The 133,104-nt window shown below is 44.7% G+C and overlaps 1 protein-coding gene across 1 annotated transcript; it reads right to left on the bottom strand.

Moving 5' to 3' along the window:
• Nucleotides 1-18,436: 18,436 nt before the first annotated feature.
• CREB3L2 (cAMP responsive element binding protein 3 like 2) lies at nt 18,437-111,144 on the bottom strand. The gene is made up of 12 exons (XM_063135065.1): nt 110,951-111,144; nt 65,452-65,668; nt 48,419-48,591; nt 47,031-47,118; nt 44,836-45,017; nt 42,363-42,509; nt 40,686-40,744; nt 38,434-38,502; nt 25,083-25,182; nt 23,190-23,316; nt 21,562-21,784; nt 18,437-19,190 (listed from the first exon to the last, which is right to left on the bottom strand). Exons 1-12 carry the CDS (start codon nt 111,050-111,052, stop codon nt 19,115-19,117), a joined length of 1,563 nt encoding a protein of 520 aa, XP_062991135.1. The 5' UTR covers nt 111,053-111,144; the 3' UTR covers nt 18,437-19,114.
• Between the last annotated feature and the right edge of the window lie 21,960 nt (nt 111,145-133,104).

The raw sequence follows: 133,104 nt of genomic DNA on the forward strand, positions 1-133,104 counted from the left end.
TGTTAGAGCAGTGCGACAATGGAATCAGCTACCTAGGGAGGTTGTGGGCTCTCCCACACTAGAGGCCTTCAAGAGGCAGCTGGACAACCATCTGTCAGGGATGCTTTAGGGTGGATTCCTGCATTGAGCAGGGGGTTGGACTCGATGGCCTTGTAGGCCCCTTCCAACTCTGCTATTCTATGATTCTATGATTCTATGATTTTTGGTGCGGAGCGCACAGCTCTAGTAGCCATGATAATTTATCACAAATGTATGGCCCAATCCTCATAGCTCAATCAAAAAGAAAGCACGCAGCTCTCCCGCAGCTCCATTGCCAGTTATCTTTACATCTCACAATATAAACTAACAGCTTATTAAAATGAAAGATAGACAACAAGCTCCCATGTGGGTCCCCTCACAGGGTGAGATCTTCCAGGGAAGGCTCTGCTTCAAGCTCCATCTGCATACATTCAGTGGCTGTCTGTAGAAGTGCATTCACAGTGATTGTGCTGAGCCAATGGAATTCCCTCTCCATGGAACTCTGGTCCAAAACAGCCATTAAATCTGTGTCTATCAGCTGCACTTCCTCCCCTCCCCAGGGTAATGCAGGGGCCCAATATGGATTGGGACCCTAGTGTGAAGGCAGGGGGGCTTTCAAGATATGGACATCCCATCCCCTCTGTGCTTACTCTAGATTAAAAACAAAGATGCTGATTTAAAGTAATGACTATTTGGTCCTCTGACTGTGTCTAGTTCTTGAGTTTCCAAGCAAAGTAAAATATGTTTGTATTTTGTCATGTGGCATTACTTAGAGGAATGAATCTGACATGATATTCTGACCCTCTGCTGCTAATAGTCTTTTAAAAAAGAAAAGAATGACCATTTCTTCTTTTTTAATGTAATGCCATGCTTGTATTTTAATTTGCTGGTTTTAATATTCTTTATATACCATTTTGAATAAAACAGGAAGGAAGGAAGGAAGGTTATAAATGCTCATATACTCCTAAGAAACATGATCTATCTTTGCAATTAATTTCATTTTTATAAAACCGGGGTATTAATCTAGCACACAACCTATGCTATTTGCCAGATTCACCTTGTATCCTTTTAGCCCTGGTCATAAAATACATTTACGAGAGGTAGGTCAGTGCATCTATGATGCCCTAAATCCTCTCATGCCGCATTTATTTATGCATTAATCTCTTCTAATTTCCATCCCCACCCACCCTCAATCCCAGCCTGTTTTTAGTGCAAAATCAAATACTCAGCTCTTAAAAGGCATCATTTAATGCAAACATCTCAGAGAGGGATGGTTTAGCCATTCATTAGATCTGGCCAAAGCCCAATGGGTATCTATCTGCAGTGGGGGCTGGACCCCTGGTGCAAACGAGCCTGTACGATGATTCTCTTTCTGGGGGAAGCATCCCTGCAGTTCTTAGGACTGTGGAATTCCGTGTTTTTCAGGCTCATAACAAGCAGGAATTCCCAAAGGCATCTTAAACATGTTGTTTTCAAGTGGGAGGACAAGGGGGGAATCGATATTCCAGCAGCCACATTTTTTGCAAGTAAACATAATTGTTTGTTGACTAGGGTCAGCAGGAAATGGGCCAAATAAGAGAAGCGTTGGCAGCTGAGACAAAGGCTCCAAATGGTGGTCAAATCAGTGGAGTCTGGTGGCTCCGATTTTGGTGGGGCTGTGAATCCATCTGGGCTTTCAGTCAGACCCAGCTAGACTGCTAAAAAGAGCTCTCCAAGGTGCTGATTCCTATTCCCAAACTAGGATCAGCACCTTGGATAGCTCCTTTAGAGTTCTGGCTGAAATTCAGAATGGATCACAGCTCCACTGGAAACAGCCTCCAGCCTCTGCTGCATCTAAAAATGGAACGTCATACAATTATTGAAAGATTGCCATTTTATGGTATCCAGTTGAGGCAGACTACCTCACCCTGCCTCATGGTGAGATTGGCCCTGCTGGTCTTCAAGGACTTCCTTGTAGTGTGGGGTGGAGGCAGGCCAGTGGCAGAGGTTGTCTCCTTCTCCTACTTGAGTGACCTAAGACATTGTTGCTGGCGGGGGGGGGGGGCACCAGCCAGCCTCCATTTGGTGTTCCCTCACAATCGCCTTGGTTCAGGAGCCTCCATTTTGTCTGGGAAGGTTGGCTTGCAAGATCTAACAAACTAGGCCAAAGTTCTGCTAAAACCCTCCATTACGCCCTTCCCCCCCCACTGTACCCTCCAGATGTTTTGGGGGAAACCCCAAAAATCCTAACCATCAGCCATGCTGGCTGTGGCTGATCAGAGCTGCTGTCTGAAACATCTGGATGGCACCAGGTTGGGGAAGGCTGCTGCATTGAAACGGACAGGGCAGTGTCTCTCCCCTCTATACACTAGTTTGGGATTTCTTGGATTAACACTTAATCATCATGCATTTCCAGATTCAAGGGTGCAGTAATTAAAGGGTAGGGGCGAAGGTTGATCTTCCTGGTCTCCCAACCAGCCCTCTGGGGCAGCCTTCCTCAACCTGGGGCGCTCCAGATGTGTTGGACTACAACTCCCAGAATGTCCTGGCTGGGGCATTCTGGGAGATGCAGTCCAACATATCTGGAGCGCCCCAGGTTGAGGAAGGCTGCTCTAGGGTTACCAGGACACCCATGCTTCCTTTCCCTGCCACTGCCCCCTTTCTCCAGACCACCAATAGCAGGTTGTTCCTTGGCTTTTTGTGTCCCTTTTGCATGTCCTTCCACATCACCACCACCACCCAATTCTAAAAGGCTGAAATGCCTTTCTTAAGGATCAGTTACTGGCAGCGAGAGCTTAAGCTAAACGTAAAAATGCTGCTTGGTGTTTTGACTGTGCCCCTTTTGGCTTTGCTTTCTCCTACCATTAGAATGTGGCCCCAGAGAGCGTCTTTGAAATGGAATCTGGCCCTCCAGCTGAAAGAGGTTCAACACCCCTCACTGAGGTAATGCAGTAGGAATGAGCTGTTAGCTATTAAGAGCCCTGACGATCTGGGGTCAGTTTTTCAACTGAGCCCAGAATAGTTGTTTTAAATGGATATTGTCTGCTTTTACACTGTTTAAATTTTGTATATATTTTTAATGTTCACTGTTTTAATTTTTGTAAACCGCCCAGCGAGCTTTTGCTATGGGGAGGAATAATAATTAGAGGTGTGCTCCGCTCCGATTAGAATCGGAGAATCAGAAGCGAATTGGCCTGCTCCGCCTTGCCCAGAGGCGGAGTAGAAGCGGACCGCGGACCCTTAGAAGCACGGCGAAGAGAAGCGGCCATAGGCGGAGCACTTCTCTTTTCGCGGAGCGCTCCGATCGCCATTTTGGAAAATTTCACCCATAGGATTGCATTGCGGAAAAGAATAGGGGATAACTGTGTTGTTTTTTAAGCTATCTTTCTGAAACTTCTTGTGCTTAGAGAGTCGTGGCTGGGGGTCATTTTGAGCCTACTCTCAGCTCTCTGCGTGGTGCAGTTTGCTTGCTATAATTTTTGGAAAAATCGGGTAAAAAAACTGGGAGATGTACCTTTTTGAAGTGCTGAGAGGCAGAGTCATGATCACATGATCCCAAAGTTGGAGGAGGGGATAGGCAAAACGGGATACTAGTAACTTGGGATACTGGGAAACTTCTCTTTCTTAGTCTGAACGGACTTTTCCCAGTGTTTTTTAAAACAGTAGCCCCACCAAATGCACAAACACAACCTGAAATCATATACTAAGCAAATAAATAACAGATAGGAAACACAGCACTGCTACCCACCCTAACCTTGGTTAACAACTGAATAGATGTTGTGCAAGGGGATGAGGTGCCCTAGGGCATGTGGACGTGCCCAGTGCACACACACTGTGTCCTGCCCTGGAGGGTCATCAGAGCCCTCCAAAGGTTAACCAGTGGAGAAGCAAGCTATGCCTATCATGAGTTGAAGTGTTAGTTTGCTTCTTAAAGAATGGTCTCTAGACAGGGCCAGTCAAATTGGCACAGTTCCCCCTCCCCCTGGGCATGTCCACTTCCCTCTTACTGGTAAAAGACAGATATAGCCTTTTTTTAAAAATTCTTCCTGTTGTTTATTCAGCAACACTGCTACCACTCCTTTGTTTATTTATTTATTTATTTATTTATTCCATTTTATATTTACACCCCATAGCCCAAGCTCTCCTGGCTTTTCCTCTTCAGTGAAGTCAGGCAGGCTTTCATTGTGGTTCAACTCCTTGTTGTTGTTGTTGTTGCTATTAATATTAATTAGTACTGCTATTAATATTATTATTTTGTTGTTTAGTAATGGCTGTGATCACAGTGCAGTCAATCAACTCTGAAGCAAGGATCACAAAGCTTTACTCTTATCCTCCTAGCCTCCTAGTTATGTGATGCAAAAGAAAAGGCATCTCTCTGTGCTGCTCCCACATCACAGGGATGGTTTGCATTACTGGCTTTGAAACTATCCTTGGCTCACTTCCTTATGCCCCCAGAAATGTCTGCTGCCTGCCTGCCTTCTCTCCCTCCTCCCTTGCCCACCTCGCAGGGATGGTTTGTGTGTGTCTTGCTTTGACTCAGGGGATAAGTCCTTTCTTCGCTCACGTAGATTTTTGAAGTTCCAAATCAATTTTTCAAGTGTGGAAGAAGATTCATATAGGTTTATCTCTACTCCCCAATTCATAAATTCCCAAAAAATCAGGGGACACTTGGATTGGCTTGAGGCTTGGCATGCGTGTGTATACGTGCATGAGGTGTCATGGTGCTAAACTTGAGGTTTCTAACTTTAACAGAAAAAAAGTTGTAGACTTTTTTGGATTTCAATGCAAGCCTATGGGGGGGAAAGCGGAGCTCCGATCCGGATCCGGAGCTCCGCAGCGGAGCGGAGTGGACTATAGGCAGAGCGGGGTGGAGTGAAGCGGCCCGATCCGCAAATTGCGGATCTGGAAGAGAAGCGGATTGGGGGGTCCGTGCACACTAATAATAATAATAATAATCTGAGCCTGCTTCATAGAATCATAGAATCATAGAATTATAGAATAGCAGAGTTGGAAGGGGCCTACAAGGCCATCGAGTCCAACCCCCTGCTCAATGCAGGAATCCACCCTAAAGCATCCCTGACAGATGGTTGTCCAGCTGCCTCTTGAATGCCTCTAGTGTGGGAGAGCCCACAACCTCCCTAGGTAGCTGATTCCACTGTCGCACTGCTCTAACAGTCAGGAAGTTTTTCCTGATGTCCAGCCGGAATCTGGCTTCCTTTAACTTGAGCCCGTTATTCCGTGTCCTGCACTCTGGGAGAATCGAGAGGAGATCCTGGCCCTCCTCTGTGTGACAACCTTTTAAGTATTTGAAGAGTGCTATCATGTCTCCCCTCAATCTTCTCTTCTCCAGGCTAAACATGCCCAGTTCTTTCAGTCTCTCTTCATAGGGCTTTGTTTCTAGACCTCTGATCATCCTCGTTGCCCTCTTCTGACCACGCTCCAGCTTGTCTGCATCCTTCTTGAATTGTGGAGCCCAGAACTGGACGCAATACTCTAGATGAGGCCTAACCAGGGCCGAATAGAGAGGAACCAGTACCTCACGTGATTTGGAAGCTATACTTCTATTAATGCAGCCCAAAATAGCATTTGCCTTTCTTGCAGCCATATCGCACTGTTGGCTCATATTCAGCTTGTGATCTACAACAATTCCAAGATCTTTCTCGTTTGTAGTATTGCTGAGCCAAGTGTCCCCCATCTTGTAACTGTGTATTTGGTTTCTATTCCCTAAATGTAGAACTTGGCATTTATCCCTATTAAATTTCATTCTGTTGTTTTCAGCCCAGCACTCCAGCCTATCAAGATCACTTTGAAGTTTGTTTCTGTCTTCCAGGGTATTAGCTATCCCACCCAATTTGGTGTCATCTGCAAATTTGATCAGCGTTCCCTGCACCTCCTCGTCCAAATCATTAATAAAAATGTTGAAGAGAACTGGGCCCAGGACTGAGCCCTGCGGCACCCCACTCGTTGCCTCTCCCCAGTTTGAGAAGGTTCCATTGATAAGTACTCTTTGAGTCCGATTCTGTAGCCAACTGTGGATCCACCTAATAGTTGTTCCATCTAGCCCACTTTTAGCTAGTTTGTTAATCAGAATGTCATGTGGTACTTTGTCAAAAGCTTTGCTGAAGTCAAGATATATGACATCCACAGCATTCCCACAGTCCACAAGGGAGGTTATCCTATCAAAAAATGAGATCAAATTAGTCTGACAGGATTTGTTCCTGACAAATCCATGTTGGCTTCTAGTAATCACTGCATTGATTTCAAGGTGTTTACAGATTGACTTCTTTATAATCTGCTCCAGAATTTTCCCAGGGATGGATGTCAGGCTGACTGGTCTGTAGTTCCCAGGTTCCTCCTTTTTGCCCTTTTTGAAGATAGGGACAACGTTAGCCCTCCTCCAGTCGTCCGGCACCTCACCCGTCTTCCCTGATTTTGCAAAGATAATAGACAAAAGTTCTGAGAGTTCTTCCGCTAGCTCCTTCATTACTCTTGGATGCAGTTCATCGGGCCCTGGGGATTTGAACTCATTCAAGGAAATTAGGTGTTCTTTGACCATTTGTTTATCAATCTCAAACTGCAATCCTGCCCCCTCAACTTCTGCTTCACTTTTTCCAGGGGGGTCATAGATCCGCTTTTGGGAGAAGACCGAGGCAAAGTAGGAATTGAGCACTTCAGCCTTTTGTTTGTCGTCTGTTATCAATTTGCCATCCTCATTAAGCAGTTGAACCACCATTTCTTTCCTCTGTCTTTTACTACTCACGTATCTGAAGAAAGCCTTTTTATTGCTTTTAGCATCCCTCGCTAATCTCAGCTCATTCACAGCTTTAGCCTTCCTGACGCCATTTCGGCACTTCTGCGCCACTTGTCTGTACTCTTCTTTTGTAGCCTGGCCTTCCTTCCACTTCCTATATGTATCCCTTTTTGTTTTCAGTTCATCAATAAGCTTTTTGTGGAGCCACATTGGTTTCCTCTGTTGTCTTCTATCTTTTCTCCTTGTTGGAATTGTTTGTAACTGTGCCTTTAAAATTTCATTTTTTAGATACTCCCACCCATCCTGCACTCCTTTTCTTTTTAGGCTCCCTTGCCACGGGACCTTACTTATTATAGTTCTGAATTTATTAAAATCAGCTTTCCTAAAATCCAGAGTACGTGTATGGCTACGCTCGACTTTTGTCTCCTTCATAATCAAGAATTCAAGTATGACGTGGTCACTTTCCCCCAGAGTTCCCGTAACTGCCACTTTATCCACTAAGTCATCCCTATTGGTCAATAACAAGTCAAGGATTGCTGACCCTCTAGTTCCTTCCACCACTTTCTGTAGGAGAAAGTTATCACCCATACATGTCAGGAATTTCTTGGAAGGGCCGCTTTTGGCAGTAATGGTCTCCCAACAGATATCAGGGTAATTGAAGTCCCCCATCACTACTACATCACACTTCCTTGAAACACTGGCAATTTGTTTCTCAAAAGTTTCGTCCTCGTCTTCTCCTTGATTGGGTGGTCGGTAGTAGACTCCGATTATCATATTCTTTTTATTCCTAGCCCCATTTATTTTAATCCAGACGCTCTCGACGGGGCTCCCAATCTCATCCGCCTGTATTTCTGTGCAGGGATAGGTATTTTTAACATATAGTGCAACTCCACCTCCCTTTCTATTTCTTCTGTTCTTTTTGAACAAGTTATATCCTTCAATTGCTGTATTCCAGTCATGGGAGTCATCCCACCAAGTTTCAGTTATACCTATCAAGTCGTATTTGCCTTCATGTAATAAGAGTTCAAGTTCATTCTGTTTGTTTCCCATGCGCTGGGCATTAGTATATAGACATCGAAGACCATGTGTTTTATAGTCTGGCTTTGTTCCTACCTTGTTGCAGACACTATTTTGGGACTCTGTTGGAGCTGTTCTCTGTACTGTGGTGCATTGGCCTTCATCCATTGTTGCCTCAAAATTTACGTCTCCCACCCCCGCAAGATTCAGTTTAAAGCCCTCCTGATGAAGTTCTTCATGCTGTGGCCGAACTCATTCTTTCCAGCCCTTGTGAGGTGCAACCCATCCCTTGCCAGCAGTCCATGTTCCAAGTGCCGAGTTGGACCCCCCCCCCACAGGGCTAACTGCCATCTTCACCCTGTGGGGAAGAAGATGCGAGGGAGACTGGAGCAGGCAGGCACCATCGGAGCCTGCTTCAGTTGGACCCCCCGCCCCCACAGGGCTAACTGCCATCTTCACCCTGTGGGGAAGAAGATGCGAGGGAGACTGGAGCAGGCAGGCACCATCGGAGCCTGCTTCAGTTGAACCCCCCCACACACAGGGCTAACATCTTCACCTTGTGGGGAAGAAGGAGCTGTTGGTTTGCCCCTCCATTGGGTGATGAGAGGATGGAGCAGGGCCTTCCCACCAGCCTAAACAGTCTTCTTAATTTCTTTTTATTTTCTCCCTCTTCCCTCCCCATCCACTTTTCCTTGTGTGTCGTGTCTTTTTTTAGAATGTAAGCCTGAGGGTAGGGACTGTCTTCTTTATTGATACATTGTAAGCCGCTCCGAGAGCCTTTTGGCTGAGGTGCGGGATAAAAATACTCTAATTAAATAATAAATAAATAAATAAATAAATAAATAATAATAGAGGACAGCCTCTTCCTCTTTTTTTTATTTTCCCTCATACTAAGGAGTCCCCCTCCCTATCCTTTCATTTCATACAGAGCATAAGGAAAGAAAGCTGCAATTATTTTCATTCCTCTCTTCTTGCTGATTTTCAACTTTCACCACTTCAACCCTCCCACCTCGCTCACCCCCACCCTGCTGCCAATGCATCACTTTGCAGCCTGCTTTGGCTCATCGGTCCCACTTCTCACCTCCCTCAGCCCTTCCCTTTTCTGGAATGCCCTCCCAATGCATAAAGTGCCTTTTGTTTTACTTTTCCAACAAAACCTCGATTTCTGGAAAAGCCCTGATCTCATCTGTGTTGCTCTCTCTGCCATTCACCCCAAGGACCTTACAAGGGCCTTCCGCTACCTAGACTATGTGCCAAAGTTATGCATGCTGTGCTCTTGTGTGTTTTAGTAAATGTGCGGGTTTCTGCGACAGCCCTACCAGACTTCTATTAATGTATACACCAGCAGAATGCAGACTGGGGCACAGTGTGGAGATGCATCCTAGCATGAGCCTAATTTCCCCCTAGTCATTTGTATCCCAGAGGGGCTCATTCCCTGGACATGGGGAAATCGTTCTCAAATGCAAATAGAAATGGCCCCAACCAGGCATAGTAACAACATCAAAGCTCATTGCTGACTTCAAGGTGCTTAGTAATACAATGCCACACCTCTTAATGCAGGCAGCTTAAGATAGGATGTGAAAAAGGTGTTCAGGACAGTTAGCTGGACTGCAGCATGGCATCCAAAAATTATTTCAACCACCTTATCACTGCTAGCTCTGTTGGCAGTAAATATACACAGCATTATGCAGCTTCTCTTGGTATGTCTCAGTAGACACAGGGTTTAACAGGCTGCAAAACCACAAAGACAATCTTTGGGGATTTTTTTTTAATAAGAGCTAAAATCAAGCTACTGTGATGGAAGTGTACCACTAGGGTATCAAAGGTGGGCCCCATCTGTTGTTCTTCTACCACCTGAGTCAGGCAAAAAGAAGAAGAAAATGCAGGAGGATCCATGGAAACAGAAGGAAGAGGAAATGCTCAGGTGCACCAAGGCTTAAGAGTCTCATCTGGATATTCTGGAACATGCTTATGTTGCAAAAGCTTCAGCAGTGAACTGACCTAGATGCAAAAGGCAAACGGGGGCCTCTTACATGGACATACAATTCCTTATGGACACAACAGGATTGGAAACAAAGCCATCCAGGTGGTTTTTGATGGCAACATCTCATGATGAACCTAAGGTTCTCGGTGGAAGGCCACCTCAGACTCAACACAGGTCCTCACTAACTGAAAGTGATTTGAATACTTTTTTCTGATATATATTAAACTGTAGGGGATACACAGCCATGTAGCTTGTTACAGAGGGAGAAAAGGGAAGCAGAGGGCTGCACCTAGGAATGCTGAGGAGACGCCTCCACCAGGCTCCTCCTCCTACCAAGTGTTACCTCAAATTTTCCATCAGAATTAAAGCAGAGAGTGAGTAAAGGGACAGTGTGTGTGTGTACACAGTGAAAATGAGCTTTGTAAGGTAGACTGCTTTATGGACCTCAACTGAGAAGGACCTGTCTTGTGTGCCCCCAGCTGCACTTCCTCTAGTGGTGAGTTATCTACTGAGGACTTTGAGCAGACTGATATGGGAGGATGCAGCGTTGGGCAACTTGTGGCTCTTCACGTGTTTTGGCCTACAACACCCATCAGCCCTAGCCAGCATAGCCAATGGTGAGAGATTGTGGGAGTTGTAGATCAAAATATTTGGAGGGCCATAGGTTGCCCACCCTTGGTTAAGTCTTCAAAAGCCTATGATGCCTTTGTATGCTAGTACTTGGAGAATATGAGCAGGAGGGTGCTATTGCACTCACATCCTGCTCGGGGACTTTCCAAAGGCAGGTAGTTGGTCAGTGAATGAACAAAACGCTGAACAAGATAGACCTTTGGTCTGATCCAGCACAGCTCTTCTTGTGAAGCCAATGCAGAATACAATATCAGGATCACAACTGCACAATCAGTCCAATTGCAGCCCTTGCTGACCATTACAACAAAACAGGCTACCTCCCATAACCCCAACTAATATATATATTTTAAAAAAACATACCCCAATTCCTTCGATCCAGTGTTTTCTCAAAAGCAAATTTGTTACTATGAGACTTATCACTGCTTTTGATCTCTCTTGATGCTGTCAGTATAAATAAAAATGCAAAACAAAATGGATTTAAGAAAATTAGTGCAATACAAGGTTCAATTAGAGTTAATTGTTGTTGTAGTATAAATAAAAAGTCAGAAATACTCTAAGCTTTGAAGCGTGGTGATTTTCATTTTAGTTTTAAAAAGCAGATGACTGTTTGCTCTAAAGAAATGTCAAAAGAAAGAAAGAAAAACCAGTAACTGAATGACAAGGGTTTGTTTTTTTTTCTTTAGGAAAATATTTATTTGCAAGAAAACAGATAAAGCATTACATATTTTTACTTTACTTAGCTACATAAAAAAAGCACTTAGTTTGCTATTTGGTTTTAGACTTCTCTGCTTAATAAAAGGATTTTACACAGAAATTCTCCCCTCCCTCAAGTTTGCAATATGAACGAACAGGTGAGGACACACTTAGAAGAGCAATGCATATATAGAAAAAGTACAAATACAAAAATAGTATGATATTTAATAAAGTTAAATCAATTCAGCAAAGAACGCAAAGAATTTTAATTGAAAAGGTAAATGATGATAGGAGGAGGCAGGAACTCTCGTCATTTACCAGATAATTTCTCTGATTTCTTCTCATGCACTTTGCTAAGTAACTGCCATGCTTCATCAGGACAATTCCATTTAAATAAAACCAGCCAAAAATACATTTGTGTATTCACAAAGCAAAAAGAGTAACTGAAATGTGTGGACAGAAGAACGTCCATTTAGAAGGCCCAGTGTATAGATTTGGGCACCAATATGGTAGGGTGACCGTGTGAAAAGGAGGACAGGGCTCCTGTAACTTTAACAGTTGTATAGGAATGGGAATTTCAGCAGGTGTCATTTCTATGCATGCAGCACCTGGTGAAATTCCCTTTTCTATACAACTGTTAAAGATACAGGAACCCTGCCCTCGTTTTCATATGGTCACCCTACAATATGGGTAACATTGGTGGCTGAAATCCTGCACCAATTAATATAACCTTACAGGGATTAAGTGCATATAACAAAATCACAGCCTTTATTAGGGGGTCGTTAAGGCTACAAGCTGGATGCTATTATCTTTCGGAATGCAAGCAATTTGAGCTATATTTTCCCCAAATGCATGGGATACACACAGCCAATTCTGGCATTTAAGCCAATGGGAATTTCTTGCTTGGTTATGAACTCTGCATGTACACCAAAATTACCATGTGCAAAAGATCAGGCTTATGAAGCAAAGTGAGATACGTGGGTGGGGTTGGGGGGGGAAGGCCCATTCAAGATCATCTGCCATGGTCATATACATTACATTTATAAACTATCTCCATGGTTTCAATCTAGAGACCTATGGAGCCAGCCTCTTTTGAATTCAGTGGAAAAATCCATCTTGCGAACTTTGGGGTTGGCTCAAACGCTGTACAGCTCCCTCAGAGCCTACCTTCATTGGACATTGACAGACTTCAATGGAGTTGTGAGCGGTTTCATGACACTGGTGTGATGCACTGGGAATCCAAATTTTGAACATCAATCCCCCTTCTGTGGACATCCACGTCCCTCCTAGTTCTTCAGTTAGTGGCACAAGGTCACCTGCTGAGAACAGGGCCTATTTTTCAGCACATCACAAATGCGATGCTAAGCGAATCCGAAAGTCTCGGGATCTGTGTGCACCAGCTAAATTATAACCCTAAAAAGGGCATTTGGTTCTGGATACAGGGTAACATTAATAGCATCTAATGACATCTGAAGGTAAAGACAGGTTAAAAAAAAAACCCTTCCTTGAGCAGGCCAAGCCTGATTCAGTGAAGAGGCTGCTGAAGACAGCTTCCCAAAATTGTTGAGGTTTAGACTCATACAGCACTCAAGTAGCACATATTTCTACATACAGACAAGGACTTCCCCATCACAGCTACCATTACAAATGAAGGTACATCGTAACTGATTGAACCACGGCAGATTAAGAATACATTCAAGTGATGCATGACTACTATGGAACTAGAAATAATAGCTGTTTGGATAGTGGAGGCTGTTTTGCAGCTCATGTTACAATCATACAGCCCTGCAAATATGCCTAAACTACATCACAGATGAGTGCCCTCAAAGGCCATCTCTATACCAAAATCCTGTATCCTAAAGCCCAGGTGTGAATAAAAAGCATGTTAAAGAGAGATGCTTATGACCCATTCACTGCTAAACCCTATTTTGGCTCCTTATTCCCTTCTATTGATACATACAGAATCATGAAAACATGAGGTGGGGGAAAGCCATTAATAATTCTGCACCTCTGAATATTTTCAGAGGAAAGGAAAGAGCAGAAAGAAAAGGACCGAACCTCATCAGTTCTTTTATATCACACCTGGCACAGTGTTTTTAAACTATGTTCTGCCCAGGGAAGAGAGGTCCCTAAGAAGCTATTACTGATTCCTCAAAGAGAAGATTGTTTAGAGTGGCCGAGGTTCCTTGAAAGGCAAATTGGGGATAGACCATGCTCTGTATACAGAAGGTCCCAGGTTCAATCCCTAGCATCTACAGTTAAAGAACAAAGGAACAGGTAGCAGGCAATGGGAAAGACCTCTACCTGTAACACTAAAGAGCTGCTGACAGATGGACAAATAGTTTAACCAGGTATAAGCTACTGTGTAGCCCAATATTGTCTATGGCTCTCCAGAGTCTCAGGTAGAGGCTTTTCTTCTTCCTGATCCTTTATAATAGATAGATATGTCCTTTGCACTATGCTCACTACTTCTGATTTCCCACCCACCCCTGCATTCTGTATTCACAAGATGGTGTTGGGTTTGTTCACACCAAATTTGTACCGAGCTATGTTGAGGCCCATCAGGTTTGGTCAGCACCCCATATGAATTGAGCGTGCACAATAAAAACATGTCCCAGAACTTTCTGCAATGGACATAGCTGAAAGTATGAGGGAACAGCTTATTGGTGAGGAGATCCCATTTGACTTGAGACGGTGGCTGAACATGGACAGGAAGATGATGTGAAGCTTTCCCATGGATCTCTCCTGACCACATGCATGGTTGAGTCATTGAAAGGCAGCCCTCAGTTATATGGGATCTCCAAGTCTTTATGGATAAGTAGTTCTCCGGAGGTTGTGGGTAGATCTAAAAGACACAACTGGGGTCCTGTGCCAGATGTGAAGGTGGTCCTCTAATCTGAAGAGTAAGTTTGAATAAGCGAAATATTTCTGAAAACCACTTTATTAGCACAGCATTCCCCAACCTGGTGCAATCCAGATGTGTTGGGCTATCAACTTCTATCAACTTCTTCTTGTCCAACACACTTGGACAGAACCAGGTGGAGAAACCCACCTTAGACCATCAAAAGGAATGTTATCTATTTGTAGTCATTTTTTTCTAGTTTCCAATCTAACCATTTTGTGTGCAGAGTAGACCATCAACTCACCCCTATCTCCCAGACTGAAGCATTCTCAAAAGACAGGACTGGCTACGTGTCTGGCAAACCAGAATTGGGATATCTGCACTTGTGAATTCTAGGGCATTTAGCTTGAATCTTTTTAGGCAGTCACCTGCGAACGCTGGATTCCCCCATTTCTACAAAACAACGAACTATAATGTGCAAGTGGAACCCTCATATATATATTTTTGCACAGAAAATTAACAAAGAGAACAAATTGTGCCTAATGCTCCTGAATATAGGAAGTGTGTTATTACTTTTGGAAAAGGACTGGAGTGTTGGTGCTCAGTGTAATGGAATTCTTAGCAATGCTAAGATAATTGTATGATTACCAATTACTGCTGCAGTGAATGCTTACTCTGCTGATTTTGTAGACGTTTAAGCTGTAATTGAATTATCACAGACTTTTTGCATTTCGTTCCCATTTGACCCCACTATTGCCCCTCATAAGAAAGATGCCACAAGACTAAAGTTGTTTTCAGAATTATTAGGAAAGTATTAGGAAAGAGAAACTGGTTTGAAATGATACACAGTCACTCTGATACTTGCCCGGGTAACAGTTGTGGCGATGGGGCAACCCTTTCAGGTCTGCACATTGCTCAACTTGCCATCATGAGTTCAAACATGCAAATGTTCTAACATGCAAATGTTCAAATACGAAGGGCAGAAGGGGAGGGATTAGTCCACTGGCTACTGATGTCACAGCTGTTGCTTAGGCATGAGGAGAGGGTTTCTCCCAGAGAAAAGGTCACAGATTCCACAACGTGAGGCCCCATGGAGTGCTGGATTTGAATCTTGAGGCCCTCATTTCCAACAACTGCAGAAGAACCACGCTAGTAAATCAATACGAACCTTTTAAATGCCCTGCTTTTTTCTTAGTCACTAAAGCGGTGGCCTACTGTTTCACCTTCAAAGCTACACGGGGGAAAAAATGGCCTCTTTCCAATTAGCAATTAAAGGAGAATTATTTTTGTCACAGAGTGGGGGGGAAGGATGCTAAATATACAGCACCTTATGCGGCGTGTGTCTGGGGGTGGTGGGGGTGGAGGAGTTTGCACAATGGACTTCTGACATTAGAAACTTCACGTTTTCCATGGAAATCCTTCTTGATGCAGCAATTAACGTTACTCATTCATTTGACTGACAGCCAAACTGTGTCTAGACATCATCCAGTCCTCAAAATTGAAGGTTTGAACCAAGAGAGAGAGGGAAAGAGAGAGAAAACCCATAAACAGAATCATTCTTTTAAAAAGGGGGAACTGGGCGTTTTAAATCTGACATTAAACACAGATTTATAATCAAGAATTGGACAACGTTTCTAAGTATAGCTGGGGGAAAGGGGACAGATCTTCAGCTTGGTGTAAAATGGGAAACCGCCAATTTACATCAGCAAAATCTGATTCAGAAGTCTCAGCTTGTTAAAATACTTTAATTTGCACAGTAAAAATAGTGAATACAAGAAATAGAAATGAAGTATATACATAGCAAAAGAAACCTGCCATGCTAGTCATAACTAAGAGGTTCATCAGATGAGTGTTTTTATCACACACTCACTACTGCCCACTTACGGATGTGTGCACGTCCTTTAGATGACGACGTCCATCTCCTGCGCTCCACCCGCTTGATTTTCTGTCACAAAATAAACCCTTTTTCATCTGACTTTTTTTTTAATGGAATGTGCTGTGATCGCCTGCTGTGAGAAAGAAAAGCGGTGCGATAAAAACAGCCCCTGAATGGGCCACATGGTCTTTGTTTACTTCCTCTTTCCCCTCCATGAAGAAAGAGGAAGTTGTGAGGGACAAAAGCGGGGACAGAGAAGCAACAGTAAGGAAACGTGATTTCCCCCCGTGTGGTGACGCTCTAAGTGACATGTTTAAGAAGTGTCACTGACATGTTTGATTTCCATAAATAGAGAGTTTCAAATGATGCCCTCTGTGTTTCTATCCCACTCACCAACTTTCTAGAAGTCTAAGAACTAACAGACATGTGGAATCAATGATAGACAGTATTATGAAGTTTAACACAGGGCTTGAGATATGCATTGTTTGTCCAAGTTTGACATTTGCATGCATAGCCATTCCCCAAACACCCCACTGGAAGGCAACTGAGGACATCATTTTGAAACATCTAAGATGACAGCTAAAATTTTAATCAGAGGCCCCTGGCTGTGTTATTTGGTGGGGGTGGGGAGGGGCCTTTCTAGTATTAATCTATCCATATTAGCAATTCTTTCAGTACCCACTGGAATGATGTGAGAAGGACAGTGCCTGATTCGGAAATACTGAGGCAATTGTAGCAACAATCCCTTATTTAGGAAGAGAATCAGACGTCTCGTGAATTTTGTGATCGCAAAATTGGCCTCTGGCTGGCACCCAAAGTGGAAGTTGTGATCATTGAAGCTTACTGTGGCTAAGAACATGCCAAAATAAACAGAAGATTTAAACCTCCATTTGTTTTTAACCACAACACCTGCACAATATGGATGGAGAGAAGCTTGAATACATGATTGCACTGATATATATATATATATATATATATATATATATATATATATATATTTTTAAAAAAGCTTAATGCCAGGAGCCTAAAACAAGTTTTGGAAGTTTCTCAAAGTTCACCAAAACCACTGGACGGGTTTCATGGCCTTGGCTTGTCATTCCTGCTGCTAGCTGAAGTCGTGAAGAAACTAATAAATACTATTTACAACAGAAGGCATTAGGATGGCAGGAAAATCTGAGCAACTAGAGACCTCGTCTGTATGAGAACACTGTACAAACTGAACACTGATTTTCAAGCAATTTGGTTCAGCTGGCAGCATTTTCTCATGCAAACAAGTCAAGAGAGAAGGATGACCTGACGGTTGCCTTCTTTCTTTCATGAAGATAGCTACACTAGGGGACACTGGCAATTGCTTTGTACACGATCGTACAAAGGAAGAGAAATTGCAAAGGGCGAAAAGAAAGGCAAGCAGAGACATTTTCACCAATAGCAGTCTCACATCCCTGTATTCTTGCCTCCTTTATAATCAAGTGCTTTCTGCTTCTTTCATGCCTTCCCACCTTCCAGTATTCCACTATTTTGAAATTATGGGTGAGGACTCAACTGAGCACATGTCACACTGTCTTAAGAGGGGCAGCTCCGGGCAACACAGGACAGAACTTTGGTTTATTTCATTCACAGCCCACCTTTTCTCCAAGAAGCTCAAGGCAGGAATACATGATTCTCTCCCCACCTATTTTATCCTCACAACAACCTTGCGAGGTAGCTTAGGCTGAGAGATGGCAACTGGCCAGTGGGCCCAAGGTCACCCAGTGAGCTTCAGGGCTGAGCGGAGAACTGAACTTGGATCTCTCCTATTCTAGTGCGATATTCTTGAACTAATGCACTGCCTGGCTTGAATGTAAAAGAATCGTCATTATAGTCAAAGGGTGGTTCTAAAGATGTGGGGCGGGGGGTTCCCTCATCACAGTCGATTCACAAAATTAGCTTTCATGGTTGAAGAATTTGGGGGTCTGATTGCAAAAGTCCAGTCTTCATGTTGTTAATGTCTATTCTGCCCTATGCTACAGGAAAGGTAAGGATAAGTATTGTGGGGCCATCTATAGCAATATAAAAAAAAACATTGTTTGAAGGTTGCACACCACTGGCACCCTCATGCTTCCCAGGGCATCATCCAAATAATTTAAGTTTCTCCCATCCCACCCCACCCCTGGCTCCCCACCACTGTAAAAGCTGATGGGTAAAAGTTTATTGCAACACAAGTCCAAGCTTTTCCATTTTTAAAGGGAGATGTCACGGTGAGTGGAAGATGATCCTGTAACTGCTCATGCTTTCTGCCCGTAACAAGATCAGTGATGGAAGCAGCATGCTTTGCTGCTGCTATCCTAATGTGACGCTATGCATCTCAGCGATCAATGCAGGTGGAACCTTTCTCTGGAATGCTATAAAGTTTTGCCAGGACTTAACTGTCCATTCTGGCCAAGATTTCCCACCAAGATGTGACATGATTACGGTTTTATTCTTCTACTGGAGGAGGAGGAGGAGGAGGAGGAGGAGGAGGAGGAGGAGGAGGAGGAGAGGGAGAGGGAGAGGGAGAGGGAGAGGGAGAGGGAGAGGGAGAGGGAGAGGGAGAGGGAGGAGAAGAAGAAGAAGAAGAAGAAGAAGAAGAAGAAGAAGAAGAAGAAGAAGAAGAAGAAGAAGAAGAAGAAGAAGAAGAAGAAGAAGAAGAAGAAGAAGAAGAAGAAGAAGAAGAAGAAGAAGGGCCCTTTCCTGTACCTGTGTTTCTATTTCACCTATCCTGAAGTTGTGCGTCTGTTTCAGTATGAGGGGACACAATAGTTAAGAACAAATGATGGTTGAAGCACGATAGATATTCCCCACCTCATAGTGACATTTCCCTTTCAAAAATAACAACAACCAACTTTCTGAAATCACTCTTTGTCGAATCCAGGGAAGCAGATCCTGGCTGAATCCAGAAGCCGCGCATCCCTTTTTACACATTTTATAACACTGTAAGAGAACACAGACAAAACATCTACGATTTTTACAGCCATGAGTGGCCTACTGGGTTATCCACATCCTGCAGCTCAACTAGAAGACACGGCTGCTCCCATTCTACCCCAACAGCAACATCTGCTTGGCACTAGCTGCCTTTCGGTCCTTCCCCCTTGGGTGTAAGAGGGGGAAAGACCTGCAGGACGAAAGGGGAGAAAAACAGAACAACAAAACAGGAACTGCAGCACAAAGCCACTTTCTCACAAGCCAATGCAGAAATCAGAGAAGTGCTTCCCTCTTGCCCTTTGCATTTACTGACAGCGACCTTTGGTTGGGAAGAAGATCAAGGGGTAAGAAGAAAAAAGTCCCCCCTTTTTGTGTGTGTTCCTATTAAGAAGTAGCATTAACTCTTCTGTCAATTTCGATGATCTTTAGTGTTTCATTTGCATCCAGCTCTGAGTTGACTCTATAAGCAAAGGAGTCAGGTTACAAAAGATAGCAGTATAGGCAAAACACAAACAAGTCACAAAGACGATTTTTAATTGTTATTACTAACCACCCCAATTGACACAGCTCCAGCATACAGTACCAAGGGCCCAGGCAGCATTCTTTCCAGCTTTGCTACCTGATTCTCTTTCAACTGGAGAGGGCAGCATTCGAACCCAGGACCTTCTAAATGCAAAGCATGCACTCCACATGGGGTCGCAAAGTTCTGTCAATAAGGCATCAATTCTGTATCCAGTTATCTTAAAGTAAGTCCCATTGAACCCAGAAACAGTGCAATCCTATGGCTATTAAGTCCCACTGAACACAATAGGATTTACTTCTGAGTAGATAGACGTAAGATTGCACAGCTACTGGGTTAGATCCACCTTCTAAAACCTGGTGTCCTTCAAGTTGTGTTGCACTTCATTCTGGCTGAGAATGATGGGAGCTGTAGTCCAACCCACTGGGAGAGCACCAGGTTGGGAACAGCTGGGTTACATGCACTGATCTAAAACAATTTTTTTTAATTAGCTAAAATAGTGCCTTCGATGACTCAGGCAGCACATTATTTTTTAATGCATTATTATTTTTAATACGTTCTTATAAAAACTGCAGATTTAACCTTCCCAGCTATATGCAAGAGAAGGGAGTGCCTCTTCTAACAAGATGGCTGCTTTAACATTGTGGAAATACCATCTAAAACAAAGAAATATGTTCCCCAGACACGATTGTGTTTCCTCATGTGCATATGTATGCAGCTTTAGCTGACTGATTAAAATTCACATGATTTAATTGACCAACGAGGATGAAATCAAAGGGCATAGGAATCCCAGGAGCCCATTCCGCTTTCCCTTCCCCCTGCAAAGCACCCTCGCTAGACAGGGCTTAAAAGCCCATCTAGCAAAAATGCAGGAGATCAGAGGACAGGGAGGTGAAGATCACCTCCACTACCACCCTGCTGACTAACGAGGGTGCAATCATATTGATTGTACCCAGCAGGACATAGGAATTTCAGAAGCCTCTGAGTTTGGAGGCTTCTGGGATTCCTATGCCCTGCCAGGCTTCAGCCGGCAGGGCAGGAGGAGCGGTGGAGGTGATCTTTGCCTCCCTGCCCTCCATCCGAAGAGTTTGGCTAGACAGGCTTTTCAGCCCCATCTAGCGAGGGCGCTTTGGAGGGGGAGGAAAAGCATCTGGAGGAGGCTCAAGGTATCTCGTATCCTGGCCTCTCCGGTCCCCTCCCACTCCCTGCCCACTGGAACGCCCCCTTCCCTCCTCTTCTAAGGTCACTTTTCTGACCTCAGAGGGCAGCCACTGTGGTTCTTTCTACACTGGCTGTGAGGGTCAGGAAATGGGGGGGGATCGGACCTCCGACTCCCCTCTCTGAAGTCGGAGTCCTGTCTCTGACATCGGAAGGGATTTTCTGAGCAATCCTGAGAGCATCCCAGGGACCATAGGATTGTTCTCCGAGCTTCAAATAACTACAGCTCCTCTAGAAGACAAAAAGCCAGTTCCTTCCCCCAGCGGTGGCTGGGAGGAGGTAGCTTCCAAGCACACTGGCCTTGGAGTCATTCTTGGGGAGGATAATACCCCAGCCGCTGCTCACCCATCCTACCATACCGGCTTCATGCTATTCACATTCACTATAGCACTGGCTGTTTTCCCTGGAGCAAATGAGCCAAATCCCATTCATAGAATCATAGAATAGTAGAGTCGGAAGGGGCCTAAAAGGCCATCAAGTCCAACCCCCTGCTCAATGCAGGAATCCACTCTAAAGCATCCCTGGCAGAAGGCTGTCCAGCTGCCTCTTCAATGCCTCTAGTGTGGAAGAGCCCACAACCTCCCTAGGTAACTGGTTCCATTGTCATACTGCTCTAACAGTCAGGAAGTTTTTCCTGATGTCCAGCCGGAATCTGGCTCCTGTAACTTTAGCCCATTATTCTGTGTCCTGCACTCTGAGATGATCGAGACGAGATCCTGGCTCTCCTCTGTGTGTCAACCTTTCAAGTATTTGAGTGCTATCATGTCTCCCCTCAAGTCTTCTCTTCTCCAGGCTAAACATGCCCAGTTCTTTCAGTCTCTCTTCATAGGGCTTTGTTTCCAGACCCCTGATTATCCTGGTCGCCCTCCTCTGAACACGCTCCAGCTTGTCTGCGTCCTTCTTGAAGTGCCCAGAACTAGACGCAATACTCAAGATGAGGCCTAACCAGGGCCAAATAGAGAGGAACCAGTACCTCACGCGATTTGGAAGCTATACTTCTATTAATGCCACCCACACCTCTCATCCAGTCTAGGAACTGATAGCAGACCAACGAACCACATGCTTGCTTTCCCCTCCTGCATCACTCGCTCACCTATGCTGCTGCAGCCCCACCAGCACCGACTTCTCTAGCCTCGTTTCGTTGCCTATCGTGATCTCCATGACTTGGTCGTGCTGTGACCTGGACACAGATTCCAAAGACAGGGCTGAGAGTTTGGAGGCCTCCAGGTGCCTGTCTCGGCCGTTGCTGCGATCCAAGAAGGGCTGTTCCTCCAGCGGATGCGGCCCCTCGTAAGTCAGCAGGCTCCTTGACCGCACTGCGCAGAAAGAAAGAAGGAGGAAGGTGGGAAAAAATACAAGCCGAGGTGTAAGGGATGGCGCATCAGGGGCATTCACTGTTTCCCGTTGTTGATCATCATACAACGCTTTTAGTGTAGTTACTGGGGAACATGGGCGGGAGGGTGGTGCTGCACTCATGTCCTGCTTATGGGTTCCTGGTCGACAACCGGTAGGCCGCTGTGTGAAGAGAATGCTGGACTAGATGGATCCTTGGTGTGATCCAACATGGCTCTTCTTATGATCTTAGTGCAGCAGAAGAGATCCTGCTGGAGCTTGCGGATTCCAACGTACGAACTTACAAATCTGCCTTAAACTGAATTAGACCAATGGTCCATCTAGACCAGCCTTCCCCAACCTGATGCCTTCCAGATGTGTCAGAAAACACAGGAATTGTTGTCCAACTCATCTGGAGGGTGCCAGGTTGGGCGTGGCGGGGCCAGCCCCATACTATCTATACCTAACTGACTGCGAGTGTCCAAGTTGTTGGGCAGAGGTGTTTCGCAGCCCTCCTACCCAAGTTGCTTTTGAACTGGAGACCCCACGCACCAAATCTGGGACATTCTGCAATCAGAGCATTTGCTCTGCCACTCGCCACCGTATGGCCCTGAACGTTACATTAGTAGGGCGTCCGTTACATGGCCTGTTTATATTATCCAGGGGTGGGGGGCTTTCTGCCTTTCCCAGTCCTGAGAACCATTTAACTGGATATCCCAAGGGCTGAACCTGGGACGCTGCGGGTGCAAAACGTTTGCTCTATTGCTCAGCCACAGATCTTTCTAGAGGTTGTTCAGAATGGAGCTCTTCAAGCCTCAGAAGGGAACTCGTCAACCTGATCCTAAAAGTGGCTCAGAGCTTTCCTCCCACCCCACCCTCCACGCACACGCATAGCTGCCTCTGCCACAGGTGTCCAATTCCAAAGCTCCTGACCCCAAAGCCACCACAAATAGGTCAATAGTGGGGTTCAACAAATGGCAGTAGCTGGCACCCTGGTCTAGGCAAACACCACCCCTAGAGGGCCTGACTGAGCTAATTTCTGATTATGCAACACTTCTTTCTTGCACCAACCCCGTGGAAGCAGGGAGCAGAACTCACTCGCATTTACTGGCCGCCCCACAACCAGATCATGTCCCATGATCCTCTTAAGCCAGTTCCAAAGGACACCTAGCTTCCGAGACAAACGGTTTCCTCTTTTCCTGTAAGATGCCAGCTTTTCCCAACCACAGATGTTGTTGGGCTGGACCACAACTCCCACCATCCTTAAACCTTGTCTGCGCCAGCTGGGGATGATTGGAGTTGTAGTGCCACAACATCTAGGGACCCAAGGTCAGAAGAGGCTGCTGTAGGAACTGAATAACCGCAGAAGCTTGGGTGCTTCTCACTCACCTATAGAGGCTGTGTATGACTCTGGCGTGGAATGCTGGGCCGGCAGCGCTGCCTTTGTGATGGAGGAGTTAGGCCCGTAACTCTGCGGGAAGCTGCCAAAAATAATTGCGAAGCACAATACTACCACCTGGCGGGGGGGGGGGGGGGAGAGGGAGAGAAAAGAAAACCATACACACAATTATGCCAGATAAAGTAAAACAAAGTCTCATTGTTTGAACTTAAAATACAGGGGAGCTGAGGTCAAAATCCAGAAAATCATCCTTGGTTCAGAGGGGCTTCCTTCCACCTGCCCCGAATTGCATCCATCGTTTGAAGGGATGTTTGTAACCAGAAACACAGCTGCAACAAAGCCCCTGCTGAACAAGGAACACACCGGCATTAGTATGGCAACCCTGGAGGCTCTGCAGGCCCTTCTGCTCAGACGAGCCGCTCACTCGCAAAACTCGGAAGGTAAGAAATCCATCTCGGCTAGACTAGCCTGTGACGTGAATTTCAATGCCGTTTCATAACATCACAGTGGGCGCTTCCCGTGCGGCTTGAGCTGATGGACAACCAGGTGCTTAAAAAGCAACCGAACGGGGCATATTGGAAGCACGAAAGCTCCTGCAGGGAGGGGAGAAGGGTGCTCCGATGGGCAGATACAGGGACAACCATTTTAAAAGCATTTTCTTCTGTTGGATGAATGCAGCAAGAAGGAAACTGAAGCCCATTCAGATTTCGTCGAATATAGAAAGCCAACTCACAAGCAGATGGTACCGATCCTCCAGGGACAAAAGCACTACAGAATGCAACTGATGCGGTTTTGTGTTTGAATGCTCCCCGCCCAAGAAAAGCTAGCATATCAAGAAGAAGGCTTTTCTGGCTAGCAAGTTTTTTAAAAAAAAAAAAAAAAAAAAAGCTTTTTCTGCAGAGAAGAACTGAGTATTGTAGAGAAGAAGTGAAATTCAATTGACCATTCATTAATTTAAAACACACACGCGTGCGCACGCACGCATACACACACGCATGTAATTCTGGGATGAGAAAATGCATACAGGAAATTCTAGATGATTATTGCAGGACAGCAAGGGGCAAAAGAAAGAGGAGGAGCAGGGAGAGAGAAATGAAATGAATGTAATAATTTTCTTCACCAAGGCTGGTCCCTGCATCTTTTCTACCCCAGGGAAGCAAATTCTACCAGGCCATCATGACAAAAATTGCATTCGATGTCAGAGGAGCAGTGGGGTTCAGTCAGAACCAGTCAGAATTCTGAATGAGCTGTCCAAGTGGCTTTAGAGCCTTGGATAGCTCCTTTAGAGTTCTGACTGAAACCCAGAGTGGATTCATTGCCCCACTGACATCGGCGTCACCAGCCTCTTCTAGGCACCCAGGCAGGATATATTGTGGTCTCCTGGCATCCATATCACTATCGTCATTACTTGTCCCATGTCCTCCACATAGAATGAACTGAATGGTAGCTCAAACAGTCATTTTCTCCACCAAATTCTAGCCCGGCACTCATCCTTAGCATGCATTTGACCACAGGACCAAACTCAATGTGCCACCATTATGCAGTTAGCAATTCTGGGAATAAAATGGGTTTTTTAAAGTAAAAAGCACAATTGGAGACTCATGATCCTAGTGGTGGCAGCTGTGACCTCACCAAGGTTCCAATCCAGATTTCCACCCCACCTACTATTTACTTTTTTTAAAAAAAACAAAAATACACCCAGCCACACACTGGTGTGGATGATGTCCTTTCCCATCTGGCCCACAATCAAACAGAGAAACCGCAAGATGATGCATTCTAGGGTCATTGTAGCTGCCACATCATGACAGCTATAGCCACGTGGCTAAACCCCAAACTGGGCTGTGTGGGTCCCAAAGAGAAAGCCATCGATTGAAGAGACTCACCATGAGACAGGTCCCTGTTTGCGTGCTGGCTGCTTTACATGAGCGTGACACTTTGCCTGCCACTATGGCTTGAAGCCTCTGAAGTTGCTGCAGGAGCGTTCTGGAAGGTAAAGAGCAGCAGGAATCAGTATGTATCGGAGAATTTAAGAACTGTCCAGCGTTCTGTTCCCATGGTGGCCAACCAGATGCCTGTCATGAAGACGTCTGCTGTGTTACCTTCAAAGCTTCATTCAAGAAATAAGCATCTCTTCACACCTGAAGGGGAGTGTGAATGCTAGGAGCTATCTTCTAAGGTTAATTTGGCTAACAAAGCTAGGCGGTGGCATTCAACTAAAGGATTTTAGCTCAGGGAAGGTCTTTCGGGAGGAGCTTCTCGTGAGCAACGAACCTAAAAGACCACCTCCCACCTCCTCTCAACTCCGCCCGATTGACCTTGAGGCGGACTCTGGGATCTGTCAACTTTGATGCCCCCCCCCCCTCAGACAGAGACTGAGTCTCTGAGTTGTCTGCATTCTCAGTGATACATTCGTGGGAAGATTAATCTTTGACTCCTGAAGAGTCAAAGATTAATTTTCCCTGCTACTTGTGTTGGCTGGTTCTTGTGTTGGCTGCTAAATTCCTGGTTTTTCTTCTTCTGATTCTGAGTCTGATTAATACACACATACACACACACACCCGAAACCCCTTCCCACACACAAGGTAGAACAAGCTTGATCCTGACAATGCCTTTGGGAAGCCCATAAGCAGTACATGAGCACAAGTTTCTCCCAACTAATGGCATACAGAGACACAAAACCTCTGATACTAGAGGTAATGAATAGCCATCATGACTACTAGCCATGGGTTACCTTATCCTCCTTGAATTTGTCCAATCCCTTTTTTTAATGATTTTAGACAACAACAACAAAAAACATAATACATAACTTGATTATCCTTATAACATTTCTAATTGATATTTTTACATCATCACATAACATAAAGTGCACCCCCCACCCCACCCCAGGATCTATTCCTGTTTCCAAAATCTCATTGTCCAATCCCTTTTTAAAGCCATCCAGGTTGGTGGTTATCACTATATCTTATGAGAGCAAAGTTTAATGATTCACCACGTAAAGAAGTTCCCTATCACTCCTCAATTCCTATTCTCCGTCCTTATGCTCTGTCGGGCTTATAGGATATTTTAAGACGTTAATTCATTGGGCCTGTCAGCAACACACACACACACACAATTATTTCATTTCCTTCTCAGATGCCGGAAGGGCTGGAATTGTATAGAACAGAGACAGTCAATTGTTGACTCATGAGCTGGATACAGTCTCAGTACAGTTTATTCGGCATCTAGAGGGCCTACCGTTTCGTTCACAAGGAAAAGAAACACATTTTCAAGTTGCAAGAAATACAAATAGTCCACACCTTAAAGTTTTGCTTTACATGCAGGATGCTACATTTTAATTCAAACCTCATACATAGAACCGTTACGCTTTCCTGACAAATGATTAAGATAAAACTAAAAAAAGGGAACTACTAATACCTTTTTTTTTTAATGAGAAAATATTTAAATCCAGTTGTAGGACATTCACCCTCAGAAGTGTCTTTATAACTGAATGTATATCGGCTTGTCTTTTGATGGTTTTTTTTTTTTAAAGTTGCTCTAATTACGGCCTAAATGATTTCAAGGACTCTAGAAGTTCAGGCTTAAATTAGTAGCAAAAATGTTCCCAGCAGAGTTCTAGGTAGATCAGCAGCACCTTCTTTTAAAATTATTAAGTAACATTGCACTCAAGAGACTATAGATAAAAGCCAATTGGGGTATGTGTGTTTAAGTGTTGTTTTTTTTAATGTAGGCACTCTGTTTTTACTTCTTAACCTTTACAAGACCAGGCAATTCATTCTTACTAAACAAGCCTTGAAAAAGTGCAGAAAGGGACAATTAAACGGATCAAGGCACTGGAGCATCTCCCCAATGAGGGAAGGTTACAACAGCTGGGACTGTTTAGCTTGGAAAAAAGGAGGGTAAGGGGAGACATGATGGAGTTATACAAAATTATGTGTGGTGTGGAGAATGTAGATAGAAAGACACTTTTCTCCCTCTTTCATAATACTAGAACCCAGGGTCATCCCATGAACCTGATTGGTGAGAGATTCAGGACAGATAAAAGGAAGGACTTCTTCACACAGTGCATAGTTAAACTGTGGAATTCGCTACCACAAGATGAAGTGATGGCCTCCAATTTGGACAGCTTTAAAAGGGGGTTGGATAAATTCCTGGAGAAGACTATCAAAGGCTACTAGTCCTGATGGCTATGTGCTACCTCCAGTAGGAGAGGCAGTAAGCCTGTGTACACCAATTACTATGGAACATGCGTCAGAAGGTGCTGTTGCACTCGTCTTGTTTGTGGTTCCTTGGTCGACAGCTGGTTGGCCACTTTGTGAACTAGATGGACCCTTGATCTTATGCAGCATGGCTGTTCTTAAAGTGACTTGAGATATTTCGTAGTCAGAGACTAAGAATACTTCACAAGCAAATGCATGTAATAGGGCTCAGACTCCAGGTCTTGCCCAGAACCCTGTGAGACTCATGATTTGATCAGAACAAGGAAAACAAAGTATTCTGGTTTGATGCATAACAGGTGAACCAGGAGCGACAACCCAAAGGCCTAAGGCTTACTGCCTTTGAGGACACCTCCATAAATGGCTTATTAAGAACCTACTCCACAACTAACACTTTTTAACTCCAGCTAATGGTTTAGCACCAGCAACCATTCCACTGTAGGGGGCCATAGCTCAGTGGTTATGGCATCTGTTTTGCATGCAGAAGGTCTCAGGTTCGATCCCTGGCATTTCCAGGTAGGGATAGGAAAGAATCCTGTCTGAAACCCTGGAGAGCTGCTGCCAGTCAGAGTCAACAATAGTGGGCTAGATGTATCCATAGTCTGACTCAGTATAAGGCAGCTTCCTATGTTATTTCCACTGAGTTACATGATTAGAAATACAGGACCATCGGTTCAGTGGTCAAGCACATGGGCACAAGCAGAAAGTCCTGGCATCTCTAGGTTAAAAAAATGATCAGGTAGCTACTACTGATTGGAATAGACATTGTTGAGCCAAACAGATAAGGAACCTGACCTGCTGTAAGGCAGCTTCCTGTGTTCCTAAAATACTCATGGACTACCGTCAAATCAGTAATAAACAACTGAAATGACAACTCATGTGGCTGATTGAGGCTACCCTTCATTTCAGGGGGGGAAAGTTCCTTGAAACTTTTAATGTTTCATTTGGGCATAAAAGATGTGGGAGGAGATAACTCAAGGTCAAAAGCCTTGCTCTTCCAAGAGAGAAGACTCCCTCTGGTTTATTAATAACATCTCATTTTGGCAAGTGTCTACTGAAAATGAAAAGGGTAGGTTGAGTGAGAAACCATTAGAGAGACAGAGAGAGAGGAGTGGATGACATACTAAGAGGCCCTGGCTATACATCTTACTGAAGGTCACAAAGGCTTTGGTGAAGCAAATATGTTTATAGCTTAAGGGGGAAGGGAAAAGTAAAGAGTATAAGACAGAAATCCCGATGCAATGTGGCTAAATAAATCACATCTTTACAATCTTGGTCCGACACACTTGGTGGGTGCAATTCAATTAAGGAATCACCTCCTCCAAGGTGTCGTGTGTGTGTGCACGTGTGCGTGTGCATGAACACGTGCCTTTGTGCATCCCTTGCCAGTGGAGGCGCAGTCATTTCACAGTTTTGCAGTGTGAAGGAAAGCCTCCTGCGTTCTGTTTAACTTTTTTCCCCTTAGCTCCACGGGTGTGCTTGGTGAAGTGCAAAGCATGGAATTTAGACAGTCCTGCTCAAGAGACTTACAAGTGATGTTCAACAAACAAGACAAATGTGAGCTGCTGGACAGAATGCCTGACTTCAACTGGGAGACCTGGGCTCGGATTTCTTTCCTGGCCTGAAACTCACTGGGTGGCCTTGGTACTCTTAGTCTATCCTACCTAACAGTGGGTTTTTTTTTTTGCGTGGTTTAAATGGGATAGTTCCATCCACGAATACGTCCATTCCTTCAAGGAGCAAGAGACCATAGAACCATAGATTCCTTGACTTGGAAGGGACCTCAATGGTCATCTAGTCCAGACCTTCAACAGTGAGATTGATCCAGGTGGGTTATGGCAAAGCTGTTGCTGCCATGTCGGGCAATTGTGAAATTGTAAAAGTGGGTCCCATGTTGCAGGTTGGGAGTCTGAGGTGGGTCTCAGGTTGAAAACTGCTGATCTAGTCCAACTGCTGCTGATGCGGGAAATCCACTAAGGTAACCCCAACAGGTGACCACCTAGATACTGCTGGAAAACCTCTAAAGAGAAACCCACCACTTTCTGAGCCAGTCTGTTCCACAGTTGAACAGTTCATACCATCAGGACGATTAAGGGAGAAATTCCTGACAGTAAGAACTATTTGTCAGTGAAACAGACTGCTTCAGAAAGTGGTGGTTTCCCTTTCACTGGGCCTTTTACAAGCAAAGACTGGATGACCATCCATCAGGGTTGCTGTAGCTATGATTTTCCTGTATCAGCATGGAGCTGGGCTATATGACCTTTGGTGTACCTTACAACTCTAGGATTCTATGGTATTGCAAAAGAACGGAAAGAAATCATGTATGTATTATGTATTATTGCATTTACATCCCGCCTTTTTTCCTCCAAGGAACCCAAGGCGGTGTACATAATCCTCCTCCTCTCCATTTTATCCACACAACAACAACCCTGTGAGTTGGGTTGGGCTGAGTGTCTGGGACTAGCTCAAAGTCACCCAGTGGGTTTCCATGGCCGAGTGGGGACTAGAACCAGGATGATCAGGGGTCTGGAAACAAAGCCCTATGAAGAGAGACTGAAACAACAGGGCATGTTTAGCCTGGAGAAGAGAAAATTGAGGCGAGACATGATAGCACTCTTCAAATACTTAAAAAGTTGTCATGCAGAGGAGGGCCAGGATCTCTTCTTGATCATCCCAGAGTGCAGGACACAGAATAACGGGCTGAAGTTACGGGAAGTCAGATTCTGGCTGGACATCAGGAAAAACTTGCTGACTGTTATAGCAGTACGACAATGGAACCAGTTACCCTAGGGAGGTCATGGGCTCTCCCACACTAGAGGCATTCAAGAGGCAGCTGGACAGCCATCTGTCAGGTATGTTTTACAGTGGATTCCTGCATTGATCAGGGGGTTGGACTCGATGGCCTTATAGGCCCCTTCCAACTCTACTATTCTATGATTCTATGATCTCCTGACTCCCAGTCCCACACTTTAGCCACTACACCACACTGGCTCATCAACATCATCATCATCATCATCATCATCATCATCATCATCAACAACAACAAAGGACTGACAAATGAGTACTAGGAATGGGGCGGCAAGTGTCAGGTAAGAAGGCCAGCCCTACCATTAGGCAGAGTAATGGTAGGTTGCCTAGGCAACAGATGCTGGGAGAGGGCAGCAAGATGTTGGATGACAGGGCTGTGTGCCATGTATCCCGCTCCGTATCCCCTAGCAATTCTGCTGCCTCCAGGTGCAGTGAAGGATGCTTTCCCATCACCTGGGTTGAAGATGGATTCAACTGCCACTTCATCCTGTCCTTTCCCTCCAGCAGTAAAATGTCTTGGGCCAGCCCTGGCATTTAGGGTTCAAAGGAAAGCCTTTGCAGGAGGCCAGGACAGCTGGCTGACATTACTTTCATTTTCTGCAAGTTCTAAGGAAAGACAGGTTAAGCCTGAGGTGTCGCCTGCATTCACAGCGTTTAAGCTCTCCTAAAAGAAGGTGTCGGTTTAGAGAAATAATTGATGTATACCCATCGCTTCCAATCCAGCATTCATGTTTGCCTTTAAATCAAAAATACACTTGATCATTCCCAGGACTAGCAGTCTTATGTCTCATTTAAAACATCTCATTAAAACTCACGACCATATCCATCCCAACTTAACTTGGAAGTAGAAAAGCCACATTTCCGGTGGGATTTTGTAATGGTTTTGCAAATGGGAAAATAAAACAGTGCACAAGTCCGTTCTTGCATTCCTTCACCTCTCTTTCAACCATTCCTTCCTTCCGCCTTCCCTTGCACAGACACACACTTACACTTCAGTGGCAGATTTCCTATTAAATTTACTAAGAACTCAGAAGATGACGTGGGCACAAAAACTGTCCAGCTATGGAGATGTCCAATTAAGTTGCAAAACCATCATCTTAAGAGGCAGTATCTTTAATTGGCCTGCTGGAAAACTGCAGATCAATTTAATTTTGCTGGCTGCCCCCACCTTAACAACTAATCCTGGTTGATTCCCCTCAATCATATTGCAGGTACTGTGCCTGAAGAATCTAAACATGCAGCAGCCCAGAAACAGTCCCTTCAAAAAGATGAGAGCTGACACACGTGGTAAGTCTTGTTCTCTTGACAAGGCTGTTCGCCTCCTATGTGAACCTTCCTGGAGCCTTTGCTCATCTGCTGAGACCCTGTTACATGTCCCACCACCTTGAGAGTTGTGGTTGGCAGGGACTCAAGACAGGGCCTTTTACGTAGCAGCACCCCAACTATGGAGCTCCTGCCCCAGGGAAGTTAGCTTGGCTTAGTGGCCCTTAGACAGCAGGTCAAAAACAATATTGTTTTGCAAGGCTTTCAGAGATGACTGCGGCTCCTTGGTTTTAGAGGCTCTTCTTGTTTTATTGCAATGTCTGCATTTTACCTGCTTCACTTCAGCTTTTGTGATTTTTGCATCTTATCCTTTTCATTGTAAATCCCCTCAAGCACTTATAAGTGGGGCAATTCAAATACATTCAATTAGACAAATAAAAGAACGTTGCTAGGCTACTTGCAAGCCAGAGACAAGTGTGTCAGCTCTGAGGGTATCAAATGCAGCCTCTGGGTTTAAGAGTCTCGTTCAGTAAGAAAATCCCTAAGCCAATTTCATCTTGAGCCAGAGAACTGGCTCTCCCCAGTTTGCCTCCAATTTATTTATTTAAAACATTTCTTGGCCGCCTTTCAGATGTTTCGCTTGTAGGCCAGGCCAAGCGCAAGCTTTTCTCCCACCTGAGGCAGGAGAGCACACACACAACTCTGCCATGCTTCCTTCTACTTACATGGTGTGTCTCTTCCCCCTCACACACACCTCCCACCTATAAAGCATTTTTGGCATTCCCCCCCCCTCCAAAAAACGTTTCCCATCTCCCACTGAACTCCCCATTGCTGCCACTGCTGATGTTGCTCCTGCTGCTCTCTAAAGAGCCATGTCAACCATCAAAAGCAGCCAGCACAGCTCTGCAAAGAGACAGCCAGCCAGCCAGCCAGCCCGCCCAAATGCCAGGCTCTGAGGAGTCCTCCCTCAACGCCAGGCATTACAGGAGGGGTGTCCCAGGAGATTCCCCACGGTGCAGGCAATCTCCAGGGACACCCCCTCCCACAAAGCCCATGTCTAAGGAAGGACCCCTCAAATCCAGGCATTTGGGCCTGGCTGAGCGGTGCCAGCGGCTTTCCTCGGCCGATGCAGCTCTTCATAGAGAGACTGCCTACCCCTGCCTTGCCCCATCACCCTCCCAATTGTCCTGAGAGGATCCTTAGGGTGGGCCAGAGGGCAGGCGGCTGCTTCAGAGGGTCCCGCTGGTTGCTCTCCTCTTGCGGCATTCAACCCACTTCATGGGAGGTGTCGGCACTGTACGTATTGTAAGGCGCCAGGAGACTCAAACTGAGAACTCTGGCAGCTGGGACTCAGCACCTTGTTCCGTTCACCGCATGAGCAGCTCCCAATCCTTGGCCGGTTTGCTGTGCTGCAGCGCCACCCGTGTAATGGCCAGAGAAGGAACTGCAACTCTTTAACCCAAACAAAGCATACGGCCTGAGAAACCCGTAAGGGCCTAACTGGCTCTGTATGACTGACATTCTAGGCTGGGATTCATAGAATCATACAATAGCAGAGTTGGATGGAGGCCTATAAAGCCATCGAGTCCAACCCTCTGCTCAATGCAGGATTCTACCTTAAAGCATCCTTGACAGACGGCTGTCCAGCTGCCTCTTGAACGCCTCTAGTGTGGGAGAGCCCATTACCTCCCTAGGTGAGGAACTCACTCTTGTGAGAAACTGCTGAACAGAGTCCTATTGCCTTGACTTCCCTCCTTGTCCACCTGCTTCCAAATGAGTCCAGCAGCCTCTGAACTCCTTGGGCCATGATAGTCGGCTGCATGCAGGGTACAGTCAGGTCCGGAAAATCAGGGCAAATTTTGTGTGTTGGGGGGAGGGAGTGGAGATTAAGATTTGTTTCCAGCAAACCATAGAGACCCCATGCACGAGTTCCCACAATCACCTGTGTGTGTGAGTGTGTGTGTGTGTGTGTGTGTGTGTGTGTGTGTGAGAGAGAGAGAGAGAGAGAGAGAAGCCCCAGGTGAACAGGTGGTGTCATAAACTTTATGACCTATGAGTCAAAAGACAAGTGTAACACCTCTTATGACCAACAAAGCAAATCTACTGCATAACTTGAAATACCTTGTATCATTTTGTGATATTGTGGGATATATGTTTGTATAAAAGTGTTAACATGTGTTTCATTTTTCAATTCTCCCAATGAAGTCTTCAGAATAAAGTTGGCCAGGATTTTTTTAACATCTTAAGTCTCATCTTTACCCACTAGGCCATGCTGTTTCCCAACGAATCCCAGAAGCTGCTACTTGCCACCCTAAAAACAACAACAACCACGCAGTTAGTTTTTTAACTAACTTGAGCTTTAGGGGAGATTTTCACTGGGAAAACAGCATGGCAAAAGAGAGTTTTAAAAAAGCAACCCTTCCCTATACCACTGATCTATATCACGCTCCATGCCCCTGGGTCACAGCTGTTATTTGGCAGGGGGAGACTGGGAACGATGCAGAAAAGGGCAACCAAGATGGTCAAAAGGCTGGAGAAACTCCCTTATGAGGAAAATTTACAACATGGGGTGGGGGTTAGTTTAAGAGAAAGGTGAGTAAAAGGGGGGGATGATAGAAGTATACAAAATTATGCATGGTGTAGAGAAAATGGGAAAATATTTTTCCCCTTCTCTCATAAAACTAGGTCCTGGGGGTCATCTGATGAAGCTACTGTAAATGTTGGGAGATCAGGACAGATAAAAGGAATTACCTCTTCTCACAGTAAAACTATGGAATTCACTGTGACAAGATGTAGTGATGGTTGCCACTTTAGACAGCTTTAAAATGGAACTAGACAATTCCATGGGGGAGAAGGCTATCAACGGCTACTGGTCCTGATGGCTAGATGCTACCTTCAAGATCAAAGGCAGCATGGCTCTGAATACGAGCTGCAGAGGGAACGATAGCAGGAAAGGGCTTCTGCTCTCATGTCCTGTGTGTGGGCAACCCAGGGGCCCTGCTGGCCACTGTAGTAAACAGGACACTGGGCTAGAAAGGACTTTGGTGTGATCCAGCAGGACTCTACATTCATCCTAAGCTATTCATGCATATCCATCACATCTAATTTGTCCTTGAGTAACCTTCATGTACTTACATTATCTAAGAATCAAAGCCAGGTGACACAAGCTTGAGAACATTATACAAGTCATCAGAAAGTCCCACGGGGTGTGTGGTTAAGCAACACTTCAGTTTTTGTTATACACAGTGACCTGATGCCCTACAGATATGTCACAGTGGAGGCAAGAGACAGACAGGAAATTGTGTCTTCTCTACTTAGATTTCCCTGGATGACTCGGAATTATCGGTTGCTCTAAAAATAAATAAATAAAGCACCCCCAATGCTGCGTGGCAATCCTTCTTTCATTTAGTTCACAAATGGCACTGTACCTGGCTGCTTCCTTTACGAACCATGTGCTGATCTCTCCTTTAAGAGTCAGAGAAAACCCCAGAGTCCAGTGGTGCTTCAGCAATTAGGAATGACAACCCAACTCTTCATGGGGTAAAGGATTAAAATGTATGCGGCAGGGCGCTATGACCTTAGGGAAAACTCTTATTACTTCTATCCTGAGTTACATTGCAGTTTAAATGTATGCCGTTCAGTTCCTTCCCAATAGTCCCTTTATGTACACCCATAGAACAGCCTTCCCCAAGCTGGTGCCCTCCAAATGCATCAGACTACAAACCCCATCATCCCCAGCCAGCATGGCCATTGTAGTCCAACGTATTTGGAGGGCACCAGCTTGGGAAAAAGTGATACAGAATGCCTGCCACACACTAGATTGGTGCGCACGTAACACTCCTGATTGTGCAACACGGATTTGTGGCTCTGCAATGTGTGAAAGAACCCAGACTGCTTTTAATAGCCTGCACAGCCCTCATTTACTTACACCATTCTTTGAGCAACTGGGGGGGGGGGAAGGTTTACATGTGTTTCCCTGCACATATGCTGTTAACTGGATGAGGGGGTTTGCTCTTTTCTGTGTCGTAAACAAATGAAAAAATGTAAGTCACATTTACATTGCCGTTGCTGGAAGGACACCAATATTTTTTCTTCGGCATGTTTAATGTAATGGATTATCAGAGTTTGATAAGATTTTCAACTCATAGCTTGATTGGTGGAAAAAACTGATAGGATGCGGAGGGGTGGGTGGGAGTAGTGTGATACAATCTGAAAATTGTATCGTAAGAACATAAGAAGAGCCATGAGGGAAGGTTACAACAGCTGGGATGGTTTAGCTTGGAAAAAAGGAGGCTAAGGGGAGACATGACAGAGGTGTACAAAATCTTGCATGGTGTGGAGAAAGTGGCTAGGGAAACACTTTTCTCCCTCTCCCATAATACTAGAACCTGGGGTCATCCCATGAAGCTGATTGGTGGGAGATTCAGGACACATAATAGGAAGGACTTCTTCACACAGCACATAGTTAAACTATGGAATTCGCTACCACAAGACATACTGATGGCTACCAATTTGGATGGCTTTAAAAGGGGGTTGGATAAATTCCTGGAGGAGAAGGCTATCAACGGCTACTAGTCCTGATGACTATGTGCTACCTCCAGTATCCGAGGCTGTAAGCCTATATGCACCAGTCGCTGAGGAACATGGGCGGGAGGGTGCTGTTGCACCATGTCCTGCTTTGTGGGTCCCTGATCAACAGCTGGTTGGCCACTGTGTGAACAGAGTGCTGGACCACATGGATCCTCGGTCTGATCCAGCAGGGCTCTTCTTATGTCCTTATAATCTTATGCTGGATCAGACCAAGGGTCCACCTAGTCCAGCACTCCGTTCACACAGTGGCCAACCAGCTGTCGACCAAGGACCTGAATCCCAGTAAAAACCTCAAAAGCAATATCCATACTCTTTTAATGGGGATGGGAAAGATGGGAGGACATTTTCCCATGCAAAAAAGAGCATCTGAATATGTTGCTAGCAAATACCAATCCAAATATTTTAAAAAGTAGGATGGACAGTCAGCTAAATAAAAATCCACTGGGTTTTCATAGATTGTTCTGTTAAATGGAAGCAAATTTACATATCACAGAATTTCAGTAAAGCCCCGTTTGCAAAACCTAGTGGAAGGGAACAGTTTCTCTCAAGTTAGTCGCCCAAAGATTCTTCTCACTGTCCGAAAGAGAAAAAGAAGCTACCCTTAACATAAATCGGCAGGCAGGCAGGCAGCGCCTTACCCTACACCCCAGCCCCAGAAGAGTCCTCCACCAGGGCCACGAGGGGCATTTTTAATTCCTGGAGTTTCCTCCCTTCAACCAAAACAAGAAGATCAGCAGATGGGGAGGGGGGGGGAACAGCCTGCAGGAGAGTGATTTGCAAGATTTCTTTATGGTTGTCATTGAAGTTTTAGCAGTTTTAGGGGTTGGTATTTTAACAGATCGTTGGTTCTGGCTGTTTTAAATTGTGTTTTAATTGTGCAAGTTTTCATTTTGTTGTAAACTGTCTAGAGATCTATTTAAGAAAGGTGTTTACGAAATCTAAATATTTGATTTATAGTAGAAGTAGTAAATAATAGTAATAACAGTCAATTACAGAATCAATGGATTTGGGAAGGGTTAAGCATGATACTCTTTAGCCTGTCTATATTCTCCTACAAATGTCGCCTCTGCTCCCACATGACCTCAGCAAACATAGGTACAGGAACCTGCGCTCACTATGGTAACACTGAGTTCTGTCTTCAGCGCACAAATCATGTGTGGGAGATGTTCCACTCCGGGGCTGCCTCTGCGATGCGAGATCCAGAGAGATTAGGAACACCTCTTGCCATCCAATTAGCAATACATGCTGACTGCCAGTCAGACGCTGCAACCACTTCAAGGTCTTTATCATCATCGGAAAGATAAAGCCCCTTTCCCCTACTTCAGTGCCATTACTTTCATCCAACAAATGCATGACTGCAGTGCCTTATCTAGGTGGAAGGTTTTATAGATGCATGCCAGGTTCGCTATGCTACTCTGCCACAGGGCAGAAAGCTGACAGGGCCCAGGTTCATGTTCAGAAAGAAAAGATTCATCTCTGATGGGATTTGCTCAACTATGACAACTCCTCACGTCAAAATGACAAGTCCCTTTTCTTGCTGCTGGTGCTCTACTATGCAACACTGGCATTGGCCCCCTACGCCATGAGAAGCCACGGAGAAAGACTGCACTGCCCAAGTTTAACTTAATTTGTTGCAGTACTTATTGATTGAAATATTTCTATGCCACATTGTCTGCCATTCATACAGCATCCAAAGCAGCTTACAAAAACCTTTGTCTGTTTGTTTTGAAGAGCCAATGTGTTTAACACAGGTCATTTTCAAACTACAGGGCAGCTCTGTAGTATTAACTTATGGGGTGTTTTCATTCCCCCCACCCACCCCCTGCCCTTAGCATTCGTTGTTAGCTATTTTGGCCTTCCCTCTTAAACAAAAAAAATCAACTGTAACCCATCTTTACATTGCCATTGCTAGAACAGCACAAATATTTTTGCAGCATTTTATATGTAACAAATTCTCAAAGGTTGGTGAGTTTTTCAGTTCATAGCCTGATTTGCAGGAATATCCAATAGAATGCGGGAGAGAAGATAGCCTGAAAATTATATCCCAATAGAGCAAGACCCAGTAAAAAAAAATCAAAAGCAATTTTTATATTATTTTGATGGGAAGAGGGCAAAAGGAAGGTTCAGGGAAGGTTAGAAGAACCACAGAGCCATTTAAGAACAGCCTGTAGGGAATGCTTTCTGGAAGATCTAGGTTTTTCAATAGCAAGAGGGGCTGATGCTCTCTCATTTTGGGAAGACATTTCACTAGCAGCTCATGCGTGCAAGAGTAAGTCAACCAGCTGGTCACTCTTACCGGCCATTCAAGTTTTGCTCAGTTCAAAATACAGAGGTGGAGTTTCAAAGTTTCATACCCTACCTGTTTGTGTTCTCCAGAACTTCCACTTTCTTCCGAAGCTCACTGTTATCGTTTGAGCAGGATTCAACCCTTGGAGACAGACAAGGAATGAAAGGTTTGAAAGAATTCACTTTGGATGGACCCTGGGAAGTGAGAACAACTTCCTTGAGCTGAACTTAGCAACAGACCAAGAGCAAGTTTGTGTTAGCGGGGCACTCAATTTTGCTGATCTTCCCTAGGCCTGGCTAACCTCTATGACCGCCCCCTAAAGATGCTCTTGAGGTTTGAGGTACCCTCTGGAATAGTGTGGTATGTTGCATGGAGGGCTGCAGTAAGCAAGGGGGATCAGTGACATTCAGGTGCATGGCCTCATGCAACCAGGAGTGCTTTCTGCTAGCGCAAAGCAACCACTGGATATAACCCAAATATATATTATATTACATTTATATCCTGCCATTTCTCCTGTTGCAAGGAATTAGGGCTGTGCAAGCCTCGGCTTCGGGAGGTGGTCATTTTATGCCCAAACCACCATTTAGTGAACAGCCGTAGGACACATGGCAGCAGGGAAAGAGCCTACAAGTCCCAGCATGAATTGCCTGGGAGGGATGGGATTGGAGGTCCTGGATCATGTGGACAATCACACCGGTGGGTGGGTGGTAGCAGCAAGGCCATGAATGTCTGCCATTCCTGGGCCCCGGTAAGTCCATCTTTCCCAGGCAGTGCATGGTGGGAGTTGTAGGCTCTTTCCCCGCTGCTGAGTCCTAAGGCTGTGCACTAAATGTCGGTTTTGGCATAAAATGGCCGCCTCTGCCTCAGAAATCCGAAGCAGAGGCTTGACAACCCTACAAAGAACCCAAGGTTTACATGGCCCTCCTCCTCTCCATTTTATCCTCATAACAACCCTGTGAGGTAGATTAGGCTGAGCGTCAGTGAGCTTCATGGCCAACTGGAGACTAGAACCCAGATGTCTCGTCCCAGTCCAACACTCTAAACACTACAGCACTCTGCATCTTTGTTAGCCACAAACTCTTCATTCAGAAAACTGAACCGCATGCTATTTGGGGTGGGGGAGGCTGTGGGAGAGAGAAGCCCTTGATTTTATATGCAAGAGTAAGTTGCACTGTAGAAAACCCCTATGTGCTGGAGGAGGAGGAGGAGGAGCTGAGAGCCGGGGCATTGCACGCCATAGTGGGCTGCAGCATGTACCAGCCACCCTGTTGAATGTTCATGACACAGCAAACCTGGCAAGGGTGACTTTTTGTGGTGTTGTTTATTCGTTCAGTCGTTTCCGACTCTTCGTGACTTCATGGACCAGCCCACGCCAGAGCTTTCTGTCGGCTGTCGCCACCCCCAGCTTCCCCAAGGTCAAGTCTGTCACCTCCAGAATATCATCCATCCATCTTGTCCTTGGTCGGCCCCTCTTCCTTTTGCCTTCCACTTTCCCTAGCATCAGCCTCTTCTCCAGGGTATCCTGTCTTCTCATTATGTGGCCAAAGTACTTCAGTTTTGCCTTTAATACCCTTCCCTCACGTGAGCAGTCTGGCTTTATTTCCTGGAGTATGGACTGGTTTGATCTTCTTGCAGTCCAAGGCACTCTCAGAACTTTCCTTCAATACCCCAGTTCAAAAGCATCTATCTTCCTTCGCTCAGCCTTCCTTATGGTCCAGCTCTCGCAGCCATAGGTTACTACGGGGAATACCATTGCTTTAACTATGCAGACCTTTGTCAGTGTGGTGTCTCTGCTCTTAACTATTTTATCAAGATTTGTCATTGCTCTCCTCCCAAGAAGGAGAGTTAAACAATCTTTGCAGAACCCTCAAACAGCCACAGTGAGCTGCCACCAGCCTAATCTGCACAAAGCCTCCATCTTCTTACATCAATGACATAGGTTTTTTTCCCCCATGAGCAGCCACTAGGGGGCACATGAAACACACGCTGTTCCAAGTCTTGGGGGCCATCTTGGATCCTTGCAGGCATCCAAAGCCAATGGCTGGGGATCTTTGCGAGGTTGTAAAGCTGCCTGCAACAGAGACAGACCCCCTGGCCTACTGAGCCTCCTCTGAAGGGCACCAGCTCTCCAGAGCCTCAGTGCTGCGCATCTTTCTCAGCTTGCTATCCAAGAGAGACCCTTCAGCCAGAGATGCCGGAGACCACACTAGGGGCTCCCTGCATTAAAAAAAAACCCTCTGCTCTACCGCTGAGCCTTCCATTTTGTCTGCTCCTTCCACAGCCCCATTGCAATCTGATTATATGGATTATTCTGGCAGGCTTACTTTTTCTCCAGGCTGTCCATGTATTCTTTCTTTTTTCTCCTGCTCTCCTGGGCAGAGATCTACAAGGGAAAGAAAAGGGAAAAAAAGCACAATTTACAGCAAATAGAGGCCACAGTAAAACGAGTGCTTCAAAAATAGAAAATGAAAACAACTTCAAATTGTGCTGCCCTTACTGGAGTGCAGTTGTTGTTGTCTTTAGGGCTGTCACCTAATTAAAGAATTCTGAATCAAGCATACAAGTTTTATTCTATGGAGAGAGGAATCCTATGGCCCCTAGACAGTGTCTGGGGGGGGCACAGGATAGTTTGGATTCCTGGACCCGAAGTCACATAAATCAGCCTTCCGCAACCTGGTGCCATCCAGATGGGTTGGACTGCAACTCACATCAGTGCTCAGCCAGCATGGCCATCGCAATACATACATATATAAATACACCAGTTTGGTAGTGGTACGAGTGTTGGACTGGGACTTCAGAAATTTGGTTTCTAATCCCCACTCAGTCAGGAAGCTGGCCAGTCACTGGGCCCATTCAGAAAACACCTTAAACCATGGCTTTAACCATGGTGGTTAAGCCAGAAAGCCAGGCTGTGTTCAGAAGACACCTTAAACCATGGCTTTAATCATGGTGAATAAGGCCTTTTGCTTTATTCATCATGGTTAAAGCCGTGTTTTAAGGTGCCTTCTGAACACAGCCTGGCTTTCTGGCTTAACCACCATGGTTAAAGCCATGGTTTAAGGTGTCTTCTGAACAGAGCCACCAATTCTCAGCCTAACAGGGTTGTTGTGAGGATAAAATGGAGAGGAGGAGGATCATGGGAACTGACTTGGATTCCTTGCAAGGGGGGGAGGTAAGTGTGATATAAATGTAATAATCAACTAAAAATATATATTTGGGTTGTATCCAATGGTTGCTTTGTACTAGCGGAAAACACTTCTGCTTGCATGAAGCCAGGCACCTGACTGTCACCAATCCTGACCGCTCACCTGCTCCTGCTATGATAAACAACCCAGAGATGCCATGTCCCTGGGTTGTTCAGTGCGATCTATGAACCCAAAATTGTGGGTTGTTGGGTTTAACCGTGGGTTGTTCTTCCTTCTGGAACCCACAATTCTGGGTTTGCATGTTGCTGCACTGAACAACCCAAGGACAGAGCATCCCTGGATAGTTTTTTGCAGTGGGAGTGGGTGAGCAGTCAGGAGCGAGCACACAGGCTCCCAAACAACCCGGGCTGGTCACCTAACCTCTGAGTGAATGAGCAACAGCAAGAGCAAACAGAAGGCTATCAATGGCTACTAGCCCTGATGGTTGTGTGCTGCCTCCAGTATTTGAGGCAGACGCCTGTGTGCACCAGTTGCTGGGGTACATGGGCGGGAGGGTGCTGTTGCACCATGTCCTGCTTTGTTGGTCCCTGGTCAACAGCTGGTTGGCCACTGTGTGAACAGAGTGCTGGACTCGATGGACCCTCGGTCTGATCCAGCATGGCTCTTCTTATGTTCTTATCCTCTGTTTGCCCCACCCTTCGGGCAGTCACACAGATTTCACCCAGAGAAAGAGAGAAAGAGTATGGTGGTGGTGGTGACATTGGCAGACCCTCTCAGGTCAGGGAAGATGGCCCACTGGGGGCATCTTCTCCAAAACCTGGAAAATAAAAGATCAAGTTGGCCAAAAAACCCAACCTTGTTCTTGATTTTCCTACGGATCTTCTTCAGCGCTTTCTCCTCTGCTTTCGTGAGTGGCAGTTTTGTAGGGATGGGGTAGCCTTCTGCTATCAGTGTCCTCTTCTCTTCTTCTGTCAATATCAAGGGACCCGTGCCCTGTAGTTTCTACAGAGGAAAGCAAGAGATGTGGGAGTTGGGGTGGGTGGGAAGAAGAGAACACCAAAAACAGAATATCATTGAGTGGGCACAAAAACTGCATTCTTATGATGAAAGACTCGTGTCATAACTGTGACACTGACACCCAACACAAGTGCTATCATTAAATACACATGCAAAGAGCTCCAGAGAACAGTAGCAGTCTATCCTCCAAAAAGAGTATTAGCAATGGGTGAAATGATCATTAATGAATTAGGACCATCATCCCATTAAAAATATATATCTTGGAATCAGTTATTTGATTAAATCTGCAATTAAAAACAACTGTTTTAAAAGGGGGGAGCACACTTATTTTGTTTTTGGATGATGCACACATGCCTCACAGCAGGACCCCATCGTCTCAGAAGAGGCATTCTCCTTTCGCCTCACACACAGGTGGGAATGCCTTTTCTAAGATGGCACTTGCCAGCTACAGCTTTTTATACAAGCTGTTTATTAAATATTTTTTTTGAAAAATTAAAAATTGCCACGCAATTAAATTGGGCAATTATTTGGCTGCAGCCCCTAAAATCACCCATTTCAATGTTTAACATAAATAGCCATAATACTGATGCAGGTGTTTTGAAAACTGGGAACCTTGCTTTCCTCTAACAGCCTGTCTTACGGAAACAGAGGGATTTAGATTCTGCCTGTACACTACGCTAAAGTCCTCCTCCAGGTGCCTCTTCCAAGAGAGGCTCAGGAGATGGCAATGAATGAGAGGGCCTTCTCGGTGGTGACCCCCCAATTATGAAATGATCTCCCCGACGAGGCCTGTCTGGCACCAACACTGTTATCGTTTCAGCACCAGCTAAAGACCGTTCTCTTTTCTCAGGCATTTGGCACCATATGATGAATTTAATCAGTTCCGGATTTGTCTTATGGTCATGGTCGATTGCTTAACGTTATTTTAGATATATGTGGTCTCTGTATGTATTGTCTACTTGTCCGTTTTACGTAAATGCTTTTTAAACTTTGTATACTGTAGTTTTAATGGTTTTTAATCTTTGTAAACCACTTTGGCTATGGGGTGGTATAGAAGTGTAATAAATAACGCTAATAATCATCATCATGATCACAACAGGGCTAAAGTCCCTCCCTGTGCCGACATATCCAGGATTGATTACATAGGCTAGCCTTTCCCAACCTGATGCCCTTCAGTTGATTTGGACCAACTCCCATCAGTCCCAGCCAGCATGGCCAATGATTAGGAATGCTGGGAATTGTAGTCCAAAACCATCTGGAGGGCACAAGGCGGTGTAGGTGGACTGTGTAACCAAAGTAGCAGTCGTCAATCATCCGCTCTGCCGACAGGCAGGGGCTGCCATGAGATGATTTTTTTCCTTGGCATGAACTGCAAAAAGTGGGTGCACTGAACACAGCCCCATGCAAGTACTTCCATCAACAGAGCAGAAGTATCGAAATGCAAAGTCTCCCTCAACTAGAGACATTCACCTGTTGAGCTATAGCAACGCCAAAGGTGCTAATATTTATGGGCAAATGTGAGGAGACAGATTGGAAGAGAAATCTATTTCCCACCCTCAGGTGTCAGTTGCTGGGCCCAATTTTTTTCACTGCTGGTAGCTATTGGCTGCCTGGAGTTTTGCACCACTGCTGATACATGGCTTCCATTAAAGCTCCAGACTTCATCAGCTGAAAAACCTTGCTCTCAAAACAGGAGGTTTTTTAGTTTTAACTAGATCTCCATTATGACATATTTTATTGTAGCGCTGGGCTGAAAATTTTGACCATTTCATTTTCGGCGTTTCGTGGGGGGTGGGGGGGAAATGAAAACTCAGGCTGGAGAGGTGAGAATTTCGGAGAATTTTCTCCTTGGGGAGGGGGACAGGGTTTCCACATACCTTTTTCAATGTAGCCAGTTGTTGAGGGGGTCTGCTTTCTTTCTTTTTCTTTTTTCAAAACACCCCCGGCACCTGCAGGAGCCCGTGAGTTTTTCCTGGGTGCTTATTGGAGAGGGTAAGGTCACATGGCCTCCAAAAGTACTAACTCCAAAAGCAAGGGGTGTTTTTGTTTGTTTTGTTTTTTGAAAAACTAAAAAAATAAGAAGCCCCCTCAGCAACCGGCTACACTTAAAAAAAAGATACGTGGAAACCTTGGCCCTCTCCCCAAGCAGAAAATTCTCCAAATTTCGCCCCCTCCCCTCCGCTCCTGAAAAGTTCCCGAAAACAGGGGGCAGGATTTGGCCCAGTGCTATTTTATTGTACCCTGCAAAATGCCTAACAAATCAAACCCGTTGCATTAGTTCAAAAGAGAGAGAGAAACCACTGTTCCCTACATGTGGCGCTGTTAATAGAGGGGAATTGGTGAGCGCTGAAGCCGTGCGCGATGTCACTTTAACAGTGGCTTGCAACTGCGTGGGACTTGATGGTGGGAGGGACCTGGTCGGGCTCTGCCCACCCTCTGAATCACTGCCGTGGCTGCTGGGAGGGGTGGGAGGCATGTGCAGGGCATCGACTGCTGCAAGAGACAGAGGGGTGGGGGGGAGAGAGAAACAGAAAGTTTGTCTTAAAGCATCAGACGAAACAGTAACACAGCTCTCATATGTAGTAATCTCTGCCTGATAAGCCATGTGCATTAGACTGAGAATGAGCCTCCTGCTCACAACTTCTCTCGCCACATGCCTAGCTTTGAAAAAGATATTGTGGGTTTCTTAAACCACAGTTTCCCCTGATATCTGAACCAAGGAACTATGGCTTAAGCGCTGCTTACACACCAGGATTAGAGCCTTGCTAGATATCCTGGTTTGTAAGCTGCGCTTCAAACATGGTTTCCCAGTTTGGATGTCGCGGGAAACTGGTCTAAAAGCCTACAATATCTTTCTCATAGTGAGGCATGGGAAAGAAGGGAAGGAGAGGAGCGAGGAAATGTATGAAATACGCCAGTATGTGCAAAGTTTAAACAAAAAGACCAAACACAAAATATAGAAGATGGTTTAGAACAAAAAAAGCCGGGCCACTAAAGGCATATCTACAATACTACAATTAAGGGTGCAATCCTATGCATGTCTAGACAGAAAAAAAAGTCCTACAAGAAGTCCATGCTAGCTGAGGGATGCTGGGAGCAGTAGGCCTTTTTTCTGTCTAAACATTCATAGGATTGTGCCCTAAACCAGTTTAACTATTGTAGCTTCTCCTCATCCTTGCCCAAGAACCCTGGGAACTGCAGTTTAATTTATTCATTCATTCATTCCTCTTTTTACTTAGTTTTAGCTGAAGTGTTGTATAAATCAAATTTTATGAACATGCCAATGAATTTCCTGTCTATTTAAAATTACTGTAACTAGGGAAAGTAATGTTTAATAATGCAATTGAGGCCACATTCACATTCCTGCTAGCACCCAGTTTCAAGAAAAAGCAAGGTCAGCAGCCACAGACCTAAGATGTTGTACATCAGAGGTTCTTATTGTATCTTCGAGGACAAGCAGAGCAGCATAGACTGATTATCGTGTCCTGATCCTTGCTTATTAACCAGGTTTGTTAATAAGCCAGGATTGGACATAATTTTGGAATCTGGATTTAATGCAGCACAGGATCTCCAAGCTGAAGCCAGAGCATGGGGAAGGAAGGGGAGAAGTGAGAGAAGAAGCACCTGTCCATGGCCCTCATCAATGGATGCATGAACACATTTGCCATTATCTCTTCATGAGAACATGGGCGGGGGGGGGGGGATTCCTGCTGTAATCACCAATCTCAGTTCAGAGATAACAGCTGAGGCAGGTATCAGTAGTTAGTATGCAGGTACCTGATAAGTAGTAACAGTAGTTAGTATGCAGGTACCTGATAAGACACATATCCCAGAGAGGGATGCACTGCTGGCTCCCAGAGCCTTCTGGCTCTGCTGCTCCTTCTTGCTGCCACCCCATCTTCACCTGCCCTCTCTGTACATGCGAGCAGTGTGAAGAGCCAGGGGAAAGAGGAGCAGCAGCATCTTGTGCTCTTCCTTTGGGCATCTGGGCAGTCCGGGCCCAAAGGGAGAAGGACAAGTGAATGGGGCCAGCATTGTACCTCCTCACTGCCATCTCTTCACAGCTAAATAGGGTGGCCCTATGGAAAGGAGGACAGGGCTCCTGGATCTTTAACAGTTGTACAGAAATGGGAATTTCAGCAGGTGTCAATTGTATGCATGCAGCACTTGGTGAAATTCCCTCTTCATCACAACAGTTAAAGCTGCCCGGTTTTGTATCTGGTCAAGATGGCAGGACTCCTGCAGCTTTAAGCTCTTGTGATGAAGAGGGAATTTCACCTGGTGCTGCATGCATACAAATGACCCCTGTGGAAGGTCCTCCTTTCCATAGGGTCACCCTAGCTAAACCCTTCGCCTCTACATTACAGCAAGCTTCTTTTCGGGAGCAGCTTCCCAGTTACATGCATCTGGGTGGTAATGACAAATCAAAAACATTCCCTTTAGGCAAGGCTCTTCCCTCTTGCTTCCCATATCAGGCACAGGTTATTCGATAGTAAATGAACTAACCTTCCTTCGAAGAAAGGTTCAGGAACTGATCCACTTCATGCGGCTCTAGTTTGATCTCCGGAAGAGCTGTGTGACTCAGTGGTTTAGCCTGAAGGAGAAAGAGTTGGAAGAGAAATTAAAATTTTAGGCAAACCTTTAGGGCAGGGTCTGCTTTCTTTCTAGTTTTTGCTATTTGTTAATCCAGATAAGCAAGATGACCTGGAAACACCTGAAAAGTCTCGATAGAAATCATGGGACAGGATCAGCCCTGTGATTCCTCCCTCCTGCAAAAGTGAAGAACTGGACAGTGGGGGTAGCAGATTGGGTCTACACAGCGCAGAAGAAGAGGCAAAAATGAGTCAATACAGAATGGTCCTGAACCATTTCAGAAGATGGCTTCCTACTTTTGAATACTCACCACCATCATCACAAACCTGCCTGCAAGTAGAAAAGTAGAAGACCAGGAAGAATTTTTCTAGCCCTTCCCCTTCTCTGATGTGCCTCTTTTCTACTTGCAGGGAGGTTTAAAATAGATAATATTCAAAAATGGGAATCCTCTCCTGTAGTCTAAAGTGGTACCATCCATTTCACCACATCCTGCTGCACGCATAGACCAAACGTTAGTGTCCTGTCCTATAGGATAAGCTGCTTCTTAAGTCTGGGATTCAAGAGATGAGCCAGGCCTCCTTGAACCGTTAGGTGTGGTGGCAAGGGGCAACGTGAACTCTTCCCTGACTCCCTAGCAACTACAAGAGCGGCTCTGAGTTACGAAGTTTTACCGGGGCGGGGGCGAGATTTGTTTTCCAGGTTTGTGTATAGTAAAGCCAGATCCACGAGGGCAGAATGTCCCAGGTTTGATCCTCAGCATCTCCAGGTAGGGCTGGGAAGGAATCCTTGCCTGAAACCCTGGAGAGCCGCTGCCAGTCAGTGCCGACAATACTGGGCTTGATGGACCAATGGTCTAACTCAGTAAAGGGTGGCTTCCTATGTTCCTAAAACCTGTCTGTATAAGACGCACATTTGCTGTGGTCACTGCCTAAAGCAGAACAGCCTTTTTAAAAAAAAAATGGAAAAGGGAATAACTAATTGCAGTTGTATAGGTTGACATATTCTGGAATCCTCACCAACTGAAAGGGGAGGGGCTGCAGGTCAGTGGTTAGAGCACATGCTTTGCATGCAAAAGGCCCCACGTTCAATCTGTGGCATTTCAGAATAAAAGGCTCAGGTTGTACCAGGAGATGGGAACCTCTCCCAGAGACCCTGGAGACGCGCTGCCCATCAGAGTGGCCTGTACTGGCCTAGATGAACAGGTAGCCTGGCCTGGAATCAAGCAGCTTCTTACGTTCCCCATTATCCAACGGCATCCACACTTTTGCCCAGTTAAGGCCCCAACTGCCCGAAACAACTACCATGTCATCATCCTGCAGCTGGGGCTCTTGCTTCTCCGGCGTTGCAGGGCTGGGTGTGGCGCTGAGGCTGACGGAGGGAGCAAGGCCTGGTGCTTCCCCCAGAGCCGGTTCTGTCTTGATGGTGGCTGAAGCCAGCTCTGAACCCAGACACCAGTCTTCGTTTTCCAGGTCAGCTGGAAGAAGAGAGAAAGGGGTGGGAAATGCATTAGGAACCAGAAAGACAGACTAGGCAGATTTTCAGAGAAATAGGAAGGATTTGGGGGAGAAACTAACAGAAGCAAATCCTAGCCAAGGCCAGGGAACCTGGGGAGAAAGCATTTAACTCATTAAGCAACGCTTTCTACCTCCCCTCCCCGGCTATTACTTCTTAGAGAAACCTGGGGCTTTAAACTGCAGCCTAAACATAGCCCTGGGGTGAAGGTGGATTGGCTGAGGACAGAAAACAAGGTAATTACTGCAAGCTGCTCGCAAAAGCTGCAAACAAGACTAAACAAGCCATTAGACAAAGCAGCCGGGGGTCCACGCAACAGCCTGTGCCAACAGAACGCCTGCTTTTATCGGCATTTCTGTCATTGGCTTTCTGCCTTCCCAAGATCTGAATGAAAAACGCTCAGAAAAAGCAAGATCATTCTGCTCTCTTAAAATTCAGTTCTCTCCCTCTCCGTCTGAGTTTAACTCATTCAAAAGACTCAACGTGAGAAGTGAGAATGCAACCTAAACCCCCCACAAAAACAAACTAACAAGAAAACCCAAACAGAATTTTAGAAACAGCAGCAGAATACTCAATAAAAAGGTCCAGTCGATGAAAGACTACTTCACAGCCTGCATAAAAAAACAGGCAGTGAGATGGGCAGGCGCCACAAACTCAAGACCTTCTCGGTGATGGCCCCCCAATTGCCGAACAATGTCCTGGATGAGGCCTGCCTGGCACCAACATTGTTATCTTTTTGTCACCTGGTTAAGACCTTCTTCTCTCAAGCATTTGACAGCATGGAAGCATAGAATACTTGAGTTAGAAGGGGCCTATAAGGCCATCAAGTCCAACCCCCGGCTCAAAGCAAGAATCTACATTAAAGCCTACCTGACATGTGATGAGGTTTTAAACAAGTCCTGGATGTTTCTTATTGTTGACTGTTTGAAAATGTTTTTAAAATATGTGTGTTGTTTGCACGTAAATGGTTATAATGTATTTTTAATTGTTTTTAATCTTTGTAAACCACCCAGAAAGTTCCCGCTATAGAGTGGTATAGAAATATAATAAATGAATGAATGAAATGAATATTATTACACAGTGGAAAGTTGATCATGATAAAATCAGCAGGTTTCCCTTCCCCCACCACACTGAATTTGATGGTTGGGGGCCGTGGCAGGGGGCCACATGCATGCTCCGGGCCACGTATTGCCCACCCCTGATTTAGGGCTTTAAAACATCAAAGGACAGTGAATTGAGCTTTAAAGCAAGTTATGTGTTCTGAGCAAAACGCTCCCCCTCACCATCCCTGCAGCTGAAGTCTGGACCAGCCGGAGTTTGGGGACTGTCTTCAAGGATGCCCCATCCATTACAAAGCACATTACAGTAATCTAACCTGGATTTGATGAGAGTATGAATGACTGAGGCCATATTTGGTCTTGGCACAAAAAGACGCATTTGTTTAGACGAGAATGAGCAAAAGCATTCCTGCCCAGTGTTATCATATTGGTGTCCCGGCGTAGATTTGAGTCCAGAATTCCCAAACTGCAAAGCTGTTTAATTCAGGGAGGCCCTGGGCTGAATGCCTGACCCAGAATCAGCAAAACACCCAGCCAACAGTACTTCCATCTTGTCTGGATAAAGTTTCACATCGTTCTCCCACATCCAATCCAAAATAGTCAGCAGACAATGAGTTGGGAGGGGGTGGATTCAAAGGAGGACACGGCTGCTCTAACTTTCACAGTTGCACGAAAGGAAATTCCTGCATGCCCATCTTTTTGCATCCCAGAATGACAGTTCCGCTCTGTCATCCTGTCCCTATTTGGTTTGATGCTGTCCCATTTTAATTCCATCATGGAGTAGCTAGACTTCGCAGCATAAAAACTGGTTTTGTAATCTATACAGCACACTTTACATTGCTACATGCAAAAATGGCATATTTTTTAAAACAGGGCAGTTCTGTGTAGAAGACTGGGTGCAAGCTCCACATTCCTACGGACATGAGGCTGCTCCTAAAAACACCAACCCATCCTCCTTTGTCTGCTGCTAAGGGTGGTTAGGAAGGCAGGAAAGAGCTTTTTTGGTACTGGCCCCAAATGTCTAGATTCAACTTCCATTGAGGGTTTGTCAGGCTCCATCTTTTCAGGCCTTCAGGAAAGTTCTGGAGACCCACTTATTCTCGCCAGCTTTTTCTTGAGTAGCATTTTTGGTCCGCTGATTTTTCTTGTAATTGCTGGTTTTATTTTATCGCCTTGTTTCTTTTATTATGTGCACTACTTTGAGAGAGTTAAAGGTGGCCTTAAAATAATCTTAAATAAATAACTTTCCCCCATACAGTGCGGGATCATGATCATCACCTAACTTTCCTTGCAGTGTGTATGTTCTCCCTCCCGCCCCACCGAACCCATCAGAGTGAGGAAATGCCTAACACGATGACAGCACAATACAGGGTAAATGCAGAACATCTAACAAAGGAAAGTTTGCGAGAGATTAACATTGAGAAAGTCAGAGAATGAGCAAAATAATCAAGCAGCTGGGTGGTTTGGTTTTGGTTTTTTCCTTTTCTTTGCTAGAGTTCCTGCTTCATGCTAGCAATTTAATCTTCTTTGCAAGCTTGTCGGCTTTTCTAATTAAAGGCCAAATGTTGCATTTCAGCTGGCAGAAGAAGACCTTTTGTTTAAGGTCAATGTATTTTACAATATGAAACGATGCCTTCAGAAATAGGCACCCCTTAATTCAATAGAGCATACTCCCAAATAACTATGCTGAAGTTCATGGGGCTGAAGTTGTGATTCCATAAACTTAACTGTGAGATTTTTATTAGCCGCTTGTTTGTTTTAGACGTCTGTATTTTATGATGGAGTTTTTAACTTTTTAGTATAAATGACAGAAAAGAAGGATATAGACATATATTCCCTGGGGGCAAGGCTACGGACTATCCTTTCAGGCCTACCTGTGGGGGGCTGTCATGGTGAACACCTGCACTTCATCACTGACAGCTGATCACTGACTCTGAGTGATGCATATGCAGTGCAGTGTAGTGGCTAGAGTATTGGACTGGGAGTCAGGAAATCCAGGTTCTAGTCCCCACTTGGCCATGGAAACCCACTGGGTGACTTTAGGCCAAACTTTCAGCCCAGCCTACCCCACAAGGTTGTTGTTAGGATAAAATGGAGAAGAGGAGGATTATGTACGCCACCTTGGGTTCCTTGGAGGAAAAAAGGCAGGATATAAATGCAATAAATAAATAAATAAATAAACAAATAAATAAATAAATAAAATATGCATGAGAAGAGCAGGGTAAAAAAATATATGCATCCATAAATATCAAAAAACATGAAAAGTGTCTGGTTGGAGCAGCATCTGTTGCAGCAGCCTTTCCTTTCCTGCTTCCCTCCAGATGTTTTAGACTGCAACTCCAATCCTCCCCAGCCAGCATTACCCATGCTGACTGGGGATTATGGGAGTTGTAGTCCAAACCAGGAAAGATGTATCACAGCATCGTGCTCTCAATGTTAGTCAGCTACCTGCTTCCAGGAAGCATGAAGGCAACTCTCCTCTTGCCCACTGCATGTTCCACAGGGGTACACTGCTTCTGAATGTGGAGGTTTGTTTGTGCCATCCAGGCTAGCAACCAGGGCAAACCTGCATGACTTAGTCAAAAAATATATCACTTGAAAGCCATCAGGACGGTATGTTTGCCACTATTTTCGCCAACAACTTTCCTTCACCAGGAACACACAGCACAGAAAAGTGATGAATAGCTTCACCCATCCCGGTGAGAGGAGATATTTATTGCAACAGAATGCAATTACGAGGAGCTTTGGCCACAAAGGCACAGAGAAGGCTAAAATCAAGTACAACCCTGCCCCCCCCCCCCGCAGCCTCCTGCTCCCACAGCCTTCAACTGAGCAATGGGGAAAGAAGCGGGGGTGGGGGTGGGGGGGAATTGGGATACATCTGATGCTAGTAATTACTTTATGGTGTAATCTTAACCTCCCCTGCTGGCAAAGGAAGATGTAATTTGAATAACGATAGGCCAGGCCAAAAAGATTATGAACAAAAATAAATATGTATACATCCTGTAATCAGACACTTCAAAACAGTAATCCACGCTCTGCCAAGAAGGAGAGCCCTATAACAAATGATAACTATAATTTCTTTTAATATAGCATCTATGCTCAAAGAGATTCTTGACCCTTTTGAAAATATATAAACAGAGACATTCCTCGGAAAAGCCAATCAGAGAATGCTAGAAACTCTTATCCTTCCCTATAAAAACACTCCCTCTCACCACACACACACACACACACACACACAAATACACACCCCACAAATGGACTTTGTTCACAAGTTACATGTTGAAGTTGAAGTTGTTCAGGTACGTGAGCATGAGGCTTTACTTAGGACGTTAGGAATTGTCTTACATAGAGTCCAATTTCCAGTCAGGTCATGCCCCTTCCAGAAATTAGCATTTCCACTCATTTCAGGGTCCTCAGAAGCGCTACATCGCGGCCACCACTGGTAGCGTGCACCGAGGTCCGCCTCACACACACCGGGATCGGTGGGGTCTGCCCTGGGCAGAAGGTCCCCCTTGGAACCTGCCCATGGGTCACTGTCCACCAGGATGTTCTCCTGTGCAAGCTCTCCTGAAACGAAAGAGCATCGCTTGGGCAGCAGAACTCTCTGTATTACTCTGTGAGTAGAGATGCCGTTCGCATTCTCTGCCTTCAGCACTAATATATCTTGGGTTAATATATCATACCAGTCCTCGCAGCTGAGGTGCTTTTCACCAGGAATGCTGGGGCATCCAAAACACGTGCAGAAAACTCAACATGACAACCCCCAACTGTGGGCTGGAATTCATCATTCCCCCCCCCCCAACATACTTGCGGAGAAAGAGCATGTTCCCCTCCTCTGAAATCACAGGAGCAGAACTTCAGGCCTGCAGCCCAGATATGGCCCATCTCGGAACCAAATACAAATACGGTCCATCTGGGGACCAAATACGAATCCGGACCTCCTAGTCCCACCCCCCCTTCATCCCTGGCTATGGATCATTGGGTGGTTTCACAGCTTTTGTGTGCGTTTCCCATTCTAAAAGGCTGGAATGTCTCTACGGCTTAGTTACTGGCAGTAAAGGGCTTTTAAAGTAAAATATGCTGGTATTGTTGGCATTTCGGCCCTGTTCCCATTGCCTTTGGCACAAGTGTGATTAGAGGAATGGGACAGTGAGAAGCTCTGTAACAGGCTCATCCGTGGTACAGCTGTGGCACAGTCCCACCACCACCACCACCATCTTTGCTGTTCACCTGTTTCTGAGCCCTCGTTGAACTATTGGGAACACAGAAAGCTGCTTTATATGGGTCAATCACTGGCTGGCTGAGTACTGTCTATGTACAATACACTGACTGGCAGCAGGTCTCCAACATTTCAGGGACGTCTCCCGGGCCTACCTGGAGACGCTGGAGATTGTCTAGAGTGTAAAACAGGTGCTCTGAGCTTTCCTTAATATAATCACAGCACTGAAAAGATGGATTTTCTAGCTTCTCTTGTGCCTGCTGTTTAGGAATGCAAAAAAGGGGAAAGTATTACGAAGCACACTCCTAATGCTTCAATGATCTCATGGCTGTGTCTGTGCATACATGTATGTATACAAGCTGATAGCGAGGGAACAAATGCCTGCCTTTCTCTCTCTTGTTCATCATCTAAGGCCGCCTTCCCTGATCTAGTTATTCATACTAGGCCCTTTAGTTTAGCCTTCCCCAATCTTCTGCCCTCCAAAAGGTTTGGACTACGACCCCCATCAGCCCTAGAAGCATGCTCAACGGTCAGAGATGATGTGAATGGTAGTCCAAAACATCTGGAGGGCCCCCGGTTGGGGAAAGTTGAATTAAGGGGGTCTGCTGTGAATAACATATTTTGTTTTTAGCTGCAGCTTTTCTCTTGAACTATAGCTTTTGCGCTCTCTCTCTCTCTCTCTCTCTCTCTCTCAGTATGTCCTGCCCAACAACTTCCACACACAACATGCCTAGACATAATCCTCCTTTTACTGCTTCACCTCTCTCTATCCCACCAGGTGAGAGGCTGCATTCATTTAAGGAACTATTTCACCGTTGTCCAGGAACAGGGGTTTCTCTCCCACCCGTTCGCTCCCTTTTTTTCTGCTCTGGCTGCTACCGCAGATAATGAAAGACAAGCTGTTGACTTGGTCCCGACAAAGAAGGTACTGTGCAGCAACCAAACACTGGGACCTTTTTCAGACTGGCAGTGTGGAACGATTAAAGGGGGAGAGGGGTTGCGGGGAAGGGAGGTAGAGCATGAGGGTATGTGTGAAACAAGCATTTTTTTAAAAGCTCCCTTTGTTTTGAAGGATCGCTACCAATTCAAAAGCCGACGCCAGGAATATGCTTTCCCCACTGGGGGCTTATTCCTCAAATGCATGAAGAGCTTCTGAGCATGTGTAGAGGGCCGTTCCCACCCTCGAGACTGAACCGTTACCAAAGTTTCTAGGAACAGTAGGGCATAAGTGCCATAAAATGAAGGCCTAACTTCTAGGGTAAAGGAAATCTAAGCCGCAGTACCTACCATTTTTTTTAAAGAAATCTAAGCATTGGATATGTATGTCTGATTCTAAAGCTAAAGAATCTCGCTCAAGTACACAGCATTATTAGAGGAAATATTCCCAGCTGCAGCGATTGCATGAGTTGGGAGTTCTGTGCCTTTTAGAGCCATGCCCGGCTTCACTGCCTTAAGATCTCATTTCACTTTCCACGTCCAAAGAATGCATGGGACACCGCCGTCTCCATTTTGGGGGACAGCAATAAAAAGCCATTCAGCAGGCATCACCATGTTCCTCGCACTCTCTGCCTCTCTCACACACACACACACACACCAGACTAGTAATAATAGGATGACTACTGACTCAGCTAGAACTGCTCCTTGGCTTAAGGATCTGAACAAAAATAAAGACTGCATTTTGTGGCTTTACATCTTTTTGAGGGTTAGGGAAGGAATGAGCAATGTCTGCACTCTCAGAGGACACTACTCCCTGGGGAGTTGTCTAGGGGCTGGCCCCATCTCACCCACCCACAGGCTGCCTTGGGAGTGGCTAGGCTCCAGGACTTAGGCCTCTCTCTTCCTTAAACTCCAAAGCCGTCAATTCTAACATTGATAGGATGAGCTTTAAACAATGGATCTTCAAAAGGGAAGGCGCAAAGCTTGACGCCAGAGCATGTGTTTTGCAGGTAGAAGGCTCCCTGGCTTGGACAACTCCAAGGCTCTCTCTACCTGAGACCACAGAGAGCAGCTGCCCGTACTGAGCTCCATATCAAGCAACATCGTTAAGGTTTAGGGCATGTAAAGTTAAAGCAGCAGCTGCACCCAGGACATTTACTGGGCCTCGCATTGCGGAGCACGATGGTAAACCTCATAACTGTGCTGAAGTACATCCAAAACCCAAAAAGAAATGAAATTCAGTTTCAAGTCAAACCTCTCTTCTGCAATCTCTCTCTGTCTTTTGACGATTTTCTTTTTCTTCTGAATTAACATAAAGCCAAACATTGTACAACATCTTGATTAATGCTTTTTAGGACTTTGAGACAGCAGTTCTAGCCCAGAAACCACCAGTTAGCCCTCTATGGTTAAGGGCAAGGATGGGGAAACTCCAGCTTTCAGGCTGGGTACAGCCCGTATGGGGCCCATTGAGCCCACCAGCTTCTTCCCCAGGCCTTACTCCTTCTCCTAGCAGGGAAAAGCTCTTATCTCTGATCAGCAGCTCATCAGAGATAAAAGCTCTGCCTTGCTGCACAGTCAGAAGGGGAGCCTTTGTCACCTTGCAGCAGGGAAATGCTCTTATCTCTGATCAGAGGGTTGGTATTTGGATGCCATATGGAAGTGCTGCTGAGTGATTCAGTCCTGCTTACTTCAGAGTAGACATGCAGAAGCTTTGTCCTGCGTACTTCTGAGGAGGTTTAAAATTGGTAATAATCACAATTGGCCCTACCCACTTTGCTTTCGGCCTCACCCACAGATGGAATGCAGCTCCTGGAGACTTTTCCGTATTGGAATTTGTCCCATGGGATGAAAAACATTCCCCACCCTTGGAACAACCCTTCTAAAGGGACAACACTCATTTTAAGAGAGCTTATTAAACAATGAAACCACTTTAGTTAGAGGCTGATCTAAGCTTGGGACAACTAAATATCTCACATCCACAAACAGACATGGTAGATTTAACATTTTAACGGCCAGCATCAAGCAGAGATTTCTTATAAGACAAGCTGGGTCAGGCCTGGAACTATGCACAAGGCTGCTTCCAGGTTAAAATACACAGAAGAGAAGGCAGCAGGTGTGGAACAAGGATGATCACAAATGCATTGCCCTCAAGGTCTCAAGGAGTGGGGGATAAAAGAGGGAGGGTGTACAGCCACCTGGCCAAACATACCACAAATTACAATTAAATGGGCACCTTCCAAAGCATTTTCCTTTACATCCATCAGGCTTTGAAAACAAACTTTTCCACTAAGAGCACGATTTTCTCCCACTACAATCCCCCCGAAAGCAAAATAAGCCATTCTGCGGGCCCACACAGGCCCACCACTCTCACTTCTTATACTGCAACTGAACAAATTACTGTGAAGCTTGATGTGGCTTTGCCACTTGCTCAGATTCAGCAGTCAAAAGTAGTGGTACCGAGACCTCTCACAATAATCCATAGTTCTGTTCCTTGTACTTCTGGGACCTGCCTGGACTCTTGCCCTGAATGTGAGAGAGCAAGATAGAGAAACACAAACAGCAATTCAAGACTCACTATTTACTTGGCAACAGTTCTTAATTACTATCATTTGCATTATTATCAGGAGAGAGGGGATTAAGTCACCGTATGATTGACAATGTACAGATGATATATCATAGAGCTGAAAGGGGTCATTTAGACCATCGAAACCAACCCCCTGCTCAGTGCAGGAATCCAGTTTAAAGCATCCCTGACAAGACTCTGCTTGAATGCCTCCAGCAATGGAGAATCAACCACCTCCCTAGGCAGTTGGTTCTGCTGTCGGACTGCTGTGGGAGGGGGCATAGTTCAGTGTCATAGAGCACATTTTTTGCATGCAGAAGGTCCCAGGTTCAATCCCCGGCTTCTCCAGGTAGGGCGAGGAAAGAATCCTGCCTGTAACCCTGGAGAGCCGCTGCCAGTGTTGACAATACTGGGTTAGATGGACCAATGGTCTGACTCAGTAAAAGGCAACTTCCTGTGTTCCTGTGCTCTGACTGTTAAAAACTTGAGCTACAGACCTTCTCCTAATTACTCATCATGGATTATTTCACCCAAGATGAGATGTGATGTGTGACAGGCGTGTGTGCCCACCATTTTGAATACACAACTCCCAGTCGCCCAGTGTTGTGCGCACCTAGTCATTGTGAGTTATTTGAGGGTTAAACAACCCTCTCATAACCCTACTACTAATTGAAGGTTACGCGAGGGTTGTTTTAACTTTCAAAGAACCCACGATGGCTGTGTTCGCACGGCATGGCGCAACCCCCAGTCGTCCCAATTGGGTGCTGCATATTAAATATGGCAGCTGCAATACCCAGCACATGCTGTGGCTCATTATGGGTTACTGAACCCACAATAACCCATTGTGTTGTGCGAATTGGATCATTGGATCAGCACTACTGGAATGACAGCTACACTGGCTTGCTCATCTACAAAACACACTCACCATATAGGACAAAGATGGGGAAGGTTTGCACCTCCAGATGTTGCTGTAGTGCAACTCCCACATCCCTCGCCATTGGTTCTGTCGGCTAGGCCTGATGGGGTCCAGTTACAACATGTGGAGGGCCACCTGTTCCTCTTTCCTGACTATTATGTTATGGTTTTATTATTGATTTTCCGATCTGTACCTGACTGTTTGACCCACAGGTTCCCAAAAGAAGGTAACAAGAAAACTCTTTTTTTTCCTTTTAAAAAGACATTTTAAAAAGTAAAAAACCCATCAAGTAAAAAAAAAAAAATTAAGAACGAGAGGTAAAAATTTATAACTCAACTGTAAGGCCTGACCCTCCCCACAAAAATACCCAATTTTTTATTGCCTTTTAGAAAAAAAGCCAATGAAATTACAAACACAAGATAAAATATGGTAATCAAAATAAAATGTAATAGATTACAACATGATTAAAATAACAATCTGTTAAAAAGCCTAAAAAAAGAAAAAGTTCTTTGCTTCGTGCCAACATTATTATCCTTCTGATGCCAGACAAAAGGCATTTTTATTTTCCCAGGCTTTAATATAATGTTATTTTAACTGTGTAGTAGTAAGATATTATATTTTGTTCGATTTTCTATTTCTGCTTGTTTTTATAAGCTGCTCTGAAAGAATTGCTCAGGGGCACTATATAAATCCTTTTGAAATAGATAAATAAATTGGACTTATGGGTCCCATTCGGGAGAGAATTTCACAAATGAGGGGTCACCACCCCAAAAAAACCCTGGTCCTAGCGGATGATGTCACGCTCATTTCTGATGTGGCGAAATCCGCAACAAGGACTCTTTTCCTATTCGCAACTCATGTGTGTGTGGGGGGGGGAACCATTCATATGGGTGCATGGGTAGCAATCCTTCGAACATCCTGCATTCAGGTTGTTATACAGCTTTTAAAGTTTGAAAGAAGCACCTTGAATTTAACCTGGAAATTGGTAAGATTATTATCAGTTGACTATGGTAATACTGGTATAATACGCTCCTTGCAAATTATACCAGGCCCTGACCAAAAAAGAAAAAAAGAAGATGTACTATTGCATTAATGAGGGCTCATTTGCGGGACTCACTGCTGCAGAATGATGTAATGTTGACGGACTTACTCAATTTTAAAAGGCAGCCAGACAAATTAGTAGAGGTTATGTCTATCAATGACTACTAGCCATGGTAAATAAATGGAACCTCCATGTTCAGCAGCACAATCTGAGGGCACATGACAAATAGCCCCCTTCCTGAAAATAAGAGCCAAAACAGACATTAGAATAATAGAATAGTAGAGTTGGAAGGGGCCTATAAGGCCATCATGTCCAACCCCCTACTCAGTGCAGGAATCCACCTTAAAGCATCTCTGACATATGGCTGCTCAGCTGCCTCTTGAATGCCCCTAGTGTGGGAGAGCCCACAACCTCCCTAGCTGATTGGTTCTATTGTCGTACTGCTCTAACAGTCAGGAAGTTTTTCCTGATGTCCAGCCAGAATCTGTGCCTATATTTTTTTCATATTTACTCTAGAGTAGGTGCAGGACCCCCAATCTGAGTCGAGTCCCTAACACAGGGGAGGAGAGGGAGGGGACTTTTAAGATCCAGATTGGGGGCCCTGCACCTACTCTAGAGTAAAAATGAAAAGATAACCCAAGCTGTTCAACACACAACTCTGGTTAGTGCTTGGATGGTAGATCACATGGGAACTCCATGCATACTGCTTTGTGCTCCCATAAGGGAAGAACAAGGGATAGAAAATATCATCATCATCATCATCATCATCCTCATCATCATACATTTATTTCTTGCCCGCCTCTCCATTTTGATTGAGGCGCGGAACAACAAGCAACAAAACACAAAAAACTGAATCAAAACATAATATACATTGTTAAAAACATCCTAAAAACCATCCTAAAACATTCTAAAAACATCTTAAAATTCCACTGGATAGGCCTGCCGGAAGAGATTAGTCTTTATAGTTTTCTTGAATGCTAGTAGACTGTTAAGTTGACGAGTCTCCTCCGGCAGGCCATTCCACAATCTGGGAGCAGCAGAAGAGAAGGTCCCCTGGGTAACAGTTGTTCATCTAGTTTTTGCTAGCTGAAGTAGATTTTTCCCAGAAGACCTGAGTGTGCGGGGTGGATTGTATGGGAGAAGGCGATCCCACAGGTAGCCTGGACCCAAACCATGTAGGGCTTTAAGGGTGATAACCAACACTTTATACTTCACCCAGAAACTAATTGGCAGCCAGTGAAAAGGTTTTAAACCTGGTGTAATGTGGTCACCCCTAGGTGTACTGGTGACCAGCCTGGCTGCCATATTTTGAACTAGTTAATAAATACCATTTACTGTGGGGCAAACAGCAAGGGCTGATTTCTGCCTTCATGTTTTCTTGGGGACCTTCCCAGAAGCATCTGCCCGGCTACTATGGGAAACTGAATGCCAGTCTCGATGCACCTTTGGTCTCGACAGGGCTCTTCCAACATCCTTATCAGGAGAGCAGAATGACACAGAGGAAGAGCACAGCTAGCCCCAGCCAGCAGAAGTCAAGGGCACTTCAAAATGTCCCTACTTGCACTCAGGGATTGGTTTCCAAGAGGGGCGTAGCATTATTTATGAATCATTTTGCCAGCAAATGGCAAATGAGCGAGGTGGGTTGGGGGATCAAATCTCCCTTCTGCAAGTTTATTTAGATACTTCTGTTCTTGAAGATAACACAATGCCCTATGCCAGCGTTCTGACTCAGGGCCGTGCTGGCTGAGTTGAAGCCCAAAACATCAGGAGGGCACCAGGTTGGGGAAGACTGTCCTACAGATTCCTACCCATTAAAAAGCATCAGAAGCAAGACATATGCCCTGCGGGGTGGGTGGGATGGGGTAACACAAAACTCTCCCTGCTGCAGAATAGCCTTGTGTGCCTGAAACCCAGGCCGGTTTAAAATTTGCCCGTCAACATTAATATACGGCAAGCTAATTTCTGCATGAAAAATCAATTAGACTCTCTGTTGCTATAGGAACAAGATTCGTTTTCCAATTTATTTAATTTTTAATTTTTAAAGGGAAACTTTGTCCTTTAGTGGAAATTGAATCTATATGGGGAAGGAAAGGGGGGATACTAAAGTCATATGTCAGTATTTAAACCCTCATCCACCTCTCTGCCTGCCCCCCAACACATACACACACACACACACACACACACACACACACTGCCCCCCAGCCCTTGCAGCTCAGTAGGCCTGACACGCAGGCATCTTCCCCTGGAAAGGCAAAGGGGGGTTTAATGATTCACCCGAAGTATGACTCACCACAAGACCTGGGATGGGGTGGGGGGTGTTCTACGCAGATGCTGAGAGCTCCTGCCTACTGAGAGCAGTGTGAAAACGGTAATGGAATGTGTAATAGCAAAACCAGCTAAGGGTGGTGTTATTAAAAACACATGAAGTTAAAAGAAAACTAAAGGCTATCAGTGGCTACTTGCTGTGATGGCTGCATATTACCTCCGGTATCAGAGGCAGCACGCCTGTCAATACCAGCTGCTGAGAAATACGAGGGTGCTGTTGCGCACATGTCCTGATTCTGGTAGGTGGAGTCAAAGACCCAGGGGGCAGGGCAAAAAATCAAATACAAGTCATGACTTACTACCTAGGGACATGGGAAGCTTCCCTATACTGAGCCAGACCATTGGTCCATCTACCCCAGCTTGTCAAGACTGGCTAGCAGCAACTGTGTGGGGTAGTGGCTAAGGTGTTGGACTGGGAGTCGGAAGATCCGGGTTCTAGTCCCCACTCAGCCATGGAAGCTCACTGGGTGACTTTGGGCTAGTCTCAGACTCTCAGCTCAACTTACCTCACAGGGTTGTTATTGTGAGGATAAAATGGAGAGGAGGAGTACACCTCCTTGGGTTCCTTGGAAGGAAAAAGGTGGGGTATAAATGCAATAAATAAATATAACGGTCCAGGGTTTCAGGCAGGATTTTCCCCCAGTCCTACCTGGACAGGCCAAGGATTGAACCTGAGACCTTCTGCATGCAAAGCAGGTGCTCTCTACCACTAAGCTACAGCCCCTGGCAAGGAGAATAACTGATAGTTACCGTTGGGAAAGTGCATATGATGATTTATTTTTAAAGCAAACCCATTATATAAGGCTACACTGGTTTTTGGCAGCACATATGGCTAGTTTCACACTCAACATGCAAATTCACGGGTGCCCCTGAGGGCCACGGAACTAGCAGACCGCCTGCAAATTTCTGTGCAGCCTTCTCCCTTGTTACATGTTGTTCTCCTTCCTTATGTGGCTATCAACTTCTTCCTGCCCACGGGCTTTTAAAACCTGCGCTGCACAAGGCATTTTTCAGTATTCACGCTGCCCGTGGGTGCCAAAAAATAACCTCAGGCTTCAATTTGACTGAATTTGAATTTGCACACTACAGCCTGCCCCCGCCCCTCCTGAAATCACTTCACAGTGGAGATCAATGATAGCTGTACAGGTCATGAGCCAACACACACAGAGCCAACCTGGTGTTCTTAAGCTCCCCAAAACTAGTTAGTTCAGCAATTCAATCTGCATTCAAGAACCCTGCATCCCAAGGATCACACGCGAACCTCTGCCGAGTTTCAAACTCTGCCCAATTTTGGCTCTGCCCCCGCCGACATTTGGAATGTAGACCTTAACACGTTTCAACTCAGGGAATGTGGAGCTCAACAGGAAAATGGTTCCCCACCCTCCATTAAACCATGCTCAACATCAGTACACACACACGGAATCTCCAACACGAAAAACAATTTGGAAGATATGTAAAACAGCCAGATGCACAAATGGCCTTGCCAGAACAGATGGAAGAGGCATGTGGCTCAGTTTCCAAGATGTACTCACCCTCCGTTTTACATTCATCCCCATGTCTCTAAGTGGGAAGATGTTCCAGGGGCACAGCGTTTGCAAGGGTCTCATTTCCTCTGGATGGAGGCTTATATTTGCAATATTTGAGTCTATTTCCAAGCATACAGGAAGAACACAGGTGGACAGCCAAATCCAGTGCTCTACATCGGATCTTCAGAAAGGGAGCCAGCATTCCTCTCTGAAGAAGTTCTGATGTTATCTTGCAGAACACAAACTCAGCCGTGGCCTAGGCCATGGCTAGGCGAAGGGGTTGTACGGTGACAATCTTGCGATTTTATGATCGCGAGATCGTCGCCCTGGTCTACATGCGGCATGCAACATCATGGCCGCCATTTTGAATTCATTTTTCTTAAAAGGGAAAGGAGTGCACAAGCGCTCCAACGAAATTTTACGCATGGTTTTTTTTAAAAAACAACAACAACAACCCATGCTTCCCCCACCCCACCTCCAATGGGCACATAGTCCTGAGGAGCTCTATGCCCAGGTCCCGACTCTGTGTGGTTACTCGTGAGGAGGCAGGACAACCCGCGACACCCGCCCACATGTTCCACGATCCCGAGACCGCAGAAAAAGCAGGAAAAAAGGGCCTGCCAATATCCTGGGGCAATGGAGGGATCATCTCTCCCTGCTCTCAGGATGCCCTGTGCATCATGTGGGCACACAGGGATGATACCGGGTTGATACCCGGGATATCGGCTGGTCTAGCTATGCCCTCAGTCTATCTCAAAAACCACTTTTTCAGACTCAAATGGCAGTTTCTTGTGTTTTTCTACCCCAGAGACTGCCCTGCTGTAGGCAGAGTGAGGTGATCGCCTTAGGTGACACACGCTGGGAGGTAACAGCAAGGTTTTGCAGGAGAAAGTTGTGAGTCGTGTGGCCTGCCCTACACTTCCTAAGCACATTCCTGCTGCATTCAGGTATATTGGAGGGCATTGTCCCATTACCAGTTTGCTTTTGTACTTAGCCTCAGGCAGCAAAAAGTCTTGGGCCAGCCCTGACCTAAACAGATGTATATTACATCATAACTAGCTAGGAACGGGGAGGGAAAGAAAGACATACCCCGCTTCCAGATATTTCCAAGCCCTTCAGAAGAGTTGAGGAAGATCTGTTAACTGTGTGTAATGGAAACACTGCCACTGAATTTCCCAGGCTATTGACATTCCTTTGTTAAGTTGTTGTTTATTATATTTATTTACATCCCACCTTTTTCCCAATACTGGGACTCAAGAAGGCTTTACAAATTAAAACATGTAGAGTTAAAATAGAAAGAGATATACAAAAATTAAAAAAAAATACTTAAACACGCTACAATATGAAAACGTTTTAAAACATTTTAAATTACATATATGTGTGTGTGTGTGTGTGTGTAATACAATATATAAACAATGCATAAACAGAGGTCCAGATAAGTTCAAGCCTCCAGATAAGGTATTGCATCAAGGCACAAGTCTCCAATCTTTTTGGGGTTGCTGGGTGAAATTAGAATTTTGAGAGCGCGATGTGGGTGCTCACACAACATGGCAGGCATGGCGGGTCATAAAACACTCATTTCCCAGAGCAGGTGAGGCTAAAAGAAATGTAATTTACCCAAGAACATAAGAAGAGCCATGCTGAATTGGACCGAGGCTCCATCTAGACCAGCACACTGTTCACACAGTGGCCAACCAGCTGTTGATCAGGAGCCCACACGCAGGACTCGGGTGCAAGAGCACCCTACCGCCCATGTTCCCCGTCACAGTCTCTGATGCTGGAAGAAGTGCATAGCCTTCTCCACCAGGAATTTAACCAAGCTAAGTGCAAGGCAAAAAACAACAACACTCTTTTGAACTCAAATAAAAATGACACTGGTGTGCAGAACCTCACTTTGCAGCAAGAAAAAGTTTTAATTTCAAAATCTTGAGAAATAAAAAGATCAGGAGTAGCAGGAAGCCCAGAGGACACCAAGAGAGATATCTGCAGGCACTTTGGAGCTACAGGCATCACATTGGAGAGCAAAGACTGGACAGAGAGAACAATGACTAGGATACTATATATAAATGCAAAAGAATAGTGAAACTCTCTTCTGCTCAACATACTGCCCTAAATAAAGTAGAACTTTCCCCGATATCCTGGTAACCACATCAAAGACCCCAGCCTCAAGGCAGGCCACAGCAATTGTTCTCCTCGCAGAAACCCAACAGCAAAACCCAGTATGATCATTTTACCTTCGTTGAAATTGTCATCTGCCGAAATGTGAGTCAACGGGGACTGGGGCCGAGAGTCTCCGCAAAGCGAGTAGCTGTGCTCTGCCTGGATGAGGGGAGCTGGAGAAGACGGTGACAGTTCCACTTCCATCATCTCATTTTTCTCAGACAGGAAGGGGTCGTTCAAGAGCTGCCCCAAAATATCCTGGGAAAAATCATCGAGGAGTTCTGTGAAGGGCTGCAAGAAAGAGGGAGGGAGGCGAGATTAAGCAGCTAGCATTTCAAGTTTTCTGAGCATTTTTTTTTTTGATCTGATAGTCCTTTAATGCCAAATCTTGGGCAATCTTGTAATTTACAGTTCTCTGGAAACTGGCGCCCCATTCATATAACCAAACTGGTACATTGAGAATAAGGTTGTGCGGATCCGGGCAGAGCGAAGAAGTTCTCATTGCTTCACCATTTGCTTTCCTTCACAGTTTGACACATTTAAAAACATACGGATTGCCTTGGAGGATCAGGCGCCTGCTCTCCCAGCCAGAAAACACACAAGCAGGGCATAAACAGTCTTCTGCTGTTTGTCCCTAGCATTTGGTAACCAGCCATGAAGATTACTGGGTGACCTTGAGCCAGTTGATCTAATCAAGGAGGGCAACGTGGATGATCAGGGGTCTGGAAACAAAGACCTATCAGGAGAGATTGAAAGAACTGGGCATGTTTAGCCTGGAGAAGAGACGATTGAGGGGAGAGATGATAGCACTCTTCAAATACTTAAAAGGTTGTCACACAGAGGAGGGCCAGGATCTCTTCTTGATCCTCCCAGAGTGCAGGACATGGAATAATGGGCTGAAGTTACAGGAAGCCAGATTCCTGCTGGACATCAGGAAAAACTTCCTAACTGTTAGAGCAGTGCGACGGTGGAACCAGTTACCTAGGGAGGTTGTGGGCTCTCCCACACTAGAGGCATTCAAGAAGCAGCTGGGCAACCATCTGTCAGGGATGCTTTAAGGTGGATTCCTGCATTGAGCAGGAGGTTGGACTCGATGGCCTTATAGGCCCCTTCCAAATCTACTATTTTATGATTCTATGATCTACCTCACAGGATTGGTGAGAGGATAAAATGGGGTGGGGGTGGGGTGGGGAACATCTATGCAATCTTGAGCAATTTGGAGGCAGTATAAAAATATAAGCAGTACCTAAGTAAATAGACTTATACTCCTTCAACTTCAAATCTCCATTCTTAGTAACTTAAATTGATAACTACCAGTTGGTTACTCATGGAGAAAAATCAAATCTAATGAAAGGTTTAACTAAACTTTGAGTGGGTTACTTTTAACTGTAGGTGTTTCTTAATCCCTTCATGATTTGTTTAAGGCCAGATGTTTTTGGCATAACATTGTACTTTGGCCTGCACCTGTGTTTATAATGGTGTACAGAGACATTTTTGTGTTCATATTTCATTTTGCTCCAATTTTCAGTAAGTATGTCTGTTTAATTATACTTGACTTTTTGCTATTAAAAATAAGACTTTATAATACATTGTAATACACTTTTTTTAAAAAAACACCACACAAAAAACAACAATGACGACACCTTTGTGGACACAAAAAAACTCTCAAGTTTGAATTATAGTAATAAAAAAAAACTTTTAAAAAATGTTATTTGTGGAATCTGCATGTCAACAGTTTGCCAATGAAGTATGTTTCATGACAATCGGTGGATGGGAAGGCAGTCAAAAAGTAATGACCAATTAACTCGCAACTCTGAAATATACAAGACTGATAGACATATACTACAGACCTCTTCACACATCTCTGTCATTAGGTGGAGTGAAGCGGCTAACTCGGGTGGCAGGTTCTGGGTAAGCAGGGAGGAATGGCAAGGTGTATCAGGTCAGACATGCATGTGAACCATACAGATCTGCCCTGCCTCTCCCAGGGACACTTAGGGCAGCCATTTTAAGCTTTCCCTCATGCAGAAAATGCCTTGGGCCAGAACTGTCCAAATAAAATCACATTGGGTGAATACATGCAGGGGAAAGTGCACATATGAACTATATGCAGGAGCCTCTTTGGCAGAGTTCTGGCTGCACTTACAGTTCATACGCATGCAATTCGCACTCCACTGAATGAAAATATGTCAGGGAACATAGCCACTGATATCATGCTCCTTCCATGTGCACACTCAGCCGATGCGCTTTGAGCATGTGAATGGGGCTTCATTAATTCATCTTGCTTCAAAGTCACTTTATGTCAGTGGTCAATTGCCACATCTTAGAGCAATTAGATCCATACATTAATTGGATGTGAAGTGGAGTATTTCCTTTTGTCAGTTCTGATCCTATGGCCTGTTTAACTGGATTAGCCACAGTTCTGGTATTTGGGGGTGGGGGAAGAGAATGCACCAGTCTCCACTCGCTCTTTTCACTTCAGACTTTTACTTCGCTACATTGGATAGGTCCAAACTGATGCAGTAAACATAAGTTAACTTGCAAACAGAAGCAATTGCTCCATCATTTTACTACCTGCTGAACCCTTTGATTATGTCAACTTGTATATTCTGGGCTGGTTCATACATGCACGCACTTTTGTTCTCTAAACTTGGTTATTGTTCCCTTCATGTTCACATAAGCATGTTTACCACTCTAGGACTGCAACATCATGTGTGAATGGGCCACAAAAAGTCCCACGGGTGGAATTTCAGAGACAAACTGCATGTTGTATAAAGTTGCTTGCAACTTTGCCCCAGCTACCAGAAAACAACGAATTCTAGTATTTAGTTAAGTCTATTTACCAAAAACCATTGAGCGTGCACTGCCTTGGCTTTCCACAAAACAAATAGAAGATAGGACAGACTTATTTTCTGTTGTTCCAGAGGGCAGGACTAGAACTAACGGGTAGAAATTGCCAGGAAGCAGATTTCAGCAAAACATTAGGAAGAGCTTCCCAAGGGTAAGAGCTGCTCAACAGTGGAACAAATTGTCTCAGCATTCACCTTCTCCAGAGCCTTTTAAGCAGAGGTTGGATGGACAGCATTTAGGAATGTGGCAGTTCGAACGTTCCTGCATTGGAACGTTGAACAGGATGGGGGTTGGACTAAATGACCTCCAAGGTCCTCTCCAAGTTACTATTAAATTCCATGATTTTATTATTAGCTGGCCCTTAAAAAAAAACCATGAAACAGTGCTTGAAATGCATAGATTGCCAAAGAACAAACAGAAATGCCCACAGTCAAACTCACACCAACCCCTTCCCTCCCCACCAAAAGAGCGAAGTCCACAGCAATATTATGAAGCACATTCTGAAGTTGCCAAAAGGCTCCGAGGAGAGTCAAAATGAATGAACGAGCATATTTCACCCAACCAAGCGATTCAAAATCCTACAGGATATGCTGTCAAAACACCACATCCTCCCACATATGCACTCTGTATCATAGGGCTGACGCTCTCTGAGCAGCAGCAGAGTGGATGTTCAGATCTTCAGCGGTAGAGGAAAGCTTGTTTTTGCCAGTTTTTTCTTAGCCGAACTCCCAGTAAAAGGGAACATGTCTGCCATAGTAGCCTAGAACAGCTTACTCTAATGTGATGCTCTCCAAATGTGTGGGATTGCAACTCCCACGGCCCATGGCCATGCTGACTGGGAATGATGGGAGTTGCAGTCCAAAACATCTGGCAGGGACCAGGTTAGGGAAGGCTGGTTTATACTGAAAACAAATCAGAAAGGGGCAATTCCACCCGCACAACACGCTCATAAGCAACCATTCAAATACTCCGGAAAAATAAAATGCCACATGTTAGGCATCAACAAAGTCTTTGCTCCAACCAAGCCTAAGGATGAATAACTGCATCCGTGTAGTGACTATTCCAGTTACTCTTTGCGCGTCTTTCCTTCTCTCCCCTCCACTTAGCCCATGTTGTTTCCCCCTTTATTGAAAATTAGGTTTTTATCAGCTCCTTGAGGCCAGAAACCATATGGGTTTGGGTATGTTTTGTTTTGTTTTTGCTTAGTTTAGTCTGAAGCGCCATTATTTGGATGCAGACAGAGCTCTTGCCTACATGTTCATTTTATTAATTGGTGCTTATAGAACTGTAAGTAGTCTACACTTGTAGGGAAGGGTGGCACCGTCAGGCTACACCCAGGCAGGAGGCACAAGTATTATATTGTATTTAATGTTCCCTGCCTCGATCCAGAGGGAGAGGCAGGTAAGAAATAAATGAAAAAATAAAAAAATAAATATTATTATTATTAAAGTAGGGAGAGACGTGGAAGGATTGTGCACAGATGAGATATGCAGCAATAACATTGAGCTGAAAGACAGATGTGCAAAGCTCCAGAGAAAGCTGCCAATAAAAGGACAGACAGAAGTTTGGGGGTGGGTGGGACAGAATGAAACAGAGGAGCAGACAACAGCAGCAGAACTTGAAGGACAGGCTTGGGTCCTATCCATGATCCACGCACACACACACACTTCAACCCCCTGGAAGAAAGCAGCATCAGTATTATTGCCTCTCCGTGGCTCAGTGGGGGGAAAACATTTGATGGCATCATCACCAGTGACATGAATAGCTGTTCTCAATATGCAGACACCACTTCCCCAGCAGTAGATATAAGTTCCTAGGGATTTCTGCTGTAGCACATGCTGAGTCCCTCACATCTTGCTGGCCTACATGTTCACGCTTCAGCCTCCTTTGTTTACAGTCTGGCCTAATTCATAGGATAATTCAGCAGCAGCAGCATACCTGCTCCAAATCAAAATGCATGACTTCCATTCCATCACGGATGGGGAAATCAAAATGCATGACTACAACACCCATCATCTCTGACCATGGGCCATGCTGGCTGAAGCTTATGGGAGTTAGAGTCCAACAACATCTGGACAGCAACAAGCTCACCACGCCTGTGTTCCACACATAGGGTGACCATATTGAAAGGAGGACAGGGCTCCTGTATCTTTAACCATTGTATTGAAAAGGAATTTTCAGCAGGTGCCATTTGTATATATGGAGAACCTGGTGAAATTCTCTCTTCATCACAGTTAAAGCTGCAGGTACCCTGCCCTCTTTTAAATCTGGTCACTCTAGTATAGCTCCTGAAGCTTTAACTGCTGTGATGAAAAGGGAATTTCAGCAGGTTGTCCATATATACAAATGACACCTGCTGAAATTCCCTTTTCTATGCAACTGTTAAAGATACAAGAGCCCTGTCCTCCTTTTCATATGGTCACCCTATCCACACAGGAAGCTGTTTGTGTGTGTAATGACTTCCACAGTATTTCAGTATGAGGCTATGGTAACTCCGAGATTTGCTGGGATGGTTGAAACTGGTGTAAACGCATTTCATGCCAACAAACTTCCCATGTGGCATCTACACAGTTAGGAGCTTCGATGACATCTGTGCTGCTAAATCAATGGCAGGAGAATCAGGGGACCTTCGTTTATTTATTTTTACAAACTCCTGTGCCATTTTTCTAACAGTCTGTTTCAAGCAGCTGATATGCAAGATCACATGCAAGTAGAAGAACACATAAGATCAAATGTAACACAATTTAAAACATGGGGTATTGTTAGGAGACATCGGTGGATATCCAATAGGGAGAGGATCAATACAAGAACAGCCCTAATAAATCCAGACTTTAAAAAAACACCAGTTATCAGATTAGAACAAACCCTTAAACATCAACTGAACAACGCCTTACAGTGGCATCTGAATGCTTTGCAGGGAAAGGAACAGAGTCAGACCTTCTTCGATGGATTGTTAAGAATTTAGACGGCCACTCCTGAAAACTCCCTTGCTGCATGCCCCACCTTTGCCTGGACTTCTCTGATCAGGAGAAGCCTAATGTTACCTATTTCATTGATACAGCACCTGTTCTCTTAGTATATGATCAGGATCTACTGTTAGTTCTCTGGATGATTTGCAGTAGATTGACAAGGGTTTCTGACTCCAGATGAAAAAGGCTCCTCCTCCCCCAATTAGCCCACTGAAATTAAGAATGCTTAGGAGGAACGAAGGACCAGGTTTGTAAAAGAAGTTTGTGAGTTCATTTCTGGTACTGAACATAAATTCCAGTGCAGAGCATGTGCTGAGAAGCACCCTGTTCATTAATTACAACTATGGGGCTGTTCACACAACACGCTAACCCACTCTCAGTGGTTGAATGTGGGCTGTTTTGAACAATGGATTAGCGTGATGTCTGAACGCAGCCAGGGCGGCTTGTTAACCATGCAGTGTGGCTCATTTTCTTGAACATACCAACTTGAGAACCCATGGTTTGTTGTTGGATTGTTCAGGATGGTTAACAAGCCAAAGTGCGTGATTAAGAAGTCACATTGGTAATCCACAACATGTTGATCCACCCTTCGGAAAACATGCTGCATTCAGACAACATGCTAACCCATGGTTCAACAAACAGCCCATAGTTCAAAACAACTGAAACTCAACTCCTGAGTGCGGCTTAGCATGTTGTGTGAACAGCCCCTGAGCCAATATTTTTACTGGGATCTTGGGAGTTCTGGCAAAAGAAAAAGTAGATCCTGTGAATACCTCTAATGTGTTCTAGGGAGGAAGGACACGCATATAAACACACATACACACATCAACTAAAATGAAGCAACAAGCTAGCTAGGTGCAAGTTCTTCTAAAAACAAGTTAAGAGCGTGGTAGATGCATCCATGTCCAGCTTTAAATAAAAGGTGACAGGGCTAAGCAAACTCCAGTGTCACTTTAATACCCCAGGATAAAGGTCTCGATCACCTCAAGTCACTATTTACACAAAAGCAAAGTTAAAGTCCAGGTCAATTCTAGACAGGGACTGCCAACTCCAAAAAATCTTGACTTAGAAAAACACCCAGGCTATACTGAAAGTACTACTGTATAAGGAATTTGGTGGCAATGCCTCTGACAGCAATTGGGTGAGTAATCTTAATAACACGTCTCCCTATCCACATTCTCTACATCATCCATAATTTTGTACACCTTTGTCATGTCTCCCCTGACCTGCCTTTTCTCCAAGCTAAACCATCTCAGCTGTTGTAACCTTCCCTCATTGGCAGGATGCTGCAGCCCCTTGATCATCCACCTTCTGACGACCACTGTTGTCTGGGCCAGAGCGAGAGGCAGGTGAACAAACAGGTTGCAATGGTGAAAAGGATGAACAACTCCAGGGGGTTCTTGTCAGTGGGCCCCTACGGGGGTGTGTGGGCCCTCAGCAGATGCCCAGACAGGCCTATCTTTGACACTGGCCCTGCATTAGAGCAGCCTTCCCCAACCTTGTGCCCTCTAGATGTTTTGGACCTCAACTCCCATCAGCCCAAGCCACGATAGCCAATGGCCAAGAATCCTGGAAGTTGTAGTCTAAAACTTCTGGAGGGCTTCCTATGGAGAAGGCTGTGTTAGACAATACACTCTGTTAGAAAGTACCAGTTCAGTATGCATAGGAGAAATAGATGTATTCATTTAAAAACATTTAAAATATTTTGTGGCTGTCTTTCAGGGCAGAAGCCCTCCCAATAGATTATATTCTTGTTAATTAGCTATGATTGGAGAGTTTTGCCTCCCAAAAACCTATTGACCATGCAGAAAAAGTAATTCCAATCCTTGGAATAGCTAGAAATGAAAAGTGGGGGTGGGAGTGTCCTTAGAAAGTACACTTTGGCTGAGTACCAGCTGGAGACCTACAGCAGCAGCCCTGTCTATCCAGCCACATACCATGGCTTTCAGACAAAACATTCCTTTCTTTGAGCCTGCCTTTGGCATAAATAGCCTTTTATGTCTGATTGCAAGACTCCCTCTGGAGTACGCCAGGGCCCACACTTCAGTTAACCCACAACTCTTGACTTCAGCACACAAAATCCCAAGTGCATTTCAGAGCAGAGCATAAGCCGTTTTATAAGAAAAGAAAAGCTGGTATGATACCAGCCTGCCTGGGATTGTGAAGAAGCCAAGGGGGCATCGGGGAGGGGATGAACCTCATCTACGTTATCCTTCCTAAAGGATAGTGATAATTAAAAAAAATCCCCAAACATCATTACCAGCAGTGGAAGCTGGTGACTCTGATGTCAATGTCAGCAGACAGCTCCACTAGAATTCTGACTGAAACCCGGAGCAGATTCACTAGCCCACTGACATTGGAGCCCCCAGCCTCCACTGATTTCCAGCCATTTATAGAGTTGTGTAGAATAGTGAGCATGACCAATAACTACCTTGGTTGTTTGCAATAAAAAAAAGTTTTCCTGCACAGCCGGATCTACACTACTGCTTTAAAGCGCTTTATAACAGTTTTGAACACGGTATAGTCCTGTGCCCCAACAGTTGTCAAAACTGTTATAATGCACTTTAAAGCAGTAGTGTAGGTATTTCAGACAAACTTTCAACCAGTGAGGCCTTCTTTTTTGGTTGTTTGTTGAATTGTGGGTTAGCGTGTTGTCTGAACCAAGGACCATTTCCCACAGGGTATTTATTTATTTATTTATTTAATTACATTTATATACCGCCCCACAGCCGAAGCTCTCTGGGCGGTTAATTTGTTAACAATGCAGTATGGCTTATATTTCTTGAATAAGCCATCTTGAGAACCCATGGCGTGTTGCTGAGTTATTCAGGGAGGATAACAAGGCACATTGCATTGTTATCAAGCCACCCTGTGGAAAATGTACTGGGTTCAGACAAGATGCTAACCCACAATTCAACTAAGAACTGACAGTTCAACAACTACCCACACTCAACCACTGAGTAGGGTATTGTGTCAACAGCCTCATGGCCACGTGGCCTGTGACACAGGTTGACACCAATACTCTAGGAACCCTCACAAGGACCCAAGTGTGTACCAGCCCCTCCCTTTCTGAGTCTGCACTCTCACACCACTCTTATAAATAGCATTTGGCTACACCACCATCATTTCCATGACTGAGCTTCAGCACACCATCTGCCTGAATGCTGGATGCAATCCCTACTTGCTAGACTGGTCTGCTGGAGTCCACAATTTTGGGGTGGACTGGGTAGCCAAGCCAAAACTTGTGGCTGCAGGACCCTTGCCTCTTTCCACACTGGGGCGGGGGGGGGGGGGCAACCATCTCTGCTTCCCTCTCCAGTTCTAAATTTCTGATTCTGGCTTGCTGGCTGATTGCAAACTATGTTTTTCATTACAATCCAGGTATCATCAAATGGATATCAGTCAATTATTTTTTATCTATTTCTACGTATACAAACATACAAACACATATACACAGAGAAAGAGAGAGAGTCCTAGCTGGCTTTTATCCACTGCATAGCTAATCAGTTAGCTAATGTCATCTACTGTTTCGTCTTGATGGGATTCCAGGCACCACCCACCTTCTTCCCACAAGAGCCAATGGGGTGGGGGAATGTATGAATCATGAAGAACTAAACTTCCCAGTAACTAAAGGGTTGAACTGAATCCCTTCAGGAATAATCCCTTGCGGATTTTTCTCCCTCATCCACAGATCTAATTCATGCAGTATACTCCCACACATGTTTATTTATAAGTAAGACACATTTAGTTCAATGGGGCTTACTCCAAGGTAAATGTGTACAGGCAGCCTCAATGTTGCAAGGGTGGGAAGGTCATGAATTCCCAACCATTTAAATTTGAACTGTTTCCACTCGGCTATCTGAAAACACACTAAATATAATAAAACGCTATTTATATTGGAATCCACACCAGCATTCATGACCAACTACATCATCGTGATCCTATTTTTCTGCTAAATCGCTACACTCTCAAATCATTTACTCTCAATTAACCCAGGCAACTTTGAGAAGTTTATCAAGTTGATCTGGATTGACATTTAATATAAGAGGGCTGTGTGACCTTCCTGATTCCACCCCCTCTTTAGTTTTGCTTGCCAAACGGCTTTACACAGTATTGCTGCAAGATGGAGTTTGCCTCAGTATACATCCAAGGTGAATTGTTTGTTTAACCAATGTTTGCTTTGCGTGGGAAACACTACTTGCTGAGAAAAAATATGCTGTTATTTCCAGGAATAGGATGGCCCAGGCTGCAGGTGGGAAGGCTGCGGGTTGAGAAACTGGATTTCTTCTTGGAAAAACTCTGCTCTTAGAAGTGGGGGGAAGATGCTTCTCAACTTTGGAATTGTATTTTAATTTAGCAAGAATCAGTCAAGCTTGATTTCACTCAGATTCACATTTTTCAACAGCTAAATTCAATCTGTCGCATTTCCACATTAGATTGTAAATTGTTATTAGTTCACATAGAATCATAGAATAGTAGAGTTGGAAGGGGCCTGTAAGGCCATCGAGTCCAACCCCCTGCTCAATGCAGGAATCCACCCTAAAGCATCCCTGACAGATGGTTGTCCAGCTCCCTTTTGCATGCCTCTAGTGTGGGAGAGCCCACAACCTCCCTAGGTAACTGGTTCCATTGTCATACTGCTCTAACAGTCAGGAAGTTTTTCCTGATGTCCAGCCGGAATCTGGCTTCCTGTAACTTCAGCCCATTATTCCATGTCCTGTAATCTGGGAGGATCGAGAAACACAAAATCCATTTGTATTTTCATGCACATTTTCAAACTATACACATTTTTATCTGCATTTTACAGAAGTACACATTTTTTTCAAGTGATTTTTCCACGGAATTAATGTCTCTGTGTTTTTCTAAACATACAGATTTTTTTACCATTTCAAATGTATGCATTTGAATGGTTTTTTTCAGACCCATATTGCAAACTTCAGAATCGTATGGATTTTGGTGTCTATCTTCCTTTAAATTTGCATTTGGATGTGAACCCCATAAATTTCTCACCCAATTCTTTCTGAAGGCACACACCTAGCAATTACTATCTTTAAATTAAAACTCAAGCTTTGCAATTACACTCACAAGTAATTCTTGAACTGCATCATTCTGCAAAGGAAAGGTCAATCAGGGCCAAAGTAAATATATGGTTATTCATCACTTTAGCTCTTCCATGGCTGCGAATCTCTTTAAAATAAATAGCAGACATGGACTGGGGAGGGTGCAATTTGGTGCTTTTCTCCCATTGAAAATAAAAGTAATAAACCCCCCCCCATTCTGATCAGGACCATGGTGGGTGTATGTATATAATATGTAATAACTCATAATCATATTGAATATGAATATTGAATAACTCATAACCTAGATACGTGGAAACTCAGACTTATGGTTTTTATATACAGAGAAGGATGCCCCAGACCTTTTCTGGGGCTTTTTTTACACATCTCAACAACCACATTAGTGTGTTTGCCAAGCACTCCAGCACAAGACAATAAAATCAATTGCAATTTACAATTCAATTCAATTACAATTCAAAGAATAAGATCCTCCAGTGTTTCTTTGCCCATACTGCTGTAGCAATTATGACTTTGGTAACAGAATATTAAATCTAAGGCTAATTGTGGGGATAACAACTCAGAAGGTAAGTTTTCCCTCCACACACAATACATTAAGGTTTGCAGCCAGAACGCCAGAACAATTAGGGCCATGAATTAAGAAACTATTCACCAACAACAACAAAAGCAGTGGTGCTACGAGGCCCTAGACCAAGCGCCCCCCTTTCCAGCTGTTCAGTTTTTAAACGTCTTCTGTTATTACATTTGGACTCCATTTCATAACCTTGATTGTTACTAATCACAGGACCCTGGACTGTTTCCATATCAGTGATACCAAAATTACTCACATGTTCACCATTTGTTGAATGGGCACTGAGGTTGTACATTTTCCCACAAATAAATGAAATTTAAAAAACAAACATTCACTATGTTGGGCACACAGCTGTATGTAGATAGCTGAATAGGGTAAATAGCTGAGTAAATAACCACTGACAGGCACCCCCAAACTCAATGCTCCTAGAGATCACCTGGATTGCTTGTCCTTAAAACTAGCCCTAAATTCTAAATCCACTTTTTTCCTTCTCTCTATTTATGGCACATTATAGTCTGGATTATGATGGTTTCGCTTTAGCGTGGGTGGGTGGGTGGGTGTGGGGGTGTATCTATATGTACATGTGATTGAATTTCTGGTCCCTTTAGACCTGTTTCCAGTGCACCCATGAAAACATAACAAAATTCATTTAAAATATTTGCTAAAATATATTCAATTTGGATTGGGTGTGTACTTGCTTCTTTACCAAGTGTGTACTTGGTTATTTACTCAGCATAGGATTACTTCACCCAGTATTTGGAAGTGACGCTGTTTACCCCAGACATGTTGAATCAACATTCAAGTCACTCACAACCTAGACCCATCCAGTGCTGATTGCCGCTAGCCCAAATGGATGCACAGAAGTACTACTGTGGTACAAAACTGGTAACCATAGCAGCGAACCCCTGTGCTACCCAAATGCCACAGGCAGAGCTGAGATGAAATACCCCCTCCCCCATTTGACCATCCATTCACAGGTAATTGAATAGGTGCGGAGGGAATGTCATCAATTTTGTAGAAGACTCTCAGAAGATAACCAGAGTGGAATGTCATTTATAATGGAAGCGCAGAATAATAATGAGCAGAACTGGGGGAATCAACTCCTTCCGTAGAATAACACCGACCTAACTGACAGGGTTGTTGTACAACTTCCCTGATTATGCAGAACACAATGAATATTCTCATGTACTATATGCAAACTTTTATTACCTCTTTTTTGAGGCATTTGCTATTATGGGCCTGTTCAGACAACACGCTAAGCCATGGTTAGGCTGCTAATCATAGAATCATAAAATAGTAGAGTTGGAATCCAACCCCCTACTCAATATAGGAATCTACCTTAAAGCATCCCTGACAGATGGTTGTCCAGCTGCCTCTTGAATGCCTCTAGTGTGGAAGATCCCACAACCTCCCTAGGTAACTGGTTCCATTGTTGTACTGCTCTAATAGTCAGAAAGTTTTTCCTGATGTCCAGCCAGAATCTGGCTTCCTGTAACTTGAGCCCATTATTCCGTGTCCTGCACTCCGGGATAATCGAGAAGATATCCTGGCCCTCCTCTGTGTGACAACATTTCAAGTATTTGAAGAGTGCTATCATGTCTCCGCTCAATCTTCTCTTTTCCAGACTAAACATGCCCAGTTCTTTCAGTCTCTCCTTCATAAGGCTTTGTTTCCAGACCCCTGATAATCCTCGTTGCCCTCCTCTGAACACGCTCAGCTTGTCTGCATCCTTCTTGAAGTGTGGTGCCCAGAACTGGATGCAATACTCAAGATGAGGCCTAACCAGTTCCGAATAGAGGGGAAACAGTACCTCGCGCAATTTGGAAGCTATACTTCTATTAATGCAGCCCAAAATAGCATTTGCTTATTTTTGCAGCCATATCACACTGTTGGCTCATATTCAGCTTGCGATCTACAACAATTCCAAGATCCTTCTCGTTTGTAGTATTGCTGAGCCAAATATCCCCCATCTTGTAACTGTGAATTTGGTTTCTATTTCCTAGATGTAGAACTTGGTATTTATCCCTATTAAATTTCATTCTGTTGTTTTCAGCCCAGCACTCCAGCCTATCAAGATCACTTTGAAGTTTGTTTCTGTCTTCCAGGGTATTAGCTATCCCACCCAATTTTGTGTCATCTGCAAATTTAGTAAGCGTTCCCTGCACCTCCTTGTCCAAATCTTTAATAAAAATGTTGAAGAGCACTGGGCCCAGGACTGAGCCCTGCAGTACCCCACTCATTACCTCCCCCAGTTTGAGAAGGCACCGTTGATAAGCACTCTTTGAGTCTGTTTCTGCAGCCAACTGTGGATCCACCTAATAGTTGTTCCATCTAGCCCACTTTTAGCTAGTTCCCTAATCAGAATATCATGGGGCACTTTGTCAAAAGCTTTGCTAAAGTCAAGATATATTATGTCCACAGCATTCCCACAGTCCACAAGGGATCAAAATGAGATCAGATTAGTCTGACAGGATTTGTTCTTGACAAATCCATGTTGGCATCTAGTAATCACTGTATTGTTTTCAAGGTGCTTACAGATTGACTTATTTATAATCTGCTCCAAAAATTTCCCAGGGATGGATGACTGACTGGTCTGTAGTTCCCAGATTCCTCCTTTTTGCCCTTTTTGAAGATACGGATAACGTTAGCCCTTCTTCAGTCATCCAGCTCCTCACCCGTCTTCCATAATTGTGCAAAAATAATAGGCAGTGGTTCTGAGAGTTCTTCTGCTAGCTCCTTTTGCACCAAATGGTTAGTAAGCATGTTTAAACTGAGATTATGTAGCCACCATGGTTACGATGGTTCACATGACACGCTAAACCATGTTTACTCAAAATGCTTAATCACTTGTGTTGTCTGAACAGGGTCATTGACTGCTGCTTTGACACTACAGTCAGCAGGGAGCCTCCAGCGTGGAATTGCACTAACAGCTTGTAAATGAAAGCAAATTACTTCCACACTCACAAAAAAGGTCTGTTTTTATATAGGTGAACCTATTTAGCAGTAACACCTCCAACCTTCCCCTCTTCGCACTGCCAATCACTAAGCATCATTGGCTTTCTCTAACACAACACATCAGTCCCAGCTCCCTATCAACCAACACTGTCTTTAGCCCTGGTTTCTTTTACACAAGGGAGGGGACACCTTCCTACTCAAAACTGTTCTTGTAGCAAGTACAGACACAGAAGATTCTTTGAGATGATAACATTTACTTAAACTTGCAGTGAAGTGGGGACAGAAAAAGCACACACATGCTTGCAGGGTTTTAATTAGAGCTGAGCTGAAATTTCTCGGAAAACATTTCTTTAGGGGTGAAAGTGAGATTCTTATTTTTGTCATCCCCTGTAGAAAAAGGAAACTCACTTTGTAGAATTTTCTCTGAATATGCTCTAACGTTCTTTTTAGAGGCTTCCATTTCTCCCTCTCAATGGCCAGGAACTATGCCTGGTCTGGGGCACTGTGGAAGATGGTGGCCAGACAGGCTACACAGTTGTTACTAGTGCTTTTGTAGCAGCAGCAGAAAACAAACAAACCCCAGGGGGAAAGGAAGAAGCTGTGTTACTGCAGCAGCTAATGGAGAAGCCCGATTCCAAACAAACAGTAGGAGAATTTCTCCCACCGGAAAAAAATGGCGAACTGATTCCCTGGAGAATTTTAGGAAGAGTGTTGCTCCCTTCTTCTTTTTTCTTCTTTTTTAAAGAAGGCTTTTGACATGTACCAGGCCAAGGTGGACCTTCTCAATCCAGGTAAGCACACAGCCGTTGCCAAGCAACCAGTGTTTTGTCTCTTCCTCCATCCAACTTTCAGAACAGGCTTCAGGTAAGGGCCAAAGCAGCAGAAGCAGGAGAGAAGCAAGATCAGGAGACAGCTGGTTGTTTGTGCCTAATTCCCATGGCAAGGCCTTTTGCTATGCCCTCTTCTTTCGATTTAAAACTAGGATAGCTTTTGCCTCCTTTTGCGTGTATTTATGAATACAGTTACAGCAAGCATCTGTTACAAACCATCTGGACTGGCAAAAGACAGAACATTCAACTGAGGAGTTTTGCAGAGATGTTTGGAACTCAGAGCAGCCTTTAACCTCAAATCTGCTGACTGCAAAGCAGAGATATGCATGTATAATTCTTAAAGAATACCAGTCCATCACACAAACTGTAAACACACTGCACAGCCCAGCAGGACAGGATCCAAGAAGGAGAGGCAGAATTGAAAATAAAGACGCAATTATTGCCAGAATCATAAAAAAGGGTACAGTCACAAATAGTTTTATTTTATGGTTAAATGATACTAGGTTACAATGATATCAGGCCCAGGCGTAAAATTATATCTTGTGGGTCCATTTTATCTCTGACTTCTGCAGCACATTCCGATCTCTGACTCTCCTTACTTCACCCTGTGCTGATTATCAAACTCCTGAAATCTACCTTGGTACAAAAATAGGGTGACAAAAATATGGAAAGGAGGACAGGAGGCTCCTGTATCTTTAAGAGTTTTATAGAAAAGGGCATTTCAGCAGGTTTCATTTGTATGCATGCAGCACCTGCTGAAATACCTTCTTCATCGCAACAGTTAAAGCTGCAGGAGCCCTGCCTAATGTGACCAGATACAAAAGAGGGCAGGGCTCCTGCAGCTTTAACTGTTGTGATGAAGAGGGCATTTCACCAGGTGCTGCATGGATACAAATGACACCTGCTGAAATTCCCTCTTCTATGCAACTTTTAAAGATACAGGTGCCCTGTGTTCCTTTTCATATGGTCACCCTAACAAAAAGCATGGTCTTTTCCTAAACTTAGAGATATTACTGGAATTTAAAGAGTTACATACAGCTAAGAAAATGGCCATTGCTCCTAAAGTCGCAGGACACATTAGCTGAAAATGACTTAGCCAGGCTAAGTAAATGGTTGGCATTATGAAGACTTCCCCAACCTGTTTAGCTGAAACTCCATTCTGCAGAGTATTTTGCATAAAATACTAGGCTCATCCCAAGGAGCAAGCTCTCCATTGGGTCCTATTTTGTTGTGCTACCATCATGTGGTAGGGTGATTTGTATTTAAATACTATGGATTAAAGCCATGCCATCAGGATCCACAAATACAGAGTGGCAGGAAGAAGACATATGTTATTACACCTCTTAAATAAAAAAAGAACATGGTGTGGAATGACCAAGTGTTGACAACTCCTGACTGCATGCACGGTGTCAAAATCACTTCAAGTCTGCAGAGGCGCTTACACAACTCCACAGCTCATCCGCGTGCATCTAGTGCAGCGAATGGACAACCTGGTGCATTCCAGATGTTTTGGACTAGAATTCCCAGGGTTCCTACCATTGGCCATGCTGGCCGGAGCTCACAGAAGTTGTAATCTAACACATCTGGAGGGCACGAGGTTACCTACCTCTTATCTGGTGTACCAAGCTGTGGCACAGTATAGATCGATTGGGTTCACCCCCAATAATTGTCATTTGTTCCTGACCAGCTATATTCACACTTCACTAGGACAGAAGGGAACAGCAAGACTCAATCACAATTTTGCTGTTTGTAATTCTACTGGATTATAATTCTACTGGTTTATAAATATAAGACGATTTTATTGTTCACTGATTATTTGAGCGGATTTGGAAAAGCAATTTCAAAACATAGTAACAAAATAAACAAGGGCAAATAAGTCCTTTTTGGTGGTAGCTCCACCGGCAAGGACAGTTCAAAAGCCAGTGAGGGAAAACACTGAAATGATGTAAAAGAGCATTTGATCTGTTTTGAAACAAATGGATCATTTCTGGCAATGCAAACTGCCGGTGTGAGAGCCCTAATTCAGACGGGGACCGCATTGGGGACAAAGGGTTAAAAGCCTCCTTACACCTCCTCCACTAGTGGCCCAAACCAAATCAGGTCCCCTGCACTTTTGAGTAAAAAGAAGAAAAAGAAAAAGCAGTCTACTAGCTGTCTTTTAATGAACATGTAGTTTGACCTAATTCCAGCTTCCTATCCACTGTACAAATATTGTATTTCTCCCCGACTCCATGAGATAACCATACCATCAACACAAAAGTCAAGACTTTTCTCTTTTTTTCCCTAGGCATTTAGCAGCATGTGATGGGTTTTAATCTACCCCAGATTTGTTTTTATGGTTTGGTTGATTACTCAAAGATGTTTTTAGATGTATGATGTCTCTGTGTACTGTCCACTGTGGGTTTTTAAATTTTTGCATATTGTTTTTACCATCCTAATCTTTGTAAACCACCCAGAGAGCTTCAGCTATGGGGCAGTATAGAAATGTAATGAATAATAATAGCAATTGCTTCAAAATTGGGTAAACTGAGATTTGCCCATTTCAGGAAGTGAGGGAAGGAACCCTAACACACAAGGAGGGAATGTGTGGAACGGGAGGACTGTCTTAATGGCCACACCATGATTCATCCATTATACACGAACCGAGGTAAGACTCGGTTCGTGTATAATGGTAAGAGCCAGACTGTGAAGAAAGTGGTTAACTGCTGGAGTAAACAAGACATTTTGCAGCCTGAAGTGAAGGATAAAAAGGCTGACCAATATAAAAGCTGAACGGAGTGGCAGCTGAAATTTATTTCAAAACTATTGATGGGACACAACCCTTCACTTGAAGACAGTTGAGGGGGTCACAAGGCATGCAATGCAGCACACACACCTCCAACACCTCGCCACTGTCCACCGCCTCCCTGGAATCTGTCGCCCGAGGCGGCTTCCTCAGCCTGCCAAAAGGTAGGGCCAAACAAGCCCAACACCACAGCTCATGTTCTCTTCTCTCTTTTTTCCCCTTAAGGCAGCTCAGTAAACAAGTCTTTACCTTTCTCCATGACATGGCTAGAAAAAAACTTCAGATTTCATACACAGCTGGCTAGAAGAAAAACCACTGGAGTGTGCATGCGTTAGAATCACTGTGATATCATGATTAGTCACGCTTGCTGGAGAGAGAACGGCCTCCTCCAACTCATAAACTTTGCCCCTCTGTTTACCTGCTCAAGTCACTGCAGGTTTCCCAATCCCCGCCAAGGAGGGAAACCATCATGGTCCAACTGCTAATTTGAGACTAGTATCAGACTGGATTACCACAGAAGCACACCCAACCATTTTTGAATGCTTGGGTTGATTCTAGGCCTTTCAGTGAAGTTGATCTTCCCTCCCCCATACCAAAAATGCAAGTACTGCAACATTGGTTTTAAAATACCCCTCATGCTGAAGCACAAAGGAGGAACTTTGTCTCCAGTACAGAAAACACACACCACTGCGATCTGAAATTTAAAGGCTTCTTGATTTTCTACTTCCAGTGTGACTAAATCAAGAGTATTAAAAAAAAAGGAGTTTGCATTTCACCCAAGATAATCCTGGGAGCGATGGTATATTATCAAGGTTGCACGGGACAAAGTTTAACTGTGGGAACATGCTTATAACTTACATTATCGGCAGTGATTATACCAGACAGTCCGAACACATAAAATTCAAGTTTCTGATAAATATATAAAAAATAAAGAACCTGAGCCATAAGTAGGAATCATCGTAAACAGAGAACGGTAGCTCAATATTAAGAATATGCTCCCAATTGTTTAGCAGTAGCACAACAAAATGCCTCCCACATACACACTATTTATACTGCTGAAATGAAGCACATTTAAGTCAGAGGCCCCCAACATGGTGCCCATGGGGACCTCCAGCGGCGACCGTGAAACTCTCTGCTCCTTGCCCTTCAAAAATATGTTTTAAAATAAAAAGCTTGGAAAATATTAGGGCAACTTTCTTTCTCCACCTTTCTAGCCTTGTTCTTTCTCACCTGTCTAACCCCATTTCCTCCTCCCTCTCAGCTTCACTATTTTGCCCCCTCCTAGCATCTTGCTCTACCCCCTTGCCTTATTGTTTCCCCCTCCTATCAGGTTCTAGCCTTGCTATTTTTTCCTCTCCCCCCACTGCCACCTCTTTAGCTCACTTTTGACAAGCCAGACCATCATAGCAGCCATTAAGTGACTAACCACATCTTCCAAGGGAGCCATTTTGTGGTGGTGTCCACAGCAGTTTTTCAAATTCCCAAAAAAGGTATTGCTGTGGGCTCTATTCAGTTCTGAGACTCAAAATAAAGCCCTGGGCTCAGAATTCTTTAATGTCTTTTGTCCTAGACTGTGTTTGATGGATCCCAGTGTTCTAGTAATAACAAAAACACACCAAGTAGTTCCTGTAAGCCTGAAGTCTGTCCACCCTTGGGCTACAGAACTGGCCATACTATTAGGCATAATGAGGATTAGGCACCAGATGCTAAGAGGTGGCAGCAAGATGTTGGAAGGGAGAGTTGTGTGCTAGCCTACTGCCTTTAGGTGCGATGGAAGAACCTGACACATCACCAGTGCTTAAAAAATATTCAATTGCCAGTCAAGTCCAGTTTTGCTCATGGAATGGAAGGGGGCGCCATTTTGTTCTTCACCTCTGGCACCACAATCATAGAATGCTTGAGCTGGAAGGGACTTATACAGCCATAGAGTCCAACCCCCTGCTGAATGCAGGAATCCACATTAAAGCATGCCTGACTGGTAGCTGTCCAGCTGCCTCTTGAATGCCTCTAGTGTGGGAGAGTCCACAACCTTGCTAGGTCATTGGTTCCATTGTTTGTACTGCTCTAACAGTCAGGAAGTTTTTTCTGATGTCCAGCCGGAATCTGGCTTCCTGTAACTTGAGCCCATTATTCTGTGTCCTACATACTGGGATGATCGAGAAGAGATCCTGGCCCTCCTCTGTGTGACAACCTTTTAAGTATTTGAAGAGTGCCATCATGTCTTCTCTTCTCAAGGGTAAACAATGGAATTAGTTACCTAGGGAGGTTGTGGGCTCTCCCACACTAGAGGCCTTCAAGAAGCAGCTGGACAACCATCTGTCAGGGATGCTTTAGGGTGGATTCCTGCATTGAGCAGGGGTTTGGACTTGATGGCCTTGTAGGCCCCTTCCAACTCTGTTATTCTATGATTCTATGCCCAGTTCTTTCAGTCTCTACTCATAAGGCTTTGTTTCCAGACCCCTGATCATCCTCATTGCCCTCCTCCAAACCCCTCCAGCTTGTCTGCATCCTTCTTGAAGTGTGGTGTCTTGGGCCAGCCCTGCTGACCTAGATGACTTGATGCAGTTTACCTCAGTTGTTCATGGCAAGCCCACAATGAACTCCACTTGAGAGGCAGGGAGTCATTTTTACCTGCCTGAAAATCACTAACAAGGGGAAAGGAGAGATGGCAAAAAAAGAATTAGGGTTCTAAAAAAAAAAATCGCACTCCCCTTGCCCGGAAAGAAAAATAAATTGGACCCTAAGTCATAGAATGCCTTCCTGACTCCACCTCCTGTTATTGGTCTGTTAGACTAGACAGGACACATTCCATGGAGAGGGAGGCTTGGCGGGTCTCCAGAAGGAACATAAAACAATGCTTGTATCCTCCAGCAAAAAGGAATGTCTCATAACATACCTCCTTATAACTGTACATTCTCCCTTCCAGTATTTCAGGCTGCGTGTGATTTTTTAAATTAGAGGAAGAAGAAAAAAACACCGCTGATGGGGAAAGTTTTATAAAACTACCGAGTGAGACTAGACCTTTCCCAGACAGCTAGGAGATTCTTATGACTCTTCTGACTGATTTTTTTTTAAAAAAATAACCAACTTGGATGACCCAGAAACTTTGCTTATTCAGCCATCTGTATAGCACAGTTTTGTGGGGTTTATTTTTTTTTAAGACTCTAATGATACCGTTCTGCAAGTGCAATCAGATTATTTTTAAACTAGACTTCCATTTTTGTTTAGGATCTTATGTGTAACATATGGGCAAAATGGAAGGAACAGCAACAGTAGGTAATGAAACATTTTAAAGTTTATACTCTAAAACTGTAAAGCAGCAGCATTTTTAAAGCAGCCTTGTAAATAAGCCTGCAAATAAGAAAATTACTAGCTTACTAAGAACCTAGTAATCTGCATTTCCATGCTAGCTACAGGAGAATCCACCTCCTCTATGGCGAGCATAGAAATGCAGGCTACTAGCCTCTTCGCAGGTTAGTAAAAAAAAGAAGAAGAAGCCTTCTACTGAAAAGGCAGATGGAGGAGGGACAGAGGAATCTGTCCCTTCGCAACCAGGGTGCAATTCCAGCCAAGTATAGTTGCCTATATTTTTTTCTGATTAATACACACATGCACACAAAATGTCATACACTCGCTCACACTCCTTTTATATATGGTGTATCTTCCATTCTTACTTTCATTAGGCATGGAGCTCCTACTTCAGCTGCCTTGGTGATCACATTTTCTACAGGTATTACACTGCTGTTTGATTGTTTTTTGTTATTGTTTTGGTTTCTTTTCATAGAATCATAGAGTTGGAAGGGGCCTATAAAGCCATCGAGTCCAACCCCCTGCTCAATGCAGGATTCCACCTTCAAGCCTACCCGACAGATGGCTGTCCAGCTGCCTCTTGAAGGCCTCTCGTGTGGGAGAGCCCACAACCTCCCTAGGTCATTGGTTCCAGTGCTGTTTTTCCTGATGTCCAGCCGGAATCTGCCTTCCTGTAACTTGAGCCCATTATTCTGTGTCCTACATACTGGGATGATCGAGAAGAGATCCTGGCCCTCCTCTGTGTGACAACCTTTCAAGTATTTGAAGAGTGCTCTCATGTCTCCCCTCCATCTTCTCTTCTCCAGGCTAAACATGCCCAGTTCTTTCAGTCTCTCTTCATAGGGCTTTGTTTCCAGATCCCTGGAAACAAGCCCTATGTTTTTTCCTTTCTTTGTATGGACGAACACAGCAACCTATGATTTTTGCATGCAGTTACAGCAACGTCTGCCTTCCATAGCTATTTAACCAAACAGTTATAGCAAGCATTGCATTGGTCTGGGAAATGTTGGGAGGCAGTTGCAAGTGTAAACATCTTTGCAGCTTTCCTGTTTGCCCTGCTTCCATGCTAGTAGGCTTCCTTCTCACCAGGAAGAACGGGAAGCCGTTCTATATATAAGCACACAATGTTGTGTACTGACCAGTGATGGTATTCAGGACAGGAGAATCCAAGTGACCTCCTAAGGCTCAGGGGCAGCATGGCCTCTTGACACCAGCTGCTAGGGAACACTAATGGCAGGGTGCGATTGTGCTCCTGTTCAGCTCATGGCCTTCCCCAAGGCATCTAGTTGGCTACTGGGGGGATAGAGTGCTGAATTAGACAGGCCTTTGGTCTGAACCAGCGTGGGTCTTCTTATGCTCACCCACATACCCCAGAAGTCAGGTCCTCCATGAAGCCAGCAATGGGACTGGGACAGAGCTTGAGAGGAAAGGAGGAGATAATATTATCAAAGTTGCTTTCTTAAATCACAGGTGCAAAAGAGCTAAGGGGAAGAAGGTATGGTGGAAACCTTAAGCCTCAACTCAGTTTTACAGCACTTGCTCTGCAGGCTGAAGTTTCCAAATTCAATCCCTGGCATCCCCAGTTAAAAGGACCAGGTGTAAGTTAAGGGAAAGACCTCTGCCCGTGGCCCTGTGGAAAGACCTCTGCCCATGAACCTGAACAGCCACTGACAAACTACAGAATTCTCTGTTGCCTGTAAAAACAGTCCAATTTTAAACATCACATTCCCTACGTTCAAGGCTGCTAACTGCTGTAGGGTTGGAACACCTTTCTTCAGGCCTCTCTGAGTTTTGCATATCTAGTCCATGAAGGATGCAGATCTTTCCTGAACCCCATGTGCAAACATACCAATTGCCTGGATGGATGTCATTTGTTCAATTGCCAGACAAGGGTGGAGATAGGGCTCATGCCTCCCCTTATATCCATTAAGCCTCCTGAATCCTCCTTGCTTAGGGCAGATTCTTAGCCAGAAGAACAAGCTTTAACTAAAAGTTTCACCTAATCTCTTGCAGAGATGGAAGGGAAGGAAATGGGATTCTCAGGCTTCTCTGTACCTGTTAAACTTGTAACGCATGCTTTGCTTCCTGAAATAACACCTTTCAAACTGCCTGCATTGGAGGCTGAAAGAGAGTGAGATTTGAGATTGGTATAGGGGAGAGGATGTAAATTCAGAATAAAGTCCCAACTCATTCTCTAAAGATACACAACTGCAAGCTTTATTATTCTGGATGGGCACATGGCCCTTTTTTATTTTCTCTGGCATGTAAGATTCCATTTACTCACTCCATTTCTCAATACTGTTCCATTAAAGGTGACAGGAATAGTCACTGTGTAAACGGCAGGCTCAAGTATTTGCCAGAAAAAGGAACAGAAGCATAAGGACATAAGAAGAGCCCTGCTGGATCAGACCAAAGGTCCATCTAGTTCAGCATTCTGTTCACACAGCCGCCTGTGCAAAAACCACAAGTAGGACATGATGCAACATGACGCAACCCTCCCACTCATGTTCTCCAGCAACTGGCATACATGGAAAAACTATGTCTGATACTGGAGGTAATATATAGCCATCAGGACTAGTAGCCATTGATAGCCTTATGCTCCCTGAATTTGTCTGATCCCCTTATTAACCCAACAAAACTGTTGACCATCACTACATCTTGGTTGTAGCAAATTACACAGTTTCACTGTGTGCTGTGTGAAGAAGTCCTTCCTTTTCTCTAGCCTGAACCACCAATCAGGTTCATGGGATGACTCCCAAGTTCTAGTATTATAAGACAAAGAAATGTCTCCCTACCTATTTGCCACATCATGCATAATTGTGTACACCTCTATCATGTGTTCCCTCATTCTCCTTTTCTCTAAGCTTAAGAATCCCAGATTTTGTCATCCTTCCTCATAGGGCAGCTGATCCAGCCCCTTAATTGCTTTAGTTGCCCTTTTCTGCACTTTTTCTAACACTATATCCTTATTTTAGGTCCAGTGACCAGAACTGTACACAGTAATCCGTGTGGTCTCAGCATAGATTTGTATAAGACAAATATTTTTATTCCTTTCCTAATCATGCCTAATATAGAATTTGCCTTTTTTCCCCTCCCCTCCTCCTCCTCTTCTTCTTCTTCTACAGCAGCTACACACTGGGTCACATTTTTATCGAGCAGTCCACCACAACCCCAACATCTCTTTCTTGGTCAATCACCACTCATTTAGATTTCACCAGCTTATATGTGAAGTTGTGGGGTTTTACCCCAACATGCATCACTTGACACTTGCTTACTATGAACCGCATTTGCAATTTTGATGCCTGATTATATCTTCCACAATATGTCTTCCATTTTCTTGCATTGTGAACAGGTTGCTGGTATGCTGCATAAGGTCATGCCCAATGCTGAAGTTCACTTGTAATACCCAAAACAACTTATAGGTAAAAAGGAATAGATACTGCAATAGTAAACATTGGAACACAGTGTCCTGGTTCACACTTAATGACAACCCACGGGTTGTTTAAACCATGGTTTATCTGGGCCACATGGGAGCTCATTGCCTCCCTCCCGCTGCTTCCGCTTTGCATCCAGTTTCGCAAACAACCCGGGAAAGTCCCATTCCTATGTTGTCTGATGTTACATCCAAAATCAGAAGCCTGGGTCATTGAGGGACAAACCCAGGGTTTGTTGTTGGGTTAAACTCTAGACTGTTTGTCCTTCAATAACCCAGAGTTCATAGTGCAAATGTCACCTCAAACAACACATGAATGAGTATTCCAGGGTGGTTTATGAAAACTGATGCAAAGCAGAAGTAACAAGCATAGGGGAGGTAGCAGACTCACTCACTCCAGCACAGTTCCACCAATTCCTGAGCTAAACAACCCTTTAATTGGCATTATGTGCAAACCAGGTCTGTGGGAGTTATTTCAGAGTAAATATGCATAGGGGATCCTGTCAGACAATGGTTTGAAGGCCCACAACTCAGCTGTGTTTATGAAGGTAAGCATGTCTTGCACTATAAACCTTGCCTGAATGGAAGACCAAACTTATAGTAGCCACTGTGAGCTCTTGGGAGGGCAAAATAAGCAAATAAAACTCTGTGTCTGACTTTGGGAATAGAAAGGGACAGCTCTACTGCCATGCAACCCACTTGGAAAGTTTGTAATGTTTAATCTTTGGGGTTTTTTTAGAGTGGGAGGTTGGATGGCAGTAAACATGTGCAGCTAATTTAGGCCATCTTATAAATGCACTTCCTGAAGCTCACATTTCAAGTCGTTTTGGGTGAGCTACAGCACCCGACTCTCTAGTTCACTTCTAGTATCCTGCTCAACTATCATTCATGTTCACTTAATGGCTGCATTTGGACATAACAAGCTGTGGGTTTATAATTACATGAATGAACCTCAAGCTTATGCATTCCTCACTGCTCCCGTTGTCCTCCTATAGCACAGCCATGAAGAGGAAATTGGAAGCTTTTGCTTTCATTTTAACTCCAATTTAACAATACATCCAAACCCAGTCAAACTGTGGTTAGTCCTAACTATGATTTACTGAATGTTTCATTTACTGAAACATCCCAACTTCAAATCTTGGTTCATGATCACATATCAATAAATGATAGTTAAGATTAACCAGGTTTAGGATTCAGACATAACACTAACTATGCTGAACAAAGGGAAGCTCATTTCTGTAATGCTAAATCATAGCTTATCATTATGTCTGAATGAAGTCAATGTCAGGCAGTTGAGATACATATGCAATTCACTCCAAGTAAAAATGGCCTTTCTTCTGTCAGGTACAGAAATCTATGATAAAATAGAGCAGGTATGAGCTTAGAGCCCTCACAGCCTAATTTTATATAGCCCACTAAATGCAATCAATTCAGATTTCTAGCGAGAGAAATCTGCTTCTCCTCTAGAAACCCACTGGGTGGGCAGCAAAAGAGACAGAGAAAAGGGTGCCTTAGCCCATGTTTGGCTTCTGCCCTGACCACCACCAGTAGCATGCTGCCCCCAACAGAATAACCCTGAAAGAAGGCCTTATCAACAACAACAACAAGAAGTTTCCCATCCCTGAAGCACAAGACCTTCGGTTTTTATACTTTTGCCCACCCTGCCCCAAAAGGAGACACAGTCACAAAAAAGAAAAAGGTTAAATAATCCACTCAGTTCATTGTGTGCATAACCTACAGCAACAGCTGTTAGGACCTTCGTTCTAATCTTTTTAGAAGCTGCTGCAAATAAAACTACTTGATTAGTTACATAAGGATCCATATCTACAAGTAGCTCACACATCTACTCAGCCAAAGTTCTTTCGGACACTTGTCCCAACAAAGGTGCAAGAAATCCTTTCCGGGTGCTGGCGTCCAGTCCACAGAAAAACATATAATGAATAATATCCTCTATTTATGGAACCCCACATATACAAAGATGTTGAAACATGGGAACAGTTGTATACCTCCTGTCCAAACATACAGAAGTATAATTCCCTAAATGCCTTCCTTAGCTTTGAATGAGTCAAGGAATTAAGGTATTTGAGAACAATTGCTCACTCTTATAAAGATGGTACTATTTATTCTTTAGCCTTGTTCTAATGTTTATTTATTTATTTTATTTATTGCATTTCTATACCACCCAATAGCTGAATTTCTCTGGGCAGTTCCCAATATTTATATATCCACCTTAAAATATGTAAAGAGTTAAAAATAATTAAAAGGGCATTGCTCAGTAAAATCTATCTTTTTTGCGTTATTTATCCTATTAACTGAGACATCTAGAAAAAGGCAAGTCTTCTCAAACTGGCCCACGGAATAATGGGTCATTGTGTCCAACCCCCTGCTCAATGCAGGAATCCACCTTAAAGCATCCCTGACAGCTGTCCAGCTGCCTCTTGAATGCCTTTTGTGGGGGGGGGGAGCCCACCACTTCCCTGGGTAATTGGTTCCATTGTCAAACTACTCTAACAGTCGGGATGTTTTTCCTGATGTCCAGCCCACAACAGCCTTATAGGCCCCTTCCAACTCTATTATTCTATGGCCTCCATTAATTGAAGGCAGAAGCATCCAATGATGCACCAGATGTGTATGTCTTAGAATGATATCTAAGACATACACAATAAAGACAGTACCTTCAATAGTGAAACTTCCTCTCACCCTGTGCCAGGAGTAGGCAGATCAAAGAACAAGGGTCATACAGCTATCTGAACAAGATGCACCACAAAAAGAGGCAATACACACGCCTGCAAAAATAAAGAAATAAATTGTCCTATTGGCTCTTAATACTGCTAGTCTACACAAACTGCAAATGCAGATCCCCACCTCTAAATGTTTCTTCTTTTTTAAAGGCATTTCCTCTTGTCCCATTTGGCCCGGTCTCCATGGAGAATCACATCATTAACTGCAAACAGAACTGACTGCACGCAGTGCCCAACTAAACTCTTGGATGAGAAACACAGTCACACGCGTCTCCTCTCCAAACCGGAAAAGAACAGGATGCAAATAATGGGTTTATGTGCACAGGTGTTTTAATTCTAACTGGCAGCACCACATTCCGATGAAGGTGAAACCTTTTGATCCTCAGACCTGCAGAAGAAAGGGGACACAGTGGAGCATAGCAGGGGCTTTGCAAAAAAAGCCCATTTTGATTGGCCATTTGGTTGGCGGTGGGTGGTGCCAGTCATTTAGCCTCTTAAAGCAGCCTCTGTTAGAAGTCAGCGAGTTCCACAATTCGGCTTTTTATTAAATGCTATGAGTCACAGTACTTCACGTTTTTTCCCCTACACCAATTTTGAAACAATGCCAGCGACGATGATCTAAATAAAGCCTGCATGAAATTTAAAAGCTGCCTTCTTCCAGTGGAGCCGGATGTGGAATTCTGGGGCAAAGTGGAATCCTGAGGTATCTCACACGAGTGTTTAAAGAAACATCAGTTGCAGGATAAATTCAGCTGGTTCAGCTTTACCTCGGATAGATTAAATGATAGGAGGGGCTGTACCTGAGAATTTCTGCCTGTCCTGCTGTTAAGACTCAGAAGACTTATTGGGGTGGGGGGCAGAGAGAGATCATTACCCTAGCTGCTAGGAATAGCTTCCCCAAAGGTTCCACCAGGAATGGCAATAAATACCGTACTTTTTGCTGCAGTGAGCCCAGTTCTACCTAGGTGAAACTGTTTCTGGGCCATACAGAAGGGGTAAACATCCCTACATGTAGAAAGCCAGCATGTTAAGGAGGCTAGCTAGAACCCTTCTTCCCCCCCCCCCACCGCCTCCACCCTGCCCCAAATACTGGTTTTCTGCATTAAGAGCTTTGTAGTGGAGCATTCCATCAACTGAGCCTCCCCTAGTGTCTGAAGTAGTGTAACACGGGGGTGCAGAACCCATTTCATTCCGAGGGCCAAATTCCATCTTGGGGAAGGTCCTCGGGCCACATTCCAGGGGTGTGTGGAGCTGAAGGCAAAAGAGGGCAGGGACAGATGTAAAAGGGGTGTAAAAATACCAGCCTATTTTAGCTTAAAGCTCTTACTGCCAGCAAGCAAGGCTTAGGAGAGGCATTTTGACTTTTCAGAGCAGGGGAAAATCCACGCAAACTCCAGGAAGCCATCAAGCGATCAGTGGTTGGAGGGAAAGGGGGTGGGGCCAGGGGAATGGGGGTGGAGCCAGGGGGTTTCAATTGGAGATCCTGGCTGGGCCAGATGATGACCTCAGGAGGGCTGGAACTGCCCCCGGCCCCGAAGTTATGCAACCCTGGTATAGTGCATACACAAGTTCACACTAACAGTGAGTTAGGATGTGATTGTCTCCGGCTATTTTTGCAATGTCAGGAAAGTGGAAGCAGAAGCTCAGGTTTATTTTATTACCAATACTGAAAATCGCATGGTATATAATTAGCAGAAATTTGAAACTGAAAAACATTGTTGTGCTGCTAACCAGGGTAGCGCCTCCCCCTCCCCCCACTTCCTTTACCTCAACAACGAACCCTTGATGCATTCATTTTATTTCCATGTGTGCTTTTGGAAGACCTGACAGAACAATCCATCTTTAATGTTTCCCTTACACCACCGCAGCACTTCAACTGATTTCCAAATTAATCCTTCATTTGCAAAATGTCAGATGACTTGGATTCAAATTCACAAATATTTACAGTTCCAGAGAGAACAAGAATAGCACTTCAGATTTTTACGCATGCCTACCCACAAGGAAGCCCCACAGTGTTCAATAGAGCTTACTCCAAGGTAAGTGCACAAAGGAATACAATCTTAGGCACAGTACACAACTCTGATTCGTTCCATAAAACTCTACTAATATCACCCTCCATCTTCCCCAAAATAAAAAGTTTGCTAGCTTTGTGATTGTGGCAATAATTATATTTAAGTGGAGCCTAGTTGAAAGCTTCAATATCCAGATGACCAAACAATAAGTAGTAATGTATTTGAGAGGCCTTGCTTCACAGTTGCACTCAGATTGGCTGCAGTGCTTGAGCTGACACTGTCAAACCAAGCATCCATGTGACAGTTCTCAAGAGAGATACCACGTTGTTTGTTCTGCATCTTTGCTGTATTGCCTTGTTGAATTCTGACTTGTTTATATACTGCTCCCTGGTAAGGCTCTAAACACAGGCCTGCAACAGAGTTTCTCTCAATCCAGAGGAATTTGGGGGTGGGGAAAGAGTCATATGGCTAGGCTGTCCTTAAGGCAGGGGTAGTCAACCTGGTGCCCTCCAGATGTTTTGGACTTCAACACCCATCTGCCCCAGACAGCCTTACCAATGTTCAGGGATTATGGGAACTGTAGTCCAAAACACTCTCCCTCCACCCCATTCCATTGGAGAAACCCTGTTGCAGGTGTGTGTGGAGTGCCCTGCAAGGGAACTGGTTATGACCAAGTTAATAACGTTTACATTGTCAACTTGGGACAGCTCAAATTCAACATATTTCTTCCGCCTGAAACTGGGTGCAAGGATCAAACAGGAATTCAGGCTTCAAATGAAGAGTTGAATTGTTAAAGCACAATCCAAAGTTTCATTGCAACATTGTAATGCTCACAGGAGATATTACACTAGAGTGTATTATACATCTTCTTTGAAATAGGGTGAAGGAGTAGAGGTGGAACGGTGTTCTGAGTAGGCATGTGGCATTTTATTCTGATCTCTCAATGTTCAAGGGAGATAACTTGTTACAAACAGGTTGGTTAAACTGAAGGCTTGGCCACTTAGTGTTGTAGTAGGTGTATTTTTAGTTTTCATGACATGGCCTCTCCTGATTTTAAAGACGCTGATTTAGGATTTTGTTCCTTTGGGGTTAGAAGCTTGATCAGGCATTTACACCTCCAGCTGAATACAATAGTCAACTAATTGGAGAGGATTTGTCATAATCTTCCAGATTGTCCCATATGGTTTCCCCAAATTTGAATGACTGCACAAGGCTTGCCCAAAATAAACCCAAAGTGGCCACCCCCAATGGCAATATAGTTGCACAATATCTTATTCATGCAGTTGCACAATAACCTAGCCCAGACTTAATGGATGGAAGCGTAAGTCTGTTATCTCTCGATAGCATGGAAATCAGGGATCGAGGTATGTATGCAATTTCTCAGTGTTCTCTTTTCAGACATATTTTCCTGTTATAGAAGTTTATGTGCAATCCATCGTCAGCTTTGTATTTCTTTCAGTGCTATTTTCCAGGTTCCTCTTCTCTACTTAATCATCACACACACACACACAGGTTCAACATTAGTTTTGCATGCCTGGTCCATTTGGATCATTGGCCTGTATTTCCAGTCCCTTTTGTCGTGAAAAACAATTACTGCGTGGAATTGCTTTCTGCCTTCCTTCCACATTCCACAGCTAATAAACGCACACAGTTCTAGAGGAATGAATCCAATTGACATCAAGTTTGTTTCTAAGAATTATGAGATTCTTTGCGACTAGATGGTTGAGTACATCAAAACAGTGACCCTTCTATGTCATAACAAAACAAAAACAAAGATTAAACTAGCTCAGTCATTTCTTCCAAAAAAAACTAGGCTGGGCAATGTGGTTAATCCAAAACGGAAGCTCTCAAACTCCTCCTCACTGCAAGTGAGGTGGGGAATGAGCACAAAAGCCTGAGCCCACTATGGCTCATCTCAGATGCTAAACCATGCTTTACATGTGATTGCCGCCAGAATGATTGCCCTAAAACAGCCTTCTCCAACCTGGCACCTTCCATATACGTTGGACTACAATCATGCCCACCAATATGATTGGCCCCAAAGCTGTGTAAATGTCAACATAGTAGTAGAGAGTCTTTCTAGGCCGCCTTTCAGGTCATTTTTTTAAAAAATAATAAAAACAGATACAGTTATAAATAGCCAACATTCTTTAAAAAAATGAACACCAGCGCAGACAGTACTAAAAATCCTACAGTGCAATTGCAGCTACAACCCAGAAAAGGTAATAAAAAACATAATCAGGGAAAGAACAAAACAAGCAAGCAAGTCTTCAGGGCCTAATAATAATAACAACAACAACAACAACCCGCCTCTCCGTTTGGATCGAGGTGGGGCCTACCTAAAAGCCTGCAATGATGGGGCCTGGCAGGCCTCCAATGGCAATGCATTCCAGATGTGGGGGGCCACTGCGGAAAAGTCTCTCTCTTGTATTTGTCCACCAAACTGTCCTCAAAGGTGGGCAAGTGAGAAGGACCTCTGTTGATGATTTTAAAATGCAGGCAGGCTGATCAGGGTGAAGGTGATATGCAGAGCCAGATTGAGATTTGTTGAGGCCCTAAGCCATGACAAGATTCATAGCTCCATAACTTAAAAATAAAGAGGAAAAAGGGGTATTACATTATAATAGAAAGGGCAATGAAAGGGTAACACCCAGCATTAGGGGGTGTTTGTAGATATACAGTGTAAGCAACCTGCTCTAAAGATGCGTATAAAAGCACTAATTAAGGAAGTTGATTTGAACTTCTTTTAAACTGGCTGTAGTCTGTCCTTCTTGCCTCCAATACTAAATGCTGTGTTTCTGCACTCTCTCTATCTAAAAGCAACCTCTGCTGTAAGTCAAACCAGACTTTCCAACATATTTAAACCAAAGTGATTTCAATTAGAATGCATTTGAGTTATCTCCAACATCTTTAGAGGCCCCTCAGGTCCTAAGCTATGGCTTATTTGGCTTGTTCTTAAATCTGGCAGTGGTGGTATGATTTGCCCTAAAGCAGACTTCCCCAACCTGGTGCCCTCCAAATGGTGGGCCTAAAGAGAATTCACAGCTGAGAGGAGGACTAAACCCCATGCCCATTGCTTTAACCACATGGTGCCTCGGAGTCCTACCCTCCTCGGGAATATTCCAGGTTTCCTCTCTGAATGTAGAGCTTTCATTGAGAAAATTATTTAATTTTCATTCTTCTATTTAAAAAATGTGGTGGAGGGGAGTGTGTATGTCATATTCTACCCAACTGCCCACTGAGCAGTTATACAGACATTTAATAAGTTTACATATTTAGACTTGGAGATTTTTTTTTAAAAAAAATGTTCTGGCAGTTCCTCCCTACCCACACACACAAAAAGCCCTCTTTCCACAACATTTCTGATTCTGGGCCTGCCCAGGCCTCACCAAATCCCAACACACTTGTTCACATGAAAGCATTTCTCTTACCAAAGCAGCCAGGCTTATTTTTCTGCTGTGGAGGAGTGTGTGTGTGTGTGTGTGTGTGTGTGTGTGTGTGTGTGTGTGTGTGTGTTTTGCCTTTAGTGAGTTACAAGTGAGTAAAACTTTCCAGCTGCAGATAGAGAAATCTACCAGGCAAGGCCAGCGTCTGGCATTCGCACACAATGGAATCTCACATCTGGAGGGCCGGCAGGCGCCATGATTGCTTGCTCTCCCTCGCTCCGTGAAAAGGCCTTTTGTGACTTGTTGAGTATAACTTATGAATGTAGCATTTTCCACGTCTAGTGGTGGTCTTTGCTTTTACGCAGGAAGGGTCTGGGGAGTTAGGACGTTTTAAGTCAGAAGCAAACTTATTCTCTAATATTTAACCAAGGAGGCTGGAATCTCATAAATCTTGTCGAGAGAAGGGAGGGAGAGAGACAGAAGGAGTACAGACACATGCATCTTTATCCTTGTTCTTCAGGGCTTTTTCGTCTTTTTGTAAGAGAATCGGTGGTGAGAGATGAAAAGCATAGAGCCACATGCCGCATAGTTTTCAAAGAAAGCCTTTCCCCCTCCCCCTCCCCCAATCTCAGAACACGAGTCATTCCTCAACACCAAAAAGCTTGCTTTCAAACAGTTTGGATTACAAACACAGCTGTGTGGGGAATCTGCAAGATGACATATACGCACACACAGCATGTGACAGAAAAAGGAAACTTTAGACACGAGAAACCAGAGAGAGAAACACAACTGATACAGGTAACTGTGGCCCAGGCAGCTAGAATTACCTCAAGACGAGAGGAACAGATGTTCCTCAGAAAGTCAATGCCTGCTCCATTAATATAAAAAATGCAGCATATTAGTGAAATAATATATACCCAGAGCATCCTTGCCCCACCCCGAGGCCTCTTTTCTGAGAATATCTAGGTGGAAAAAAACCTTTATTGGGTTTCAAGCCTCCAGTTCTTTAAATAAAGCCAAACAACAATATCAGCATTAGAACACTAAGAATCAAGAGCAGGGATGGGAAGACCAGGGCCAGCCCAAGATGTTTTCTTGCCAGAGGTGAGGAACAAGATGGCACCCTTTCACAAACCAGCCACTGCCCAAGAGCAGGATGATTCACAGCCCTATCATCAAGTCAACAGGGCCACGATCTCATCTAGTAGGGAGCCCAGATGTTTCGCAAGAGGATGGATCCCACACAGACACCCAATCATACAATCTCAATACCCAGATGTGGCCCTGAGGCTGAGATTTTTGTCTACTCCTGAACGAGAAACTGTTTCCATATTTCTCCAGAAATTTCCAAATTAAACTGAACTCCGGTGTTGATGCTAAATGATGATCAATGTACAGGAAGCCTAAAGCCCTTGGCAATTTCTCCCAACATCACCATTTCCCCTTCTTTTTTCCAAGTGGGAGCAGAGGACTCTTGATATGACAGAGGAGAGGTACACCATGATTTGGGATGGGAATCCACCTAGACTCAATAAGGAAGGTGTCCATAGAACCATATCGGTTTTAGTCCTGACTGTGGGAACCCATGAAATGTTTGTGTGTTTCAGTATAAGGAGATTAGATAGGAGGAAACACCCCAAGTTTGAGGCCAACATTAAGCTGCAGCAACCTACATTCATTAATGAGTCATTGCAGAGTGGTTTTGAATGTGACATGCACCTCAAGTCACCCAGAGACTTTCCTGCAAGAGAGAGGAAGAGCTTCTGAAACTGCCAAATAAATTAATGACATTTTACAGATAAAAAGTATCAGTGTTTGGATTTGGCCTTGCTCTTCTCTGCTGCGCAGAATGGCTTCTCTCTTCCCATTACGGGTGGGGACATCTCACTACCACAGTTGGCAATGCCACTGGGAAAGAAACAGCACTGTTGAGTAGGTAGTCCTCATTGGTCACAGTCTTCCCCAACTTGGTACCCTCTAGATGTTTTATACTTCAACTCCCATCAGCCCCAGCCAGCATGGCCAATGAATTGTAGTTCAAACGTCTAGATGGCACCAGGTTGGGGAAGGCTGGGTTCAAAATAGCTTAAGGCTGGTCTTCCTTTGTGGCCATATCCTGACCCTCCCGCGGTAATCAAAAAGTAAGACTAGCTCATGGCCAGCCCAAGGGCTACTAGTGCTGAAGGCTATGTGCTACATATAGTATCAGAGGCAGTAAGCCTATATACACCAGTTGCTGGGGAACATGGGTGGGAGGGTGTTGTTGCACTGTGTTCTGCTTATGGGTCTCTAGTTGACAGCTGGTTGGCCACTGTGTGAACAGAGTGCTGGACTAGGTGGACCTTTGATCTGATCCAGCACGGCACGTCTTATGTTCTTAAGACATTTTGTTGCCTGAGGCAAAACAAAAAGATGGTATCTTCTCCCATTCCATGTACAAACACCAACTAGATTGTTTCTTCAACACTGACAATGGAACAGCATCCTCCACTGTCATGAATACAGCAGATTAGCTTAGGGGGCACATAACTGGGAAGATCATAAAAGGTGGGCTAATGTCATACAAACTTTAGAGATCCATGTCCTATTCCTAAAGACTTGAACATAAGACACTAGGGTATCATTACACTTGCATTTTTAAGTGCACTGCACATATTTTTTAAAAAATGAATGTTCTGCTTAGCAGGGCCAAACCTCACATAAGATTCTAAACAGTGATTTCAGAAAGTCATTAAAAAACCAAGGAAATCAACTGACAAGAAAAGCTCTGATAGACTTTATCTAAATCCAGAAAAGCATGTCACTGCAAGTTGGTGGTTAAGTTTACCTGCTCTTTCTGAGTAACTTATCTGTAGAGATAAGGAAAGCTCAAAGTTTGCCCAGCACATCCAAAAGACCAAGTTCTGTCCTGAACTTTAGGTGACAAAAATCTTACGACAAGAAATGCCATAAGTCTGTGATGGAAGCTGAACCATGGACTCCTCGTCACATGCCTTCTGACTTGCATACATTCCTTCTATGGATTGTTTTATTTACTAGTGAATGGACCTAGCTTTGCACAGGTTGGAATAGCACTTAGTGTGATACAGTAAAGCCTTCAAGCAAACATACACAGCTATCACATTGTGCCCTCCCTGTCTGAGTGAAGCCACGCTCATCAGCACCACTAACCACGGCTCTTGCCATGGCACACTCCTATAACCCTATGAGGGAGGGGCCTGTCCACTCCATTCCCCTGAAGCGGGGTGCCCCACAGCACTGGGTAGGTGTATAACTCTGCTCCTATTAAACTCTGTGGACCACAAAGCAATGTGCCCGTAGGAAGTCTGCCCCGACTGGCTGAAGGTGTTACTTCAGGCTCCGACCAAGGAGACATAATTATATTAATTCAAATGAATTCATGCATTTCAAAAACAAAATAACCCAAAGATGCACACTCCTAGGGTCTCTTTAGTAAGCACACCAGGTTTCATGGTATTGGCACTATGACAATGATGGATGGATGGACAGACAGACAGACACCCTCTATTATTGTTGTTGATGATTAATAATAAAAAAAACATTTCCAGACAAACACATGGCCCCATCAAGGGATCCCCAAATCTTGCTCTGCAAGAGAAAATATGCATGGTTCACCATACAAGGAGTAGGGAACCTGGTGTCCTCCAGATGTTTCAGACTGCAATTCCCGTACTCTCTGACTTTGGGCCATGCTGGCTGAGGATTCTGGGAGTTGAAGTCCAAAACATCTGGAGGGTACTAGATTGCCTATCCCAGTTGTATAGCCACTATCCTCTCAGCCTCACTACCACCATCATTCCCAAGATCGGCCTATTTGCACGTTGTTTGAAGTAAGTTCTGAGACAGGAGCATTCAAAACACTTTAGAAATATCAAGTAGCATCTAAATGGTAAGAATTATTATTATACTCTGGCTTCTTTGGTTAATATATCCCCTTGAGTCCCTGCCCTCTGCTGTGCACTCATTTATTTAGACATTTGTATCCTGCCCTATATCACAAAGATATCAGGGCAGCATACAGATCATACAACCAATATAAAATAAATATACATGGCTAAAAACAAATTAAAGCATTAATAAGCTAAAACCAGTACAAAATTTAAAAGCAGTAAAACCAATTAAAACAATTAAAACTATGTACAGGCTTGGTGATTATTAGCCCAGTGTATCCAGTGAGTCAGCAGCACTTGGCTATAAATTGCAGAACAACAGCTGTGCTTAAGGAGAGGTTTAATTCTTTTTTAAAAAAAAAAAAAAAAAACTACACCACATGGAAAAGGTTTGACTGAGATGCTCAGGCAATCCTTTGACATTTACTAGTTCCTGGTTAAGAGTAACCTGGCTTTCTGATTGCCTTCACGCAATTATGCAACAGATGTTCCCATCTGTATCAATATGTTGACATTGGTTGGCCAAGTATAGCGGTCAAACTCAAGATCAACCCTGTAGCAGATAACAGGATTTAAAGGCAAGTTGCTCCTGTATTTTACTTGCATAAGCAGGAACAAAAGGCACCACCAGCATTTTTGCACTGGCCAACTTTGCCAGCCCACATGGCATGTATCCACACCACAAACATAAAACTGGTTTAAGCAGTTTTTCAGAGACTCCTGAAACCTGCAGTTCTCTGGAGAACTGGGACTCTCTAACAGTGGGACTCTCAGAACTCTGCACACTTACCAAACTAGTGTTTCCAAGATTCTTTCTGGGAAAACATTTCAATTAAACTAGTTAAAAACCACTATACGTTGGCAGCGTAGACATAGGCAAGTTAATAACTCGTGTGATTTTGCTCAGTCTCCAGTGCACAATGTTCAAAAGACATTGTGATTGAAACTTTCTCAAGTCAGCTAGCGGTATTAGAATTGGACCAGATCCTTTGGAATCAATGGAGGGAAATTCGCACTGAATAGAGATATGGCTTTAAATTATCGCTTTGAGCCCCAGCTCCATTTGAGTTCCACAGAAAAAGCCTCCTGAAAACACACTTGTTCACACCTGCTTTCCCTGGGTTGTAATTAAACTAGTCACGCTGCTCCGTCTTACTGCCCCTTGTATTGCTTTTATTGTAATTGTTTTTAACGTTCTGTTTTTAGTATTGCACTTGAAATAAGATTTTAATGTTTATATGTGAACTGCTTTGGAACGTTATTATATTTAGCAGTACATAAATATTCCAAATAAATAAATAAAAATGGAGGGTGCTAAACTGGGGAAGGCTTCCCTGTATCCTACCTGGGTATTAAAAAAAACCTCAGTTCTTAAAAATTATAGGCAAAAAATTAACACGAATAAAATATTTTTGTTTTAACCCAACTAGTAAATCCAGGATTTCTTGCCTCATCTTAAACCGGGAAGGTCTCTCAATTAAAAACAAACAAACAAACAATTTTTGCTTCTGTAAAGGCTAATTATCAAGATGGCATGCCTGAACATTTGCCAAGTTAATAAGCAGGGTTTTAAACAGATAAACTGTCCATGAAATTAGGTCAGGCCACAGAAATAATCATAGGTAGACAGTAACAAAATGGTTTGTTATTGCAGAAATGGATGCAACATTTGTAGTTTAATAATAATGTGACTAGTCCTCATGTTTACAAGGTGGGAGGGAAGTTTGAAAGTGAAACAGCAGTATCAGGGGAAGGGTCAGAAACTCTGACAGATCCTGGACAGAGGTATGCAATGGTGAGGGACTGGGTCTGGAATGGCTGGTTCCATCATATCCCTCCACCACCACCACCCCCCACAGTTGAGTTACTACCCTACCAAGCACACATGCAGGTGCATTTCTCCTTTCTTCCACCTTCCAAAGTTTACCATTTGTGAAATATGCCCATTCACAAGGCACACAGAATTTGTACCCAAAGCCAGAGCAATGCCACGAACCTGAGCAGGCTGATCCAATTTTTATTTTAAATTGTATTTTATATTATGGTTTTATACTGTTGTTTTATACTTTGAATGGTTTTAATTTTTGTGAACCTCCCAGAGAGCTCCAGCTATTGGGCGGTATAGAAATGTAATAAATAAATAAATAAATAATCAGAGATGAGTAAGATGACAATAGGACAGCATGATTAGCCTGGAGAAGAGAAGACTGCAGGGAGCCATGACAGCACTCTTCAAGTACTTGAAAGGCTATCACACAGAGGAGGGCCCAGGATCGCTTCTTGCTCATCCAAGAGTGCAGGACACGGAATAATGGGCTCAAGTTACAGGAAGCCAGATTCTGGCTGGACATCAGGAAAACCTTCCTGACAGTTAGAGCAGTCCGATAATGGAACCAATGACCTAGGCAGGTTGTGGGCTCTCCCACACTACAGGCATTCAAGAGGCAGCTGGACAGACATCTGTCAGGAATGCTTTAAGGTGGATTCCTGCATTGAGCAGGAGGGTGGACTTGATGGCCTTACAGGCGCCTTCCAGTTCAGCCATTCTACGATTTTATGATTGAATGCACAAGCTACCAAAGCGAAGTTTCTCAGATAAACGTATCTTTAAATGGGGGGGGGGGGGTTTGAGACAGAACCCATATTCATCCTATACACAACAGCCACAGAATAAGGGTCATTGAACTTAATGGGACTTACTTCTGAGTAGCCACATTTAGGATTACACTGTTATTTCAACAGCAACAAAACGTATCCCTCACACATAGCAGTACGTAAAGGCAAACTGCAAAATAATTCAAATGCCTGGGAGATTAAAAGTTTGCACTTCGAAAAGTTATGTGCATTCTGCTGAGCCCACCTCCATTACTTAAGCAACATTCTAACTTTCTGCACCTGGATTCACCTCCTCGGGGACCAGCATGCCTCTCTGCAGCAGCCGAGACTGTAACTTAGTATAAAGAGCTCTTTATTCCGCTGACATCAGCTACTCTTCCAAAGGGGAGGAAAACAGAAAAAAAGAACCAAAGCTCCTGACAAACAAGGTGAAGTCTTTGTTTCCATAGTCTAGCTAGCATGTTTGTACATCACAAGAGTGATCCACAGCATTGGTAAGTCAGCCTACTCTGGGAGGCTCCCTGCCTCTCCTGGTTTTATTTTACAGTAGATTTTTTTTAATGGTTATTATTTAATTGGGAGGCCAACATCCTGCAAAGCAAAGGGCTAGCCCGCCAAAGCCCAAGACCCCAGACTCAATCCCTAGCACAACTGTTCAGAAACTTCAGTCTGTGGCCATACTAATGACCGGGACGGTTACAGGAAGCATGTGACTCCCTTGTTGCAGCACTTGAACCAGCTACCAGTCTGTTTCTGGACAGGATTAAAAGCCCTGTTTATGACCTATAAAGCCCTATGCCGGGAGTTCCCAATGCGCTGCCTATGGACAGCTCCGAGAGCGCCCATGAAGCTCTCCACTCCCTGCCCCATTCAAAAAAAATTATTATTAATTAAAAAAACAACCTGAAAAACATTAGGGCAGGGAGTTCTCATTCCTTTTCTTGATCAGTGGGCAAGAAGAGAAGGAAAGAGTTGCTTCCTGGCTCCACCCAGTTTTCTTCCACCCACATAGAACTTTCCCTTTTCCTTTCTCTCTCTCCCAGCTTCCAGACCTGCTCTTTCTCTCTATCCAACCCCTTTCCTCCCCGTTTCTCCCCCATCCCCCATCTTAAGCTTTCTTCTTTCTCTCCCTTTCTTGCCCCTAGGCTTGCTCTTTCTCTCCCTCATCCCTTTATCTTACTGTTTATTTATCGTTTATTATTGCATTTATATCCCGCCTTTTGTCCTCCAAGGAACCCAAGGCGGCGTACACGATCCTCCTCCTCTCCATGTTGTCCTCACAACAACCCTGTGAGGTAAGCTGGTCTGAGAGTCTGTGAGGGGCCCAAAGTCACCCAGTGAGCTTCCATGGCTGAGTAGGGACTAGAACCCAGATCTCCAGACTCCCTGTCCAACACTCTAGCCACTGCACCACACTATCTCTCTTCACTCCCAGCTTCTAGACTCACTATTTCTCTCCCTACACCTCTTTATCTTTCTTTCTCCCCTATTAACCTTTCGCCTCATTCTTTATCTCCCCTCCACCCCATTATTCCCCCTCCCTCCCAACCTCTACCCCTTGCTATTTCTCTCCCTCCACCTCTTTGACTACCCAGGCCCCCATGGCAGCCATTCTGTGACTAACCACATCTTCCATTGGAGCCATTTTGTGGTGGTGCCCACAGTAGTTTCTCAAATTCCCACAAGTGCTCACAGATCCAAAAAGGTTGCAGACCCCTGCCCCATATGGCTTGGGTTCAAACTCCCTGAAAGGCTGCCTTCTCCCATACAAGCCTGAGTCTTAAGATCTTCAGGAGAGGCCCTTCTTTTGAGACCCCCAACTACAGAGGTGCATTGTTGCAATTCAAAAGAGGGCCTTCTTTGTGGCTGCTCCCAGGCTATGGAATTCATTGCTGAGGGAGACTTGAGCCAGATCTACACATTGGGTCAAACCATTACGAATGTGGAATAAAAAGCAGGAAATAACACTGTGTAAGCAGTATATGGAATGTGTCCTGTGCCTCAACAGTTATCAGAGCACTTCAATACTGCTATAAAGCAATAGTGTAGCTCTAGCCTAGGTTTGCTCCCACTCTGTTGTCGCTCCACCGGCAGGCAAAGACTGCATTACTCAAACAGGCTCTTGACATGTAAGTGGATCCATTGGGTTGGAGGCAGTGTTTATTCTGGGGGTGCTGCATTTTTAATTGCATTTGAATGGATTTGTTTTTATTATTGTTTTAATGAAGGGTTATTTTCAATTGTAAGCTGTTTTGAGTGCTGCTTTGACTGTGAGGTGCAAATAAAATAAAATAAAATAGATACCTACTTACTTGATAAGAAGTCATCCAGGCGATTATGTTATTTCTTTACGTACATTTTCCCCCTTAACTTGTGCCTTCTCCTTTGCACATGCTAGAGAATTCTGTACAACAGGATGTATCAGGTTAGCAACACATCCTTGACCTTTGCATCAGGACCATAGGAAGCAGCCTAATACCGAGATAGATTATTCATCCATCTAGTCCAATATTGGCTACACTGGCAGGCAGCAGCTCTCCAGGGTCCCAAACAGGGATCTTAGCCATCATCTGGTCTTCAAGATCCTTTTAACTGGAGAGGTTAAGGCAGCCTTCCCCAGCCTGGTGCCCTCCCGATGTGTTGGACTGGGACATGCTGGGAGTTGTAGTCCATCACATCGGGAAGGCACCAGACTGGGGAAGGCTGTGCTAGGGGACTGAGCTATGGTCCTGCCCCATAGGCCCAGAGAGATGATAACATCAGAAGAGCCATGGTGGATCAGACCAAGGGTCCATCTAGTCAAGCACTCTGTTCACACAGTGGCCAACCAGCTGTCAACCAGAAACTCACAAGCAAGGTAGATCTACACTTGCTGCTTTATAGCGGCATTGAAGTGTTCTGATATTGTGGTATTGGGGCACATTACATTCCATGTAACACATTCATAGTGTTATTTACTGCTTTCCCCCCACCACCACATCATCCAAAATAACGCAACAAATGTCATTGTGTGTCCTACGAGGTATAAATATACACAAGGTATAAATATAAGAGGGATGTACCATTACCATGTATGTAACAAATTGTTACCTCTGTTTTCCCCTCCCAACAGAGGAGCTGCTCAAAGCGGCGTACAAAATATAAAAGCATGGGAACCACAGCAACTATGAAAAGACATCAAGACACTAAAAGCAGCAGCAAACCCTACAAACGAAAGTAACAGCTGGCAGATCAATTTAAATTATAATGGGTGAAATGTGTGCAGAAGGAGGGCTTGTATTTCAGAGACTGTGGAGGACCACCTTTCAGAGAGAGAGAGAGAGAGAGAGATTTGTTTTCCCCTGATGGAGATTAATTCTACAGTAAAGGACATCCAGTGTCTGGAATTGTGGGCAACTTTTGCATTCACTGCAATGTTGTCCTTGGGGACAGCACTTCACTTTTCTCCGTAGGAATGAATGGTGGCCAATGGCTATTCAGTTATATGGGGGAAATTGAAGTGGTGAATTCCAGGAGATCACTGTGTGAGTGCTAAGCACACAATAGTGATGTGAGCATTTATGAATAGAAATGGGTCCCCCACCCCATCCTCCCCAGCGTATCTCAAATTGCAGCCTGCTTATTTTGCCCCATAGAACTCAATGGGAACCACTAAGAAAAGAGACAGATCCTGGGTCCCATTCTTGGTCATTCTAGCAAGTGGCAAATATACAAAGCAGGGATGCTCTGAAAGGGAGTTCTAATGATAAACCGCCCTGGAATAAAGTTGTTTATCGCTGTTCTGAAATATGCCCCATCTTGCAAGGCCTTGGACAGGGTGGGTTGATGATACATCAGGCCAGGAGAATTAATGCTACACCCAACACTTTGAAAGCGATTAAGGGCACAATCCTTTGCAGGGTTAGACCAAAAAGCAGTCCTCCAACTCCCAATATTCCCCATGGCTGGCTGGGGAATGCTGGGAGTTGTAGGACTTTTTTCAGTCTAAACACGCATCAAGGATTGCACCCTAAAACAGCGGCCCAAAGGCTGCTCTAGTGGGACTATCACATCTAGAACCACTCATCAGGTACTTTGTTTTAATTGGATAGAGAGCATCTGTGCTATTGCCAGGGGCTGCCAGGAACGTGCAGGACTGGTGCAGAACTTCCTTACGTTGTGTGCTTTGTTAAGAGTTTGTTGCTCCAGTGTGGAAGAACAGCCAAACGGAGGGTGTTCCTTCCCAGCACTCTCTGCATGACTAGCATACCACTTGGTCCCAAGAGCTAAGATGAAGTAATCACTTTTGTTGGAACACCTACATTAATTTGGTGTGAGGACATGCTAGCTTTGGGGTGAAACAGATTTCTTCATCAGGCAGGACAAATAACTAGGCCAGGAAGGTTTACTTTCTCCTAACATTATGAATGCCATCGCCCCCATGCCTGGATGTGTAGAGGTAGCGTCTTGTGCTACAGAGCTGGAAAACGTCTCCCTTTATGGTGCTTCTAGAAATTAGGCAGGATCTTTTGGCACAAAGTCGTTTGTTGATCTCTGCTTAAGGCACACTAGTCTGGATGGTTGCATGTTGCGCAGACGTGCATTCTTATATGCCAGCTTTCAGAAAGCAGGTGCCCTCCAGAGGTGTTTGCCATCAACTACCATCATCCCCAGCCAGCATGATGGGCATTGAAGTCCAACCCATTTGGAGGGTGCGACATCGGGAAAGGCTGGTATATTCAAATATATATCCATATGAACTTCATATGTAGCCAACTTGTACAGCCTTTGTTTTTCTGATTTTACAATGGAGAAAGCAGGAAGCACTTTTCCCTTGGATTAAGTCGATAAAAAGTTAGTTCTCTTCATAGAGAAAGTTCTTTTGGCAATTTCAAGCCACTTTTTCGAAAACAAAAACAAAAAAAGCTTGATTTCTTACAAGAGGGTAAGCCACTCTGCACATGCTCCAAGTTATGCTTGCCTTCACATTAGGAATGTTAAAAGTACCAAAAAACAGAGAAGAAGTGATGTGCCACCTTGTTGCTTGAGTCGATTTACTTCTCATTCCTCTTTTGCTGGCAATCTGGGGTGGAGGGTGGGATGGGGGCAGTTCTATACTGAGACTTCATTAGGTTAAAACTCACTGGTCGGCCCGGCCACACAGCCGGCTAAACTGCTGATGTTCATTTTCTTCACCGTTTCCTTCATAACTGTTTTTATGGAACGAACCACCATAAATATTTTTTGGAGACATGGGCCACCATCTCCCTTCCAAACTGGTTGTCATAATGATAGTGAACTAGAAGCAGATGGGATAGAAAGAGGAAAAACGGGGAAGCCAAGTCTGCAAAAAATGTCAAGGCTTTGGAGTCTTATCCAAAGAATGAGGCTGGTACTAAAGCTCTCCCAGAGCCTAATCTTTTCTTGCTGAGAACTTAATAAGAACCCCTAAATTTGCAGAAACAGAAAGGGAAAAAGTCCAATCAAAAGTTGCACAACAGCCTCTTTTGAGTAGGAATCGTTGGGGGAGGACAGTGTGAGGCTTCTGCTGCCCAAGAACCATTAGATTCATACAGAGACCTTGGAGAAACAGAGAAACATTCAAGTAATTTCCTCCTTGCGTCAGCAGCTCCATTTCCCTTCTGCTGAAATTCCAAACCTCAGGCTCCCCTCCATTTTTAACTTTAAAACTGTTTTAAGAACTCCACACTACTCAAACACCGGGTAAACAACGAGCACTTATTCGAATGCCAACAAGCAGAGTGAGTAGGTGAGCATTTAAACATGGGGCAGGGGAACTTAAGTCACAAAAGGAAGGAAGTAAAGGGGGGAAAGATACAGTACAAGAATTGCCGATTCCAGATCAGTTGAGTTAAATCCCAAAAAAGACTCCACCTACGTAATGAAAGCCCAGGGACGGCTAATAGCAGGGTAACTTTTTGAATCCAGATGTGCACTAACCAAAACTTGCAGTTGCCCCGTCCAGAAGGAGTAAACCTCCCCCCGCCTCCCCCCAAAAAACTTATTTAAAGCACTCTGCCTCCTTGCTCCGAAAAGGGATCGATCCTCTGAACAAATAATATTCTGCACCCCCAGGCCGCTGTGCCTTGCTCCTCTCTACCCACCCCTCCAGCGATGCCTGTTTTCTCACCGTGTTGTAGAGCAGGGCATCGGAGTCCACCGGTTCCGACAGCTCGCTCAGCTTCCGATCCCAGTGTAAGAGGCTGGGCTCCCCACTTTCCAGCACCTCCATGGCCAGCTCGAAGCACAGCAAGGGGGCAGGGAGGGGGAGAAAGACGCACTCTTGGTGGGGGGACACCTCAATTACAGGCACAGGAAACACCCTTGTTCCATAAGGAAATAATAATAATAATAATAATAATAATAATAATAATAATAATAATAATAATAATAATAATAATAGAGACACCCCTCTCTGTATTCTCTTTGAAAAGGGGTTGAAAATAGAGAATGAATTTGAAAACTTCCAGAAGCCAACAGCTCCCAATTTTCAGCGGCTCACTACCCTCCAAGCCTGCAACAGCCGGGGAGTTTTGCATCTATCTGTATCCCGGAGCGAAGTGTCAGCCTCGGGCTCGGGCGCTGCGCTCTCTCCCAGCTGCCAGAGACCCTCCCCACAGCCCCAGACTGACACCAGCTGCTGCCGCCTCCCCTCCAGCCCCCACCAAAACTCGGGCTCGGCTCGACTCCGCCCCCCCGGGCCAATCGCCGGAGCCGAACGCGCCTTGCCCAATCAAAAGTCCAGAACCCGATTCCCTGCGCTCTCTCGCGCTTCCACCCATCGCCTCTTGCTACAGCTCTCCAGCTGTGGAATGTGGGCGGGGAATGCCCTCTACGTCACCGAGGGGGAAAGGCCCTCGTGGGGGCGCTGGGCTTTGTCCCCGCTGGCCAATAGCCTCCCGGCGCTGCCCTTCCCAGCCGCTCCGCCGGACCTGCGACGTTCGGCGACGGGCGCGCGCTGCAACCAATGACTTAGCGACAAGAATACAGCTTTGGGGGAAGCCCCGCCTGCTGAGGAGGGAAGGAAAATCAAAATAAAGCACGGGAGGCAGAGCCGGAGGAACGAGGAAGCCGCGCTGCTAACCTTTAAAGCAGGAGATGTGGGCTAACATTTCACCGTGGGCGGGGGAGAGAGAAAAGGAAGCTAATCCAAGCAAATGGCTGTTGCGTCCGTCTTTCAATTAAACGCCCGGTGGTGTTAGTTAGTTTCCCGGAGTGGTTCCGGATTGATTAATCCCTCCAGAGGCAATTGGGAACAAAGTCCTTTCTTCAGAAAGCAAACATTGGGGGCGGAGGAGGATATGTTTGTTCCTGGCAGACGGAGCGAAGAGACAGCAGGGCTCAGCTAATGTGATTGGATATAGGATCTAGACAGCGACAGTGTTTAAGAACATAAGTGCCAAGCTGGGTCAGACCACTGTCCATCTAGTCCAGCACTCTGTTCACACGGTGGCCAACCAGCTGTCGACCAGGGAACCACAAGCAGGACATGGTGCAACAGCACCCTCCCACCCATGTTCCCCAGCAACTGGTGCACACAGGCATACTGCCCCAAATACTGGAGGTACCAGGGAGCTTCAGCTATTGGGCAGCATAAAAATGCAATAAATAAATAATAAATAGCACACAGCCATCAGGGCTAGTAGCCATTGATAGCCTTCTCCTCCAGGAATTTCTCCAACCCCCTTTCAAAGCCAAATTGGTGACCATCACTACATCTTGTAGTGAATTCCACAATTTATGTACTGTGGGAAGAAGCCCTTCCTTTTATTTGTCCTGAATCTCCCACCAATAAGCCATGAAGACTGGGATTAAATCCCAGCTAATTCATTATTTACTAAATTCAAAAGATTTGTATCCAGTCTTTTGACTGAAAGAGAGAGAACTTCAGCTTGTGGGGAAAATCTGGCCCACATGAGGGTCCCAATCCAGGCATTTGGGGTTCCCCAGATGGCCACACAACCTTCTGCTGACTCTGCCCCCTTTCCACCTACCATTGGTGGGCTTCCCCTGACTCGGCTCCCTTTTCATCTACTATTTGGTTGGTTTGTGCCGTTTTCTATCCATTCTAAAGGGTTTTAAATGCCTCTCGTAAGGCTTAGTAACTGGCGGTAAGAGCTTTAACCTCCAATATGCTGGTATTTTGGCTGTGTCCCTTTTGCCTTTCAACCTGCCCCACCGCTAGAATGCAGCCCTCAAGACCTTCTCCAAAATGGATTTCAGTGCTCTGGCTGAAAGAGGTATAACACCCTGGATTGAATGGTTGCCATTTGAGGATTAGGATAGATTGCAGTTGTACACACGCACACACAGTCATATACACATAAATATATACTAGCCTTCCCCTATCTGATGCCCTACAGCTGTGTTGGACTACTTCAACTCCCATCAGCCACAGCCAGCACAGGCAATGGTAACAGTGTGTTACAAAGTAGCTTCTGTGAGCAGTACTGACTCCATTTTGAAGCAGCCCAAAACCCCACCTGCAGACTTAGAGCCTTCACATAAAGATAAGATCAAGTACTCAGTTTCTGTTAGGCTTCTTCAAATGTGTTCCCCAGAGACAAAAGTGGGTGTGGGTGTGGGGGTAAAATTAAGCAGAATATAAATGCTGCATGGCAAGAGTGAACCCTGGTCATATACATGCTAATGCAGCCCTGTTGCTGAACAGGCTGAAAGCAATCTTTTGTAAAAAGAAAATGTTCTCAGCAAGTACAGCTAACATTCCCCAATCACCCTCTTTTGTTATGCCTGTCTATCCTATAGCAAGTAGGAATTGCTCCAGTGTATGGGCAGTGAAGACTGTTTCTCTTCAGTTAAGATCATACAAAACCCTCAGGTTTGGGGCAAGAAGGAGGCTAGTTCCCTCTCTCTCTTGAACCAGAAGCACAGAGCATACTACCCAATCCAGCTTGTGCGAGTGCTTTGCCTCCCTGTATTTTCCTCTTCACCTAAAACCAGGAGTTGCAACGCTCCCCAGTTCCGGTCTACAGGAAACGGCTGCAGCCCAGGGAAAGGTATATTGCCTTTAAAGATTCCCTCTACTCTTTCCCCTGCTGTGTGTATGCTCTTAAGTCTCAAAAAGTCTATTTCTCAGTCTTGAAACTGCTTCTAAGCCTCCACTTGCTCAGCTAATTTCCCCAAAACTGGCTTGTGCATTTGTATTTGTTTCAACCTCAATAAATGCGCCATTGTGGCATTATCCCCTTCAGTGCTGTAAGTTTCTTGAGTAAGAATCGCCTTACTTAGCCACAGATGCTCTGTTGCCAATGTCAAAAAATTCCTTATAAGCAAGTGTAAGTCTCATTAGAACGTGTGCAAGTTTGTACACGGGTCTAATGAGAGCACATCACGTAACAAGTGGATGACCTGGGAACAGATGCTGTTGTCATCCACGACAGCATCTGTCCCCAGGTGAGCTCTAAAAGGTGCATCCAACAGCAGTAGATAATGACCTGCTGGGTCATTAAATAACCGTTATGCAAGAGGGGGTGCCAACATTTGCTTGTTTTTCTACTTCCTCCTTCCCTCCCCATCTTTTATTCCTTCAGGATCGTGCCTATTAGATAAAGTGTGGGTTTGAATTGTAATCTCCCTTGAATGCACAGGCAGAAATGGGCTATATAAATGTAGTACACAAACAAAACAAAATCCCAGTCTTGCTTTCAATAGTGTGCAGCTTAAATGAGAAAAACAAAACAAAAAACAGCTGTGGATAGCACAGATTGGCGGGTGCTTATAACATCACCAACCTACCTTACCCCTCCCTGCCCCCATTCCGAGATTGGCTACTAGCTATGTAGCGACTTGCTACCTCTAGGTTCAGAAGCAGCAGGCCTCTGAATTAGCAGTTACAGAATGACAGTGTGGAAGAAGATTATTGTCCACATGTCCTGGCTTTGCAGAGTCATCCAGCTGGCCAGCAGGGATTCCCTCTCCCCTCTCTGTCTAGAACAAGGGAAGGAAATCCCTGTCAGACCACCATTTTAGGATTTCAGCCTATGCTCTTTAGAAAAGGGCATTGAACACACTCTGAAGGAGACTGATTGGATTCTCTTTTTTTCTCAATACTCCCACTTCTATCATTAAGTTTAAAGTATTTCTATTTCCTGGAAACCATTGACTTGGGCCTAACAAAAGGGATGCATGTTGCAGCCCCTCACTCATTGCTCCAACTCCTTGTACAAATCAGCACTGCAATGCAGCAGCGGTGGCACCTGTGTGCTCCACATGAACAGAGCAACACATGCAGACCCACAATGCCTGCTGGAGTTACGGTGGCCATGTCTCCTATCCACTATTGCAAGGATGGACCCTCCAGATGTTTTGGGCTACAACTCCCATTTGCCAGCATAGCCAACGGAGAGGAAGGAAGGACGTTGTAGGCCAAACATCTGGAGGGCCATCCCATCTGGATACTTGGATTGAGTAGGGGGTTGAACTTGATGGACTTATAAGCCCCTTCCAACTCAACTATTCTATGATCTGCCCTAGCCAGCATAGCCAATGGAGAGGAAAGGAGGGAGCTGTAGGCCAAACATCTAGAGGGCTGCAAGTTGCCCACCCCAGCTCTTTTCGAAGAGGTATCCAGTCCACATCCAGCTTAACAATCAAGAACCATAAGAACAGTCAGTGGGAGCCATTAACAGTGAGCCTCCGAACAGCAGATTGAGCAGGTACCAACAAAGCAGGATATGGTGCAATGGCACCCTCCCACTCATATTCCCCAGCAACTGGTGCACCCGGGCTTACTCCCTCAAATACTGGAGGTAGCACACAATCACCAGGGCTAATAGCCATTGATAGCCTTCTCCTCCAGGAATTTATCCAACCCCCTTTTAAAGCCATCCAAATTGGTGGCCATCACTACATCATGTGGTAGTGAATTCCATAATTTAACTATGCGCTGTGTGAAGAAATCCTTCCTTTTATCTGTCCTGAATGTGCTGACTGAGGTAACGACCTCACTCTGTCTAATGGTAGGGCTGGTTTTACTTATTCAACAGCAGAAGGGCTGCCTCCTCAAAAGTGCTGAAGTGACATTTCCTATCTTAAGAGGAGGACAAAGTGCCAAAATGAATCCTGGGCTATATTTTAGCAAAGGCGAGATTACAACAGCCAGCTGGAGGCTGAATTTCAAGTCACAGAACATCTTTTGAAAATCTTAGGCCTACATGTATAAGAGAGTTTGCATTTCCCATTCTTTTGCAAACAATGTTTAAATCATACGGACATTACCTTTTATTTGGTTTGTATTCCACAGCATTAACTGTGTACATTAATTGTGTAATGGACAGTTTTGTGTTGGCAGCATTCCCCAGTCCAACCTGTTTTAATCTGTTCATCACTCAGAAAACTTTGGTTAATGGGCGGCTTTAAAATGCAATAAATAAATAAAACTTCACATGATCAGGGATTAAGACAGAGACTTACTGTGCAATTGTGCACTCACTTGCCAGGGAGTAAATACCAACCATTGAACTCAAGGGAAGGGAGGGGAGTTAATTCTGAGTAGACATGTATAAGATTGTACTGTTAAGGCATAATCCTATGCATGTTTAGGTGGGGGAAAAGTCCTACAACTCCCAGCATACCCCAGCCAGCTTTGCTAGCTAGGGCATGCTGGGAGTTGTAGGATTTTTTTCCCCACCTGAACATGCATAAGATTGTATCTTTAGTCACTGAATTTAGTCACAACACCAGCATAACTAAAAATATATCTTGAAAATATTTAAAGTTGGCAATTTTCCCCCAAGAGAAGGGATTTACCCTTCTACTAAAGCTACGGAGCATTCACGAAAGTTGCAATCCTATGCATGCTTACTTGGAAGGAAGAGCCACTGGGAAAATGCTCCCCACTCCTTCCATTGTAAAATCAGAAAAACAAAGGTTGTACAAGTTGGCTACATATGAAGTTCATATGAATATATATATATATATATATATATATATATATATATATATATATTTGAATATACCACAGCCTATCCAATGGAATTTTAGAATGTTTTTGGGATGTTTTAATCATATATACTACGTTTTTAATCAGTTTATATGTATTTTATATTCATTGTTGTTCCCCGCCTCGATCCAAGTGGAGAAGCTGTTAGTTTTACTCTACCCTGTGCCTGTTTGGTGCATTCTCTTCCCCTTCTTGTTTTATTATGATTTTATTAGAATGTAAGCCTATGCGGCAGGGTCTTGCTATTTTATTGTTTTACTCTGTACAGCACCATGTACATTGATGGCGCTATATAAATAATAATAATTATTATTGTTGTTATTATTATTCCCCAACGTGGCACCCTCCAAACTGGTTGGACTTCAATGCCCACAATAAACACTGATACGATGTATGTATTCCATACATTGCAAGTATGACATCCAAATCAATAAGAGTAAGCTTAGAGGAAGACTGTACAAAAGTTTTAGGAAAGCACCCAATGATCACAAACAAACAAAAAGATTTCTTGGGAGTTTTTAAAGTATTCTTCCTCTTTTTGGTGCGTGTGTGTGTCTGTGTAGAATCCCCAACTGAACATGTCTACACTGTGGCAGTGTTCAGATATAACTTCCCAGAGACTCTTAACTGACACTTACTCTGCACTCTTTCCAGGGCCAGATAAAGACCTTTTTATTTATTCCCCCTGCATTTTAGTCTTGCAGTTTTTGTTTTAAATCTATTACTGTAGCTGAAATCCTTGCTGCTAGTTTTATTTTCTACTGTTCTTTTAAACTTGTATCTTACGTTATATTTTATGGTTTTTATTTGTTGTGAACTGCCCAGAGAGCCTCAGCTATTGGGTGGTATAGAAATGTAATGAATAAACAAACAAATATACACCAAGAGTGATAGGAAAGAGCAGGGCTGGGCAGATTTACAATCTACTGCAAATCACCCAGTGGTCTATCAGTAGATGCTAATCTACTGTCTGCACATCCCTTTGGTAAAGAGCCAAACTGCTACTTCTATATGAAGTTGAAGGATATATATATATAAAAAAACCAACCCAGTGTCATTTAGTGCCAGAACATCCCAAAACAGAAGCCCTCCCCGGCCATTTTTCTCCCTCTCTCAAAATACTAGAACTCAATGGGGTCATCCCATGAAGTTGATTGGTGGGAGATCCAGGACAGACAAAATGAAGGACTTCTTCACACAGCGCATAGTTAAACTATGGAATTCACGGCCACAAGATGTGGTGATGGCCACCAAGTTGGATGGCTTTAAAAGGCGGTTGGATAAATTCCTGGAGAAGAAGGCTATCAAGGGCTACTAGCTCTGATGGTTGTGTGCTACTTCCAGTATCCGAGGCAGTAAGCATGTGTGCACCAGTTGCTGGGGAACATGGATGGGAGGGTGCTGTTGCACCATGTCATAGAATCAAAGGATAGTAGTGTTGGAAGGGGCCTATAAGGCCATCAAGTCTAACCTCCTGCTCAGTGCAGGGGCTTTGTTGGTTCCTTGTCAACAGCTGGTTGGCCACTGTGTGAATAGAGTCCTGGACTAGGTGGACCCTCAGTCTGATCCAGCAGGGCTCTTCTTAAGTTCTTCAGCCCTGTTTCTCAGAAATCTCTGAATTGGAGATTTTTTATTTTAGTGTCTTATTTACATTTATATCCTGCCTTTCCTCCAAGGATCTAGAGGTGTTTTACATGGTCTTCCTCCTCTCCATTTTATCCTCAAAATAACCCTGTGAGATAGCTTAGTCTGACAGTCAGTGACTGGCCCAAAATCTTCATGGCTGAGTGGGGATTTGAACTTGGGTCCCCCAAGTCCCAGTCCAACACTCTGGGGGACTTCTACATGTAAAGCAGTCTTTCCCAACCCAGTGCTGCTCAGAGGTGTGGGGAGTTGCAGCCCATCATCCCCAGCCAACAGTATGGGGTTGATGGAAGTTGTAGTCCGACAGCTCTGGAGGACGCCATGTTTCAGAAGGCTGCTGAAGCACACACTTTGCCACAGGGCTGGATGCCCCTTCATGACTAATTCTCCAGAACGCAGCCTACCCAAGTGGTCAGTATAAAACTACTTGTCTTTCGAATAGACAAACTCTACCATAAGGTACAAAAGCCAAAGAAACTTCCTGCCAGCCGTTAGCCCAGGCTGCCTGAGTGTTACGAGTTCACAATAACGAAGTCCCCTTCTAATCCAGTATGGTGTAGTGGCTAAAGTGTGGGACTCAACAGTCGGGAGATCCGGGTTCTAGTCCCCACTCAGCCAGGGAGACCCACTGGGACTTTGGGCCAGTCACAGACTCTCAGCCCAACCTACCTCACAGGGTTGTTGTTGTGAGGATAAAATGGAGAGAAGGAGGATTGTATACACCGCCTTGGGTTCCTTGGAGGAAGAAAGGTGAGATATAAAAATGCAATAATAAATAAAATAAATAATCCCCGGCTGAATCGGCACTTCATTCTCTAAAATGAGAACTTGGAAAGCAGATACGGAACAAATGTGCTTCCCCTTCGATGAATAGCTCAAGCCGTCATCCTGTACATAGAGTTCAGCACAGCAGTGTATTGCAGAGCAAAGCTCTACTCAATCGGCAAAAGCCAAATGCATTATTTGGACGGTCCAGAAGGTTACACTGGGCAGAATGCCTGCAGCTTGCCTTTAATTGTAGCATTCCAGTCAAGCGCAAGAGGCGAGGGTTTTCCCTCATAAGTCAGACTGGAAAGGGCAGAGAACATCTGGACAGAGGCCAAATTGGCTCCATGCCCCACCGTACTTTCTGAGGAAACGGTTGCAAAATCCAGCGTGTTGTTTTGCAAGAACTAGTTTTGTACACACCACATCGCCCTACGCCTCCCCCCATGGGACAGACATGTCGTATAAATACAGGTCCAATTCTAGGTGATGTTAATCGTATGTAGGCAATTAGCATGCACGTTTTAATTATTTTTAAATGACTGCTGGAGAGGGGGTAATGAGCACTCTGGGATGAGGGTTAACTCTTTCTTCCTTGCTGCTACAACAAAAAATATCCACCACCACCACCATCAAACTACTATTAGGCCATTGAGAGTTTTGGCAGAGGTGTCCCAACACACACAGGGCTGGCTCAGGACAGTTTGCTGCCTGAGGTGGAGCATCAATTGGCACCTCTCCTAGGGTGGCCATTTGCACATCACACACAAAAAAGAAAGAAGCAGGGAATGCATCACCAAAATGGGGACAAAGGAGAACGCAGGTTTGTATAGTATCTCTCTCTATATAATGGTTAGGTATGTTTCCGTAAAGGCTTCAGCTGATACAGGTTGCTACGCAATAGCATCAACGTGTAACATCAGCTGATACAGGTTGCTAAGCCTCTCACCTTACTCCTCTGGGCTTTCCTGGGTAATCCTACGCCCCTTTCTGCCTCTTCATGCCGCCGACACCCCCCCCCCGAAGGGGGCAGCGCCACGGTCCAGAGCATGAGCGAGGCACGGCCGGGGCCCTTGGTGGCCGGGTGGGAGGCCGCTCACCTGCTGCGAGCCAAGGCCCCGGCCTAATCTCATGCGAGCTGGATGAGCAGCCCAAGGCTGACAGGAACCCTGGGGAAAGGGTCTGGATCATGAGCGAGGCATGGCTGGGTGGGAGGCCGCTCACCTGCTGCGAGCCCAGGCCCCGGCCGAATCTCATTATTATTATTATTATTATTATTATTATTATTATTATTATTATTATTATTATTATTTTATTTATATAGCACCATCAATGTGCATGGTGCTGTACAGAGTAAAACAGTACATAGCAAGACCCTGCCGCATAGGCTTACATTCTAATAAAATCATAGTAAAGCAATAAGGAGGGGAAGAGAATGCAAACAGGCACTGGGTAGGGTAAACAGGCACAGGGTAGGGTAAAACTAACAGTATAGAGTCCAAACAACATCAGTATAGAGTCCAAACAACATCATGCAAGCAGGGCGGGCGGCCCAAGGCTGACAGGAACCCCAGGGAAAGGGTCTGGATCATGAGCGAGGTGTGGCTGGGTGGGAGGCCGCTCACCTGCTGCGAGCCCCAGCCCAGGTCTAATCTCATGCGAGCTGGGTGGGCGGCCCAATGCTGACAGGAACCCTGGGGAGTGAGGACACCTGCTCCCCCTCCCCCCGACCTCCCTGCCCCTCAGGTCTGCCAGACGGTGCTGTATCGGGAGCCTCCAAGCAGCCCGTGCCCCCGCGATGATATTTAGTGAATAAACTTTAAGGTATGCTACAATGGCGTATGTTATGCCGGGTACAGCTAGTAATGTATATGCCTAGAAGGGATGTTGGAGAAATCCATTTGTGGGGTGGAGTTTGATGAGTTTTGCTAGGCTCGCCCCCCACCCAACCCCAGACTTCATTTTGGTTCCTGCAGCAGCACCCGAGTTCGACCAATTTGTGGATTTCTCAGGAATGTTTCAGGGGAACCTGCAATCTGCACAAATTTCTGAGCAATTTGCACAATTTACAGCCAAACTTGCGTAATTTGCACAAATTCGGCCATAATTTGTGCAAACTGTGGAACCTTTACCGCTACCCCCCCCCCCCAAAAAAAAAGATACACCAAAAAATTCCTGGAGTTCAGGGAAGAGCCTGTGATTCAGTTCACAGATATAAAGTGAGTCCTACATGCCGTGGAACTCCACTGAGTCAAAAAAAAAAAAAGGAACAGATCAGCAACGGACATCCCTATTGTATAAGTGCACATTTTGAAGTAACAAATATTATGTAAATTGAAATATAATGCATCTCTCCATGGTGAGGGAGATGGTGACCAGGTGACCTGTGGGCCTTCTATTCAGTCCGCTGACCAGGTCCTGCTAGGTGTGGATGGACAACTGCATGTCCCCTCCTTATGGTCAGAGCTGTGGTGAAGAGAAGACGTGGTTTGCACCTGCCCAGGGCACATAGCCCAGCAGCAGCCCACTGACATTACAACCTGCTTGTTCACCTGACTCTCACTGTGGCCCAGAGAATGGTGGTGATGGGACGGAGGAGCAGTAGATGCCACAGCCTATTGAGTCACTGCCTGCCAACCAAGGAGGTGGTAGCAATGATACAGAAGATGATGAGCAGCAATAGCAACTGGTGACAATGGTGGTGAGAAGGTAGACTCACTGAAGGAGGGGGGGCATTGAGTGGGTCTTCCTCAATAGCCTTGAAGAACCTGGAGCTCACAGTGCTTATGACTTCAAACCAGACATGGACAGGACAACCCTTCAAATAGCACACGCCTTCAAAATAGAGGACTGTTCTTTGTAAATCAGGACACATGGCCACTCAAGGCCACCCTGCTAGTCAAGTTGCAGACTTCAAGGCAAGCCACGTTATTTGGGCACCTGAGGCAGAAAATCCCACAAGCTCTTCTCCCTTCCCTGGCAGCAGAAACACAATTATAATCAATTAAAGCAGTCACTATTTTACTGCCCTTCCACAACACCTAAAATCCATAGCCTGATGCAGCTGCATCGCTGTACCTAATAGTAGGGCTGGACCATGCAACAATGTAGGGTGGCCCTATGGAAAGGAGGACAGGGGTCCTGTATCTTTAACAGCTGTAGAGAAAAGGGAATTTCAGCAGGTGTCATTTGTATGCATGCAGCACCTAGTGACATGCCCTCTTCATCACAACAGTTAAAGCTGCAGGATCTCTGCCCTCTTTTGTATCTGGTTACTTTTGCTATACTAGAGTGACCAGATACAAAAGAGGGCAGGGCTCCTGCAGCTTTAATTGTAGTGATGAAGAGGACATGTCACCAGGTGCTGCATGCATACAAGAGACACCTACTGAAATTCCCTTTTCTCTACAGCTGTTAAAGATACAGAAGCCCTGTCCTCCTTTCTATATGGTCACCCTACAACAATCCCAAACCCCTTTCATTCCGAGGGCTAGATTCAGTTTCAGAGAAGCTCTTGGAGGCCCCATTGCAGAGGTGGACGTGGCCAAAGGCAAAAGTTGGGAACCAAAGTACCAGCATATTCTAGCCTACTGCTAGTAAGTACGTCTAGGGCAGCCTTCCTCAACCTGGGGCGCTCCAGATGTGTTGGACTACAACTCCCAGAATGCCCCAGCCAGCTGGCTGGGGCATTCTGGGAGATGCAGTCCAACACATCTGGAGCGCCCCAGGTTGAGGAAGGCTGGTCTAGGGGAAGCATTTCAAGCTCTTGGAGTGGGGTAAAGCTGCATAAAAACTGGGAAAGCACCAAACGATTACTGTTGGGTTAAAAGGGGTGGGACTAGGGGAAAGGGGTGAACCCTGGAGGGGGCAGATTGGAACCGCAGAACCTGAGCTTCTCCACTTCTGCTTTAGGAGATGGTGAGGGCCATAGTAATTCTATCTGCAGGAGATCACTCCAGTCTTTCTTCTTTTTAACCATGAGCCTCAGTAACTCATACTGCTCAATTATGTGGCTGAAGAGCAACATTATACCCCATAGAAAGACCTTGCCCTGCGGACATCATCTGTGGCGCTCTGCAAATTATGGAAATGACCTGGATCCATTTGCCTAAGAAGTGGTTTTTTGGACATGTGAGACGTTCTAGCAACATGCTTTTTAGAAAAACCACAGCAGCTTCGGGGTGTCTCTGAGAGGGCTCGATGTGATGTATTTCTTGTGGCATGCATGACTTCTAATCTTAGCCTTTACAGATGGCCCAGACATAATAGCGACAAAGATAGACACACAAAAATACTGCTGGACTGAATTCCACCATACCACAAGCACAGCGTGATGGACACAGAACGTTCCTTTATTTGCAGATCCATAGCCTGCTGTGTGCCAAAAGTCCTCAAGTGGGCCATGGCACAGATAGAGTAGAACAACAGAAAATATGAACAAAACCCAAAGATCAATATTCAAAATACAATAGGTAGTGACGACCGTCAACTTGGATGGCTTTAAAGGGGAATGAAACAAATCCGTGAGATTAAGGCAATCGATAGCTATTAGTCATGGTGGTTATATATTACTTCCAGTACTGGAAGCATAAGGAGGAGAGGGGGGGTCATTGCACTCTTGTCCTCCTTCTGGACTTCCCATGAGCATCAAGTTGCCCACTGTGCAAATGAAATGCTAGGACTTTGGTCTGATCTAGAATAGTTCTTACATTCTTAATCACAGAACGTCACCTTAAATAAAGAGCAACTGAAACAGCAGCCACCATTGCCGTTTATAGCCCAATGCAAGTCTGGCTTATTTCTGAAGGGAGTAAGTTCCATAATAAGGCTAGCAACCAACAACAACAATATCCCCGATCTGCAGTAGTATTCAGCCTCATGGTGGAAGGTGTCCATCAAGGAGATCTGGGTTCAAATACCTACTCAGGTCATTGGGTGACTTGTGACCAATTGCTCTTTTTCAATCTACTGTGCAGAATTTGGGAGGACAAAGCGGGATAACCCCTTGAACACCACCTTGAGCCCTTGGAGGATACATATACGAGAAAAGAAACGGTTACCTTAAAACCAATCTGAGCAAAGCTTAGAACTCTCCAAATCCAAGAAAGCAATACCAAGATGCCCTAAGCAACAACCTTGTAGACCAGGTAGGGATGTATGGGTTGTGTAAACCCCGTTCTGTCCATGTTTTGCAGCAGGCACCATTCATTCCATCGTCCACCCACTGATGGAACTGGATTTTTTTTTCCGGATTTGCGCAAATTTACATGTGTGAAGATGTGCAAATTCAATTCTGCCCCAAATGCACAAATTCTGCCCCAAATGTGCATTTGCATGAGTTAGCTAATGGGAGAAGTGTGCATTTTTCACTGTGTCTTTTCTGCGAGGATTTTCCTACGACAAAATTTACACAAAATTCCTGAAGGTTAAAAAACATTCCGCAGAATCCACCCAACAAGGGAGAAACCGGTCCACCGCTGAATCCGCAGGTCAGATTTACACCAATCCAAACTCATTTGGTTCTGTTGTGGATTTCTCTAGCATTTTTAACCAGGGGTTCCCAACATGGCACCCTTAGGTGCCATGACACCAACAGACACCTCCAATGGCACCAGCAAAACTCTGCTCCTTGCCCCCTTCAAAAAAATAAAAAAATAAGACCCTTGGAAAACATTGGTCTTCCCTCTCTCTCTTTCTAGTCTCTAGCCTTGCTCTTTCTCTCCCTTCTACTCTTTTCCCTTGCTGTTTCCCCTTCCTTCCAGCCTCTAGCCTTGCTCTTTCCCCCATCTCTTTAGCTCACTGTTTCTCTCCCCATCCTAGCCTCCAACCTTGCTCTTTCTCTGTCCCTTTGCCATTATTTCCCACTCCCTCCCTCCCAGCCTCTATAATTGCTATTTCTCTCCTTCCACCTCTTTTGACTAGCCAGACCTCCCCCCACCCGCCCCAGCAGCCATTAAGTGACTAGCCACATCCTCCATGGGAGCCATTTTGTAGTGGTGCCCTCAGCAGTTTCTCAAATTCCCAAAGGTGCCCATGGATCCAAAAAAGCTTGGGGACCCCTGCTGTAGATAAGGAGGAATTGCAGTCAAGCGAAACGTCTTTGTGTCCATGTGTTTATCATTCTTCCCATACTACCTCCCTACTTCCAGCGCAACCGTTTCCCACAAGTTTTCACAGCCCTGCCAACTGATGCATCGTGTCCAGAGATAGCATCTTCCACAAGACAATATATCTTTGACATAGCTTGTACAAAGGGACAGGAACTGAAGGCTAAAACACACCCAGTGGTGTAGTGGAATCAGGGCTCTAAGGGATGCAGCCCTGGAACTTTTTTATTAGCAAGGTCAGTGACGCCATCCGCTGCTCATCACAATTCCCTGTTCCCTCTGAGCCTAGATGCAATCCTCACAATAGCTGGGGGGAAATGAATTTTCCCAACAGCTGTTTATTGTTCCTTCCTTGTCACAATGTGATATAATTTTGGAGGTGGTTTGGTCTCAAACAGGCAATTAAGACCCACTTACATTAGGGAAAGACCTGTTCCCAGGGGATATGAAAACTGCTAGAACTGGCTTGTTGATACGGTTCAACACAGCCCCTTCCTATTTTGGACTCTCCTTGGGGGCCTGACTGTAAGAACATAAGAGGTTATTTGAAGGAACGCCTCCTCCCATATGTACCTGCCCGGATCTTAAGATCATCTACAGGGGCCCTTCTCCGTGAGCCCCTGCCAAAGGAAGTGAGGCAGGTGGCTACTAGGATGAGGGCTTTCTCCGCTGTGGCACCCCGGTTGTGGAATGAGCTACCCTGAAAGGTCCGCCTGGCGCCTACACTGTACTCCTTTCGTCACCAGCTGAAGACCTTTTTATTCTCCCAGTATTTTAACACTTAATTTTAACTTAAATTTAAATTTTACTGTTTTAACTCTGTATTTTAATTTTATATCAATTTTGCTGTGTGGTTTTTATTCTGGTTGTGCTTTTTATATTGTATTGTGTATTTGTGCTTTTAACCTGTTGATTGTCTTGCTATGATTTTAACTTTTGTGAACCGCCCAGAGAGCTTTGGCTATTGGGCGGTATAGAAATGTAATAAATAAATAAATAAATAAAGTAAGTGGGAGCCAGTGTGGTGTGTGAGAGCCAGTGTGGTGTGGTGGCTAAAGTGTTGGGAGATCCAGATTCTAGTCCCCACTCAGCCATAGAAACCCAGTGGGTGACTTTGGGCCAGTCACACACACTCAGCCCAACCCACCTCACAGGGTTATTGTTGTGAGAATAAAGGGGAGAGGAGGAGGAGGATTATATATGTCGCCTTGTGTTCCTTGGATGAAAAAAGGCGGGATATAAATGCAATTATAAAATATATTAATAAATAAATGCCCTGCTAGATCAGACCAAGGGTCCATCTAGTCCAGCACTCTGTTCACACAGTGGCTAACCAGCTGTTGACCAACAACCAACAAAGCAGGACATGGTGCGACAGCACCCTCCCACCCATGTTCCCCAGCAATTGGTGCACACAGGATCAATGCCTCAGATACTGGAGGTAGCACATAGCCATCAGGGCTAGTAACATTGAGAGCCTTCTCTTCCAGGTTATGGAGGACTGGCACCATGAACTCCTGCTGGTCAAAATTTCCCACTGCACCATGGGATACGTTACATCCATTACACTTTTCCTGAAATGGAAAGCAATTCCAAAAAGTGGGCATGTGGCTTCTGTGTTGGAAAAACGGAATACGAGACACTGCCCTCAATACTACAAGATTGTGTCAGGCCAGAGATAAAATGGAAGATCCTGGTTACTGTTTCTGCTGCAACGGACTAGCAGGGCTTCCTCTCTTGAAATTGTAAAGGATGTTAATTATATCCTGTATGCAGTGGAGGCTGGTGGCTCCGATGTCAGTGGGGTGGTAAATCCATGCTGGTTTTCCGTCAAAACCAGTCAGAACTCTAAGGGAGCTGTCCAAAAGTGCAAGACACCTTGGATAGTTCCTTTAGAGTTCTGACTGAAACCCGGAAAAGATTCAACTGCCCACTTCGCACCTTGGATAGCTCCTTTAGAGTTCAGACCGGACCGGACTGAAACCCGGAGTGGATTCACCGTCCCACCGACATCATAGCCACCAGCCTCAGCTGCCCTTACGCACACTATTTCAAGGTAGCAGGTTCGCACGTCATCCAATCTCCTCCTGGACAGCTGCCCCAGGTACACAGCCTGTTGCAGAAACTGGTTTGCCTCAAGCAACAGGCTGGTGGTGGGGGGGGGGGGAGACTTTGACTCTTGAATGCCCTCGAGGGAAAGATAACAGCAAGGGAGGAAATACGCTGCTTGTTGCACCTCTGAATAGAGACGGACATCGCTGCCTCTGTTCTTGTTCACAACTGAACTGGAACAGCACAACAATAAATAATGATGAGAGCAATCACATGAACCTGCTGAGCATCTTCTCTTATCAGACTAAAGTCCCCTGGTTAGGTATCAGCTTACAGTGCAATCCTGCACTCACCCAGTAATGTCTGCATAGACCCATTGATATAGATGGCCTGGGGAACCAGGCTTAAGACCGGAGCCGGAACAAAAGAGGAACACACCACGAAGTTTTGTGGAGGACATTTTCTGCTTCCATTCTTCAGCCTCCTTGTTGCGAACACAACCCAGGCTTCGTTTTGCTGGATGCCTGCAGTGGCCGTTCTTCCAGCCCAGACTAAAGTAGGAAGTTTAAAATGTCATTTTAAAAAGGAGAGAATGAGATCAAACTTACGGAGGATAGAGCCGCCAACATCGATCAGCCGTTCTAATTAAAGAGGAGCTGCATGAAACTCCATGTCCTATTGCAGTTATCTCACAAGATGCTGCTGGAGTGGGGGGAGAATGGAGGAATAAGGCCATCTTGGTTTGCTTGTCGGCTTCCCTGAAGCATCTATCAGGCTGCTCTTAGGAAGCAACTGTGGAATTTGATGGACATTGGCCTGATCTAATAGAGCTCTTATGAGTTTAATCACATGCATCATAAAAGCCTCACATGACAAGCTGGAAAGTTACTCCAGTTACCATATTATCGTATGGAGATACTGCTGCAGCTACGTGAGACCCTGGATTGAGTGAGGTTATGAAGGGATGCATTCATGAACCACTTTTGGCAGAAGAAGAGCAATGAGGGGCGGGGGAAGCAGGTAGCTAAGAAAGTGGGCATATGGTTGTGGGGAGGAAGAGTAAAAATGACTGGCAAGTGAGGCATAAGACAGCAAGCAAGAGGATTGGGGAAATACTTTATTATTTAGATTTTTGTAACTCCATTAAAAGGTCTACACAGCATAAAATCAAAAGCCTAGAAATGTAGTAGTAGTATTTAAAGAACAAACCGAAACCCTAGTCTCTCCAACATTTGAGCTAAATCTGAATGTAGGCTTTAAAGCTGTGGATACCGTATGTACCTTGCATCTGCTCCATCTTTCACTCAAGGAAGCCTCCTTCCAAACATTCAAGTCCATACTGGATTACACAAAATGGGAGTGTGGCGGCACCGTTCTCTAACCTACAGGGGTGAGCAACCTGCAGCACTCAGCCTAATTTTATAAGGATTCTGTAAGCAATCAGTTCAGATGTCTGGCAAGATTAGTCTGTTCCTCCTTTGCCAGCCCACTGGGCAGAGTCATAAAAGAGATCTTTTTATTAGGCAAGGTATTGCAAAAAACAAACAAAAAGTATTTGTGTGTGTATTGGGGGGGGGAATGGAATATGGGAGGAAGGGGGGGGAACTAACTTGATTGTGAAGTCAGTGGTCCTGTTCAGACAACATGCTAAGCCATGGTTAGGGCTGCTAACCCTTTTGCAGCAATTGGTTAGTGAGCATGGTAAAACCGTGGTTAAGTAGCCACTATAGTGAGGAAAAACACTGTTCACACGTCATGCTAAGCCATCATGGTTAGCTCAAAATACTTAACCATCATGGCTTATTTATTTTATTTATTTTTTATTTATTGCATTTCTATACCGCCCAATAGCTGAAGCTCTCTGGGCAGTTTACGAAATTAAGACAATTCAAAGTATAAAACAACAGTATAAAACCATAATATAAAATACAATATAAAAGCACAACCAAGATAGTGTGTTGTCTGAACAGGTCCAGTATGGCTGCATATACAGAGTCCCAAATCAGAGTTCCCCTTCTCCCCTATTCCACCCCCTGCTTTGTATAGCATCCTGCCTGATGATGAGATCTGGCCATCTCAAAAGCTTGCACATTTGTGGCCTCATTTGCATCGTTTTAGGGGGGTTTTTTTTTGGGGGGGGGTTAAAAAAACACCTCACAAGACTATCTCTGGTCTACTCTACCCTACCTGGCTGCAGTTATCCAGGATCTTTCCTAGCCCTATTTGGGGAAGCATGGGATACAAATCCTGTGCTTTACCCAGCGCACAGTTAAATTATGGAACTCACTACCGCAGGATGTAGTGATGGCCACCAATTTGGATGGCTTTAAAACAGGGTTGGATAAATTCCTGGAGGAGAAGGCTATCAATGGCTACTAGCCCTGATGGCTATGTGCTACCTCCATATCAGACGCAGTAAGCCTGTGTGCACCGGTTGCTGAGGAACATGGCTGGGAGGGTGCTGTTGCACCATGTCCTGCTTTGTCGGTTCCTGGTCGACAGCTGGTGGGCCACTGTGTGAACAGAGTGCTGGACTAGATGGACTCCTGGTCTGATCCAGCAGGGCTCTTTTATGTTCTTATGATTTGCAGTCTAGAAAACCTTGAAGTCAGACATGCTCAACACACATACGTAGCCCCTGCCACCACGCCACAGCAAAACACAGGCTCACTCATTCCCATTTTTGTTGACGGAACAGCTGATCCTTTGCCTTGCCCCAAGGATCTGAATAACAGGACTGAGTAAATATTTTCAAGCACAGCAGGCCATGTAGAGATGCATATCTGAAAAAGCTATTTCCCGTACAACAATGCAGAAGGCGACGCAGGAGGGATATAATAAAAGCCAACAGCCCGGGTAATGTATATTCCACGCACACATACACACATTTTGAAGAGTATCAATGAGTTTTCCTTTCCATCCCTCATTCCCCATCAGAAGATGGCTAAAAACAATGACAACGTCTTGGGCCATTAGCATTATTCTTTCGGAAGTACGAGGGAGTCTATAAAGGCACAGGAACAACCGGACCACTCACTGGGGGCGATTTTGCCTTGCTGTAGCATTTCAGAACGCAGATGGATAAAGGCAGTATCATTGCCACTGCCTCCTACCCATAACTGCTCTTTGGGGTGGAGCTCCCAGGCGCCTCCCCTCCAAGGGACTCAACCAAATCCACCCTTGCCTGATTTCAGTAATGAGGCAGCATGCAGCAATGGCTGAGGCCATGGGTTGCATGTTTGGATCTTTCCCTGTTAAAATGAAAGAAAAAGAGAGAGATCAAAACACTCTCTTACACGTACAAAACTCATCAGGGGCAAGAATTTTTAAAACAACGCAGTTTTGCCTGCAATGATATGTATGAGGCTGGGAGACAGTAACTTATCCTAACCTGGGAGTTGGGGGAGAACAGAACTGCCAATTGCTTTATTAGCCGTGACAGCCCAAAATGAAGCCAACATCAGGGGATTATATGTCCAAATGCCAGATAATACTAAACCATAGTATACTGCAGAGATGGGAAATCGGTGGCCTTAAAGATATTGCTGAACTACTACTCCCATGATCTTTAACCATTGGCCAGGTTGGCTGAGGCTGATGGGAAATGGGATCCAACAACAGGAGTGTCAAAGGTTCCCCAAACGCAGGCATGCTTTTAAATATTCAAAGCACTTCCTATGAATGATGTAAGTGGGTATTGTTACCACAACCCTGTAAGGCAGGGTGTGCAACCTGCAGCCAATGGAGAGCTGCAGGGACTCCACCCAGAGATCGGAGAAAGGGTCAGGGTTCCCCTTGTTAATGGCAGCTACAGAAATCCTTCCCTGATCTCCCATCTCTGACTGGAGACAGGGGAAGGGAAAACCATCTCTCTGTGTGCGTGTGAAATGTATATATGTGTGTGTGTGTGTGTGTGTGTGTGTGCACATTTGCACATGTGTGTCCCCATCTCCTATCTGGGACCAGATACAGTGTACCTGTTGTAAACTGAATGGGCCTGTTCAGACAACACGCTAAGCCATGGTTAGTGACCGTGCTTCAACCATGGTTATGTACCCACCATGGTTAGTAATGGTTCACACGACACACTAAGCCATAATGTTTAGCTCAAAAGCCTTAACCACCGTGGCTCAGTGTGTCATCAGAACAGGGTCAGCATTATTATTTCCCATCTTGGAGCTTGTGGGAGGGACTGAGGCTGGGAGAGTACAGCTTGCCTGGTGAGTTCCTGGCAGAGGCAAGATTCAAACCAGGGACTTCTTGATAAGCACCTCAGTCTCGTACTCACTGTGCTACACTAGCTGGGGGCAAACCAGGAACAGCTATCAACCCCTTCACACCCTGCTGGTGAACTTCCGAGGAACCTTGGGCTGTCCTCTGCTGGGGACAGCGTGCTAGGCTCAGTGGCTTTTCCTTCAATGTAGCAAATGCAGCTCCTGTTATTTGTAAATTGTAACCTGTCAAAAGATTTTCACTTTGCTGAAATGGTGGAGAAACCTTGACGTAAGAAAAAACAACCTGACAGTCCCAACAATGCTGCGCAAACATTGGCCGGAGTGTGCTTTGAGTCACCCGGCTGGCCTGTTTTGCTCCCATTCAGCCACCATCACCTTGACAAACCCATCATCCCACGCCCTGTGCAACTCCTCAGGGGTTTATTAGCTGAGCTTCAAGCACGTATCGTTTCCCAGGGCAGCCACACTTCGACTGGCAAGAGCCAGGGGCCAGGAGACCATGGGGCAATAAGGGAAGGGTGATACAATTCAGGCTTAAAACAAATATTGAACGGAGAACTGACAGGAAGTTAAAAGGTCACAAAACAGAACACGCTTCTAGAAGAATGCAGTTTGGGGAGAAGTGTGGGCTGCAATCTCCACATTTGTCACATAATGCATGTGGAAGAGGATCGTTCGGGGCAGAAGGCCCAGCATCACTTAAAGGAAGGCCACTGCCAATCACAGTATCCAATCCTAGGCCTTGCAGAGCAATGTCCTGACTGTATAAGACAGCTTCCCAATTTAAAAATGTAAGAACAAAAGAAGTGCAGCCCTGCTGGATCAGACCGAGGGTCCATGTAGTCCAGCACTCTGTTCACACAGTGGCCAACCAGCCATCGGCCAGGGATGAACAAGCAGGACATGGTGCAACAGCACCCTCCCACCCATGTTCCCCAGCAAATTTAGAGAACATGCTAGGTTTTCAACGGTTCAGGTTGTGCAAAGCACAGAGTACTGATCAGGCAAGCACTTGATTGGGGGGAGGGGGGAATGGGGCACAGTCCTTGGACATAGGAAGCTGCCTTATACAGAGAGAGACCACTGGCCCACCTATCCCACTGCAGTTTGCACCGACTGGCAGCAGCTCTCCAAGGCTTCAGGAAGAGAGAAAACTTTCCCAGTTGTGCTGCCATATCCTTTTATTGTTGCTGCTTTTAATGTAATTCTTTTGATGTGTTTTTCCCATTGGTTTTAATTGTATTTGCTTTCATTAAGTATGGGTCCCGAGAGCTTTAGTTATACTGAAAACAACAAATAAATAAATGAAGCTGAATATTTGACAGCATTTTTTTTCCAGCTTGAAAGAGGATCTTTGGGCAGGAGCAAAAGGTTTCACAACACCTCACCCCTGGTCACCTTCATTATCTCTTCTTTGTTACCCATTTGTTTTCCTGGCAGTGGCGGTAACCATGCTGCTTGGTGCTCTTTTCCATTTTGTTTTGCACAACACAAATGCTAGAGTGAGAGCAGGAAGCTC

Source organism: Elgaria multicarinata, chromosome 9 (genome assembly GCF_023053635.1).
Source record: "Elgaria multicarinata webbii isolate HBS135686 ecotype San Diego chromosome 9, rElgMul1.1.pri, whole genome shotgun sequence".
In the NCBI taxonomy this organism is placed as follows: Eukaryota; Metazoa; Chordata; class Lepidosauria; order Squamata; family Anguidae; genus Elgaria; species Elgaria multicarinata.

Excerpts from the sequence above, each read along its gene's own strand:
- CREB3L2 (XM_063135065.1), bottom strand. The coding sequence starts at position 111,052 with ATGGAGGTGCTGGAAAGTGGGGAGCCCAGCCTCTTACACTGGGATCGG. Across the intron at positions 25,183-38,433 it reads GTTCTGGAGAACACAAACAG|AACGCTCCTGCAGCAACTTC; the intron begins GTAGGGTATGAA and ends TTTACCTTCCAG. Across the intron at positions 19,191-21,561 it reads GTGGGGCTGCAGCAGCATAG|AGTCAACTCAGAGCTGGATG; the intron begins GTGAGCGAGTGA and ends CTTTGCTTATAG.